Source organism: Microtus pennsylvanicus, chromosome 3, assembly GCF_037038515.1.
Source record: "Microtus pennsylvanicus isolate mMicPen1 chromosome 3, mMicPen1.hap1, whole genome shotgun sequence".
Lineage (NCBI taxonomy): Eukaryota > Metazoa > Chordata > Mammalia > Rodentia > Cricetidae > Microtus > Microtus pennsylvanicus.
In genome coordinates this window covers 17,151,535-17,287,762 of record NC_134581.1, presented here as the reverse complement: position 1 = coordinate 17,287,762, position 136,228 = coordinate 17,151,535, and the positions used below count along the sequence as shown (strand labels likewise).

The 136,228-nt window shown below is 50.1% G+C and overlaps 10 protein-coding genes across 21 annotated transcripts; 6 read left to right on the top strand and 4 right to left on the bottom strand.

Moving 5' to 3' along the window:
• The first annotated feature begins 41,733 nt into the window (after positions 1-41,733).
• Positions 41,734-44,093, top strand: Rpl29 (ribosomal protein L29). Its single transcript, XM_075964777.1, has 4 exons — positions 41,734-41,817; positions 42,209-42,253; positions 42,948-43,012; positions 43,636-44,093. Exons 2-4 carry the CDS (start codon positions 42,217-42,219, stop codon positions 43,978-43,980), a joined length of 447 nt encoding a protein of 148 aa, XP_075820892.1. The 5' UTR covers positions 41,734-41,817; positions 42,209-42,216; the 3' UTR covers positions 43,981-44,093.
• A 1,399-nt stretch (positions 44,094-45,492) lies between these two features.
• Acy1 (aminoacylase 1) lies at positions 45,493-53,105 on the bottom strand. Of its 2 annotated transcripts, none has more exons than XM_075964763.1 (15): positions 52,830-53,105; positions 52,343-52,447; positions 51,637-51,701; positions 51,438-51,542; positions 50,673-50,767; positions 48,599-48,675; positions 48,418-48,507; positions 48,273-48,329; positions 47,643-47,716; positions 47,512-47,561; positions 47,232-47,376; positions 47,080-47,148; positions 46,044-46,123; positions 45,853-45,913; positions 45,493-45,767 (listed from the first exon to the last, which is right to left on the bottom strand). In XM_075964763.1, the coding sequence occupies exons 2-15, from the start codon at positions 52,434-52,436 to the stop codon at positions 45,603-45,605; spliced, it is 1,227 nt and encodes a 408-aa protein (XP_075820878.1). In that variant the 5' UTR covers positions 52,437-52,447; positions 52,830-53,105; the 3' UTR covers positions 45,493-45,602. The 2 variants fall into 2 exon arrangements, with proteins under 2 accessions (XP_075820878.1, XP_075820877.1); XM_075964762.1 differs by having other exon boundaries at positions 52,343-52,451; positions 52,830-52,932.
• Positions 53,106-54,384: 1,279 nt separating this feature from the next.
• Abhd14a (abhydrolase domain containing 14A) lies at positions 54,385-63,459 on the bottom strand. 4 transcript variants are annotated; one of them, XM_075964768.1, is made up of 6 exons: positions 63,312-63,459; positions 61,058-61,309; positions 59,220-59,433; positions 58,984-59,099; positions 54,937-55,172; positions 54,385-54,745 (listed from the first exon to the last, which is right to left on the bottom strand). In XM_075964768.1, exons 3-6 carry the CDS (start codon positions 59,411-59,413, stop codon positions 54,563-54,565), a joined length of 729 nt encoding a protein of 242 aa, XP_075820883.1. In that variant the 5' UTR covers positions 59,414-59,433; positions 61,058-61,309; positions 63,312-63,459; the 3' UTR covers positions 54,385-54,562. The 4 variants fall into 4 exon arrangements, with proteins under 4 accessions (XP_075820883.1, XP_075820887.1, XP_075820886.1 ...); XM_075964772.1 differs by having other exon boundaries at positions 61,058-61,262; positions 63,312-63,431; XM_075964771.1 differs by having other exon boundaries at positions 61,058-61,262; positions 63,226-63,320.
• Positions 63,460-64,376: 917 nt separating this feature from the next.
• Positions 64,377-69,222, top strand: Abhd14b (abhydrolase domain containing 14B). Of its 4 annotated transcripts, none has more exons than XM_075964774.1 (4): positions 64,377-64,469; positions 65,904-66,180; positions 67,333-67,574; positions 68,084-69,222. In XM_075964774.1, the coding sequence occupies exons 2-4, from the start codon at positions 65,970-65,972 to the stop codon at positions 68,261-68,263; spliced, it is 633 nt and encodes a 210-aa protein (XP_075820889.1). In that variant the 5' UTR covers positions 64,377-64,469; positions 65,904-65,969; the 3' UTR covers positions 68,264-69,222. The 4 variants fall into 4 exon arrangements, with proteins under 4 accessions (XP_075820889.1, XP_075820888.1, XP_075820890.1 ...); XM_075964773.1 differs by having other exon boundaries at positions 64,399-64,469; positions 65,953-66,180; XM_075964775.1 differs by lacking the exon at positions 64,377-64,469 and adding an exon at positions 64,589-64,727 and having other exon boundaries at positions 65,953-66,180; positions 68,084-68,403.
• An 85-nt stretch (positions 69,223-69,307) lies between these two features.
• Positions 69,308-80,043, top strand: Pcbp4 (poly(rC) binding protein 4). 3 transcript variants are annotated; one of them, XM_075964765.1, is made up of 14 exons: positions 69,308-69,949; positions 70,221-70,329; positions 76,304-76,452; positions 76,569-76,592; positions 76,689-76,721; positions 76,909-77,025; positions 77,253-77,384; positions 77,516-77,644; positions 77,910-77,984; positions 78,178-78,222; positions 78,297-78,360; positions 78,469-78,521; positions 78,608-78,777; positions 79,165-80,043. In XM_075964765.1, the coding sequence occupies exons 3-14, from the start codon at positions 76,372-76,374 to the stop codon at positions 79,451-79,453; spliced, it is 1,212 nt and encodes a 403-aa protein (XP_075820880.1). In that variant the 5' UTR covers positions 69,308-69,949; positions 70,221-70,329; positions 76,304-76,371; the 3' UTR covers positions 79,454-80,043. The 3 variants fall into 3 exon arrangements, with proteins under 3 accessions (XP_075820880.1, XP_075820879.1, XP_075820881.1); XM_075964764.1 differs by lacking the exon at positions 69,308-69,949 and having other exon boundaries at positions 70,153-70,329; XM_075964766.1 differs by lacking the exon at positions 69,308-69,949 and having other exon boundaries at positions 70,153-70,329; positions 79,362-80,034.
• A 557-nt stretch (positions 80,044-80,600) lies between these two features.
• Gpr62 (G protein-coupled receptor 62) lies at positions 80,601-81,914 on the bottom strand. The gene has a single exon (XM_075964767.1). It carries the CDS (start codon positions 81,773-81,775, stop codon positions 80,699-80,701), a length of 1,077 nt encoding a protein of 358 aa, XP_075820882.1. The 5' UTR covers positions 81,776-81,914; the 3' UTR covers positions 80,601-80,698.
• Positions 81,915-87,480: 5,566 nt separating this feature from the next.
• Positions 87,481-93,493, bottom strand: Parp3 (poly(ADP-ribose) polymerase family member 3). Of its 3 annotated transcripts, none has more exons than XM_075964757.1 (11): positions 93,016-93,493; positions 92,265-92,448; positions 91,662-91,787; positions 91,294-91,482; positions 90,979-91,102; positions 90,673-90,899; positions 90,323-90,469; positions 90,085-90,171; positions 89,702-89,879; positions 88,484-88,639; positions 87,481-88,136 (listed from the first exon to the last, which is right to left on the bottom strand). In XM_075964757.1, the coding sequence occupies exons 2-11, from the start codon at positions 92,439-92,441 to the stop codon at positions 87,967-87,969; spliced, it is 1,581 nt and encodes a 526-aa protein (XP_075820872.1). In that variant the 5' UTR covers positions 92,442-92,448; positions 93,016-93,493; the 3' UTR covers positions 87,481-87,966. The 3 variants fall into 3 exon arrangements, with proteins under 3 accessions (XP_075820872.1, XP_075820874.1, XP_075820873.1); XM_075964759.1 differs by having other exon boundaries at positions 92,265-92,443; positions 93,016-93,186; XM_075964758.1 differs by lacking the exon at positions 93,016-93,493 and adding an exon at positions 92,548-92,666.
• Positions 93,494-93,805: 312 nt separating this feature from the next.
• Rrp9 (ribosomal RNA processing 9, U3 small nucleolar RNA binding protein) lies at positions 93,806-103,593 on the top strand. Its single transcript, XM_075964760.1, has 15 exons — positions 93,806-93,969; positions 94,217-94,299; positions 98,918-99,027; positions 99,369-99,436; positions 99,520-99,561; positions 99,814-99,940; positions 100,798-100,922; positions 101,008-101,100; positions 101,559-101,659; positions 101,745-101,879; positions 101,963-102,025; positions 102,191-102,336; positions 102,418-102,497; positions 103,086-103,159; positions 103,433-103,593. The coding sequence occupies exons 1-15, from the start codon at positions 93,877-93,879 to the stop codon at positions 103,524-103,526; spliced, it is 1,434 nt and encodes a 477-aa protein (XP_075820875.1). The 5' UTR covers positions 93,806-93,876; the 3' UTR covers positions 103,527-103,593.
• A 5,727-nt stretch (positions 103,594-109,320) lies between these two features.
• Iqcf1 (IQ motif containing F1) lies at positions 109,321-112,004 on the top strand. Its single transcript, XM_075967713.1, has 3 exons — positions 109,321-109,672; positions 109,988-110,089; positions 111,564-112,004. The coding sequence occupies exons 1-3, from the start codon at positions 109,670-109,672 to the stop codon at positions 112,002-112,004; spliced, it is 546 nt and encodes a 181-aa protein (XP_075823828.1). The 5' UTR covers positions 109,321-109,669.
• Positions 112,005-129,898: 17,894 nt separating this feature from the next.
• LOC142846714 (IQ domain-containing protein F5-like) lies at positions 129,899-130,921 on the top strand. Its single transcript, XM_075967547.1, has 2 exons — positions 129,899-129,920; positions 130,482-130,921. The coding sequence occupies exons 1-2, from the start codon at positions 129,899-129,901 to the stop codon at positions 130,919-130,921; spliced, it is 462 nt and encodes a 153-aa protein (XP_075823662.1).
• Positions 130,922-136,228: the final 5,307 nt, after the last annotated feature.

The window sequence follows — 136,228 nt, the reverse complement described above, 5'->3', positions numbered from 1 at the left end:
TTTTCTACAGCTCTTTGAAGAAGTTGAAGATTATCTATCTATACTGAGTATAATCTCTATATATCTAAAGAACCTGATTAGTCTAATTATAAATGACAAACTTAGATGACTATTAGTCTATATAATTCTCAATATCTATCTAACTTAAAGACTAAGACAATAAACGACTGTGAAACAAATGAGGACAATGACCTCCAAATATAAACAATGTACAAATATACATTGCAGTGGGTAAACATATACCAATACATGAACATTATATAAGTATCTTAATCAGAGGTAGAAATGTACACTGCAATATGGTAAATATATACAATATATATATGTCAATACATAAAAAATGTTTTAAACAGAGGTAGAAACATGAATGCATACAATAGTCAATACAATTTAACTTTGTATCAATATACAAGAATCTATATCAATATATTTGTCTAACAACAGTAACTCACAATTACAAATCTATTATCCCATCATCCCTCTTTTTTTTTTTTTTCAAAATGATCCCTGAGCTTATAAAATTCCTCCCCCAACCCTCAATCGTATACTAATTATAATCAACCCCTAAATGATGTCCCTAAACCCAAGGGCAAACTTTACTGGGAGAGGGGACGTCGTCCTCTAGAATTACTTCCAGCTGTCATAGGGGCGACGTTCTTTCTGGGGGATCCTGTGAAAGTAAAATGATGGTTAAATTTCAAGATCAATGTCTTTTAAAATTGCAAATAGTCTCTGAGTATTTTGTGGAGGTCTGGCCAGAATGTTGTACAAGATGTGCACCATTTCAGCTAACCAAGTTGGAACTGTCTTGTGCAGCTGGTACCCAAAGCAGGTCTTGTTGTAGCGCTATCAGTATCTGACGTCATATCAACCAGGTGGAGTTGTTGTTATGGGGCCCCATCTTCTTCCTGGAAACTTCAAATGTCACTTCAGGAAAAACTCATTGTTCATTATGAAAAACTTAAGCATTAATCATATAGACATATATATATATATATTCAATGAAAGACATGATAGATATATTCAATGAAAAGTATGATAGATATGAAGAAAAGCAAAGATGTTTTCTAAACTCATATTTCTTTCTGTCCCACATCATGGCTCTTGACATGAGACAGAAACTCCAGAAACTCTGGGTTTTTCTCTTACTAACAGGCTTGGAATTGGAGAGGGACTGAGCCAGAGTCCAACTTCAAAACCAGCTTTATAAATTTAGAAATATGGTTTAATATTACTTACACAACCCATTCAGTTTTCTTGATATTTCCTATCGGGCAGGTATTTTTCCATCTGTCAGTATCCAAACATCCAGGGTCCCTTGAATTTCTCAAAGATGAGTGTTTTCCTGTGGAGATAAGAACAGAACCCTGCCCCCATTCTATATGTTTTTCTTACCACCTGTATGAATATCATCATTGTGGATAAGTTGTCATTTCTCCTTTCCAAGAGGTTTCTCCTCTTCAAATCGAAACTTTATTAATTTTGATGGTATCCACAATTTTTCTTCTCCTGTGGAAACAAGAGCAAAACCCCTTCCCCAACGTAGCACATCTCCTGGCTTCCACTGAGAGGTCAGCACATCTTTGAAATAAATCGGTTGATTTAGTTCAGCAGACTTTTCCATTATCCAATGTCTTTCTGCTGCTGTCGTTCCTTTCTCATTAGCGTTAAGAAAATTCAAGGTTAATAAAGCATTATGTAATCTATTTCTGGGGGTATTTTCGGTCCCTTTCTGTTTGTTCAGCATATCCTTTATAGTACGATTTGATCTTTCTATAACTGCCTGACCTGTAGGATTATTTGGTATACCTGTAATGTGTTTTATATTATAATAATCAAAAAAGCGTTTCATTTTCTTAGATACATATGCTGGACCATTGTCTGTCTTTATTTGTGCAGGTATACCCATGATGGCCATAACTTCCAATAAATGTGTGATTACTGAATCAGCCTTTTCTGAGCTCAGGGCAGTAGCCCATTGAAAACCTGAATACGTGTCTATGGTGTGGTGTACATATTTTAATTTACCAAATTCCATAAAGTGGAACACATCCATCTGCCAGATTTCATTTCTCTTAGTGCCCTTTGGGTTACTCCCTGCAGGCAACGGTGTTTGATTATAGAAAGAACAAGTAGGACATCTCTTTATAATGTCCTTAGCTTGTTGCCAAGTAATGGAAAATTCTTTCTTTAGGCCTTTACTATTGACATGATGCTTCTTATGAAATTCTGAGGCCTGCAACACACTTCCAATCAATAATTGATCAATCTCAGCATTGCCTTGGGCTAGAGGACCAGGCAGACCTGTATGGGAACGGATGTGTGTTATGTACATCGGACAAAGCCTGTTCCTGATTATGTCTTGTACCTGGATAAACAATGAAGTCAACTCTGTGCCATCTGGTATAAATTCAGCGGTTTCAATATGCAAGATAACTCTTTCTGCATATTGTGAATCTGTAACTATATTAAGAGGTTCTTTAAAATCCCTTAGCACCATAAGAATGGCATATAATTCTGCCTTCTGGACAGAATTATAAGGGCTTTGTTCCACCTTACTCAATTCATCTGACTTGTAACCTGCTTTCCCTGATTTATTTGCATCAGTATAGAATGTACGGGCTCCAGTTATTGGAGCATCACGTACAATTCTAGGAAGAATCCAAGAAGTTCTTTTTATGAGGTTAAGTCTACCACTTTTGGGATAGTTGCTATTAATTTCTCCCAAAAAATTAGCACAAGCTCTTTGCCACGGTTCATTGTCTTCCCATAACTTTTTTATTTCTTCAGTAGTAAAAGGCACTATAATTTCTGCTGGGTCTATACCTGCTAGTTGACGAAGTCTCAGCTTACCTTTTATAATTAATTCAGAGACTTTTTCCACATAAGTTTTTAATTTTTTACTTGGTTTATTAGGTATAAATATCCACTCTAAAATAATATCTTCCCTCTGCATTAGAATCCCTGTAGGAGAAATTCTGGAAGGCAATATGACTAGGATGCAGCTAAGATTTGGGTTCACCCTATCCACATGTGCCTCCTGTAATTTTTCCTCAATCATTGTCAGTTCCTTTTCTGCTTCAGCTGTCAGTTCTCTTGGACTATTCAAATCTTTATCACCATCTAAGGTTTTGTTTAAATGAACTATTAGATCAGGTGTTATCCCAACAGCTGGTCGTAGACTGGAAATGTCTCCTAACAATCTTTGGAAGTCATTAAGAGTCTTTAAGCGGTCTCTCCTAATTTGTGCCTTTTGCGTTTTAATTTTCTCTAACCCTATTCTGTAACCTAGGTAATTAATAGAGTTTCCTCTTTGAATCTTTTCAGGGGCAATTTGTAATCCCCACCTAGGCAAGACTTTCTTTACTTCTTCAAACATCCTTTCTAAAGTATCTTTATTTGAATCAGATAACAAGATGTCATCCATGTAATGATAAATAATGGACTTGGGGAATTGTTTACGAATTATTTCCAATGGCTTACTTACAAAATATTGGCACAGTGTAGGACTATTGAGCATACCCTGTGGGAGGACAGTCCATTGATATCTCCTATTGGGCTGAGAATTATTATAAGTAGGCACTGTAAAGGCAAATTTTTCTCTATCCTTTTCTTGTAACGGTATAGTGAAAAAACAATCTTTCAAATCAATAACTATAAGAGGCCATCCTTTTGGTAACAGAGAAGGCAAAGGAATTCCAGATTGTAGTGAGCCCATAGGTTGAATTACTTTGTTGACAGCTCTTAGATCTGTCACCATTCTCCATTTACCAGATTTCTTTTTTACAACAAACACAGGAGAATTCCAAGGGCTGGTTGATTCTTCAATGTGGTGAGCATCTAGTTGCTCCTGCACCAGCTGTTCCAATGCCTGTAGTTTATCTTCAGCTAGAGGCCACTGTTTGATCCATATTGGCTTCTCAGTTAGCCATTTTAAAGGTAGGGCTGTTGGTACCTCTAAAGGTTTGGTATTTGCTGTATGTTCTTGTACAGCCTGAATGGCTAGTGACCTTTTTCCATAATACCTCATCATATACTTCCCAGAATTATGAGTTCCTGGAACTACAGGAATGTTAATCTGGGTATTCCATTGCTGTAGCAGGTCACGGCCCCATAAATTTATGGCAATATTGGCTATATATGGCCTTAGTCTTCCTATTTGCCCTTCGGGCCCTATGCATTCAACCCATCTTGTGCTTTGTTTTACACGAGATAGGGTTCCAATTCCCAGGAACTGAACATCTACCTCTTGAAGAGGCCAATTCGGATGCCAAGATTCTGGGGTAATGATACTTACATCCGCACCTGTGTCTAATAAGCCTTCAATAAAAGTGCCATTTATACAGACTTTTAGCTTTGGTCTTTGATCATTAATAGAAGTCTGCCAAAATATACGTTTACTCTGTCCAACTGGGTTTTTTGACTCATCCTCCACATGGATTTCATCATTTAGACCAGTATTACTTTTTACAGCAGAAATTGGAGCTTTTAATTTTCTTGGTGAGGCACGTTCTCCACTGTGACTGGGAATGACTGGGCCACTGTTGGCTTGGGGGCCTGCGAGAGGCCCCTCAAGGAGTTTCCCGACGGTATCGGGTTGCCTTGTTTATCTGTTGTTGACCTGCATTCATTGGACCAATGTCGGCCTTTACCGCATCTCCTACATATACCTGAAGGCCTAGGTCTCCTATCTTTGTCATTCCCAGAGGAGATAATATTCCTAGAAATTCTGTGCCTGCAATCCCTTTTCAGATGTCCTAATTTACCACAATTAAAACACCTGGCAGTTTGATGTCTCCTCATTGCTGTGGAAATCGCTTCTCCTACCCAAGATTCATCGTTATAGCTAAACGTCTCAACATTCATCGTATGCTGAATCCATTCATCCATAGGTGCTGATCTAGACTTTAAAGGCCCAATTATCTTTTTGCATTCTATGTTTGCATTCTCAAAAGCTAGAGATTCAAGAAGTATTCGTCTAGCTTCTGGGTCTGTTACCCCTATGTCCAGAGCCTTAATTAATCTTTGCAAAAAGTCAATAAAGGGTTCTCTCTGTCCCTGCCTAATTCTGGTATATGATTCAACCCTTTTTGCTGGATCTTGTATCCTATTCCAAGCATTTAAAGCTGCTTGGTGACATAGACACAGTACTTCATCATCATAAAGAGCTTGGACCTGTGGATCAGCATATTCTCCTGCACCAAGAATTTGATCTTGGGAAACCTCAATACCTTTTGCTCTTCCTTGCTGTTCCATATGTTTGGATTCTTCTCTGAAATAAATTCCAAACATCAAGGAAGGTCCATTATCTAAAACTGCAGACACTAACTGATGGAAATCATGGGGGGTAGCTCTAGCATTAGAAGCCCAAGTCCTTATCATTTCCTTTACGTATGCAGAGTGCAAGCCAAAATTAACAATAGCTTGCTTAATTTCTTTTAGATCATTCATTGCTATTGGCGTCCATCTAGCTTCTCTGACTCCCTTTGAGCCTTTAGAAGTTGACGCTTTGTCAGAATTAAGTATAGGGTATGCTGCTAAAACCTTTGGTAAGCCAGTTCTAATAGCTGGTATTGGCATTGTATTCTGTCCTTGTGCCTTATTACTCTGTTCACCAGCTCCAATCATTTCTTCAATCATTTCAAGTCTTTTTATTATTGTCTCTTTTGAATCCTTAATCTCCTGACCTGCATGAGTTTCTAGTAAAGATTGTATGGTTCTTAGGAGTGCCATGATCTTCCTAAATGATAGAATATGCAAAAAAATACTGAAACCTAGTAACCAGTAAATTAAGTTATCCCCATAGTCATATAAACCTTGCATGATATAACCCATTGTATTGGTAACCAGAACAGTAAAATTCGCGTTGGAAACGAGAACTGCCATATTACCTATTATCCAGCAGGTGGCGCTGTTGCCAAGTCTCGACGAAAACACGGTCCTGTTTCAGAGTCCGCCTAGTTTATGTTAAAAACTGGAAAATGTAAGTTGCTCAACAAAGTAAATGTAATTAAATCAATTCCAGAGATGGAACCAGAAACCAGAATCCAGGGGTAGGGAAGAGCAACCTGGAATTCGCTTATGCCTCCACGTGACAGAGTCACCCTGAGGGGTTGCAGCTTTCAGCAACCACGTGCTCTGGTTCGCGCCACTTAAGAGCTGTGCTTGCAAGGGAGATCTGAAAACGACTCAGAAAAGAGCAAATCACGCGGGCAGAGACTTCGCGGGCCTGTGGAGTTTAAATCCACAGGCAGCGGCTGAGGAAGCAACTGCTCCCGCCAAGCTGAACAAGCGCCCGCCAAGCCGAACTTGCGGCCGCCAAGCCGAACTTCCGGCCGCCAAGCCGAACTCGCGGCTGCGAGCCGGGAGAGGTTCTAAAACCAAACGTTGGGCGCCAAATGAAGGCGTAAGTCACAAACAATGCCAATTTGGGATTATGATTAATAGGGTGATATTTATTTAAAGGGGAAAAACTTACAGATCACTTTCAGCCCTCTGCGTAACCAGGAAGGAAGTCAAGTCACCGGCGGAGCAGGAAGTGAAGAGAGAGAGGAGAGGGAAGTGGCCGCTTTTTTAAAGGGAGAGAGACCACGCCCCAAGGGGCTGGTATCTCAGCGGCGATAGGCTGGAGGAGTGGGAGGACCTCCCGCAACAATGAGAATTAATTAAACAAGAGAATACCGGAAAACTGAGCTCAGCCAGCCTCTGGGGCAGAGCCAGAGCAGAACGTGCTGATCCCCAGGTTCCTTTGGTTGTCATGTGATCACATGGCTACTCTGTCCCCTGAGGAGACCTACCGCTCTGGCTGGAGCCCTGAACCAGCACCACCTTTGTCTCCCCATACAAATACCAGAACCACTTCCTAAGGCGAAGACTTCTCTGAGAAGGGTTTGCGCTGGCTTCTGGTTCAGGGCCAGCCAAAGTGCTTGTGTCCTAAGACTGGAGCCTCGTGTCTCCTCATGGCTTAACGTCAGGTCATTCAACCAGTGTCATGTTGCAAAAATCCTTCCCATACCTCCCAGTCCAAATGAGCCCATCTTGGAGTGTGGGTGGAGGCCCCTGGCCAGACTGAAGGAAAGGCCACGCAGTATGGAAACCTTCAGTGGCCTAGGGTAGTCAGTCAGAGCTGTGAAATTCTTTCTGCATGCTGGCAGTGGCTACAGCTCCCTTCTGAAGCCCAAGGGATTCTTCCAGCCCCAATCTAGACCTTCATGTCTTCCCAGCAAGGCCCAGGCTAAAGAGAACCCAGAATCTCCTAGAAGGCAGTTGTGAGCCTCAGGTGTCTCCAGTCCCCTGGGACTTCTATCGTCTGTCAGATGAACTCAGAGGAAAATATCTACTACTAGATAAAAGTTGAATCTTCTAGAGCATGGCGGGAATTCAGCTTTCCTCACCAAGACTTGTACTGGATGCCGAGGTCTAACACCTGAACACACTAGCCCTTTGGATGCTAATACAGAGGGCTGCAGACATGTTCACCATAGTGGGATGGATGGTAAGTCTGCTTCTGAACGCAGAAGAATCTCCTCACCCCTCCATCATCCCCTCTTTTTCACCTCTGTAATCCACGGCCTAGACTCAACTCCTTGACTTCCAAAGAGGGCACTGTCGTTGTTTAATGGGGCATCCATGGGGACCTAGCAGATGATGGATATATAATGAGAAACTTGTCACATGCTGGAAAGATAGATCAGAGAATGGATAAAGGTACTTACTGCCAACACGGAAGGTCTGAGTTCAACACCCAGGGCCCGCATGTCAGAAAGACAGAAGCGTTCTCTGAAAGTTGTTCTCTGGCTTCCACACATGCGCCATGGCGTGTGGAAATAGAGGGAAAAAATACACTATAAAAATACACACTATAAATAGATAAATGTAATAAAAACCTTCTTAAAGAGAGGTGGTGATGGCACATGCCTTTAATCCTAGCATTTGGGAGGCAGAGAGAGGTGGATCTCTGTGAGTTCAAGGTCAGCCTGGTCTACAAAGTGAGTTCCAAGACAGCTGGAGCTGTAACAGAGAAACCAGTCTCAAAAAAAAAAAAAACAAACAAAAAACAAAAAAAAAAAAAACACCCAAAAACCAAAAAGCAAAGGTTGTCCTCAGCTGGGCAGTGATGGTATACACCTTTAATCCCAGCACTTGGGAGACAGAGACAGGCAAATCTGTTTACAAGGCCAGCCTGATCTACAGAATGAGTTCCAGGACAGCTGGAGCTACACAGAGAAACCCAGTCTTGAAAAACCAAAAAAAAAGTCATTGTTAGTTGCTTAGTTGTAAATAAATTTACTCCTTACAACTAAACAACTGCTTTGTTCTCTTTCTTTTTTGACAGAGTCTCTCTTATGTAGTCCAGGCTGGCCTCCAACTCTCAGTTCTCCTGCCTCAGCTTCCTGAGTGCTAGGACTGCAGGCATGTGTCACCACGTTTGGCTGTTCAAAAGTGAACGCCAAAGGAGGGAGGAGAGGCAGAACAATGCAGGGCATTCACAATAGTTAGAGCTGGTAGCTTCTAGCTGGGCAGAAGGATCCTAGAACTTCCTCTACCTGCTGGGTTTGTTCTAGCCTCGCCAGTTAGTGCCCAAGACCACAACAGACTGACAGTGGTCCTTTCTGGCTTGGAACACTTCTCCAAGTGCTCGGCCTTCAAATTCAAATTGGCTACTTCCAAGAGATGTGAGCTGGGCCTAGAATTCACCTATCTGGGCACTGTCTGCCTCTGTCCCACCCCATGGAACTGTACTGAAGTCACATGGGGCATACATAGTAGGTGCCCAGTAAGGTGCATTTCTCCCTGCCACCCTGTTCAGCAGGGCAAAGGGCAGGCTGGGGCCCTATGTTTGCTTCCTCTGCTGAGAGGAGGCCAAAGCCAGACCCTGTACCTCAGTTTCCCATTTATGTCCCTGAGACAGAATCACAGGAGTCCTGCTACTTCAGAGTTTAGCAGAAAGGAAACATAATTTGCGTGGGACTAAAGCAGCCTATTCCACCAGGATCAGGTGCCTGGGGCCTGCAGTTGTGGGAGCAGGCATTCACAGCACGGAGGTGGGAGTCGAAGTAGGCCCAGGGTGGAGATTGGAAACGTTGTGACCTCTGAGTGACCCTGGGTTATCTCCTGCAGACAGCTCCTTCCAGTTCCACTCTCTGGCCACTGCTTATCTTCCTGATAAATGGCCCAGTGTCCTTGCAGAGGAAGAGCTGCCCACGTCCTTTAGAGTCCTCCCTGCCTGGCCTGGGCAGAGCTAAGTGAAGACCTGAGCCTAGGCACGTGGCCTCTAGCCCAAGAGTTTGCCAGGTCAACCTCCAGGGAGGCTGGCTGTTCCAAAATTATCCTGAGGACCATGGTCTGAAACGAGAAACAAGGTTTGACCTTCTGGACTCTGAAAGGAGCAAGGTCTGGGGCTGGAGAGATGGCTCAGCAGTTAAGAGCACTGACTGTTCTTCCAGAGAACCCCGGTTCAATTCCCAGCACTCACATGGCAGTTCATGACTGTAACTACAGTTCCAGGGGATCTGACACTCTGACACAGACATGCATGCAGACAAAACAGACAAAATACCAATGCACATTAAGCAAACAAACAAGGTCTAGTTCTTCCGGAAGATTTCTCATTTCCTCACAGAGGGCCAATTCCCTGCACATCCCAATACATACATCACATAGGCCTGGTCCTCAGAAGCACTCAGTAGTGGCCAGGTAGGAGGGAGGAACTGGACATTGCTTTGAATTGTGACCACAGTTGGGGACTGGATCCTACCAGTGAGGCCATAGACAGGAATCTGGAAAAGAAGGAGGCTGGGAGGCCGGTGCTTTTCTGTGGAGTCTCTTGGTCCTCACAGCTATTTAAACACATCGCTAGAGAGCCAGGACCAGCCCCCGCCAGAAACAGGAAGCTTCCAGGAGCCTGCAGACCCCAACCAGCCTATCTCTCTGCAAAGAGCAAACAGCAAGGGAAATGTCTTCCCTTCCCTTTGGTCAGAAGCCCAAACACACTAAATCTGTTTCTCATGACTTTAGCCAGATGTCCACATAGGCAATGGCAGGTTTTGTCTGTCTGTCCACATGCACAGTGTTCATCCAACCTGTGGCATGTCCTGTAGCTGAAGGAAATCTTTTGATTGGTGGATGCTGGCCCCATACCCTTGGATATCTGAATATTTTGGAACTCGCTCTGTAGACCAGGCTGGCCTCAAACTCACAGAGATCCACCTGCCTCTGCCTCCCGAGTGCTGGGATTAAAGGTGTGTGCCACCATCACCCAGTGTGAGATAGGGTCTTATAAACTTACTATGGAGCCCAGACAGGCCTTGAACCCCTGATTCTCCTGGCTCCACTTCCTAAATACTAAAGTTACAGGTGTGTACCACCATGCCCGGCTATAAATATGCTATTTTGTCTTAAAAAAATCTCTCTCCTTTTGTAGTGAAGTGGCCACCAACTTAGCTGGCATCACTGCTGTTGCTAATTTGCTTTACGGCTGCCCCCAAACCAGGCACAGGTGACACTGTCCGAGGACCAGAAGCATGTGTCTCCCCATGGGTTAATGCTAGGTTACTCAGCCAGTGCCATACAGCAAATCCCATGTCCATACTTTCCAGTCTCAAACAGCCCAGTTGGAAGTGAAGGTAGGAACCTAAAGCCAGGTTTTCAAGGATATTTGGAGGACTGTAAGTTGACTTCCTTTTATATTCAAATCTTAACTGTGTCTTAATTTGTCATGGCTGTGAAGAGGAACCATGACCAAGGCAACTTGCAGAGGAAAGAGTTTATTGGGTTTATGGTTTTCAGAGGGCAAATCCATGACCATCATGGCAGGGAGAATGGCAGCAGGCAGGCAGACATGGCACTGGTGCAGTGGCTGAGACCTTACATCCTTAGCCAGAAGCATGAGGCAGAGAGAGAGCTGACTGGGAATAGTGTGGGCTTTTGAAAGCTCAAAGTATCTCTGACTCCAGGGCCATACCTCCTCCAAGGGGCCACACCTCCTAATCCTTCCCAAGCAGTTCTATCAACTGGGGACCAAATATTCAAATATGAGTCTACAGGAGCCATTTTCATTCAAATACTATAAACCATCCTGGTAAACTTCTAAACACGAGAATTTGAACTAACATTGCCACTCTGTCCAGCTGGGTGCACGGGAATTTGCATTTTTGTTCTAGAAACGCTGTGGTTCTACAATCATCTACTCAATAGTCACATACATTCCTCTCTCTCTCTCTCTCTCTCTCTCTCTCTCTCTCTCTCTCTCTCTCTCTCTCTCTTCTCTTTGGTTTTTGAGACAGGGTTTCTCTGAAACTTTGGAGCCTGTCTTGGAACTAGCTCTTGTAGACCAGGCTCGCCTTGAACTCCCAGAGATTCATCTGCCTCTGCCTCCCGAGTGCTAGGATTAAATGTGTGTGTCACCACTGCCCGGCAAACACATATATTTCTTAAGAACACATTCTGGGCTCAATCTGTGGGTAAAGTGATGAGACACGGCAATAACCAAGAAAATCATTGTCTCTTCTCTATAGCGGAGTCTGTTGTCAGTCAGTCTCTCTCCCTCCCTCTCTCTCTGAAGGATCTAATTACACATTGACTGTACTATGAAACGGTACAGGAGACTGCAGGCACAGAGACCTATCAAAGTCTTTGGAGCCTGGGAAGCTGCCATGGGAGTATAGTAAGCAAAAAAATGGGCCAGGTGTGCAGGCACACATCTTTAGTCCCAGCACTCAAGAGGCAGAGAATGGTAGATCTCTGTGATTTTGAGGCCAGCATGGTCTAATTAGTGAGTTCCAGTACATAGAGAGACCCTGTCTCCAAAAAAGAAAGAAAGAAAGAAAGAAAGAAAGAAAGAAAGAAAGGGAAGAAAGAAAGAAAGAAAGAAAGAAAGAAAGAAAGAAAGAAAGAAAGAAAGAAAGAAAGGGAAGAAAAACAAAATGGAATGATTCACAAAATGGAGACACTCCTGCTCGACATCTTGACAGCATCAGAACGTACTAACAGCAGAAGCAAACATCTGAGCATAACCAGCCAGACCCTGGAAGCAGTCAGCCCTCACCAATCAGGAACAAGCCAAAAAGTCTGCAATTGCAAGATAAACCTCAGAAGACCTAAAAACCAAGGCTCCAGGCAGCTCAGCAGACTCTGGTCTCCAATGTCCCTTAACACGCAGTAGTCACGTCCTTTGGCAATTAGGGACCCTTTCGGTAACTACGTCTCCACCACAATATCCTGACTCTGGTTTGGCTCTCACTGTGTGACCATTGAGTGTCCAGCACCGTGACTGACCTGACTGAGCCTGACTGAGGCCATGACGATTAACCTGTCACTTTCAAGCCGGTTCCCACTCGCTGTCCTTCTCCCGCCAGTGGACAAGGACACAATAGCTTGCTGCACACTGGGCTCTCAGGCTTACATCCCTCTTGGGCCACACCTCTGTCTACTGTCCACAAGTCCTGCCTCCGGATACTGCTGCTGGCAACACCTAGAACGAGATTGCTATATTAATCTGCTGTGAGTTGTGCCCCCCCCCATGTGTGAACAATAAACCATGCATTTGAGAAAGACACCTGACTGTCTGCCTCCCTGTGATGTTCAAGTCCTGTGTGAGAGAGGTAGACTAAGAAGCTGGCTCTTGAGCGGAAAGTGGCAAGTAAAAGCGGAAGGGAAGACGGGCCTTGTAGTGACACATGGATTTAATCTCAGCACTCAGGACACAGAGGCAGGTAGAGCTCCATGAGTTCTAGGCCAGCCTGGTCTACATAGTGAGTTCCAGGACAGCCAAGGCTACATTCACAGAGATCCTGTCTCAAAACAAGCAAAGAAACACAACAACAACAACAAAACAAATAAATAAAATAACCAAAAAGGAAAGGTTCCAAGCAGAAAGAAAAACCAGGTAAAGGCAAATGGCCAGAGGACCATTATAGGGGAGGCAGAGAAAGAGTGGAGCCACTTGGGGAATGGACCTCTTTGGCTTCAAGCTTACAGTCAAATGCTTGCAGAGTAAGGGCTTGACCTGGATACTGACAGGGACCTGGGGGTCCCTGCACTGAGAAAGGGAGGGTTTGTGCTTAGAACTCTTTCGTAGTGTGGGCCTCACTTGGCAACTGGCCAGCTAAGGGCCTCTAAGAGCCGGAAACAGAGCGGGAACTTGGCTTCTGTTCTCCCACCCATCTCTAATTTGGAAGAGGTGCACCCTATAATTTGGAAGGCTAATTCGGTGTGGGGTTAGGAGAAAGCACTGAGTACCAAATGATGATGCCAAGTTGTTAGAGGGCACTTCCTCCCACCCACGGGGACCTGAGGCCTTCCCCTTCAGCCACAGGCCATGCTGTTGCAGGGTACCTCTAAGGCCTGAGATGGGACTCCGACAGATGTGGGCAGCAAGGGCTCAGGTATGGGCAGGGAGAGAAGAAGAAACCCTGTTCGGGGACCTGATGCTCTGCAGGCATTGTCTTCACATGGTCAGGGGCACATTAGGGACCCAGCTTCCTTAATCACTGACCTTCTGAATGGGGGGCAGGGTGAGAGGGACTGGTTTCCTAGGGACAATGGGCCCCAGACATCAATAGCCTGCAGAGGAGGCACTGGAGAGATGACTCAGTGTTTAAGAGCACTGGTTGCTCCTCTAGAGGACATGGGTTCTGTTCCCAGCACCTATTCGGCAGCTCACAACTGTCTATAACTCAATCCAAGAGATCCGACACCCTCTTCTGCTTTTCTCAGGTACCAGGTATATATGTGGTGCTCAGACACACATACAGGCAAAACAAGCATGCACATAAAAACAAATGAATCTTAAAATATCCTGCAGAGGGTCTCCAGAGATCAAGGCCAAAGGGGTCATTCCCAGGTCAGCCACCCAGCTTTTAACTGCTTGGGGAAACTGAGGAAATGGCCACTATAGTAACTTGCTGTGAATACTGTCCTCCTCAGGAACCCCTGACTCTTCCTGCCACTTTCGGCTGGAAGCATTGGAAACATTTAATGTCCCTTCCACAAAGTCACCGTTATTGAAGGCCACAGGCCACTCTCATATTCCTTCCACCATCTTTGTTGTTTGAGAAGGTGTAACAGGGCTCCAGACATTAGCCCTGATGGAAGTACCTACAATTCAGGCTGTAAAACTCAGCACACAGACTGCACCACCTGCCAAAACTAAAACAAAGACCTAATCTATCAAAGTCCATAGTTCTGGGGAAGTCTCCAAAAAAGTACTAACCTTGCTTTTTGGCTTTTGTGGTTCCTCTTCTGGCTAACTGTCTTGTTAACTGAAATATGTCAAAAATCAGGGCATGGTTTTGTGCCTAAAAGCTCCCCCTGAGAAAAGCTCAGTGCTACACTGGGATCCCAAACACCCAGAGTAGTCACCAGCTGGCTAACAAAAACTTCCTGTGGGCTTAAACCCAGGTTCGAGCAGTCTCGACAATAGACAGGTCCTTCTATGTAACCACGGCAGATCTTGAACTTGAGTCTTCTGCGACTCAGCCTCCTGGGATTAAAGACTTACATTGCTATCGCCTTGCTTTTGGCATTTAAACATGTTTTCACCCCCTCCCCTGTACAGTCCTCTGTGATTGGCAGACTGACTCAGGTCACCTGCCTTGTAGATGTTTGCTTGGGCTGCCTTCTCACCAGGACATAAGCTGGGGGAGCACGGTTTGCCTCTGCTTTGGCCCAGAGCCATGCGCAGGGTCTGGCTTGGCAGAGCTGTGATATCTGATGGGCAGAGAGGCCACTCCACTCATGACTGTGTGGCCCTGGGCCAGAACTGACACTTCCTTGGGTCTCCGTTTGCTTGTCCGAAGGCTAGGCACTGAACCTGTATTAGTGAACACGCTTGAGGGAGGAGCTGGCTTGGCCTGAGCAGGTTCCTAACCCTCTCGCAGATCAAGCCCTCCTCCCTTACTGTTCAAGCCTCCCAGCCCAAGCCCAGGTCAACCAGTGTATGTGTGTGTTGGGGTGGTGGCGGGCAGGGGTCGGGGAGCGGGAGGGACACATGACACATCAGCCTTTGTGTGACAAAGCCGTGTGGAAGCCTGGAAAGGCAGGGCAGGTAAAAGCTGAGAGCTGTGACCCTGGTGGGGGATCAGGTGACAGGCTCAGGCACAGTGGAATAAAAGATTCTTTAGAGAGCCCTCCCCCCACAATGTTCAAGGACCCTGGTATCCTGGGGTAGCATACCCTCCCCACGCTGCCCCCCTCTACCCCCAGTTCACCCACACCCTAGCAGCTCTGAAACTCCTGCTAACTGGGCTCAAACCGTCTGGCGCTGGCGCTGGTGATTCACACAACTCCGCTCCTCTTTCCTCTTCCTGACTACTTATAGCTCTTGCGTGTTTTTCCTCCTGGAAGAATGTCTTCTTAAAAAAATATATCCCCAAGCCAGAGGTAATTAATTCCGTGAGCCTCGCTGTACACATTTCAGATTGACTTTGAGGACAGGCAGGTCTCAGGTATGGGGGGATATACTGAGCCACAGAGGAGGGACTGGTGTGGGATATGGGGTATGCATGAGGATAAGTTGCAGAAGCTCAACCCACCCCTCACATCACCCACGCCCGTCCCATCGTGTCTTTAGGGACCCTGGAGAATAGCAGTCACGGTAACAGTCATGGGGACTCTGTGTCCTAAACTTGAGAGCAAAACGCCTGCCGTATGCAGAGACATTTGTACCCCGGAACTTGCTAAAGCATGCCTGGATATAGATCCAACTCTTTAGAAGAGGGTCCCACAGTCATCAGTGACCTAAACAGAGATAGACCCTGGGGAAATTAAGCCCTCCAGAGTAAGCCTTTCCTCTCTTGCCTTTGCATTGATATGAATCTTGGTTTACTGATATTAATTTAAGGTCAATTTTATTATATGTATATGTATTTCTGATATTGATTAAGGTATTGTGATTGTGTAGTACATTTAAAAATGTAATGTATATAGGTTGTTAATAGATAATCATAATAGTCAAGTTTGTAGTCATGTTAGTTAAGATTTTCTAGATGTACATAGATATATTTTAGATAGGCATTCTTCATATTTTTCAAAGATTATAGAATATGGCATTTTAAATGTTTTAATAACTTAGGGTTTTTCATGACAATGAGACATGTCTGCTCCTGGCAGCACCAGCTACTTCAAGAGGAAGATGGGCATTGAAGAGGCACCTTATGGAGTTTGATAGCCATTTGGGCAAGAAACTGCTCTTGCCTGGACTATTGCATAAACTGGACATAAAGAACCCGCAGAGAGAGGACTGCTGAACTTGCCTAAAGGTGAGATGATCTTTCGGGGTTCCTGATTCACGAAAGAGTCTGTGAGACATTCTGCAGGACACAGCAGATAGTGACTGAACTTTGAAATTTCCTGCTTCATGGAAATGTCTCTGGATACTATGGGCCTGTAGGCCGAAGATGGATGCCCCAATGGTACAGAGGAACTTTGGGTGACTGTCCAGGCAGTGAGATGTCTCTGCGATTTCTAGAGTTTTGTAAGTTTCTTACTTCTCATTTACTTAGGTCTTTGATGGAGTTGAAGAATAGATAGTTATAGTTTTCCTTAATTATGATAAAGATTATTGTAATTTTTACTTGATAACTGTTTTGTTATATGTAATTTTGCTATGTTAAGTTAAAGCCTTCCTATTTTTTTGTTTAAACAGAAAAAGGGGAAATGATGGAGGAAGGTCATTGGTTAATTATAATAAAGAAACTGCTTGGCCCTCATAGGTTAAAACATAGGTGGGAGGAGTAAACAGAACAGAATGCTGAGAGGAAAAGGAAGTGAGCTGAGAGGCCATGCTCCCCTCTCCTGGGCAGACGCACGCGATGAAGCAAGCCACCAGGTCAGACATGCTGAATCTTTCCCGGTAAGACCGGTGCTACACAGTTTATTAGAAATGGGTTGATCAGGATATCAGAACTAGCCAGTAAGGGCTAGAGCTAATGGGCCAAGCAGTGTTTAAAAGAATACAGTGTCCGTGTAATTATTTCAAGGCATAAGCTAGCAGGCGGCCGGGGTGCTGGGGACGCAGCCCCGCCGCTCCTATTACAACAAGAGAGGTGTGTTCATGTGTGCGATCCATGTATACATATGTATGTATGTAAGTATTATCCTCTACCAGCTCCTAAGACCAAAAGCCTATCCCTTCCTCGGGCTCCTCAGGCCAGATCGTTTCCCCTACTGTAGTGTATGACTTTGCTTCTTTCCCTGGGCTCATCCAGGCAACGTCTATCTCCTGCTTAGACCCCTCAGGACAGAGCCCGTCAGCTCCTCAGGTCCTCCCTTAGACCACCCAGATCAGGCCTGCAGGCCTCTGGCAGCTGAAGAGGTGTTGACAGCTTGCTAACCACAGGCAGGCTGCCTCTGACTTCAGCTATCACCTCCCCCAACTTCTCTGGACACCTGACATGGCCTCCTCCTGGCCTGGGTCAGGGCCCAGTGCCCAGGATCTTTTAGCCAGGCAGCTGTCAGGATTTCCGGCACGAGTAGTCTCTCAGCCACTTTCTTGTCTGGAATCTCGTGGCCAAGTCTGTGCTCTTCTGGGGTCTGTGTCTGAACTTTGGAGCATCTGTCATTCTAAAGGGGAGTGACACAACAGAGAGCAGGTGGCCTTGGGTGGCCTTCAGCCCAGAAGGCTCAAGGACGGTGCCCATGAGCCCCAGGAACGGGGAAGCATTGGCTTTAGTCAATGCCTGAGCAGGAGGGCTGCAGGCTCCTCACTGGTGGTCCAGGCAGCCCACTGGGTCCGCAATACATGATGGCCAGGGATTTTTCATGGAAACTGATGGTTTTTCATGGGCCCACAAAACAATCCAGAAAACTTCCTTCTGTAATCATAACTAAAGGTAATATGGTGGGAGTCAATCCAGTTCACCACTGGGTAGACTATACCACCCACCTCAGTTTCTCTATCTGTAAAATGGACAACAATCAACCCTTTTCCACAGTGTTCTCAGGACAAGAGCCTCACCTGCAACAGAGACATAAATGGGCAATACACTTTGGGCAACCCAGGCTCCACCTCATGGCTCCAAACCGTTCCCTAACGCTGTCTTTCTCCTGCCAAACTGATAGACAACCCCTTAGCTACCATCCTAACCCACTGTAGCCCAGGGAGGACCACACTTTGTTCTGTGGGAAAGAGAAGCCTGGATGGGCACTTAGAATCCAGACTTAGAGGGGAATCCCCCAGGGGAGAAAACATGGCCAAGACCCCTCCCTCCCAGCCTCTGCAAAATGGAGAACTGTTGGCTGAGTTCCTGCTTCTCTGATGTGGAAGCCACAGGCTGCGCACAGAGTTCTCCCATCTTCCCTATCTTCACTCTGCTTTCCTGCCTTCCAAGCTCTCCTGACCTTTGGCCCCAGCTCCCTCAACAAAATGAGAGGGAGGAGGGATGGCCACCCCCACCCCAGACCGTTTTTAGCCCCCTGGGAACTCGGCGTCCTCCCAGCGAGGGTGCGTGGGTCGCAGTGGGTATTAATAGCTTGGCTGGAGGAGGTGACGGGGACTCTCATAACCAAACTCTGGAAGCTCCATATCCTAGGCAGGCCAGACAATCCTCATGCCCCCACCTCCCCTACTGGCTCTGAGCTTCGCTGGTTCTGTCCCCTAGGGGCTCTCTCAGCCCTGCCAGCTCCCACCCCCTCACGCATGCCTCTAACTGCCCCTTGGTTTGAACCTTCTGCGATCCTCTTAGGCCAGAGCCCTAGTGGGTTGGTGGCTTGAGGCTGCTCTGTGACCTGCCCGTGGGAGATGAGAACAGAGGGGCCTGTGACAAGGCTTTTGACTGCACCCTTCCTTGTCCCCTGGCTGGCTGCTCTGTCCTGCATGCCCCTCCTCCACCTCTGCTTCTGCCGGAGGCTAGGCTGCCTTGTCCTCAAACGACTGTCTGTCCATGCTCTGCTGAGCGTAGGAAGAAGTGGGGGAAACTGAGGCAGAAGAATGAGCATCTGGAAAAGGTGCCTGCACACTGTTCAGGTGGACCACCTCTCAGGGCAGCTTGGCAAAAGGAAAGGTACTTGGGGCTGTGACGGGGGCAGCCCGTTGGCCAGTGTTGCCTCCAAAGCTGTGTGGTGGGGGTGGGCACTCATCTTTACTCCCACTCTCCCTACCTTGTGGCCTTCAGTCTTGGGGGAAAGGGTTGCAGAAACTGGCAACTCTGAAGGAGCTCGGTCAGGGCCACAGGTGACCCACAGTTCAGCGACCAGCAATGGAGGCCTGGGGTAAGGGGTATCCTGAGGGCAGGAAAACAGAGTTGGAGCCTCCAAAGTGGGGCCTTGGTTCCAGCCCTTGCGAAAGTTCAACCACTGGAAGCCCCATCTTGCTTAATAGACAAACTTCTCTGTTCCCAGTCTGGATGATTTATTTCGAGGAACGTTTCAGCATCTTTAAGCATCTCCTTCTCAGTCAGCAGAGGTCGGCTAGCATAATCCTCTGACCCCTGACCTCTAACCCAACCTCAGCCTAAGTCCTGACCTTGACCCCTGACTGATCTTACGCCTCCACCCTCACCAGATCTGATTAGCAGTCCTGCCCTCTGACCCCTGACTCCAGATCAACCTCTGGCTGCCAAGCAAGATAAAAACTTGAAACCTCTGACCTCTGACCTCAGCTCCAATTTAAGGCTCATCCCTGCAGCTAGATGTATGCAGGATCTCTGACTCCTGACCCGGCTGAGCCTCAAACCAGTGGCAGGCCTAGGGAGACTGGTCCCCGCTCCCTTCCTTCTATCCTCGGCTCACCCAGCTCCCCAGCTCTGGAGGAGGCTCCTCACAGCCACCTCACCCTAAGAACACGTCACACCAGGTGATTTGTGACTTGGGAAAGCAGAGGCCGGAACCGAATGCTATTTCTGGGATGAATCTTTGTGGTTTAGACTGAGGACAGAGAAGAACCCAGTAGGACAGGGAAGGAAGGAGGCAGACGGACCCTCAGACACATAAATACTGCACGACGGGCTATAGCGGCTCTTAGATAACCCGGGGCTGGGACAAAACTAATTGTAATAACATTCACACCCTCAACTCCTGTACTTGTTTTGCTTTCTAGCGAAGGAATATACATTCCTGGTGGCTCAGAGTGGAAATTGAGTATGAGTCCTGGTTTTTCTTCCTAAGAGCAATGAAACTGAGCCAAACCGCACACCTTCAGCCTATAGTAGCCTCTGTATTCCCATCTGTAAAATGGGACCCTGAGCTACCTTAGTTTCAGAATTTTACAACTTCCAAATGCAGTTGTGGAAGCAGATAGTCTCTGTATATAACTAGCACACATGGAGCGCTCAGGAGAGCTGGTTAGGTGTGGTGGTGAGAGTTGAGAGCAGGAGGGTCAGTTCATGTCCATCCTTAGCTACATAGTGAGTTTGTGGCCAGCCTGGGCTACATGAGATCCTATCTTTAAAAAAAATCAAAGAAAGAAGGGAGAGTTAACTCAACTTTGATTATGCAGTGAAGAGCCACCCACTGCCCTGCCTCTGATGTTTGTCTCGCCCTCTGGGCCATGGGGTCCTGAGAGACACATGTTGGAAGCCTTGAGGTTCTTGGCCTGCAGCAGAAGCAGAAACTGACAATTACAGTAGGTGAAACAAATGGAATCTGTCGGCATGGAATTAGGTCACAGAACTTTTAAAACCAAAAAACCACACGAGTCCCCAAAACTCAGCATCCCGGGGGACGATGCTCATCAGATTTCCTGACCAAGCAGGAATGGCACAAACTGATCAAGAAAATATGGGTTCCTGCCTGGCAACAACAGCCTGGACATCTCAGACTCTCCGAGTGACTGGAACGTCAAGTGGGGGGAGGGCTCAGGGAGGAAGAGGGCTCAGGGAGGAAGAGGGCTCAGGGAGGAGGAGGGCTCCCTGGCCCCACCATGGTCTTGTTTGTTTGTTTGGTTTTGTTTTTTCAAGACAAGGTTTTTCTATAGCTTTGGAATCTGTCCTGGAACTCACTCTGTAGACCAGGCTGGCCTTGAACTCACAGAGATCTGCCAGTCTCTGCCTCCCGAGTGCAGGGATTTAAGGCGTGCACCACCATACCCAATATGGTCTTATTTTTTTAAGATTTGTTTTATTTTTAATTATGTGCATGTCTAAGCATCTGTGTACGGTATGCACACATGGGTTCAGGTGCCTGAGGAGGCCAGAAGAGGGCATCAGAGCCCTTGGAGCCAGAGTTACAAGTTGTAAACTGACCAGTGTGGGCTCTGGCAACTGAGCTCTAGTCCTCTGAAGAGCAGAGTATACTCTTAACTGCTGACAGTCTCTCCAGCTCACTGCAATGGACTTGAATCCCCTCACTTCCTGAGGATTCTTCTCTGCCAGTTCAGGTACCCTGATAATCCAGCTTCTTCTAGACCACCTCCCTGGCCTGCCTACCCTCTTCGGACTCCTAGGATGCCACCCTGCTCTGTGTGAATCCTTGGGACTGTCCCTGCTGCCCTTGGCCTTCATGCAAGTATCCTATGGTGTAGAATTCTGATACACCCGTGAGCACAAGCCCTGTGCTCTCTGGCCTCCCTCACAAGTGCGGAAGGTGTTGACCTGTGGAAAGAATGTTAGCACCAACAATATGTGGGGACACCCACGGTACACCGGGGTTTCACATACATACCCCAAGGACCAGGTAAGGGAATTACATCCCCAAGACCACTTTGCTGACAGTGACAAAGGATTCCTGAGAGAAGAAGAGGTGTGTAGCGGCTGTCAACCATGTCGCGGTTTAAGGGGCCACAACAGACACCTGTGGCCTGATCTCTGGAGCAGGGGTGGGAGTGGTAGCCTCCACCAGGGCTGGCTGAGCCCTGCCCCTTGGTGCCCATCCTGCATGACCTTTCTAGGTGGCTAATGAGGGCCCAGACACCGCTCAGTAATTGGCCTCATTAGGCAGCCAGGGCTGCCTAGGGGATGGGGCGGCGGATGCTGGGGCCCTGTGGGGACAGGCCAGACAGCTGCCTGTTAATTACCTGAGAAATCAGACAATTAGGATTTGTGCCACCCGCGCGCCCGTGTCCTGCTGGCCCCTAATTCCCGAACGGCTGCTGAGCAGACCGGGAGTGACCTGGATTTGGACCGGGACCAGCCTCTCTCTGCTATTTCCCTGCCTCCACTGCAGTCTACAGAGACTTGGGATCTTTTCCGGGGATCTATCCCTCCCTGAAGATCCCCTGACTTCCATTCCTTCCCCTGTCCTGGACCCCCTTGGGTCTCTCCTGCCAGAGGCAGCCCTGAAAGAGAAGCGATAGATGTCGAGGTGCCCACCGTGAGGAGATGAAGCGTGTGGACTGCTGGAATAGGACTCGTGGCTTCCTCAGGGAATAGGTGCCCGGCCATGCTCAGGAGCAGGAATGAATGTCTGAGGAGATGAAGATGAACACTCTCATGAGAGCCCCAATGCACCCCCCAGAAGATGTGTAGGGGGAGTAGACCTGTCCTTGGGGATCCCTTCCATATAGAAATAAGATGGATGGACTTAAAGAGAACAAGCCTGAGGGGGGGTATGAGGAGAGTGCCATGGTTGGAATTTCTGGAAACCTACCAGAAATGGGGTGATCAGGCTGAGTCAGGTAAGGACAGCTTAACAGCACATTTGGGGGCCTGGAGGTGGATTCTTAAACAGCTGCTGTGCACTAGGCAATTGACTGGAGAGAGCCAGATGGGCTCTGCCCTGGGGTGCTGAGTGGGAAGCTGGGTGGCTCAGTGGGCAGGGCAGAGACATGGGTTATGCCTCATCCTGAGCATACCAGGAGCTGCTGTCTGTCAGGGTCTGAAGGAGGCTTCGTGATCTTGAAGAACCAGCTTGCAGAAAATACCTGGGCCACTGCTTCCCACACTGAAGCTTTTTTCTGGTTCTACCGTGGGGCTGAAAAATCCCATCCATTGTCTCCCTGGAGGATTCGGGGGGTCCCCAAAATTGCAAGCTACTTAGAAATGCACGCCTAGCCTGGAGAGGTCAGGAAGCTGAGTTAGTCAGGCTAGTAATGCACTGGTTGGTAGTGGGGTTGCATGAAGCCCGAACATCCTGGGATCCACATAACCCCAGGAGCGCTGGCACACATTGTAACCCCAGCATTCAGGGTATGGAAGGCAGGTCTAGGTCATCCTCAGCTGCATGGAAAATCTGAGGCCAGCCTGGGCTACATGAAACAGTCTCAAACAACAAGAATGAGAAATTAAATGAAGATCTCCTGGCCAGCTGGCTGGAGGGGGCCCCAGAGAGGCCTCCCGGTGTCATCCTGGCCCAGCAGAGGAAGCACCACGGCACCAAGGTGGGAAAGAGACAGGCAGAGACTAGACTGCACTGAACAGCTGGACGCTGGCATCTGAGAGTCACAAAGGCCCTGTGGATCCCTGTCTCTAAGTGCAGCTTCATGATGGAGGGTGGGGGCAGTCATCTGGAGGCCCTCCAGAGAGAGGGGCCAGGAAGCCTTCGTGAGCTTCCTCTACACGGAGACTGAATCCTGAGACTCGTGGTGGCCTGAAGGCAGGCTGAGAGCTCAGTCTGGAGCGCGCGCGTGTGCGCGCGCACACGCGCGCACACACACACACACACACACACACACACACACACACACACACACACACACACGGGTCTCTCTTCTCTCCCCGCTGGCTTGAGGGCAGTCTGTACATCCACACCGTGCTCTACAACCCTAATTACTTAGGTACCCAGGTATTTCCTGATAAACACAGGTCGACCTCAGAGATGTGGGGCCTCAAGGCTTCTGCCAACTATTTCCCAGAGAATCAGCCCTGGGACACGTGTGTGCACGTGCATGCACACACACAACCCGTAGCCCTAACTGCCCGCTGGCTTCTGAGCCCGACTGGGTTCAAGCATCACATTCATTAGGCCAGTTTGCACCCCTCGCACCTTCAGGGCACCGTTCCAGACGCTATAGTCACTGTCTCGTTCATCTTATTCAACCGGCCCCTGCGTTCACCTATCTGGCCTCCGAAGGGGCCGGGCCTTGCTCCACATCATCTCCTTAGGGCAGCTGGCTTGGTGCACACCTCACAGAGGGAGCATCATGTGTGTTAGGTGAATAGGATGTGTGTGTATCAGGGGATGGAAGCCATGAAGGAGTGACTTGTCCGAAGCCCCTTAGGCAGTGTAGCATATGAAGGACTTGAACCTAGGACCTGCCCTGACAAGGCTGCCTGTCTTAGCCTGCATGGAGTCAAGGTCCCCAGTAGGATGTTCTATACGATGGAGCATCTTTGATCTGTGCTCTCACTTCTAGCTGACACTGGTCAGGGTAGATCGCCAAGTTTTGTGTGTGTGTGTGTGTGTGTGTGTGTGTGTGTGTGTGTGTGTTCTGTTGTTTTAATGCCTAGTCAGACTCACCAAACTGCCTAGAGAAAGATGATACTGCAGTCAGGTGGTGGTGGCACACACCTTTAATCCCAGCACTCAGGAGGCAGAAGTAGACGGATATCTGAGTTTGAGACCAGCTGGTCTATATAGCAAGTCCAGGACAGCCAGGGATACATAGAGAAACCTTGTCTCAAAAAACAAACACAAAAAGGAGGAGGAGGAAGATGATGATGATGATACTGCCCAGTCCAGAAGCTCCCATGTAATGTCACTTTTAGGGTCCAGAGCTAGCAGGGAGCGAAATTGGGAGAAGGGCCGTATAGTGAGAGGGTGAAGGGAGGGAGTCAGACAGAGCCAGACCCAGACGGCATGATGGTTTCAGCGCCGACAAACACCCACCCCAGCTCTTTGCTTCCACCTTCTCTATGCCTCAGCTCACAGTCAGCCAGGCCTAGGTACAGCGTGCCTCTGCCAATCACTGACTCTGCCTGCACTCAGGCAGCCAGCTTCCTCTTGCATCCTCAGCTGACTCACCCAGAATCAGGAGAAGGATGAGACAGACACAGAAGTTCTCTGGTCTTGTAGGTGGCCCACCAGTGATGGCTACTGTGCTGGGCACAGACTCCAGGCCTTGCAGGTGTTCACGAATGATGGCCACTCTGTATTGCCCCATTTTCTAGAAGGAAAAACAGAAGCCGGAGACAATGGCAGGGCCAGGACTGACGCTCAGGCTCTCTTGGACATGAGGCAGTATGCTGACCACAGTGACTCCTGCTCTGAAAAAGGCCCAGGGAGGCCCAGCAGCTGAAATCCACAGCTCCACTTGGCCATGTGGAGAAAAGGCATTCATGTTCAGTGACTGTCTAGGGCCCCATAAACAGGGTGCCTGGTTACGCTCACGAGGACTGCCCTGAAAGGAGACTGTTCCACACATGGTTTGTCTCCAATTGTACCTGGAATAGTCATTGCTGAACCCTGTCCCCACCTCTGCACACCAGGCCTTCCAGATCAGCTTCCCAGAAGCTATCTTGGGCCCCACTCTTGGCCTAGAGCATCTGTTGGATGTGGCTAGACACACGTCTTGCCTTTGAGGACATTGGACCAGGATGGACAACACCTTCTTGGCTCATTCTCACAGCTGCACCAAGGTACAGGCTGTTCCTGGAAGACTGTAACACGAGCCGGGTCTGGTGGAGACTGTGCCCATGGCCCACAGGGCCCAAGGCAGTTCTCAGGCCAGTGACTGTAGGCTGCGTTGTGATTTAGGTTCTGCAAACTTGTACCCTGGCAAGTCAAGGCCTGGACTGCAGGGATGGTATTAGAACCTTACTCTTTGCTCATAAAGGGGGCTAAATGCCACTAGCCCTACCCCTCAGCTTCATGGAGCACGACAACTATGGGTACCTCCCTTTCAGTCCCCAGCATCGCCTTCTCTGAGTGAGGAGTTGTATATAGCAGGGTCTGAATATACGGGCTTCAGTAGCGGTTTCTCTCTGCCTGGGCTGTGACCCTGGGAGAAAGGCCATGCCCTCGTTAGTCTCCTTCCATTGGTCAGGTTGTGAAAACTCAAGAGAAGATGGTCCATAGTCTACAATCACACATTCTTCCAACAGGCAGGTACCCTAGCCACCACCAAGAACACAGAAGGCATAACCACTACTAGCAGATAGACTAGAAGCCCAGAGAGCCAGGCTGAGTGACAGGGTAGCCAGGGGCCTTGCACTATGGAGAAGGAGGTAGAGGTCACCCCAGGAAGACATCCTGGTTGGACCTATCTCTTTGTCTACTCACTGGACAGGGTTAAGAGCTCTATATTCTTGTGGGGTGATGGCAGAGGCAACAAGAGAGTAGCTACGAGCAGACGGCCCTCAGGAAAGATGTTGGCTACATAGACCCACAACTGTCTTGTAATGATCTGAGTCTTGTTCCTGTCACTAGAGAACTGACAAGCCGTGGATGCGCCCATCATCCTTCCCAAATGCCTCACTCCTACCATCAAAGCAGAAAAGATCCCCAACCGGAAATCCCGTGTCCGCCTCCCACTGGGTGGAGAGTTTGAGGCAGGTAGTCACTGTTCTCTTCCGCGGCTTGGCAGCTAACGCGGAGACACTCAATATATGTGTTTGTTAAATGCATGGGTGGTTGGCTGGATGGCTCCGCCACGGGCTGAATGAATCGATGGTGTGTGTGGTTCCTACAGCTGCTGGAAGAGATTACCACAAATTTAGTGGCTTGAAACAATGCAAATTTATTCTGAAAAGGGGTGTCTCCATGGGCCGAATTCTCCCAGGGCTGCAATCAGAGGCTCTCAGGGAATATCCACTTCCATGCCTTTTCAGGCTTCCCATTTGCCTCGTCTCCTGGTCCTAGTCCTTCATCTTTAGACTCAGACACGCTGGTCAAATCCTTCCCACACTGTCATCTCCCTGGACCCCTCTTTTGAGGCCCTCTTCCCTTCAAGACCCTCGTGATTACATTAGGCCCACTCGGAAAATCCAAGATAATCTCCCTATTTTGACTCCTGACAATGAGCAGCCCACATTCCAACTGCAACCTTAATCCCCTTTTGCCATTGTTAAGTAACAGTCTGGGTTCTGAGGATTAGGACATCTTGGGGAGCCATCCTTCTGCCGCTCACACGTTAGCTGTATGGACCTGTGCAGGGTGGGTTGAAGGGCCAGTGGAATGATGGACGGTTGTCAGACTGAGGACGAGCAGCCGGAGACAGGCCGCTTCCTCCCGTCTTCTGCTTTCTGTTCAAGCAGTTAAAGAGCCTTAGGCTGCCGAGGGGTGATCAGGTGACCAGACCCTGCTTTTCTTCCATTGCATTTTATCTCCCCATCTGACCCTAGCCCCCTCAGACACAGAGAATTCTAGTCCACCTACTATCATGACACTCGGAACTGTATCTGGACCTATTAGTGAGTGAAAAAATAGCTTCCTGCTATTCAGCTAGGGTAGGGTACTGGGGAGTGCGGTGGTTTAGATGAGAATGGTCCCCATAGGCTCAGACATTTGAGCACTTGGTTCCCAGCCAGCGGCACTGCTTGGGGAGGGAGTGCAGCCTTCGTTCTCTCTGCTTTAAGCAAGAGCTGTGATAACTCAGGTTGCTGCTCCTGCTGCCATGCCTACAATGCCACCGCCACAGATGCTCCTTCCTCCGGAACTGCAAGCCCAAAGAACTGCTTCCTTCTGTAAGCTGTCTTGGTCATAGTGTTTCATGGGAGCAGCAGTGACCAATACAGTCTGGAGCTGGAGCTCCCTGTGAACGTGATGGAGTATGCTGAGCTCAGGCCTCAGGACCAACTCGGTTGTACAGGACTTCAGGCTGGGGTGAAGGAAGTCAGTTAACTATGTGTCTCTACCTTGTTTATCCGTTTAAATGGAGTGGACTTGACATTAAAGATACCTGTAAGGAGAAATGGATGATAGGATAGCCGACCCTTGTCATCCTCCATAGACCTAAACAAAGACAAGGCAGGAGCCTGCCCTGCCGGGGCGCAAGCTCCCTGAGGTCTAGGACTAGCTCTGTCTTGCTCACACCTGTGTCTCCCCAGTATTATGAAGGGTTCTTGGCATCTGTGGGCCCTGACAAATGTCCATGGATGGAAGCTTCTTGGTGCGCCTCCTTCACCCATCCAGAGTGTTACGAATTGCCATCTGTCACTTCCTGGCCTTTGAATAGGTCTGTCGCGTTTATATCAACCCCTCAAACTGTATTTAGTTTTGTTGGGCACTTTGCAATTGACCTGTTCCATCCCCGCTGATATGGTTTAGGATTTACCCATGTGGCTAGAGGAGCTGCAGCTGATTTCGGAATTCAGCCACTGCTATTCCTGGAGTTTCTACTTTCTGCTTAGGAACAGTGCTGCTAAAAATGTCCCCAGGGCTGGGCTGGGTTACTGTTCTTAGAGTTATCCCTGGTTTGGTCCCATTCAGGAAGACACACACCTTCTCTCCCTTTCCTTGGACCCCTTGTATGCACCACCTGGCCCAAGCCAAGGCAAGTCAGCCACAGTGGGTGCTAGGGGTGGGGCAGGAGGGCAGTCTGGGTATAGACACAGAAGCAGGCACTGCCTCCTATCAGGATCCATACCTAGCTGGGCGGTGGGGCCAGGCGCCTTTTATTCCAGCACTCAGGAGAGAAAGGCAGGTGGATCTCTGTGAGATGGAGGCAAACCTGGTCTACAGAGCTAGCTTCAGGACAGTCAGGGCTACACAAAGAAACTTTGTTTTGGAAAAAAACAAAAACAAAAAATACAAATAAAACAAATAAATAAGAAAAAAATCGGTACCCAGGCACTCCACCTCCAGTCCTCCATAAACACATCAGATCCCACTGGTCCTAAGTTCAGAACAGGAGGAAATAGTAAAAGGACACTTGATCCTGGATGGTGTTGGGTTCAGATGTCCAGCCACCGGGTCAGGTGAGTTCCTCTTCACCAGCTCCAGTGTCCTCATGAAGTGAGGACAGATAACCTCAGGACTGTCCCCTGGGGCAGTCAGAGCACTGAGTGCTCAGTCAAAGCTGGGGAGCGGATGTTAGCTTGTTGACTTCCTCCCTCACGTTTCAACTCCTTCATTCCAGTCAGCCCTGGAGTGCTTCGGTAGGTGACCCTCCTCTTTTCCAGACAACTGCCAGACTGAGTCTAGTCTCAGTCTGAGGCTGGTCTCGCCTTCCAGCCACTTGTGTTCCTTCCCCCTGATCTGTCCCGGTGGACCTGGCATATGGAGCTGGAGATGGCTGCGAAGGAGGCACTGAGAGCATCACTCAGGTAGACCGGTCTCAGCAGCCGCCATGTACCACAAATGTCCCAGCCTCCAGCCATCACTGTCTCCCCTCAACAAACTCTGCCCCCCCCCCACGCTCTGCATCATGCTTCTCTAGCTGGAGAACTCCGGGTCTGACAAAGCCCCCACTATCTTGGAAGGGTGACCACAGGGCAGCCCCTTCAGCTGGCTCCAATGTTTAGGCAGTAACCAGGAGCCTGATACATTGTAGACAGGTGAGATGTGACATGTGACATGCACTATGGGGACGGGGTCCAGTGCTTGGTTTTATAGTCGCACCTAATTTTCGGATGAGGATGCTGGTTTCAGTGTCACACACAAGGAACAAGACCTAAGTCCAGATGCACGCCTCTGCCTGATGCTGGTAGGCCTGCATTCCGGGCAGAAAGCCAAGGAAAGAGCAGGGGGGAGGGAGTTCCTTGCTTGGAGGGAGGGAGGGATGGAGGGACGGGGAGGAGAGGGAGAGAGAGATCTTGTCCAGTCTGTGCTATTGGAAAGAGGCCCTATGCCACACCTCAGCCAAACCAGTCATCCCCCTCCCCCCATTCAGAAGAGCAGGGGTTAAAGCTGCCTGCCTTTGGTCCTGCCTGAGTAGACCTGGAGGCAGGAGGGAAATGAGAAGGGCTCAGCTCCCTTCTGCAAACTACACCCTTTCCCACCTGCCAGCACTCACTCTTCTCTGCTTCCTTTCAGGGAACCCCCTCCTGGCTGCTGCCACATTCCCTCCAATACCGCCCCCGCACCCCCAGGCCCCTCCTCTGCGCCAGGGTGGGAGCCGCAGCGATTCAAGTTATTTTTAGACAAACTGCCTCCTCCAGGAGATTCAAGTCAAGGGGAAGCCGCCCCCGCGCCTCCAGGAGCTGCTTGCGGAAAGCGACCGATTAAAACCAGTGCTGCACGGGCTGGGTGCCAGGCGGGCAGCAGGCGGTGAGACAGTCCTCTCCCCCGCTAGCTCTGAGTGCTAGTGTACGTTGTTAAGAGTGTCGGGGGTCCCCAAATGCCCTTTATTGCCACCCCTCAGCGTCTGGTCTTCAGAACAAGCCATAGGTCCTGCTCCAGCACCCTCCCCTCCCACGCCCACTCCAAACCACACCCACATCCCTATCCATTTATAAAGCAATACACCAAGAAGGGGCAGGCAATCTCTCTCTGATCAGGATAGAGATTTGGGGGTAGGGCAGGGGAACCTCTATTTTGCCCTTCTGGCTTTCTATTCCTTCCTTCCTTTCCTCCCTTCCTCCCTCCCTCCCTCCTTTCTTTCTCACCCTCTCCTTGTCTCTCTTCTCTTTCAATAGGGTCTCCTGTAGCCCAGGCTGTATCAGACCTACTGATGAGGCTAGACTCCTTGACTTTCCATCTTCTGCCCTTAGCTCCCTAGCATTCTGGGGTTACAGGTAAAAGGGCTCTAGCAGGCCTGAACATGTCATCGACAGGTTTTGCCTTTTACCCTTCTCCCTGATTCCCTCTACCTTGCTAAAACCGTTAGGTTACATTCCTAAAGCTAGGCAGCAAGGTCTCTTCCCTTATTTGGCCACTTCTTCCTCCTGAGGCTGACCACCAAGGTCCAGTTATCAAAGTATTGAGGTCCAGCAATCAAAAGCCCCCTTTTGGTCACCCTCACTAACATGACCAATGAAAATTAACCAACTCATCCTAACACTGGGATTCCCCTTTTCCCTTTGTAAACTGACATTGGCCTAGGGGTCAAGTTTGTCTCCTCCCTATCCAGAGGTAGCCCTTTGTCCCTCGTGGGCAAATATCCCTTCTCCCTCCCTCGTTCCTTTTCCCTTCTCCCTCATCCTCTGTCTCCTGTCTTTGTCTCTTATTTCCTCTCTCTGTCCCTCTGGGACAAATAAATCTCCTTTGTGCTCAGCACTTGGTCTTGGGGTGTCTTGTCCCGATACTGTTCCTTTCAGCAGGTGCATTGTACCCCGTATGGCTCATGTCACCCTTTGAGGAGCTGGCTGCCAGGAGTTATCAGGAGGCAAAGGCCAAAGTGGCAGTCAAACATGAGAGTAGCCTTGGGATTAACTATAGCCAGAGAGCACCAGTGTGAGCAGGTCACTGAGTCAGGGTCCTATGGGTGCTTGGAAAGAATGGGTCTGGAGAGCTCACCACAACCCGCCATGGTGGGGTGGGGCTGTCTGCTCAAGCTGACAAGCTGCCTGAGAAGGATTCTGGCAATCCTGAGAATATGGAGATGTTTCTAATGACGGGAATGGGAGCACATTTTAGAGGTGAGGGGGGCCCTGGATCTCCCAGCTGCCACTGGTGCCCCAGCTCCCTTCTACCTGGGAGCCAGTCCACAGGAAAAGCATCCGCTTTCCTCCTCAAGCTGGCATCAGTGTCCAAGCCCAGAGGAGCACCGGGGAAGAATTTGACAAGGGGGAAGGCTCAGTTTGCTTTCCTCAACCTCAGACTTCTGCATCATGGGATTATCGAGGGGTCTTGCTGAGACTTGGCAAAATCGAATCATAACCAGGCGGAGCTCTCTAGCTCCTGTCCCACAGGAAGGCCCTTTTCCCTGTCTGACCCTGGGTTAGGGTTGACCTCAGGAGAGGTTTGACCCCACCCCCAACACATGCACAAGGCCAGGTCTCTGGAGTCTCAGAAGCTTCTGAAGTGCGGTGACAGTTCAAGGAAGTCCGGATCAGCTGGGAGAGCTGTGGGACACATTGGCCCTTGACCTTCCCAGCCTGCTACGTCCTTCCTTCCTGTCTGACCCCACAAGGCCTGCCTTTTCACAGGAGGGTTCCCAGGCCTCTCCTCCATCCCCTGTGGTCCTTTTCTGTTCAACCTCTCCATTCTGGGTGTCGTGTTCCCCAGTCCCCAGGTCCCTGGGTGGTGGCAGCAGTGACCCTAGCCTAACAAATACAAGTTTGGGACTTGAGCTGTACAAGGACAGTCACCTCACCGATCTGCCTGGTGAAGCCTGAAGGGCTCCCTCTGTATCTATAGTGTCACGGGAATCTCCAAGCCTGTGTGGAGGGGAATGGTGAAACAAGAAGGGAGGTTTAGCAGCCCTTGGGCAGCGTGTCTTACCCAGTGTCACCCCGCTAGAAAAGGCGTGTACTGGGCTGAGAGCCCAAGGCTCATTGCCACATCCCTTTTGTCAGGGGACACATGAGCTGTTTAGGGGCATTCCCACAGATCCCCAGCTCTTCCTGTAACAGCAAGCAGCCTCTGCGACTAGAGGCAGGCTTAATTCTCCTTTCCTCAGTCCCTGTTGCCTTGGGCTGATGGTGGAGGCAGGCACCTCAAAGTCCAGGAGCTGGTGGAGGCAGGGCAGGCTTTCTGGGGACACTGCTTCCTCCTGCTATGTTCCTCCTGTGGCCTTCCTTGCTTGGCACGCCTCAACCCTTTCTTCCCTGCCTAACTTTGCCACATACTTCCCTCCTGCTGCTGGACTGGGTCCTTCTCCCCAGCCTCAGTGTCCCCACCAATAAGCCTGTTGATCTTGGCAAGGGAGGCTTGCAAGTCTCAGACTACTGGAAGAGGGTGGGGACCCAGAGAGTCAGGGCTTGAAGGCTTTGGGCCATGATAGTCCCTTTCATCCATTCAGAGGAATTCTTTGAAAGGTCACGTCATCCTGCCCTCTCTCCCCCTTCAAGAGCCTTCCAGAAGATCCCCAGGGAGGGGCGGTCCTGGGAGGCCGGCAGAGCTTTAACCCCGGGACTGCTTGGTGAGCAGAGCCCTCCCTTCCCAACCCCCAGGTCTGTCTTTAGCCTAGACTGGGATGAGGGGGGGCAGGCAGGAGGGGAATCCAGGCAAGAAGGGGTTACAAGAGAAAGGGGAACTGGAGGGGGGTTGTGGTTGCCAAGGCAACGGCATTGCTGGGGCCAGTGGAGGCTGCTGGGGAGGGAAGGGAGAGGGGTGTCCCTCTTAGCCCTCTGCTTCATTCTTCCTGTTCTGATGCTCTTTGTGAAGAGTCGCCTTAGCCTTTCTTTGTGTCTGGGGGTGGCAGTGGGGAGCCACTTCAGGGATCCGTTCTGCCTAGCGGTGCTCACCTATTTGGCCCTTCCCCCCCTCACACCTTCCTGGCTGTTCATTTCCTTACTCCGAGCCTCTTGCTTCTCACCTGCCATTCTGTCTTCCCAGACCAGCAACATGGCCCTGACCTGTGCTGACAGGGACCTGTCCCCCTCCCAGAGACACACATACCTCCTTTCTGGGTCCACTGAAGGTTGACAAGAGGGCCTGAGTAAGTCACCCCTCTCCCCGCCCCACCCCAGACATTCCAAGTGTCTGTTGGCCAGAGAAGCAAGGGGCTTTTATGTCACCTGGATGTCATTATTGTTGGGATCCTTGCATGCTCTCATGGAGGACAAACCATCCCATGTCCCCCTGGATCCTAGCGTGACCATGGACCACAGAACCTTTCCTCGGGGTTCTGTTTTCCACGCTGTGACCCCAGCTACTGTGCTGCCTCCAGAGCCAATCCTCGGCCTCCGACCCTCGGCCTCGGCGGCACAGAGTCTGGGCTCTGGCAGACTTCCTGTTCGTTCAGTGTGGGGTGCAGCAAACTGAGGGTCAACGAGGGGAAACGCTCTTCCAGTCAGTGGAAGCCAGAATTTAAACCTAAGTGCGCTGGTGTTAAAGTCTGTCCCTTTAATCGCTGGAAGACATGGCCTTGGCTGCCCAGTGGTGCCCAGAGTCCCCTTTTCTTCTCCGGGGAAGACATCGCAACACCATCCTAGAAGTCGTTAGTCCAGGGTGACCTGACATAAGAACTAACCCAAAACCCAGGAAGGGGCCTTATTTGCAGGTTTGTCAGCCGGAAAGGAACGAGAAGCGGCCTCAGCTGGGGTGGCTACAGGATCTTCCCAAGGGAGGGAGCAGGGCAGCCTGCTGTAACTGAACTTCATCTATGGTCCCATGCTGCCCCCTTGTGGACAATCTCACTTGGGACACATTAGCCCTGAGCAGGAGGGAGAAATTCAGTGGCCAGGAGCTGCAGAGGTCTGGGATGACCTAGCCTGCACCTTCCTCTTCCGCTGGAACTGACAGATCCCGAGCCCCAGGGCAACGTCCCGGGAATGCAGCACTTCTTTCTCTTGCCCAGGAGCTTTGAAATCCAGGTTCTTGACAGAAAGTAAACTTAAGAATTGTACTTTTTGGGGAAAAAAATGTATTTTTGGGGAAAAAAATGTATTTTGGGGGCTGCAGGACCGGCTTAGTGATAACAGTACATGCTGTTCTTCCAGGGACCCAGGAAGTTGGTTTCTGAGTTGGATTCTCAGTGCCCACGTGCCTAGTAACTCACAGCTACCTGTAACTCTAGCTTCAGGGCATCTGATGTCTCTGGCTAGCACAGAGATCCACGTGCATTCACATTATTAAAAATAATAAAATAGGGTTGGAGAGATGGTTCAGTAGTTAAGAGCCCTGGCTGCTCTTCCAGAGGTTCTGAGTTCAATTCCCAGCAACCACATGGTGGCTCACAATAATTTATAATGAGATCTGGTGCCCTCTTCTGGCATGTAGAACACTGTATACATAATAAATAAATCTTTTTAAAAATATTTTAAAAATTATAAAATAATCTTAGGAGGCAGAGGCAGGCGGATCTCAGTGAGTTGGAGGCCAGACTGGACAGTCAGAACTGTTACACAGAGAAATCTTGTCTCAAAAAACAAAAACAACAAAAATAATAATAGTAAAATAAAATAATAATAAAATAAAGAGCTGGAGAGATGGTTCAGTGGTTAAGAGCATTGACTGCTCTTTCAGAAGATATGGATTAAATTCCCAGCATCCACATGGCCCTTCACAAATGACTCCATTTCCAGGGTACCTAACAGCCTCACACAGACATACAGAGATCAAGGTCAACATGGTCTACAGAATGAGTCCCAAGACAGGCTTCAAAGTTACAGAGAGAAACCCTGCCTTGAAAAACCATAAATAAATACATAGTTCTTTTTTTTTTTAAAGAATTGTATCTTTCAGCCCTTCATTCCCTGATCCTGATTTTTTTTCCCCTCCAGCCTCAGCTGCTGTTTGAACACCCTTTGTATTAGGAAGTCACCAGCCCTGGGAACAATTGGCTTGGAAACAATTGGGGGGTGGTGCCAGGGTCTTTTCTACCCCAAGCTGACTTGGAGTCCCACATGTAGTCAAGGATGACTCTGCAGTTGTATAACATGTGGGTTTAATTCTTCAGACATTTATTGGGCTCCCACAGACACCCGGTACCGTGAAAGGTATTACTAACATAACCCCAGCTGCCTCCAACCATGTTACTTCGCTGAGCTGGCTCCACTGAACTCCATTTGGGTTGGGATGTGGATCTGGAGAGGCCAAAGAAGGATGTGTAGTTTAGATAGCTGGCATGCGGATTTTTTAAAAAAAAAGATTTATTTATTTATTATGTATACAACATTCTGACTCCATGTATGCCCACATGCCAGAAGAGGGCGCCAGATCTCATTACAGATGGTTCTGAGCCACCATGTGGTTGCTGGGAATCAAACTCAGGACCTCTGGAAGAGCAGCCAGTGCTCTTAACCACTGAGCCATCTCTCCAGCCCCCATGCAGATTGTTTAGTTCAAGTTTGTCTTGTCAGTTAAGCTTCCATCCTTCTCCATCAGCGTACAGAATGAGACTGGCTGAGCCATACTCTGCTGAGTCAGCAAGCGTTCTGCCTGAAGACTCAGGAAGGCGAGATGGTTTAGGCCTCTCCATGGACTAGAGTCAAGGCAAAAAAACACTTATTCAAAGATAATGCTGGACTTCGTGGCACACTTGAATTGCAGCCTTTGGAAGGCAGAGGCAGGTCTGTCTGTGTGAGTTTGAAGCCAATCTGGTCAAAACTCTGAGTTCTAAGCCAGCTGGGGCTACATAGAGAAACCCTGTCTCCAAAACAAACAAACAAACAAACAAAACAAAAAACAAACAAACCCACCAAACAAGATACAAGTAGAAATGGAAGGATGTTGACCATAGAGAGCCCTAGAGGAAGGGCAAAGGTCTTCATTGCTGTCTTTGTGCCTGATGCTCTTTTGGAATTTGGTACTGTTCAGTCTCCTCTTCTCAGAATCAATGTAATTTTTATGTATTTTTTTCCTTCTTCAAAAAATCTTTTCTAGATGCGCATCAGTATTTTGCCTGTGTGTGCATCTTATGTGTGCCTGGTACCCACAGAAGTCAGAGAGGTCATTGGATTCCCCTGAAGCTGGAATTACAGATGGTTGTGAGCTACTATGTGGGTGCTGGAAACAAAATTCTCTGCAAGAGCAGCCAGTGCTCTTAAACAACTGAGCCATCTCACTAGAACTGTTACAAAGGATTTTCATGGCCTAGAAAAATGTGTACAAATTGTACACATTGTAACAAGATGTAACAAATTGAATGACAACAGGGTTCCCACTAAGATTTCCCTACCACACAAGCAGAGGATGAAAGAATAAACTGTTCCTAGAAAGAAAACTATCCTTGTGCCCAAAGCTGGCCTTATCACACATCAGACCCTAAAAATTATGGTCCTGCTGGAGAAATGGGTCCATGATTAAGAGGATCTAAATTCTGTCCCTGTCACCTAAGTTTTGCTCACAACCATCTTTAACTCTAGTTCCAGGGGACCCAGTGTCATCTTCTGACCTCCCTGGGCACCAGGACAGGTTCCAAAGCTACACAGAGAAACCCTGTCAGAGAGAGAGAGACAGAGAGAGACAGAGAGAGAGAGAGAGAGAGAGACAGACAGACAGACAGACAGAGAGAGAGACAGAGAGAGAGAGAGAGAGAGAGAGAGAGAGAGAGAGAGAGAGGGAGGGAGGGAGGGAGGGAGGGAGGGAGGGAGGGAGGGAGGGAGGGAGGGAGGAAGAAGGCTTGGCTGGCTGGTGGACAGGCCTCACTGAGTCATAGTCAGAGAAAGGTCCTTCCCAGGCTGGTAGCTGGTCTTTTATCCCTGGTCTCTTTGTCTCACAGCCTAGGATTGCAGAGCCATCCACCACCTCTGAATCTGCCTTTCCATCAGACTGTGGCCTTTCCATACTGTTCATTCTATAACTACCAATTTTTAAAAACGATTTTTTTTTTTTTTTGGTTTTTTGAGACAGGGTTTCTCTGTGGTTTTTGGAGCCTGTCCTGGAACTAGCTCTTATAGACCAGGCTGGTCTCGAACTCACAGAGATCCGCCTGCCTCTGCCTCCCAAGTGCTGGGATTAAAGGCATGCGCCACCACCGCCCGGCTCTAAAAACGATTTTTTTTAAAAAAATATTTATTTATTTATTATGTATACAATATTCTGTCTATGTGTATGCCTGCAGGCCAGAAGAGGGCACAAGATCCCATTACAGATGGTTGTGAGCCACCATGTGGTTGCTGGGAATTGAACTCAGGACCTTTGGAAGAGCAGGCAATGTTCTTAACCTCTGAGCCATCTCTCCAGCCCCGATTTTTTTTATTTTATGCACATTGGTGTTTTACTTGCGTATATATGAGGGCATCAGATGCCCTGGGATTAGAGTTACAGACAATTGTGAGCTACCATGTGAGTGCTGGGAATTGAACTCGGGTCTTCTGGAAGAACAGCCAGTGCTCTTAATTACTGAGCCATCTCTTCAGCCCCCAACATTCACTTTTTAAAGAGCTATTGGAGGGACAACTGCTCACCTGAAAGGTGAGTGTGGATGTGCACATGCCAGAGGGTATGAGTGGGAGCCAGAGGGCATGAGCAGGAGCCAGAGGGCAACTCTGGGAAGTTAGTTCTTTCCTTTCGTCATGGGATATGGGGAGCCTGGTCTACAGCGTTCCAGGACAGTAGAGGCAGACGGATCTCTGTGAATCTGAAGTCAGCCTGTTCAACACAGTGTTCTAGGTCATCCAGGACTACATAGAGAGACTGTCTCAAAAAATTAAGTAACTAAATTTAAAGGATTTATTTATTTAATGTGTATTGGTGTGTTGCCTGCATGTAAGTATGTGTACTACATGAGTGCAGTACCTGCTGAGGCCAGAATAGATCCCCTTGGTATCAGATCCCCTGGGACTGAAGTTACAGATGGTTCTGAAACAAAATGTGGGTCCCGGGAATTGAACTCAGGAAGAGTAGCAGTGCTCTTAATTGACGAGTCATCTCTCTAGCACCTGTTTGGTTTTTTGGGTTTTTTTGTTTTGATTGATAGGGTTGGGTCACATATGCCTTTACGCGCTGCGTGTGTCCTTTCCCATGATGTATTTGTTCTTCATTATATGCATATCCCATCATGCATAGGCATAAGATGGGAAATAGGAGTGTACCCTAAAAATCCACTTAGAGGACACTGCTTACCATATTGCTTGTCTCCCCAAACTAGCTCATTCATTGCCTCTAGTACTAGGACATGTTTCAAAATGTTTTTTTTTTTTTTTTTACCACAAAAGAGGAGTTACTGAGAGGAGTGACCAGTTTAGAGAGGAGTGTACAGGTAACTGATGCGGGCTAAGAGCTTGTCTAGTGTACATGTTGCTCTGGATCTTGATCCCCAGCACTGCATAAAACCAGATATGGTGGCTCATTCTGAAATCTTAGCATTCAGGAGGCAGAGGCAGGAGGATCAGACATTTAAGGTCACCCTTAGCTACATATCAAGTTGGGCCATCCTGAAACACTTAAGGCCCCTGAGATGAGATGGTTCAGTGGATAAAGGCACTTGGCACCATGCCCGACAACCTGAATTTGTTCCCCAGGATCCACATGATGGGAAGGAGAGAACTGATGCCTGTAAGTTATCCTCTCCCTTCCGTATGCGTGCCTCGGCATTCATCCTCTCTCTCTCCCAAACCCCACTCTTTCTCAATTACATTGGCTAGGGGAGATGATGGTTCAGTGGTTAAGAGCACTGGATGCTCTTCTAGAGTGGCTCACAGCCTTCTGTAATGAGATCTGGTGCCCTCTTCTGTCCTGTAGGCATACATTCAGACAGAACACTGCATGCATAATAAATAAATCTTTTTTAAAAAATTACGTTGGTTAAAGAGATGGCTTGGTGGATACTCAGTGCTCTTCCAGAGGACCCAGGTTCAGTTCCCAATTTTGGCCTCCCTGGGAGTCAGACATGCACATGGTACAGACATACACACAGACAAAACATTCATATACGCACAGGGAACCACTTCCTAAATATAACCCCACCAGCAGAGACACTGAGAGAAACAATTAATAAATGGGACCTCCTGAAACTGAAAAGCTTCTGTAAAGCAAAGGACACAGTCAACAAGACACAAAGACAGCCTACAGAATGAGAAAAGGTTTTCACTAACCCCACATCAGAGGTCTGATCTCCAAACTATACAAAGAACTCAAGAAATTGGACACCAAAAGATCACATAATCCAATAAAAAAAATGGAGTACAGACCTAAACAGAGAACTCTCAACAGAGGAATCTAAAATGGCTGAAAGACACTTATGGAAATGTTCAACATCCTTAGTCATCAGAGAAATCCAAATCAAAACAACTCTGACATTCCATCTTACACCTGCAAGAATAGCCAAGATCAAAAATACTGGTGAGGATGTGGGAAAAGGGAACACTTCTGCACTGCTGGTGGGAATGCAAGCTGGTACAGCCCCTCTGGATGTCAGTGTGGTGATTTCTCAGAAAATTAGGAAACAACCTTCCTCAAGACCCAATAATATCACTTTGGGGTATATATCCAAAGGATGCCCAATTGTGCCATAAGGACATGTGCTCAACTATGTTCATAGCAGCTTTGTTTGTCACAGCTAGAACCTGGAAACAACCTAAATGCCCCTCGATCGAAGAATGGATAAGAAGGGGCTGGAGAGATGGCTCAGAGGTTAAGAGCATTGCCTACTCTTCCAAAGGTCCTGAGTTCAATTCCCAGCAACCACATGGTGGCTCACAACCATCTGTAATGGGGTCTGGTGCCCTCTTTGGCCTGCAGGCATACACACAGACAGAATATTGTATATATAATAAATAATATAATATATATAATATATAATAAATTTTAAAAAAAGAATGGATTAGAAAAATGTGGTACATTTACACAATGTAGTACTACACAGCAGAAAAAAATAACAATAGTTTGAATTTTGCACGAAAATAGATGGAGCTAGAAAACATTTTGAGTGAGGTAACCCAGACACAGAAAGACAATTATCACATGTACTCACTCATAGATGGTGTTTGTTGCCGGGCGGTGGTGGTGCACGCCTTTAATCCCAGCACTCGGGAGGCAGAGGCAGGCGGATCTCTGTGAGTTCGAGGCCAGCCTGGTCTACAAGAGCTAGTTCCAGGACAGGCTCCAAAGCTACAGAGAAACCCTGTCTTGAAAAATCAAAAAAAAAAAAATTTTTTTTTTTTTTTTGTTAATTACTATAGTTGAGAGTCTGTATGTGGGTGTTTAAGGCAATCAGAGGACAACTTCCAGGAGGCTGGTCTACCCTTCCACAATCTGATCGGGGTCCCTTCAAATTCAGACTTGAGCAGCAAGCATTCCCACCTGCTGAGCTATCTGCCTCACTAGCACGGTGTTTTTGCATTTAGAGACAGGGTAGAATGCTGCCCAGCCTGGTCTCAGCTATATAGTTGAAGATGACCTGGAACTCCTGATCCTCCTGCTTCTGCCTCAGACTTAGGCCCTAGGTGCTGGGTGGATGTGAGAGAAAACAAAATTTATTTTTAAGACATGGTCTTTCTACAAAGCCCTGGTCCTTCAACCCACAGAGTCTGCCTGCCTCTTCTTCCTGAGTGCTGGAATTAAAGGCATAAGGCATAAACCAACAAGCACGGCAGGATAAACTTTTTTTTTTTTTTTGAGACAAAATCTAGCTGAGTTACTCAGGCAGACGTCAAAACTTGCAATTCCCCGGCCTCCAAGTGGCTGCTAGTCCAAGCCTATGTCACCTCACCCAGCTCCATCCCACACCAATTGCATCTATCTATAGAGGCAGGCGGATCTCTGTGAGTTCGAGACCAGCCTGGTCTACAAGAGCTAGTTCCAGGACAGGCTCCAAAACCACAGAGAAACCCTGTCTCGAAAAACCAAAAAAAAAAAAAAAAAAACACAAAAAGAAACCACAAAGCTGCCTCCTGTCCTGATCCTGTAATCGGCACCACCATGCACCCAGACTTTTGAACCAGACTTGGCCTATCATTGCCTCTTTTCTCTCCCTCATCTTCTGCACCCCAAGTTCGTTCTGTTCTCTTTCCTAGTTTATTTCTCAGCAGCCGCAGGCAGCCAGCACCCTTGTGTGGTGTCTGCACAGCTTCTTCCTCCTCTTTTCTGCCCTCTTCAGCCCCTGGTACACACAAGAGCCAGGTGAGGTTTTTAAGAACACAGATTCGTCGCTCCCTAACATTCATCCCTCAAAGACTCTCTTGGCTTTCGGGGTCTTTTAATGAAGAGTAGCCCCCAGAGCAAAACAAGCACTGGAGGAAGAGAAGGAAGGCTGGCCCGCCTCGAAGTCCATGCCTGCCCCGCGCTCTTAACCCCAGGAGCAGAAAATTGCAGCCGGAGAATGGAGAGACCCCATCAAAAAGAGAGAGGAGGCGGAGAGAAAAATCCGTGACGCTAAAGAGGGCGGGGCCAGGCGCAAACCGTGCGGGGTCTACGATTGAGCCCTTCCTTTCTGGTCGCGGAACCTTTCTACCCCACCAGCACTAAGGGAAGCTTTTCCGTCGGTCCTTCCGGCGGTGTCGGCCCTATTTCCCGTGCTGCACCGCGGCCTTTCTCTTTCTCTTCCGGTCGCAGGCGCTTCGGGAGCCGCTGATTACCGTGAGTGTTGGCCGAGCGGCATCCGATGCCATCCGTGACTCGTGGGCGGCGGCGGGGCGCGGAGCGCGCTATGCGGGCCGCAGGGAGGACAGGGCGGCCCGCTGCGGGGCTGTGGGGGTGTAGGAGCTGCGGGGCGGGAATGACGTCCGGTCGTTCTCAGGGAATGGATGTAGGGAAAGCCGCCCCGGGGGCCGGCAGGGTTCATTTCAGGACCTCATTGCCCGCGTTCGAGAGGCAGGGTCGCGTTCGGTGGCTGCTGCGAGGCCGGTGGATGTCGTCAGTCGGAAGTGTCTGCTGCTGCCCTAGTCTGGTTTCTCCGTGTTTCAGCAGCTCAGGGTGCAGGTGGCCCGCTCAGAGGAGCCCCAGCCCTGATCTTACGTTTCTCCTGCAGGTCCAGCCATGGCCAAGTCCAAGAACCACACCACACACAACCAGTGTAAGTTCCTTGGGCTCCAGCCGGTGCCTGTACCATAGCAAATGTTGGTTTACACAGCAGAAGGGAGAACGTGTCTCCTTTCTGGTGAGCCTGAAGCCGGTGAGGTGTTAGTGAGTTGGGTTTTTGTTTGTTTTTCGAGACCGGGTTTCTGTGTAGTTTTGGAGCCTGTCCTGGAACTAGCTCTGTAGATCAGGCTGGCCTCGAACTCAGAGAGATCAGCCTGCCTCTGCCTCCCGAGTGTTGGGATTAAAGGCGTGCACCACCACTGCCCAGCCCTTGTTAGCCAGTTTTGAGATTACAAGTTTGGGAGCCAGAAACCCCCTTAAGATGCTCACAATGCAAAGGGAGGCTTATTTCTGAGTTTGAGGCCAGCCTGATCTACAAAGAGCTAGTTCCAGAATAGGCTCCAAAGCTACAGAGAAACACTGTCTCCAAAAACAAAACAAAAAAAGATGTTTTGCACTTGGTCCCGAGTGTTTTCTCAAAGGGATGATGCCTGCTGTGATGTGAGGTCTGTGGTTCTCAACCTTCCTAATCCTACGATCCTTTAATGCAGTTCGTGTGTCATAAAATTATTTTCGTTGCTATTGCTAGGAATCATAAGGGTCGCGACCCACAGGTTGAGAACCATTGTTAGGTGGTCTTAGTAGATGGTACCTCCTTTTTTCATCTGTGGATATTTATCACCTTACAGCCCGGAAATGGCACAGAAACGGCATCAAGAAACCCCGGTCACAAAGATACGAATCTCTCAAGGGGGTAAGTGTATTTGCTGGATCATAAAATACCTTTTGACCCCAGGACTACAGTCTAGGGCCTGTTGTAGTTTTTTCTCTTCTTGGGTTCACCCTCTGGCTACTCTTAAGTGGCCTTTGGCTTAATGTTTTCCAGTACCTTTTGCTCCTTTCTCTCCCCTGTCAGAATCCTGTCATAGCTTTCTTTGACCTTCCCTATCCCTGTGTAACTTGCTCCCGAGAAGAAAAGAACTTGCCTTCGAGGGAGGGAGGGATTTTGTTGACTGGGTACCTTGTGGTTTGTCTCTTGTGCACTGACTGGTTCTATGCACTTGATCCTGCCTAGTACCAGACTGCGGGCCACTTCACTGAGTGTGCTGAGCCCTTCACCTGGCCTGCTCTTTGCCTGCAATCTTGCTCTTGATGTGAATCTGATGGTCTTGATATTTAATTGACTCCCTCCACTGAGGTGGGGAGGGTGACCTAGGGGACTTCAGAAACCATGCAGCTAGATTCTTCATAGACCTTGATGCTCTCTCGTGGTCAAGGTTAACTTGATGTACTTACAGTGTCACTCTTGTGGATAGGGGCTCCGCGAGATAACTGGGGACTGGATATGTTACCATCTATGTCTTTTCTGTTTTCCAGGTTGACCCCAAGTTCCTGAGGAACATGCGCTTTGCCAAGAAGCACAACAAGAAAGGCCTGAAGAAGATGCAGGCAAATAATGCAAAGGCCATGAGCGCACGTGCGGAGGCCATCAAGGCCCTGGTGAAGCCCCAGGTGGTGAAGCCCAAGGTGCCAAAGGGCCCCACCCGCAAACTCACCCGTCTGGCTTTAATTGCTCACCCCAAGCTTGGGAAGCGGATTAGAAGCTACATGGCCAGTGGCCGTAGGCTCCAAAAAACAAAGCCCAAGGTTCAAGCCAAGGCAGAGGCCTCAGCTGCAGCTCAGGCTCCTAAAGGTGCCCAGGCCCCTGTGAAGGCCCCATAAAAAAGGTCGCAGTCTGCCAGTGTGAAGACAGATGGACTGGTGTGAACACCTACACAGTATTTGCAGATGTTCAGGACCTTATGCTGTTTTTACAAATAAACTTGAGGCAAGTTCTGTTAACCTGTGTCTGTTGTCATGGGACTAGGGTAGAACTGCTACCCTTGCTGGAGTAGAGGAAGATTGCGGCTTTGGATGAAGGTGTGGGGGGGATGGACTGGAGTCAGAATAGCCTGGACTTAGTAAGTGGAATGGTTTACTTCAGGGAGCCAAGGCATCTAGACTGCTCCATAAGCTGAGGGGATGGAAGGAACCTTGGCCGCCTTTGTTGGGTAGGGAGAGCATACTCTGGCATAGAGCTGTCATGGGTGCACCGACTAGTGTCTACCACTGGGTTGTGCTGGTTCTGGGAAGGGAAGGTGGGTGATGGCACCACCTTACATCTGATGCCATAGCCCTAGTGTTCTGGCTGGGGAGTCACGAAGTCAGGACAACTTGTGGAAACATGGGTTCTGGGGAAGTCAAACCAGCTTGGTGGCAAGTCCCAGGCTAACACTGACCTGTCTCTATTTCTTTGTGTAAGGTGTTTTGGGTGCTCATGGTGGAATGGAGGTTAGAGGACAACTGGAATCTGAACTCAGGATGATCAGGCTTGGGCTGAACCAACTATAGTAGGCGGCCCTGGCCTTGACAGATCTGGTTTAACCTCCCAGGGTGCAGGAGCAAAGCTGACTGCCAGCCTCAGTAGAGTCTTACTCAGAGCAACCAATCGGTGAGGCTTTCTGCAGGACAGAGTGGGTCCTGAGTACAATTAACCTTCAGAACTAGCCTTGATCCAACCCTGGTCTCCTTGGTGACTTAGGGATGCTGTAATGGCGCAGGTTTAGCCTATGATGACAGGGTTGCTCTGAGGTGTTAGTATTCTTAACCATGTATGGAAATTGATCCCATGGCTAGAGAGGGCAGGAGAGGCAGCCTTGCTGTTGTGAGGTCTCTCTAGGGGACAGTGCTCCTACTGGAGAGCCACAGCTCCAGTGCAGGATGTCTTGTTTGGACCTTAGTGCAAAGACTGGCAGGGTTCAGCGTGTAAGCAGTACAAAGTGCTGGCCCCTTACTATGAGCCGGGGTCATTGCCAAAAACACCAGGTAGGCTACAGGCTAGGGTTTGGATTTTCTCTACAGGTAGGTGCATTAGCTCCATCTCCCCTATCTGTACTCATGGAATTTAGATGAGTGTTCATTCCTGTTTCAGGAAAACCTGATTTCAGGAAAAATCCCTGTACCACCTCTCCAGGCCCCCAGTACACTTGTGATGGGAACAGTATCTTGACCTTGTAGGTCTGAAGTGTGCTGCTTCACAGAACTGGGGCCTCCAGCTGGGCCCAGATGTGGCTGTGTGGCCAAGAGGCACAGAGCAATTAAGAAAGGGCTCAAAAAGGCTCAACTTTCCCATCTGTGAAATGGAGATGAGAAAGCAACAAGTCCCCAGAACAACACAAATTCCTACTCCATGACTGTCCACAGTATGAGAACTTCCCATCCAACACAGGCTTTATTACTGGGCAGGGCAACCGCTCCTTGGCAGTGGTTGGGCTGAAAGTTGCAAGGGTTGGGAGGCATGGGGCTCAGCTTTCACCAGGCAAGGCAGGCACACTAGCAAGTGCAGAGATTAGGCGTGTATATATGTCAATCCCGCGGAGAAACACACCCTCATGCAGTCGTTCGTTATGGTCATGTAGCAGCACGGGTGTGAGGTTCATGGGTGAAAAGCCCAGAGCTGGGATCCCCACCTGCAGGGATGGTAGGGTGCTGTCAGGAGGAAGGCAGCCTTCAGACAGCCCACTGCCTGGCATGCCCTGTGAGTGAGTAGCTCACCGCTCGGATATAACGGCTATCAGTGGCAGCAGGAAAGATCTCTGGCTCCAGGGTAAGGTTCCTGCAGGGGAAGAGCCTGGTAAAGGGGGAGGAAGGCAAGGGGAAAGCCAGAGGGGCACAGGATGGTGGGAAAGGCAGCAGGCGAGGTTCTGGGGATTTGGGCAATGGGGAGAGGGCTGGTCAGTGCTCACATTTCCTTGCAGGCTCCACTGAAAGCTGCCCACCAGGGATCGGAATCATCAGTGCGTGTCATTCGGGGCTCTGTAAATTTCTGGGGAAGGGCGGGATGACAGGGTAAGGACCAGGACTTCAAGCTCCACTACTCATAGAATGCTGTGCTTGGCACAGGGCACACCCACCCATCTAACAGGCTTCCAGGTGGCCAGTGTAGCCCAGGCCCTCTTCCAATCAGTCTATTTCACACAATCCTTTATATCCTAGCCCACAGGCTTGTTGCTCAGGTGCCCTGGCCCTCAGATTGGCAGAATACATGTTCTCAGAACACAAGGTCCCACTTTCCTGAACCACATGTGTGCATAATCATATAAGCTCATCAGATTATTTTTCCTTCCTTCCTTCCTTCCTTCCTTCCTTCCTTCCTTCCTTCCTTCCTCCCTCCCTCCCTCCCTCCCTCCCTCCCTCCTTCCTCCTTCCCTCCCTCTTTCCTTTCTTTCTTTTTTTCAGGACAGGGTTTCTCTGCCCGTCCTGAAAGGACATTGTGTAGACCAGACTGACTGGTCTCAAACTCAGAGATCCTTCTACCTCTGCCTCCCAAGTGCTGGAATTAAGAGTGTGAGCCACCACGCCTTGCCTTTATTTTGTATTGTAAGACAGGGTAGCCCTTGCTGGCCTTGAGCTCACTATGTGACCAAAACAACAGGACTTACTCCTCCCACATTACCTCTGACTGCTGGGATCATAAGCCTATGTCACTTTCCTGCTTTATGAAGCTTCAGGCATGCTAGACATGCACTCTGCCAAGTGAACTACATTACAAATCATTCAAAGTACACGAACATTTATGCCCCCGCGCCCTTCATGCTGTAGGGAACATGAGGCAAGTCCCTCATCATCCACAATGGGTAAATAAAGGAAACATCTCTTGCAGCTGAGGGGATAGCCAGGTGTATATAGTTGTACCAGGCACACACTCCTATCTTATCATCTTCGGTAAGGCAAGTCTCTAGTGGCCCTGATGCTCCCTCATCATAAGTCCCAAGTCAATACCTGAGCAAACTCAAAGGTGACCCCCTCGCCCGCTTCCTGGCACCAGCTCTGCAGCTGCTTCTCGAAGGCCTGAAGGAAGGGATATGAGCTGAGCCTCTAGGACAGGACTGAGAACCCAGGCTCTCTCCCTCAAACCTGAGTGGAGGTGGCACCTTCATGTCTACGTCTGGTGCCACCCGGAAATCAAAGCTGGCACTCATGGCAGCAGGGACCACATTATAGGCCACACCACCTTCCAGCTTAGTCAGATTCACAGAAGTCACGGCCCCTTCCTTCAGGTGAGGGTTCGCCCGCAGCCTGCATCGGTGCAGGAGGGAGGAGGGAGGCAGAGGGCAGAAGCAGCAGATAATAGAAGGTTGCACAAATCTCCCTCCCGTCTTGCAGTCTTCCAGAGCCACCCCCACACCCCACCGCCTTCCTAGGCTGCCTTACCTCTGCCTTTCCTTCTCCCGGAATGCCAAGATGGAGCTTATAACCTTATGCTAGGAGAGGATGAGGTGAGATGTGAGAACGGCCCTGGGTCAGAGCCTCCCGAATGCCCAGACTCCCCGTAGGCCACACACCAACTTCTCTGCTGCTGTATCCTCAATGAAGCGGGAGGCATGGCCTGGCTTCCCAGTGCTAGTAACCCGGATCCCTGGGAGGAACAGAGGTTTCAGCCTGAGAGCTGGAGACACAGTGAATCCTACAGTGGGCCCAGGTCTTTTCCACATTCTGAACTCTGAGTCCAGTACAGGAACCTGGCCCTGGCAACAGCCAAGGGCTTAGAACCCTTAGAACCCAGGAAAGAAAGAGCTGGAGGCAAAAGTCTGGATGCCCCAGACATCAACTTCTAAAGCCCTAGAACTTTCTGAGCTGCCACCTGGCTAGAAGTGGCCCTTGCGGGGTGAGATGAAGCCATTTCTTAAGTAGCTGCCAGAAGTAACCACATGGCGCTGCATAGCGTTAGGAGAGGGTAGTGTGTCGGGCAGTGGTGGCGCAGGCAGACGCAGGCAGATCTCTGAGTTCGATGCCAGCCTGGTCTACAGAGCGAGTTCCAGGACAGGTTCCAAAGCTACCTGTCTCTAACCTGCCCCACAGAAAAAGAAAAGGGTGGTGCACAGGGGGTTTGCATGCCTTGGTCAGCTGACCTATGCAACGGCTTTAGCAAAGGAGGCAAGAGAAAGTGATTCCCACTCCAAGTCCATACTCACACCAAGGGCTCCGTTCACTATAAAAGACAGTGAAGGCATCGGTGGGGTTGGCCAGGCCTGAGGGAGAGAGCAGGTACACAGAGTAGAGTGACTCAGCTTCCCCTTGCAGCCTCCCTACACCTAGGAGGCTGGCCAACCTGCTCACCCTCATCCAGGGCAAAGCCTGCCCGCAGAGCCTGGAACTCAGGCCGCTTCACGAACAGTTCCATCCCTTTGTGACCTCCAACCTCCTCATCTGTAAAAGTGTCAGGGATGTGATATGAGATGCCTCGCAACAAACATTTTCCTTCCCCTCCTCATAGATTCCCCTCCCAAGCCACTCCTACCGGGCACAAAGGTCAGGTGGATGGTTCTAGGAAAGCGGTGGCCCTCACTCTTCAGTCTTCTCACAGCCTCCAGGTACCTAAGGGAGCAGAGGCTAAGTGTGGTGTGCAGGGTAGAGCAGCGCCAGCGGTGTGCAGGGTAGAGCAGCGCCAGCAATGTGCAGGGTAGAGCAGCGCCAGCGATGTGCGGGGTAGAGCAGCGCCAGCGGTGTGCGGGGTAGAGCAGCGCCAGCGGTGTGCGGGGTAGAGCAGCGCCAGCGGTGTGCGGGGTAGCGCCAGCGGTGTGCGGGGTAGAGCAGCACCAGCGGTGTGCAGGGTAGAGCAGCACTGTGTGTGCAGGGTGTGCAGGGTAGAGCAGCACTGTGTGTGCAGGGTAGAGAAGCGCTGTGTGTGCAGGGTAGAGAAGCGCTGTGTGTGCAGGGTAGAGAAGCGCTGTGTGTGCAGGGTAGAGAAGCGCTGTGTGTGCAGGGTGTGCAGGGTAGAGCAGCACTGTGTGTGCAGGGTGTGCAGGGTAGAGCAGCACTGTGTGTGCAGGGTGTGCAGGGTAGAGAAGCGCTGTGTGTGCAGGGTAGAGAAGCGCTGTGTGTGCAGGGTGTGCAGGGTAGAGAAGCGCTGTGTGTGCAGGGTGTGCAGGGTAGAGCAGCACTGTGTGTGCAGGGTGTGCAGGGTAGAGAAGCGCTGTGTGTGCAGGGTGTGCAGGGTAGAGCAGCACTGTGTGTGCAGGGTGTGCAGGGTAGAGAAGCGCTGTGTGTGCAGGGTGTGCAGGGTAGAGCAGCACTGTGTGTGCAGGGTAGAGCAGCACTGTGTGTGCAGGGTGTGCAGGGTAGAGCAGCACTGTGTGTGCAGGGTGTGCAGGGTAGAGCAGCACTGTGTGTGCAGGGTGTGCAGGGTAGAGCAGCACTGTGTGTGCAGGGTAGAGCAGCACTGTGTGTGCAGGGTAGAGCAGCACTGTGTGTGCAGGGTGTGCAGGGTAGAGCAGCACTGTGTGTGCAGGGTGTGCAGGGTAGAGCAGCACTGTGTGTGCAGGGTGTGCAGGGTAGAGCAGCACTGTGTGTGCAGGGTAGAGCAGCACTGTGTGTGCAGGGTAGAGCAGCACTGTGTGTGCAGGGTAGAGCAGCACTGTGTGTGCAGGGTGTGCAGGGTAGAGCAGCACTGTGTGTGCAGGGTAGAGCAGCACTGTGTGTGCAGGGTGTGCAGGGTAGAGCAGCACTGTGTGTGCAGGGTAGAGCAGCACTGTGTGTGCAGGGTGTGCAGGGTAGAGCAGCACTGTGTGTGCAGGGTGTGCAGGGTAGAGCAGCACTGTGTGTGCAGGGTGTGCAGGGTAGAGCAGCACTGTGTGTGCAGGGTAGAGCAGCACTGTGTGTGCAGGGTAGAGCAGCACTGTGTGTGCAGGGTAGAGCAGCACTGTGTGTGCAGGGTAGAGCAGCACTGTGTGTGCAGGGTAGAGCAGCACTGTGTGTGCAGGGTGTGCAGGGTAGAGCAGCACTGTGTGTGCAGGGTAGAGCAGCACTGTGTGTGCAGGGTAGAGCAGCACTGTGTGTGCAGGGTGTGCAGGGTAGAGCAGCACTGTGTGTGCAGGGTGTGCAGGGTAGAGCAGCACTGTGTGTGCAGGGTGTGCAGGGTAGAGAAGCGCTGTGTGTGCAGGGTGTGCAGGGTAGAGCAGCACTGTGTGTGCAGGGTGTGCAGGGTAGAGAAGCGCTGTGTGTGCAGGGTGTGCAGGGTAGAGAAGCGCTGTGTGTGCAGGGTGTGCAGGGTAGAGCAGCACTGTGTGTGCGGGGTAGAGCAGCACTGTGTGTGCAGGGTAGAGCAGCGCCAGCAGTGTTCAGGGTAGAGCAGCGCTAATGGTATGCAGGGTAGAGGAGTCTTGTGCCCTTGACACTTCCCTGCCATGTATTTCAGGGACTCCAGAAAACCCCCTGCCCCTTTCTGGGCCTGTTTCCCCATCCATAAATGGTCATGGTAGTAATTTCTGCTTTATTTAGAAAGTCAAGATGCTCCTTGTTTGGCTTGGGGGCTTTTCAGTCACATCTGTTTTCTTGCTGAGCCCAGCAGGGGACTGGGAATAGAGGATACTCACTGGATGCTGACACTTTTCATGTCCTGGGCGCCCCTGGCATAGATGTAGCCCTCGGAATCCTTGAAGGCTTCAAAGGGGTCATGATGCCAATGTTCCTGGAGGCAAAGGTGGGAAGAGGGGCCCGCCGTAGAATTGAAATGGTGAGAGGATTAGAAGAGGACTAAAGAAAACAGCTAGTTGATTTCCATCCCCCATCAGTTTCTGGCCTTACCCCCTCCCTAGCCAGAACCCTTACTGGACAAAGGCTGCTTGTATAGAGCCGTGCCATACGAAGGCTAAAAATCAGTGGTGGGCCAGGCAGTGGTGGCTCATGCCTTTAATCCCAGCACTCGGGAGGCAGAGGCAGGCAGATCTCTGTGAGTTCGAGACCAGCCTGGTCTACAAGAGCTAGTTCCAGGACAGGCTCCAAAGCTACAGAGAAAGAGAAACTGTCTCGAAAAACCAAAAATAAATAAATAAATAAATAAAAGAAAAGAATTAGTGGTGGATAAATCAGGCATATGGCACGCACCTTTAATCCCAGCACTCAGGAATCAGAGGCAGGAGGATCTCTGTGAGTTTGAGGCCAGCTTGGCCTACATAGCAAGTTCCAGGACAGTTAGAGCTACATAGTGAGATTCTGTTTCAGGGGTGGGGGTGGGGAAACAAAACCAAAAACCAAAACAACAACAAAAGTGGTGGAATCAGCACCATGGGTTTCTGGGGGACACCCTGAACTCTACACCACATCTGTCCTTAGGCCTGCCCATGCCCATCTATACATACCTTAAAGACAGGTACCACATCTGTATGGGAGTTTAGCAAGATGGAGGGGAGTGTAGGGTTGGTGCCCGGCCAGGTCAGCACAGTGATCACATAGCCAGGCACCACCTGTGAGGGTGAGGTCAGGAGGCAGGCAGTCAGCACCAGGTGACAAGGTGTCCCCGAGCCCACATTTCCACCCTGCTCGGGATCCCAGGCTCACCTCTACTTTCTGACAGCCCAGGCCCAGCTGGTGGGCTCTCTCTTCAAGGAAGGCAATGGCAGCCCCTGGGGAAACAGAGAGCCTTGGCACTGCTTTTGCTGGTACCCACCAGCCCAGGCAGCCCAGAGATGTACAGTTGCCTTCCCAACACAATTCCAAATCCCCAAAGACACCTGCATCCGTGTACCCAAGGAACACAACGTTCTTGGCCCTTAAGAGATCCTCTGTGAAGGTCAGATACTATCTTTCTTAAAGACAGAGACGTCAGAGGTGAAGAGACTCACCCAAAGTCTCTTGGCTTGCAAATCATAAATTTTACAACAGGATTTGGATCCATGCACAAGATTCCCAGCCACCAAGCCTAATTCCCTAAGGGCTGTGCCTTTTGTTCAGCTTTGGTAGACTGGGAATGAGGTGTCTCTTTGTGGCTGCCCCAGTCTCCCCACTCCACTCTGGCCCTTGAGGAGGGAGGGGAAGCCATTCTTTAACTAGCTGCCAGGAGTAAACATGTGAGCTGCACAGCACGGGGAAAGGATGGTACATAGTGGGACCGGTTGCCTTGGTCAGTCGATATAGGGATGGCTACAGAAAACGAGGCATCAGAAACGCAGAGTGGGGTCCCATTGGGTTAGGTGTCGAAAACAGTGTACAGCACCCTCCCAGCCCTTGAGGCCACATCACAGGCCTTAAGACCCTGCATTCTCACCATAGTCGGGATTGGGCTGCACAGTGCGGATGCGTAGGTATTGGCGGAAGAGCGTCACGGAGGGGTGCTCGGACTCGGGACCCTTGGTGGTCATGGCGCCGCGTGCTGGTTTGGGCAAAGTCAGTAGCTAATTACTCCTTTTTCCCGCTGGTAGCAGCTGGGCCCGGTGGCTGCACCTGCACTCTGGCCTTTCCAATGCTGCTCCCACCTAGGCTTGACTCCCCCATTCTGGGCTAGCTACTTTCTAAACGTTTCCTCATTTAATCCCCAAAAGAGTCCTAAGGAAGTAAGTTTGTGTTTTTAGTGCCCACTTGACAAAAGAGAAAGCTGAGGCTCAGAGAGGTTCAGCGACAGCTCAGGAAGTAGGAGAACTTGGTCTGAAAGAGACATTCATTGACTCCCTACACCCTCCTCAAAATATTCCTCCCAAAGGCCGGGCTTTTATGCCACGGAGCCCCACCTCAACCCCTCCCTAAGGTTTCCCAACCTTGCTCTCTCCAGGTTTCCGTCCAGTGCTCTCCTCTCTCAGAGCCCTCTGGGTACTCTGGCCAGGTCTCAGGGTCCACCGAGGTCGCTATCTCAAAACCGCCCGGGTACGCCCACCACGTGGCCAGGGCGGGGTGGAGGGGCGGAGACCGGAGACTGTAGGGGCCGTCCCAGTTCCCGTGGCGGAGTCGGCGCCGTTGTCCCTGCCTGGCTCTGCGTGGGGCCTGCACCGGGTAACTCGAAGCTTGGATCCGGGATCCACCCCCTGGGTCCTCCTCACTGCAGCCAGCTCCGCCCTCCCCACGCCCCGCCCTGGAGCGTGGACCGCAAGCTTAGGATCATCCCGCCCCCAAAGGACCCTCCTCCCGCTGCAGCCTCCGGATAGGACAAGAAAAGAGGGAGGGGCCTGGCCCTAAAAGTCGTCGCAGCGGCTTTGGGTATTCATCTGCTCCCTAGGTGTAGGGCTGCAAAGTGCATCCTGTCCCCTCTGTCCTCTCTCTGCCCTTTTCTTGCCTCCACTCCTCAGGGAGGCCCTCCCAGATTGCCTCACTCCTTTTGTAGTGAGGATTATTTTTTTTTTTTTGCACCTGCTTTCCCCATCCCGTGAGTTCCAGGATGCCTATGTGCTCAGGGGGGCTCTAACCCTGGCCAGGCAGCGTGGGCGGCTGGGCAAGGAAGGCGCCGTAAATGAAAGATAAATGCCTGGATGGGAGAATGGGTGGCTGTGAACGTGTTACGGTGATATAACCATACGTGTGACGTTATGAGTCTGAGATGGTAGGGGTGCCCCGCATCATGTGCAATCGTGTGTATCAGGTACAATTATGACACCTGCCAGTATGGGAGATTGGGAAAGAGCACCTTGGCTGACCCCACATTGAACCCTCAGCTCTTCGGCCTCCAGCAGAGAGAGAAACAGAGGCATGGCTGTTCCTGTGGCCACCACCAAGCTGCTTGTAACTGTAGCTGCCCACTTGTGCACCTAGCTGCTCTTTGTACTCCCAGCGAGTTCTGCCCTCTGTTCCAGAGGCTGAGCCAGCTTGGGGAGGGGGGAAGGGTCAGAAGACTTCAACCCTGGGACCAAGGGAGCAGGCAGGATCAAAGAGGGGCCATCCCACCCACTTGGGGTTGAAGTCTCTGGCTGCTCACCCCTAACAAGGACGCAATCGGGTTTGGTGGTTCAACAACACTGTTTTAATTCTTAAACCACATGCCATCTCCACCTTCTCTGCACTGCTCTCACGCAGTTGGGAAGTCATTTGTATTCCCGAAGCAATCCCTGTGGAACTGCAGTCACAGGAACAGCTGCCTTTAAGCACCCTTAGTCCTATGTTACCAGGTAATCCAACCCCACCATCATTTCTCCTGATACTGTCACCATGCCCATTTTAAAGAGGAGGAAACTAAGACACAGAGAAGGAAGCACAGATTATGAGGAAGTAGCGCACTCTGGCTTAGACTCACAGGAGCACCGCCTCCAGCCTCCCCATCCATCCCAGAGCAGGCCCAGACTTGCCTCCCACTCCCAGATTCCCCACACAAGTCAGGAAACACAATTTCACTCTCCAAGCCAGACAAAAGGGCTTTTTTTTTTTTTATTGTGTCTGTGAAATTAAATCAAAAGTCCTGGCTGGGCTTGATCCTCTGTCCTCAATCCCACTCAGGGCCAGCCTCCCTGGGAGAGGAGAGAGAGGGTCTAGACCCTTCAAGGTCAGTTCTGGGAAGTGAGTCCATTCAAGGCAAATGGTCAAGGAATGCGAGAAGGGCGAGGTGGAAGGCTTCGGGGTTGTGGAGGTAGCAGGCATGGCCCGCGTTGTGCAGCTTCACCACAGAGTGGTTGGGCAGGTGGTGGAGCTGCTGCAGTGATACTCGCGCCAAGGTGTGGTCCAGTTCCCCGTACAGGATAAGAGTTGGGGTCTGCAGGGCGTAAGGTCGGAAGTTGTTGGCCCTGGGTTTCGGTGAGGATCCAGCCCACAAGCTATTCCTTCAAGGAGCCTTGTCCCCACACTACCTGCAGGGGCCGACTCTCTAGGACCCCCCCCCCCCCCCACGTGATACAAGCCAGGGGCAGGGAGAGGGTGCCAGCATCTTTGCAGCTCGCTAAGTACCTTCACAGCCCTGAATTGATCCCGTGTGTAATTCCGTGTGGAGGTAGGCGCGATGGGCACAAATCCACGTAGCTGGTGGTGTCTTCGCATCAAGAAGGGCAGGGCATAGCTGCCGCTCAGTGAGGGGCTCACCAATACAGCATTCTGCACCTCTAGATCCTGCAGTACCTGTTTCAGCAGCTCCGCTCGCCCTGCCTCTGTGTTCACCTCCGTTGAAGGCGCTGAGCTCCCAAAACCTGGGAACAGCAGCAGTTACTACCTGAGAGGAGCTAGGATGGTTGATTTTTGTTTCTACTTCTTTACTGCAATTTTGCTCCAGTCATGAATCACAATGTAAATATCTGATTTGCAGGATATCTGATATGCGACCCCTGGGAAAGGGTCATTCAACCCCCAAAGGGATCCTGACCCACAGGTTGAAAACTGCTGAGGCAGGAATTGCTCAGGACTTCCTGTCCACCACAGTGGGGGAAAGAGATGAGGACCAGTGGCACACAGCACATTCTACCCCAGCCATTTTCAGAAGCAAGTTTTCATACTAAAATTGGCCCATTAGAAATTTAGTTTTCCAGAAGGTGAGATGGCTCAGTGGGTAAAAGCACAAGCTGCACAACCCTGAATGACTTATATCTGATCCCTGGAACCCATGTGGTGAAAGGAGGAAACTGACTCCCATAAAGTTTCCTCCGACCTCCACACATGCACTTTGTCCTGTGTGTGTGCACAGACAAACACACACAATACCAACTAATCCACTAATAATAATGTTTTTAAAAAGAGAAACATTGGGCTGGAGAGATGGCTCAGTGGTTAAGGGCACTGACTGCTCCTCCAGAGGTACTGAGTTCAATTCCCAGCAACCACATGGTGGCTCACAGCCATCTATAATGAGATCTGGCATCCTCTTCTGGCGTGTGTGGTCATAAATGGAAGGAATGCTGCCTACATAATAAATAAATAAATCCTTAAAAATAATAAATAAATAAATAAATAAACGGAGAAACATCTTTCAGCCATTATATTGGCTAAACTTTTAAGCTAATGACAGCCAGTGTCAGGAAGGGGTAAGGGACACCTACATGACTGCCTGAAGGATCAATCTATACAGTCTTTCTGAAAGGTAACATAGTATTTGTCAAAACACTTAAAAGTGTATCCTAACTCATCAATTGTTCTTGATAGCAACTTTAGAGAAACTATTGCTCTTAAATGTTTCTTTTGATTGTTTGAGATAGGGCTTTTTTCCCCCTGTAGCTTTGAAGCCTGTCCTGGAACTAGCTCTTGTAGATCAGGCTGTCCTCAGACTCACAGAGATCAGCCTGCCTCTGTCTCCCAAATGCTGAGATTAAAGGTGAGCGCCACTACCGTCCAGTGAGATAGGGTTTCTCTGTATAGCTTTGGATATCCTAGAACTTGCTCTTTAGACCAACCAGGCTGGCCTTAAACTTAGAGATTCACCTACCCCTGCTTCCTGAGAGTTGGAGCAATGCACCACCATGTCCAGCTCTCCTATACTTAAAGAAACATGTCCAAAGAGGCTTCAGTTAGATATTTGGGTATTTCAGGTAACACTGAAAATTTTAAATTTACCAGCTGAGGAATGAGAATACAAGCCTGCCCATGCCTCCCATGGCCCACATTTTAACAGTTAAAGCATTAACAGCAGAGGAGGGTTGTAGGACCTGGCTTGCCCCACAAAGTCATGGTGTAGCCAGGAAAATAAAGGTGTGTAGAACTTTAAGCTGAGTCCTCTCAGCATTAGAGCTCCCCCCTCCCCTGGGAACCAAGGACCTAACAACTACACATGCACGTACTGGAATGTTGGGGATTTTCCATCTCCCTGAGTCCTTGTAAATGTTCTCCAAATAGAACTCAGTTATTAGAATAGGGGCAAGATAACTGTTGACTCAGTTCCTGATGTTTTGACTCAGTCCCTGGGAAGGGGGCAAAGTGACCCTCAGATGTTCCCTCTTACCTCATCTGATGTGGCAACTGCTCTCCAGCCAATTATTGGTAATAGCCCTTTGAATAAGCCAATCATAATAGTTTAAAGAACAACCCCCAGACTCCCCCCTTGTTTCTGTGGCTTTTTGCTTTAAAAGTATCCTGTACCAGCTATTTGGGGTCTTTCTGGCTTCTCAAATGCTGAAAGACCCTGTCGTGACAGAATTAATAAAAATCCTCATGCTTGCCGGGCGGTGGTGGCGCACGCCTTTAATCCCAGCACTCGGGAGGCAGAGGCAGGCGGATTTCTGTGAGTTCGAGACCAGCCTGGTCTACAGAGCTAGTTCCAGGACAGGCTCCAAAGCCACACAGAAACCCTGTCTCGAAAAAACCAAAAAAAAAAAAAAATCCTCATGCTTTTACATCAACTGTGGTATGAGAATGGTCTCTTGGGGCAATGCCACCTCAGTAATTGGACTCCAGGGTCCAACAGGTATAAATATATTCATTAAGTAGGCAGGATGCTCATGCTCCCAACCCTCACATACAACCTGCATGTTGTCAGTCTCTTTCTGTGCCACGGTGTGTGTCTGTCTGTCTATCTGCCTCTCCCTCTAGGCAGGTTGAGCCCAGGGCAAGGACTCCACCATTGGATTATATTTCCAAGCCCTTTTTACTTTTTATTTTGAGAAAGGGTCTCTACTAAGATGCCAGGTTACCCCTGAACTCGCTCTGTAGTCTAGGCAGGCCTTGAATCTGGGAGCCTCCTGCTGCAACCTCCTGAGATTCATGAAAGCGGGGCTGTCCCTCTCAGTCGTTCAGAGAGGGGAGAGAAGTGTTACTGGTTTCTAGGACTTCACTTTTTATTTGTCTTCATGTGGTTTTTTTTTTTTTTTTTTTTTTTTTTGAGACAGGGTTTATAACAGCCCTGACTATCCTGGAACTAGCTTTGTAGACCAGTCTGGCCTTGAACTCAGAGATCAGCCTGGCTCTGCCTCCCGAGTCCTGGGATTAAAGGCGTGTGCCATTTTTCCTGGCAGGACTTCACGTTTTTTTTAAAAAAAAATATTGAGTTAGCTGGGCGAGGGCCTTTAATCCCAGCACTCAGGAGGCAGAGGAATGAGAATCTCTGTGAGTTCAAGGTCAGCCTGGTTACAAAGCAAGTTCCAAGGCAGCCAGGACTGTTACATAGAGAAACTCTGTTTCAAAAGAAAAAAAACCAAAAAAACAAAATAATATTGATTTTATTTTTAATTTATATGTGTTTCTCCGCATGTAGGTTTGTGCACAAGAGTTCAAGTTCCCTCAGAGTCCAGAAGAGGGCACTGCATCCCCTGGAGCTGGAGCTACAGGTTGTTGTGAGCTGCCTGGATTGGATATTAGGAAACAGACTCAAGTCCTCGGCAAGAACAGCACATATTCAACTGCCGAGTCATCTCTCTCATCCCTGGGCCACCTCCTACCGCCACCCCCACTTTCATTTTTAATTAGAAGAATGACAGCATGGGGCTGGAGGTGTAGCTTAGTGGTTGAGCGCCTGCCTAGTATTCTCGAGGCCCTGAGTTCCCAATCCACAGTACTGGAAACAACAATAAACCCGGAGTATAGCACAGTCCCTGGGTACAGTTCAAAACAAAATGAAACAAGGAGAGTGTGGTGAGGTCTCAGTGAGTGGGTAAAGGGGCTTGCTGTCGAGCCTGACAGATCCCTGGAATCCACAGGGTGGAAGAAGAGAAGCAACTCTCTCTCTCACGAGTTACCTATTCACTTCTGCGGGTGTGCCCCTCCCCCCGCGAAAGCTACGAAAATTACATAATCACAAAAAGCACAAAAATCCTCCCAGCGGTTGCTTATGAACAAATCACCTTTCTGTTTCCTCTGTGCCATACAATAACGCACACTGCAGTTTTCAAGGCAGGGAATAAAAACAGGCTCTTATTGTGGTGGCTTCTTGTGACCTCTGACTTGTTTGTCCAGACACGGGGCCCACAGGCCCCTGCTTTACCTTGGGCTCTGCTACCCGTCCAATGCTCCCTTCTGGTGACTGCGCCTTTATTCCTGCTGCAGCCTGCTTCCTCTAAGCTTGGATGTGGGGGTACTCACCTGGAAGGTCAATGGCCACAGCCCGGTAGCCCCTCTTGGACAACAGCTGCAGCGTGCCCAGCTGCTCCCATGTGTGGGAATTAAATGCCTTCCCATGGAGAAACACGACATCTGCCCTGCAGACATAAGGGGGAAGATGAGGCATGGGACCTGGGCAGGCATCTTTCACTGCCCTCCAGGTTCCTGAGCCCCACGGGTTGGGCTGCGGTCCCTCCATTAAACCCTTGGGTACTCACCTGTGTGCGTTCTGGATAGGCAGCGCCTCCCGGTAAAAGATTTGAGGGTTGCCTCGGGTGAGACCAGCCAGGACTGTGACATTGGGGCCTCTCCAGAGCTGGGAAGTCTTCTCAGAGGGGCCAGGCAGCCCCACATACAGGAGAAGCATAAGCAGCAGGCCTAGACCCAGCAGGGCTGCCTGGTACCGGCTCATGAAGGCCTGTATCACACAGCCTAGAGGAGAAAAGAGAAGAGACAGGCTGAGGAAGACCTTTAGCCCTCCTCCCTTTCTTGATCTGGAAGAATAGCTCATACCCAGCTACTACTCAGGCCAGGGCAAAGGCCTGGCACACTCCACTCTGTGGAGAAGGTGCCTGAGATGGCCCTCTGGCACAAGCATGGTTGGTTTGTTTGTTTTTGTTTTTATTGCTTTTCGAGACAGGGTTTCTCTGTAGCTTTGGAGCCTGTCCTGGAATTTGTTCTTGTAGACCAAGCTGGTCTTGAACTCACAGAGATCCGCCTGCCTCTGCTTCCCAAGTGCTGGGATTAAAGGCGTGCACCACCACTGCCTGACTTTGGCACAGGCATGTTTAATGGCCACCACCATCGCTGTGGGAACTACACAGCTCTTCTGGCTGTGGCCTCCATGCTTGACTTTCTACACTCAGCACTCAGAGGCCCCAAGAAAACACAGGGAGCAGATATGACTACAGTTCTTTGGCACAAAGGAAGCTAGGCTCACAGGTGAAATTCTCACCGCAGCAGAAGAGACATGGGGCCTGGGGCCAGTTTCCAAAATACCAGGCCATATGTGTTCTGGAAGAAAACACAGCATTGGCAGGAGACGGATGAACTGGAGACACCGTGGTGGATGGAGGAGTAGAGGCTGCTGAGGGCCAACGAGCACAGAGAGACCACTGAGCGCATGCCCGGGAATGATTCTTTCCTCACGATGACTAGAAAACTGCTAAAAACAGAATGCCTGCACAATGGGAGCGGATAGTTCAGGGTCACACCAGCCATTATGGATCACTTCACAGAGAAAGTTGGGGATAATGCTGAGGTCTGAGACATTGGGGGCTAGAAGGAGTGTAGCTGGCCTAGAAAAGGACCAGCTTCCACCCCACTTCTGCCAAATGACCTGCTTCATGAACTCCTCCAGTATGGCGTCTTTGTTAGCCCGGAGGGGACCTCAAGCAGGGCAGGCAGGTGGTCTTGTTTTAGAATTCCCCTCTATCACTAGTTGATTTTTGTAACTTGGGATAAGTTCCTCCTGGCACCTGCCCAAGTTTCTTGTGCAGTTTACATAATACACTCCACCTAAGCAGGTGGGGATGGGATGTCCCCGTCATCATTTATAGGGCCTAAGATGAACATGCTTGTCTTGTTTCTGGGACTCTGAACTCATTTTTTTCTTTCTTGGTTTTTTTTTTTCTTCTGGGACAGGGTTTCTTTTAGCCCTGGCTGTTCTGAAACTCACTCTGTAGACCTGGCTGGTCTTGAACTTAAGAGATTCACTTGCAGCCGGGCGGTGGTGGCGCACGCCTTTAATCCCAGCACTCGGGAGGCAGAGGCAGGCGGATCTCTGTGAGTTCGAGACCAGCCTGGTCTACAGAGCTAGTTCCAGGACAGGCTCCAAAGCCACAGAGAAACCCTGTCTTGAAAAACCAAAAAAAAAAAAAAAAAAAAAAAAAAAAAAAAAAAAAGAGAGAGAGATTCACTTGCATCTTCCTCCCAAGTGGTGTCACTAAAGGCATGCACCACCACCGCCTGGCTCTGGATGCATTTTTACTAAGTGTAAATGCAGTCTGTGGTAGGCCTAGGAGCAGAGCTATGGCCCGCACTGCGCCACACCCACCTCTGCTGACTCTGGAGGACTCTTCTGAAGATCTCACTCTCTAGCTCCGAAGTCAGGCAGTGTGGGGGCAGCAGCAGATCCTTCAGTGCTGATGGGAAGTCAGGAGCCAGGCGGACAAAGAGCACACTCTTCTTCCTAACCTGGCGCAGCCAAGGATGTCTGCCTCCAACGTAGCTTTAGCTCAGGTTCCCACGAGGCGGAGCATCTGTGAAGGCCCTCTCTTAGTGGTCCACCAGGGGCAAACCTGTGCTTCTTTTCAGGGTGAAGGGGTGGGGTTTTATTCGTTGCCATGGCAACCCAGGATGCCCAAGACTAGACAATGTAGGGGTTCTGATGCAGATTGCTCCACAGGTGGGGGAAGGGAGGAAAGTAAACAAACTGCTTGCTCTGGATACTAGAATACACAGATATTTACACACACTCACACAGACACAAGAGTCTTGCTTCCACAAACTTCAAGAAGCTAATCCCTGGGGGCTGGAGAGATGGCTCAGAGGTTAAGAGCACTGACTGCTCTTCAAGAGGTCATGAGTTCAATTCCCAGTGATTCACAACCATATAATAATGAGATCTGGTGCCCTCTTCTGGTGTGCAGGCATACACGCAGGCAGAACATTGTATACATAATACCTTTAGAAAAGGGAAGCTATTCTGAAAATGTACAGCAGCCTCTGCACACACATTGGCACACACATGCAACTGTTGTGTTAACAGTCCCTTCAGAGGCCAAAACTGCAGTGGAGCTCCTTAAGCAGGGAGGCAAAAAAGAACTCCCTGAAACTGCCCAGATTCACTAGGCCCCTCCCTACTTGAGTAGACAATAAAGGATGAAACTCTTTCTCAGACCAAACAATGCTAAGCTGCCAAGAAGACTCTTTAGAGCTCAGGTGAACTGCCTGGAAAGGACCCGCTCCATCCTGTTGAGAGGCCTGCAGGCTGTGCAGGGTGTTCCAAATGTTTCCCAGTTTTTGTGAACTGTCCCCCATACTAGGGTGGGCTTTCTGTAAATAACCCCTTATCCATATTTCTGTTAAGTAACCCCAATAAAAATCATTGGCTCAGTGAGTCTGTGGCTCCCTACCTGGGGTGAGTAGACAAGTATGTTTTCTCCCCAGGAAAAGTTTTGCCACACACAGCCAGTTAGCAGGAAGGCAGAGAGACCAACACATGTATTTCAAAACCATATATAAGACAGGCATGGTGACCTATGGCTTTAATCCCAGCACTCAGGAAACAGAGGCATGAGGATCTCTGTGAGTTTGAGGCCAGTCTTGTTTACATAGGGAGTTCCAGATCAGCTAGGGTTACATAGAGAGACACCCTTTCAAAAAAGAAAAACAAAACAACCCATACACAGGCACGGAAGCTAGAGAGACTGAGGCAGGAGGATTATAAGTTGAGGTCAGCTGGGATGTTTGGCAAGACAGTCTCAAAGCAAGCAAACAAACAAAACCAAACACCCACAGCACCACATGCATACCCTCCTCGTGGTATTCAAACACAAAATCACACCCAACCCTTAAACCACACATAAACACACAGTCCCAGGCTCAGAGTGCAGCACTCAAGGAGAGGGATCCAGGCAAATTTGAGAGCTAGGGCTTCATAGCAAGACCCTGTCACAAAGAACAACAAAAACCCAAAACAAAAAACCAGCAACAATGATAACAACAAAGACAGAAACAACTGCCCAAACTCAGGAGTACTGGATGGTCAAGAACTACCTGGGCAATGTAGTGAGACCATGAACTAAAATAAATAAGGGACTCGGTGGGCAAAGGCACTTGCTGCCAAGCCTGACAATCCCTGGAACTCACACGCTGAAAGATGAACAGACGAAAGCAAGTTGTTCTCTGACCTCCTCCGTGTTCCCAAAGACCCAGGGAAAGACAAGCTACCTGGCAAGGGGGGAGAGGGGACAGGCATGGGAAGAAATGCGCCAGCAGAGGAACACACATAAACCTTCAGAAATACGCAGTCAGATGCAGAGATAAATACAAAAAAGCATACAAGCAAGCATTCAGACCAGTGAACACCCTACCCCCACCCCACCCAACCCTCGGCAAAGGAGAAGAGAAACACTTAAACCCAGACGGTCAAGAACACACGCAGACACTCGCGCGCGCACAGCGCAGGAACACTGCACACGTGTTGCCCAGCGCTTGCACCTTCCAATGGACTCTGCCCCAAGCGGTGGGGACAAGGACGGCGATCCCCGGACAACAAGCGGGCCGCCTTCCCGGGAGACACTCACCGCGCTAACAGGAGTGACGGTGACGGTGACGGTGACGAGGCGGGGCCCGGCCGAGGCTGAGCCAACAGCCGAACGGCCTGGGGAGTGCGGCACTGCCTCCGCCTTGGTAACCAGCGGGTCAGAGTCGGACTAACCCCTGAGCGCTTGCGCAGTACGCAGCTGCAGGCCTTGCAGGAATACTTGGGGCGGTGCCCCGAGGCCCCGAGGCCCGCCTCTCCAGGCCCAGATTTTAGGAATTGTTAAGGAAGGGCTTGAGGTTTGAGAGTCTGTGGAGATCCACCCGCTTCTTCATTTTTAAAATCGTTTTGTTTGCAAAATGAGGTTTAGGAAAGGACCCACCGCATGGGGATGTCATAGGATGTAAGGACAGGTCACTCGGAACACCGAGGCCTCCTGGCACCGAGGTCTCCTAGTGTAAATGCCAGATGATGTTATTGTCATGCGGCAGCTCCAGGCTTCCGCCTAAACACTTTCTTTACTCGCCCCATTCCCCTGCCGGGTCAGAGCTTTAGTGGGGCCTCTGAGCTCCCGGTCTGCTCAGGACACCAACTATTGGTTGGCAGCCTGTGATCAACATCTGGTCTGCCCCATGGTTCAGGCTTCTGTGTTACAACCAGGCCTCGGGGTAGGGACGCCATGAAGGGTGCAAAAGGTTCACTATTTGTTGATCTTTGCCAAGGCTGACATTAACCAGAATATCATTAATCATTCTACAGGCTCGGAAAAGACTGCCATGCCACCTGGCTGAACTTTGGCAGAGCCTTACACGCTGATATGTAGGATGTCAGCTTCATGACAGGTGCACAGCTCGTCCTGGATTGTCCTGACTCGGGGTGAGGGCGGTTTAGGGGGGCGGACATCAGGGATACCAGAAATAGCTTTCCCCCTCATAGAAGGCCACTTCCGTGTGGGGCAGATAGCTGAGAATTTCAAGACCTTCAGCCTGGCTCTTGGGGGACATGGGGGTTGGGGCGGGGAAACAGGTTAGGTGGGAGAAGAACGAAGGTGCGGACGAATCTAGTGGTAGTTTGTGACCGAAAGAGGGCGCCCGGAACCCTCAGGTCTGTCTCCACCTCCTGCCCGGCCCCTCTCCTACTTCTCTCCCCACCCGCCAACAGCACTCGCCCTTCTCTTGCCGAAGACCACGCAGATTTCCAGGTACCACTCTGCGCTCTCGACTCTTTCTTTGCGTCTTCACTCAGAACCCACCTGCCCCAAGTCTTCTCATCTCGGCTCTCCAGGTCACCCCTCCTTCCCGTGCTTCCTTCAGACAGACCCAGGGATCCGGAATTGTGGGGTGCTGTGGACAGACAGACCGCGGGTGACCGCAGCGTCAACCGGTTGGGCTCCAGCGGCCAGCGCGCTGAGAACCCCGCGTCCCTGGCAGTCAGAAACTTCCAAAGTCTTTGCCGACTGGTGCATGTGTTTCTGTCTCTGGAAAATGGGCCTTCATCCCAAACAAACTTGGTCTCACTCCTACCTGTATTTATTGCCAGCCCACCCACTCTACGATAGTGCTAAGCTAGATGGTGCTGATCAAGATAGTGTTAACCTCGATTGAGCACTCACTATGTGCCAGACATGTATCAAGGTTTTTTTTTAAATGCATAGCTTCATTTAATCCTATCCACTGTCTATGAACTAGTATTGAATAGTTCCATACATGTTCCAATACAATAGGAAATACCAGTTTTTCCTACCAGCAGATTCTCAGCTGCTGGTGTGATCCACCCAGATGCATAGCTTTTCTTTTTCTTTTTTTCTTTTGGTTTTTCAGAACAGAGTTTCTTTTGTGTAACGGCGCTGGCTGTCCTGGAACTCGCTTTGTAGATCAGGCTGGCCTAGAAGTCATAGAGATCCACTCACCTCTCTGCCTCCCAATTACTGGGATTAAAAGCGTGTGTCACCACACAAAGCTTTCTTCCTTCCTTCTTCTTTCCTTTCTTTCTCTTTTTCCCCTGAGACACGGTTTCTCTGTGTAGCCCTGTCTATCCTGGAACTCACTGTAGACCAGGGAGGCTTTGAGATTTGCCCGCCTCTGCTCCTGAGTGCTGGGACTAAAGGCTTGGGCCACCACTACCCAGTTCATATAGGTTTTTTTTGTTTGTTTGTTTGTTTTTGTTTTTCGAGACAGGGCTTCTCTGTGTAACAGCTCTAGCTGTCTTCGAGTTAGCTCTGCTGGCCTCGAACTCACAGAGATCCACTTGCCTCTGCCTCCCGAGTGCTGGGATTAAAGTCATGTGTCACCACCACCTGACTAGTTTTTCTTAATATTTATTTATTTATCTATTTATTTATTATTGGGGTGGGGGTTGAGACAGGGTTTCACTGTGTAGCCCTACCTGTCCTGGAACTCCCAGAGATTCGCTGCCTCTGTTTCCCAGGTGCTGGGATTAAAGGCGTGTGCGACCATTGTCTGACAGCTTGTCTTAAATTCTTAAGTGACATTCCTAATTCTGCCATTGTTCAGTCAGTTGAAGCCCAATATCACATAACGGAGTGGGAGAGGCAGAAATAGTAGCTGCTTTTCCTGACCTTAATTCAGCTCCTAGAGACCTGGTGGTCACCTAACTGCTCCCTGCTGTCTCCCAGGCAGGGTGCTCTTTCACCCACTTCTCATCAGCCTGGCTTTGAACTGCAGGCACATCACCATCGAGCATGGCCAGTGTGGACCAGCATGAGGGCACCATCCAGGTGCAAGGCCAGGGCCTCTTCTTCAGAGAGGCTCAGCCTGGCAGTGGACAGGCTGCTCGCTTCTCTGTGCTGCTGTTGCATGGTATCCGCTTCTCCTCTGAGACCTGGCAGAACCTAGGTACTCTGCATAGGCTGGCTGAGGCTGGCTACAGGGCTGTGGCCATTGACTTACCAGGTACTTCTGGGGGTGGGCTCCTGGGCCAGGGTTGGGGAAAACTTAAGGACGGAGAAATGGAAGGATTTAGCTAGGCAGGACCCTGAACTTGACTAGGCACACAGCGCATGGACCTTTGAACCTTTGTTTAGTCTTGCTTTAGTAGGGTTGATACACTGCCCAGTTGCTTCTCACTGTTACCGAACCTGTGTCTCAATGTTTCTGGGCTTCACTTCCCTCATCTGTAGTGAAAGGTACCACACCCCTGCTGGTGACTATCCCTAGTGAGCACAGGATGACGTTCTTGGTGTGAATGTATCGGCTAATACTTGAGGGCTAGTAACAGGTGCACAGGCTGCTGGAAGCACTATCAGTAAGTCCTCCAGAGCCTTGGGAAGCGAGGCAGGCCCTGATGGATGGCTAAGGACCTGGTCACTTACATGCAAACAGAGTCCTTGGGCACTGCAGAAGGCAGGAATAGCTTCCAGATTGCCTGTCACAACCTGGATCACCAGGCCCCGTCCATCTTAATCTCTAGTGAGGAATTGGAGGCATAGCTATCTGCAGGATCTAATCCCCTCAACGGCTAGGGCTGGTGGCTGATATAGTTTCAGGTTTCAAGGACAGATCTCCAGTCTGGCCAGGCTTGCTTCCAACAGAAGGTTGGGCTGAGCTTCAGGGTAAAGGTCTACAGCTAATGTTGTTAAAGGTGGGGACTGACTGGCAGGTCCCAGTGTAGAAGCATTCATCTCAGGTTCGATCCTCGGGCAGGGCTAGGTGCCTAACAAAAGTTAATTAATTTTCACAAGTTTAAATGGCAGGGACGTTCCTCATCCCTTTTCAACAGAGAGGGGAAACTGGGCAGCTGAGGAGGGCTGAGAGGCCTGACCTATGGTCATCTTTATAGTAAATGGAGACCCGGGACACAGAGCTAGCCCTGATAGACTCCAGAGCTTGACTCTTTCCGGGACATTGTTAGTATGAATGCAAACAAGGAAAGAAATGTCCCATTCTTGCTACAAATATAATACACTGGGCTGTGGATATGAATGAATGCAGCCCACTGGCGTTACACGAACCTGGGCACCCAGAGATCGACCTAGGAGCACATGCTGGAAGAAGGGATCCTTTTCATTCATTGCCCTTGTCTCTCCTACACCTGAATCCCTGCAGGTCTTGGCCATTCCAAAGAAGCAGCAGCCCCTGCCCCTATCGGGGAATTGGCTCCTGGCAGCTTCCTAGCAGCCGTGGTGGATGCCTTGGAGCTGGGACCCCCAGTTGTGATCAGTCCATCCTTAAGTGGAATGTATGCACTGCCCTTCCTCGTGGCCCCTGGGTCCCAGCTCCGGGGTTATGTCCCAGTGGCTCCCATCTGCACAGACAAAATCAGCGCTGCTGACTATGCCAGTGTTAAGGTATCTTGTGTGTGTGTGTGTTTAAAGCTGAGATGGCATGTTAGGAGCAAGTGGGAACCATCCCTGGGTCTTCCTCATATGGTGACTGGGTAACCAACGGGGTGGTTTCTGGGGAGATCTGACCACCTAACTCCTTTTGTTTGGCTTGTTAGATTACTATGTATAAAATTGTGTAGTGGGGAAAGTACAAATGTCCCCACCCTCTGGACCAGCTTGTCTCCAGGTGGGCAGGAAGAGACTAAAGTGGTGATGAGGGCTGAAGCTGACCTTTAAAGGCTGGGGCTGGTGTGGCGAGCTCCTTGATTCTTTTTTTTTTTTTTTAATTTTTTTGGTTGTTTGAGACAGCGTTTCTCTGTGGCTTTGGAGCCTGTCCTGGAACTAGCTCTGTAGACCAGGCTGGTCTCGAACTCACAGAGATCCGCCTGCCTCTGCCTCCCAAGTGCTGGGATTAAAGGCGAGCACCACCACCGCCCGGCTCCTTGATTCTTTCTTCCTTTCCTTCCGCTCAGACTCCAGCTCTGATTGTATATGGAGACCAGGACCCCATGGGTTCCTCCAGCTTTCAACACCTGAAGCAGCTGCCCAACCACAGAGTGCTGGTCATGGAGGGGGCGGGGCATCCCTGTTACCTGGACAAGCCTGAGGAGTGGCACACAGGGCTGCTGGATTTCCTGCAGGGACTAGCATGAGACTCAGTCCTGCTGATAGGGGTGACAGCCTGCCTGCTCTGGGATCTCTCGCTGGCTTATCCCGGTCTCACCTGCCACAGGTCTGTCTATTCTGTCTGTACATCTGTTTGGGCTCCTGTCACTTCTGCTTTTCTCTTGCAGCTGCAGATCGGATCAAGGAGGTAAATCAAGTGGGAAAAGCCTCGGATTTAGGGGAGAAACCTGATTGTGGGTAATCCATGAGCTTCTCCTTGCTTGGCTCTCACCGCTTAGCTTATGTTCCCGCCACCTCCTTCTTCAGCTGCAGGCCAGACATTCCCTTAACTTCCCTACCCCTCTTAGATAACAGACATGTATGAATGCTTGTTTAGATTCATCCCACACCCAAACAGAACCCTTCCCTTGGGAGCACATGGATCCACGTGATTGGTCTGATACTCACATTCCTTTTTTTTTTTTTTTTTGGAAGTTTTTCCAGACAGGGTTTCATTGTGTAGCCTTAGCTGTCCTGGAACTAGCTCTTGTAGACCAGGCTGGCCTCAAACTCACAGAGATCCGCCTGCCTCTGCCTCCCAAGTGCTGGGATTAAAGGTGTGCGCAGCCACCACCATTGTCTTGAGCAGCCTTGCATCACAGGCCTGCACAGGTACATGTGCAATCCCTGTGAAGGAAGGTGGGAACCTCTTTCCGAGCCACTCTTTGTAAAAGATCCGCTTGCCAGATTAAAGATGAAGGCAGCCCTAGATTTCTCTCACCTACACGTTGCAACTGGTCCCAGGCCAGAATTGCTTCCTTCCTCAGAAGAGGAGGTGCACCCTTCTGCCTTTCAAATATACCCGTTTTACTTTTCCCTTTCCTTTTGGGGGCTGCACAGCTCCCCAGGTCATCAAGCCTGACTCTTCTTAGCCAAGCCTGTTTGGGGGTGGGGTGGGGAGACCGACTGTGTAGGTCCCTGAAATAAAGTGATGCTATTAGACCTCACATGCTTTTGCTGTCTCTGTCTCAGCCCGGGCCGCTCCTCCCCCTTTCCCTAGGGACTGCCACTGCGGGCTCCTCCCCCACTCTGGCGGGACCAGATGGTCCCCCTGCCCTTTGTCCACTAGGCCAGATGGAGGGAAAGGGAGATTGGATTCCCCTCCCCACCCACACACACCCAGGTGCCAAGAGATTCAGTTTAGGCGGGGAGGTGGAGGTCAGTGGGGCCCGCATGAGCCGATTACCGAAAGGAGGAGAATATCTGCTCTGAGATGGGGGAGGGGCGAGCTCAGCACACACACACACACACACACACACACACACACACACACACACACACACACTCCTATGCCTTTCCTAGTAAAGGATTTAATGGCGCGCTGTCCCTTACAACCCTAGCTCCAAAAGGAATTTGGCAGTAGACTTGGGGGATCACGGGACAGGGTGATAAGGGCCACACCGCTCTCTCAGGCCCCTCCTCCAGTCGGGTAACCTGTCCTGGGCGGACTAGGGCCGGGCTGTGAGGAAGCTGTAGGTGGCCCGTCTTGTTGGGCTGGACCCCAGAGTGAAGGATGGCGAAGAAGCGAGAGCCCGGGCAGGGCGGAGGGCCGTGGGACAGAAGCCGGGAGGCGCGGCCCGGGCTGAGATGAAAGCTGCGGCGAGCTGGGCAGGAGCTCCGGGCGGGAAGGACGGGCCCAGTGAGAGCCACACTGGGAGGATCCTGAGGTCCTGGTGAGCCGCAGGGGAAGGGACCGTGGCTCCCTCCCGGAAGCAGCGGCCGCTCGGGACGCTGGACCGCGCGGAGCGGAGCGGGGCGGGGCGGGGCGGGGCGGGCGGCTGCGGCACTGGGGCTGCTGGGGCGGGCCCGCCGCGCTGTAATCGGATCCGGGAGGGGGCGGGGCGGGGCCGGGCCAGGCGGGCCGGGGGGTGGGGGTGGGGGGGCGCGGAGCCGGGCTCCGGGCCGGCCGGGCTCCGCGCCTGTCAAACCCCTCATTGTTCGCAGCTGATGTCACTCGCAGTTGTGAGCGGCCGCCTTTCCCGGGGACAATGTGGGACTGAGCGGCCCAGCCGCCGCGCCGCCGCTGCCGCCGCCGCAGAACAACCCCAGCGAGGTAAGGCGAGGGCCGGGCGGGGCACCGCGGGCCGTGAAGTTTGGGGGTTCGCTGGGGAGGGGGATCCGCTCCTGTGTGCACCGACCGCGATCCTGGGGGAACTGCGAGGAGCACGGTCCCTGTCCAGTTCGGCTGAGGCCTGCACAGGTGGGGGGCGTTGGTTTTCCAGGGGAACACCCCACTTCAGGGAGGGATTTCTTGGACCTTAGATACCAGGTTTGAGGCTCCCATCCTATTCGCTGTTTCTGTCCTTTGAGCTTGCTCTTCGTTCTGGACCTCATGGCCCAGGTTCGGGTTCTACTTCATCTCTCTTCTCATCTGCCATTCTCTGCAGCTCCTGGCTCACACACACCCCTTCCCATTCTCTGCAGTCCTTGGAGGAGCCAGACTCCAGGCCAAGGGGGGGGGGGGGGCGGGATGGAGAGCACAAAGTGGTCCCTCATTCCCTGTGGCTCTTCATCTCCAGCTCTTGGCCTGGGTACTGTGATGGGGCGGAGGTGAAGGGGCTCTGCTACTTCCTTCAACCTGGCCCTCATGCATGCCTGGCCAGGAGAGGGAGGTGCCCACCTCCTCACTCTCCTAAACCAGGCCCGCCATCTTGAGACCTGTGGCACCCAGGGCCCCGCCCCATCCTGGCACCCAAGGGAATGGTCTTCAAGGGGATGTACCATGGTCCATTCACACCGCTTCTCTCAGGATGTGTGGCTGTGGGTCCCCACCAAGCCCAGGATGGTTACCTTTTTTCTGGACCAACAAGGCATGTGTCCCCAGAGACCCTTCTTCCCCTTGTAAAGAGCTCTCAGACCCCAGGCATTGGTCAGGAGTTGGTCTCTGACTCAGGTTGTTTAGGGGGGTCACCCTGGTGGCCTCAGAGCCAGCACCTGGGGGGTCTATTGTTTCTTCATTTGAGGATATTATCCCTCTAGGTCCTGGAACCCCCTCAACTTTCAAAGCACCCCATCCCAGCCCCCACCCCCTAGCCTTCATCAGCATGCAGGCTCAGGCTGCCCAAACACAAGGGGATTGTTCTCTTTGCATGCTCAGGGTGGGGGGCTGGGAGCGGGCGGCCCACACACCCTGGCAGGCCCAGGCCGCAGAAAGGCTGGCCTGCCCCACCCTATGGCCCCAGACAGGCTCTGTCCACCCTCCTACTCTCATCCCTGTTCTCCTCCAGCCTCTATCACCACTACTTAGCTCTTGATGGAAAGGGGCCTGGGCTGTCCAGGTGGACCCATGGGTTCTCCTGGCCTGCCTATCACATCCTATGCAGCCGTCTAAACAACTCCCTTCCTCCCTAGGCCTCAGGTTCGCCTCCTGATTGGTGAGGCTTTTCTAGTTGTGATTGGTTGAACCCACCTCAATGCTGTGAGACCCATCTCACACCAGGGCATTTCTACCCGCTCCTCTCCCTGCTGGGGGACCTGTTCTGGTCTCTCAGAACTCTCAAATTCCTCTTTTCAACAACATGCTGAGCGAGCCCCTAGGCCTGGGATGCTGGGCCAGAACTTGGAATTCTGATCAGGCATGTCCTGATTCTGCCATGTGCTTACAGCCCCAACACTCTGAGGTGTGATGATCTGCAGTGTTCCAGGGCCTGTGAGCCCTAACTCCCCGCTTCCCTGGGGCCAGATCCTGTTTCAGATTTCCTATTCTTCTGTAGCAGAAAGATAGGCTCAGAAATGCCCACTGGGCCTCTTTTGACTTGTAGCTGTGTCTTTGGGAAGCACAGAGGCCAGAGAAATTTCATTCGAATTGAAAGGTTGGAAGGCTCCATGGAGGAGGAGGCATTTGAGAAGACTTTTGTCAGAGAGTGAAGGGGATAAGTATTTCAAGCTGGGAGTGTCAGCCAGGCAGAGACTCTGTCTGAGGTTCTAGACCCATTTTGTGGCCTGGGATGAGGCAGAGGTGCGACAGGAGAAGCTGGTAGGGGCTGGACCTTGGAGGCCTCCGTTGCTGGTGCATAGAGGTCAGGTTTTATCCCTTGGGTCCTGGGGATCCATGGATGGTTGGTAAATAGCAGAGTGAGCATAGTCTTCGGCATGGAGAATGGCGATTGGAGAGCTTTTTCAACTTGGATAGACAGTCGCACTGAGCAGGGCCTGAGCCTGCCTTGGTTTCCCTCTGCCATGTCTTCATGTCTGCCATGCCTTGGGCGACTCTAGGGGGTATAGCATTCCTGGCACCCACCAGTTTATCATCTTCTATGTTCCTCTTCCCTGGCACTGTACCAGACAGACTTGAATCAAGAAACCAGAGTCTACAACTGCTCCCCTAGTTTCCGTGTCCGCCCCCCCCCCCCGTCTCCTCCCTCCTAACTATGGATGATTGGCCATCCTGGGAGGTTGAAAGGTTGAGATGGGTGCATGAGTCTGAGGATGCTGGGCAGTTTTGTGGAGACCAGGCTAACCAGCAAGGGTGAGCATGCCCAGACTATGGGATGAACAAGGGAGCCAGGAGGTCTCAAGGCCGCCAACCCCCTCACCAGGCCTAGTGGCCACCCTCCTGCCACACCCTGCCATGCCCGATGCTTAGCCATTCCCCAGCTTCATTGGGTGTGGCCAGCCTGACTGTTTTCGGATTAAGGGTTGAAGGAGGCTACATAGGAGTGCTAAGGTGGGCATGAGATATGAGGTGAAGTTGGAGACTGGATTCCCCCAGCCTTCTGCAGCCCAGGTGGGTTCACAGTCTCTAGTGGTCCAGACACACTGAACAGAGGGAATCCCCCGAGGGGCGGGACAGCCTGCTTGGTTCAACTGGCCCCAGAGCCCTCCCCTCCCCTGGATTGTTCTTACACTAGAACAAAGCCAGGGAGGACACTTGATCCCTGCATGGGGGGGGGCTGGTTAAGCCCCCCAGCCCTTTGATTGGACAGCTGTCATAGGAGAGAGACAGCTGGGGGGAGGGGCAGGAAGGGGGCAGCCTTCCCTTACACAGCTGTCACCCCCCCCCCCCCAGACCCTCCAGCCGGAGTGGCAGGAAGCCAGGTTCAGAAGGAGTAGGCACTTGGACTGGGGAGGGGGCCTGGGAAGCAGAAGAAGGAAGAACCGAGGTCAGAGGATTGGTCTGAGAGTGGGATGTTCTGCCAGGGAGCTCTGCTGACCAGAGGGGGCTGGGCACCCTCAGAGGTGAGCTGGAGGTCAGTGTGGCATGCTGTGTGGCTGCCACGTGGGTGGCCTAGCAGAGACCTGGGGCCCCACCAGACTGAAGGGGCAAGATACTCCTTAAAACCCCGGTGCAAACAGGGCATCTGGTAATGAATGCCCAGTGGGGCTATTTATGCTTAGGACTCTGGGAGAAGGGCCTGGAGGAGGGTCAGGAGCCTCCTTCTTTCCAAAAGATAGGAAAAACTCAAGGGTCTCTCGGAACACAGAGATACCAGCAACTAACTCTCCCTTTCCCTGACTCCCCAAACAGTGCTGGTGGGTAAATCCAGATCCAGGCCAGGGAAGGCCAAGGTCACCTATTGAATTTGGGGCAGTGGGTCTCTGCTGCAGACCTAGGCATCTTAGCAAGACTAACATTTTCGCCCACGGTCCATTTTTTCCTGGGGTCACAAGAAGTGCTAGGAAGACTGCTTTCAGATCTCCCACAGTTTGTCACTCAATTAAGGGTCCACGGAATTCTGGAGCTTAAGATCCTATGGCCCCAGATAAACCATCAGCGTTTTCCAAACGGGATGACTGTCCACTGGCCAGGCAGAGGCTCCCCAGGCCACTGCAATCTAGATCCCACTTCAGAAAAGGACTAAAAGACCAAGACCGGAACAGCTATAAATGGGCCCCAAATGGAGCCTGGTCCAGTCCTACAGGAGCTTGTTGGCCCCATTCTTCCCACTACACCCCTTCTTTCTGTGACCTTGGGCAGGTTACAGACCCTCCTGTGGTGCAAATTCATTTGCTCCTGTCCCTGATATGTCTGAGCACCCTCTCCAGCCTGGCTCTGGACTGAGCGCTGGGGACACAAGGAGAAGGTGGCAGCTTTGGCTCCTGTTCTAAGGGGCTCCCAGGCTTGGCTGTCCAGGGAGACAGAAACCATGCACGTCATCACAGGCGCTTTGATGGGGGAAGTGCAGGCAGCCAGGGGAATGTCTAGCAAGGGCAGCCAGCGCAGGGCTGGCCAGGATGCCCAAAGAACACAGGCCCCGAATCTATTGCTGGTCTCCACCCTGTGGCGAGTTCTATGGCTGAACTCAAATGGAAGAAGTGGGCACCTGAGAAAAAACATGTGGGGACAATGCTGCCATCCTGACTGTCCCTATCCAAGGAGGAAAGGAGACTGCAGTTTGGTACAGTGGCTCACTCAGGTATCCAAGAGAAAGCGAGGTTGGGAACTCCCTAACCACTCCATACCCAAACTCTGGCTGGCACAAGACATTCAGAGGAAGGCTTTGGGCAGAGCTCTGAAACCTGGACCCTCATGTCCGGATAGGACAGAGGGCTGACAAAGTATTCCCATTGGGGACCACTTATCCTTTGTCCCAACACCCTTCTAGGCAGAAAGAATTCCTATGGTTAGTGATGTCTGGGTCCAGATTCTCTGTTGGCACCAGTTGGTTCCATTGTCCTCCTCGAGTTCTAGTCCCTAGTGAGCTCACCATCAAGGCCGGGCCATGGCGGGAGACAGCCGCTGCTGAAGGATTTCTGAGGAGGATTAAGGTTCAGGATTAAGTTGAGGCATGAAAAGGGGTCGGGTGGGGAGGGTTGGCGGCTAAACTAATCCTGGTAGCTAATCTCAGGCTCGGCCTTGCTCCATCAGTTAATGGCCTTGACATTCCTGCAGCCCACCAAATCCTTCTCTTATCCATTACCAGTCCCAGGGAGACAGATCGTCTCTGATGTGTATGGGAATAGAGCCCCGGTGCCATGTCTCTGGTACAGTAGTGTGCTCTAGGTGGGGTATGTGGCCAGTCTTCACACTTCGTGCCCCCTGCACACAGGACCATTCTGAGAACATAGGAAAGAGATCAGAGAGAGATGGAGAGAGAGCCTACCTTTTCCCCATGTCGTTGTTGAGCGGGTCATGCCTCACTTGGTCTGCAGTGACCTTCTCCTCTAATGGCCCCGAGTCACTGGGAACTCGCCTTATGGGCCTCCTGTCCCAAACCTTTGCTAGGCTTCAGCTTCCTCTTTGGCCTCTTCTCCACCATTGTTAAGCCAGCCAGCCCTGCCTCTGGAAGCAGGTACCTCATATTTAGGGTAAACTTCTCTTTCCTTTTTTGAAGCTGGGTCTCACTACATAGCCAAGGCTACCCTTGAATGAGAGCCTCCTGCCTTAGACTGGGTACATCTGAGTTTATAGGCCCGGGCTACTGTGCCTGGCCCAGAGTAAGGTTTTATCCTTGATTCCACAGTGGAGGCTCAATCTACGGGAATCTTCCCTTCCAAGTGAGGGAGGAAGCCGTCCTGTGGTTTCTCATAGCCGTCCAGACCTCTTCATTAAGTCCCTCTCCTCCCATTCTGGTGCCCAGACCTAGGACCACATATATTCTAGACAAGCATTCAACCAGTGAGCTCTAATTCCCTGACATCTGCACGTACTGGCTTTGTGGGAGCCTAGGCAGTTTGGATGCTCACCTTACTAGACCTGGATGGAGGTGGGTGGGTCCTTGGACTTCCCACAGGGCAGGGAATCCTGATTGCTCTTTGGGCTGACAAGGGAAGACTTGTGAGGAAGGGAAATTGGGTATCTGTCATAAGATTGTCTCATTTTTTTAAACTCTTATATATTTAGAGGATAGGATTCGGTAGTTATTTTCTGGGTTGGATGACTGAGGTCCAGAAGGCTTCAGTGACCAGGATTACACTCCAGGAAGAAGCGCACAAATACAGTGGTCAGAAGGACATTTAGAACTCAAGGCCCAGGCTATCTCCCTCCTCTTTGAGTTTGGCTGGCCTGGCTCTGCGGTCCCCTAGGTGGCAGTGGCCGGGTAACTAGGGCTCCTCTCAGACTCTCTTTTCTGCTGCCCTGTCCACAGCCAGCTGAGCCACAGCCACAGCGTGGACACACTCCCAGGCTACTGTGGCCCCAGCCCCGCCTGACAGAATGAGCAGTTCAGATGCGGGGCTGGAGGAGGAGCCAGAGCTTAGCATCACTCTCACGCTGCGGATGTTGATGCATGGGAAGGTGAGTGGGTGGGGCTGGCAGAGTCCTGAGGCAGCACATGTCTGGTCTCAGTGGGCTTCCATTCCTGAGCCCGGGGCATTCATACCCATCTGAGTCCTCTCTTGTTATCTCTACAGGAAGTGGGAAGCATCATTGGGAAGGTAGGTGTCCAGTTCTCTGTATGTTCCCCTCAACTTGAGCCTCAGCCCTGGTTAAGGGGCTACCACTTAGGAATCTTGGTTTTTTGTCTCCCACAGAAGGGAGAGACTGTAAAGAGAATCCGGGAGCAGGTAAAGATGGGGTCAGGGGAGGAGCCCAGGGCCCAGATGTTGAAGGGAAGGGAGGTGGCCATCCTTTCCTCTGGGATAACTGAGTGCCCAGAAGAATGTCAGTTTCTAGTGACTGGGGCAGGCAGACAGATCCCTGGCACCACAGTGGGGAGATGCCTGCTGCCCGGCGCTTGTCCCACACCTGCAGAGCAGTGCCAGGATAACCATCTCTGAGGGATCCTGCCCTGAGCGGATCACTACCATCACCGGCTCTACAGCCGCCGTCTTCCATGCCGTCTCCATGATTGCCTTCAAGCTGGATGAGGTTTGTGCCTAACTGGGGTGGGAGTCTGAGGGTGGCTGCCTGTGAGAAACTTGACCCTGTCTCCAGATAGTGGCTATGTGGGAGGGAAGGTCAAGTCCAAGGCTGTGTTCTCTTGGAGGAGGTCTGGGAAGGAGGGTTTCTCCCTATCCTTCTTCAGGAAAGTACTTGAGGGAGGGTGGGGGAGTAGCAGGGGCATGCATGGCCGACTCACTGTCTCTCTGCCCCAGGACCTTTGTGCTGCTCCTGCAAATGGCGGCAGTGTCTCCAGACCTCCGGTGACCTTGCGCCTTGTCATCCCTGCCAGCCAGTGTGGATCACTGATTGGGAAGGCAGGCACCAAAATCAAGGAGATCCGAGAGGTGAGCAGAGAGAGATCACCCATGGGCGTATGTCTTCTACCCATCAAGGGGAGAGGGAACTAGAGCTCCGGAGCTGCCCTTTCTCTTGGCTATTGGAGTCAACAGAAGTGGGTACTATTTTCTATTTGTAGACTACGGGAGCCCAGGTGCAGGTGGCAGGGGACCTGCTCCCCAATTCCACAGAGCGTGCTGTTACCGTGTCTGGGGTGCCTGATGCCATCATCCTGTGTGTGCGCCAGATATGTGCTGTTATTCTGGAGGTGCTTCCCAGAGTCGGGGGTGGGATGGGGACTGGGGGTGGGCAGCCAGGGGGAGGGCAGGAGAGGGCTCCAGGTGCTTGTCACCATCCAGACCTTATGGCTGTAACATCAGGTGGGGTGGGGCGAGCAGAGCTACAGCCATGGACTGATTATAAGCTTAAGGCACTCTGGGATGCATTTTCATGGAAGCCATGGGAATGCCTTAAGGTCATTGGATTCTTGGGGAGGCCTGATCTGACAAAGCTTTTCCATTTGTGTCTTCTAGTCCCCGCCCAAAGGAGCCACTATCCCATATCATCCAAGCCTCTCCCTAGGTACTGTCCTGCTCTCCGCCAACCAGGTGAGGGCAGCATCAGGAGAGGCTAGGAGCCTTACTGGAGACGGGGGGGGGGGGGGGGGGGGGGGGGGGATCAAGGTGGAGGAGGAAGTGGACTAGAAAATTGGGGGAGGGTCTGCAGAGGGCACAGGGAGTGATCTGGCCAAACTATCTGGCCTGTCACAGCAGCTCCCTTTTCGACCGTTTTGCCCCACAGGGTTTCTCTGTCCAGGGTCAGTATGGAGCAGTGGCCCCTGCAGAGGTGAGTGACCCACAGCCTGAGACACCCCTTCCTGAATTGCCCCCTCTAACCTCTGACCCTGTTCTCTGGCTCAGGTCACCAAGCTCCAGCAGCTCTCAGGCCACGCAGTTCCCTTTGCCTCAGCCAGTGTGGTGCCAGGTAAGCAGTTCCGGCTAAAGGAGGTAGGAGGGGCTGGGCATCCCTACAGTGGACGTGGGAGGCCCATAGAGAACAAGAACCACGCTCAGTCCTTCTCTTCTGCCTCAGGACTGGATCCCAGCACACAGACCAGCTCGCAGGAGTTCCTGGTTCCCAATGATGTGAGCAGAAGGTGGGGGGCTGGAGGGTGGTGAAGGGATCCAGGGGCCTAGACCTTGCTCAGGGTTAAATTCTGCCTTCCCTCTAGCTGATTGGCTGTGTGATCGGACGCCAGGGCAGCAAGATCAGCGAGATCCGGCAGATGTCAGGGGCACATATTAAGATTGGGAACCAAGCAGAGGGTGCTGGGGAGCGGCATGTGACCATCACTGGCTCACCTGTATCCATTGCCCTGGCTCAGTACCTCATCACTGCCTGGTGAGCATGGGGCAGGCGGTGGGAGAGCACGGGTGGGAAGGAAGGGATAACCTCCTGTCTCTCTGGACCAATCCCCTGCTGCTCCTCAGCCCCTCTCTTTTTCCTGCTGTATTCTACCTATGTCATTCATGTGCCTTATTTATTACTCCTGTATCCACCCCTCCTGTCTCCCACTGTTGGTTTTTCCTGGGTCCTTCCTAGTTTTCTTCTTACCCCAAGTTATATCTGCTTGTATTTTCTACCCTCCCTGCCTTTGTACCTTTGCTATTCTTGCCCGAAACACCCCCACCCCGTACCACTGTTCCCCTCCCATCTTTTGGCTAACTTCATGGCCCCTGTCTCATCCCCACCTTTCCTTTCACCTCCCCTCTGTGTCCCTCTCTCCAGTCTAGAGACGGCCAAGTCTACCTCTGGGGGGACACCTGGCTCAGCCCCCGCAGACCTGCCCACCCCTTTCTCGCCACCCCTGACGGCCCTGCCCACAGCTCCCCCAGGCCTGCTGGGCACACCTTATGCCATCTCCCTCTCCAACTTCATCGGCCTCAAGCCTGTGCCCTTCTTGGCTCTACCACCTGCTTCCCCAGGGCCACCGCCGGGCTTGGCGGCCTACACTGCCAAGATGGCAGCGGCCAATGGGAGCAAGAAAGCTGAACGGCAGAAATTCTCTCCCTACTGAGGCCGGCTGAGGCCCAGGCCGGGGCAGGCAGGACCGCCAGCAGGGGCTGCCTCCACGTCCTTCCTGCCCAAGGAGACTCTACCATGGGGTCTCAAGCGCCAGTAATGCCAGACGCATGGATGCACCCCTTACCCTGCTCCATCTTTGGAGTTCCTCCTCAGAGAGGGGACAGTTTCTGGCCCTGGGTTCTAGGAGCTATGGCAGCCCCAGAGCAGGGGCTCCACCCCTTCAGACCTATGCTTGGATGCCGGGAATGGCCGGGGCCTCTCTAGTGCCCTGAGGTGGGAGGCTGCTCATGTCCTCCATCCCTTTGGGCCTTTGGCCTGCTGCCCCAGTGGGAACTGGAGGAGAGTGAGGGGTGGCTGGGGCCAAGCTTCTCTTCATCCCCTGCAGATTCTGCTGCTTCCACTGATACCCTTTTGACTGGAATAGACTGGCTGGGCTTGTCAGGGGGCAACCCAAAGAGAGGGCTCTGCCTATTGCCGGGGGAGTGGCCTGGGGCAGGGGCTCAGGTCTCAGCAGCAGATTCTCTGTACAGTTTTTTCAATCCCTGTTTTTGAATAAATATTCTCAGCGACCAGAAAGCCATGAAATAATACTGCTGTTGGGGTGACAAAACTTCCAGGGGGAGGGTGTAGCTGGAACCCCGAAGAACCTCAATCTGTGAATGCAGCCCCTGATGATCCACAGCCCTTTCCACATGTCAGTTCTGGGGTGAAATCGCAGGGCCCTTTCAGGGGTCATGTGTTCAGTCTCCTGTCTTCAGCACCAAACCAGTCTGGCTGTTTGCTGAGCCGTCTGAGTAATGAGTTTGAGTCCGACTGTCAGACGTCCCCATGGCACAGATGGCGGGGATATCTTCTGAATGTCTCTCCACTGGTTCCTCCTGCTGTGGCTGTAACCCGGACCCTCATCCTTTGGCTGTGAGCTCTTAGGACCCTTCTCTCTGTGACCACGCCTGCATTTCTCCCCTCTGGGCCAGGGAGTACCCATGAATTTAAAAAGCATACACTGGAGGGGTCCTTAGGAGATGGTACAGATGGGGAAGCCGAGGCCCCAGGAAAGGAACACAGGTAGTATTGGGCTCAGAATCAGGCTCCTGAGAAACCTCACTAGACTAAGTTAAGTACCACCCTCTCTCCCGTTTCAGTCAGCAGTCCGGGCAGAGTACCTGCCACGACCTGTGCAGGGGGGGAGATGTGGCCCTTTGGTCCCACCTTCCTTCTCCAGTCCAGGAGAAATCTCTCAAGTGGCTTCTGGCACACTTGAGTTCTGTCCTGCCAATTCTGGGGTCTGTTGTGGTGCCTCGGAAGGGCCCAGGGCAGGGTCCTTGCGAAGCCCCTGAAGGCGCTGAACGAGTGTCCGCGGGTGCCAGGCCTGCGGCATACGGACTTTCGGGGGCCTAGACAGTGCCCGGCGAGTGAGACGGCCCAGCGCCAAGCGCACCGGGCGCTGCAGCAGGCCATAGAGAAAGGGGTGAGCCGCGAAGGCGGAGTAGGCTACCCAGGTGACAGCCGCCTCGGCTGCTGCAGCGCGCGCCGCGGGTGCCAAACATGCACAGCCATACGGCAGCCAGCAGGCTGCAAACTGGCCCAAGGCCAGGGCTGGGGCCAGGGCCGCCTTGCCCCCGGGTAAACGTGGCCGGAGGGGTGGCAAGAAGGAGAGGCGGCTGTCTAGAGAGTCGGAGCGGAGCCGTGTCCCTCGCGGGGGCTGGAGGGCGGCGCGCCGCGCCACCAGGAAGATGCTACCGTAGGCGGCCAGCAGCAATAGGGCAGGCAGCGCAAAGGCCAGCAGGGCCCAGAGCGGCCGGAAGGGCCCGAGTCCTCCGGCCAGGACGGAGCAGCGAGCCGGAGCCGGTGGTGGCGCGGGAGGTGGCCCCAGCAAGGAGAGCGCTCCCAGGAGCGCGGCCGCCGCCCACACCGCCGTGAGCACTAGCGCTGGCGCCGGGCGCGCGCCTGGCCGCAGCGGGTGCACTATGAGACGGTAGCGCGCCAGGCCGAGAGCAGCCACGCCAAGTGTGCAGGCGGGGAGCAGAGCCGCTGAGAGGAAGCGTGCCGCCCGGCATGATGAGGGGTCCAGGGGCACACTCCCCAGTCCGGGCGGCCCGGCCAGCAGGCCCAGAGGCATGATGGAGGCGGCTGCCAGCAAGTCCACAATGCACAGGTGCGCCAGATAGAAGGCATCTTGCAGCCCGGGAGTGCGCAGCACCACCACAAGCAGCGTGCCATTGCCCAGCACGGCCCCCACCTCTACGAGAATCGCCAGGATCAACCCCACAGAGCCCACGAGTTCGGTGGCGCTTATTCCCGTGTTGTTAGCCATCTGAGCGCTCAGGCTTCTCTGGGGTTGCTATGGGGAGAGCGAAACGGAGTCTCCAGCTCCAGGAGTCCCATAACCTGTCCCATGCTCCTCGGGGCCTCTCACCTCGTAGGCTGCCCAGGAGGTGACTCCGACGCCCAAGCTGCGATCTTCTTCTGGGTTTTGGTAGGCCCTATGGGTGGATGCAAGGCTGAGCCTGGCTCGGCTTTCTCCCCCTTCCCTAGCCCAGCGCCAGCAACTCAGACTTTGTGGAGATGGTACCGGCTGTCACTCTGATGCTGTCCTTTGGAGATACACAGCTAGTAAGGGAGGAGCAGGGCCTGGCGCCAGCCCCCTTGGTCCTAGCAGCTGCCAGCTGGAGACTGGAGGCTCTTCTGTGAAACTGCCCAAGGGTACAGTTTACTGAACCCAGACCCTTCCCTGCTTTGTGCCGGGGGGGGGGGGGGGTTGCATATGGACGGACGTGGAGGGTAGCTAGGTCAGGCAGTACTTTTCTCGAGGAATCAGTCAGAAAAACTTTTAGGTTTGCTTGGACCACCCCCCCCCCCACCCGCCCAGGAGTTCTGAGGGAAGGAGAAAAAAAAATCTCAGGGCATGGCACAGAGTGGCTGCTCAGTCAGTTTACTTTTAAGTCTCACTTGTGGAGGAGGCCTAAGGGGAAAAAAAACCAAAACACGGATGCTTGGTTGGTCTATTGGTTGGTCTAGTACTTTCACTACTGGCAAGCCAGCTCTCTTCTAAAAAGCACCCCCTGACACGTGTTTTAGGAAGCTACCTCTTCCCAGCCTCAGAACGTGCAGCTTGTGTAAATAAACTCTCCACATGAAAGTCAGTCCTGCCAGGCAGTGTGGTGCACACCTTTAATCCCAGCACTCGGGAGGTAGAGGCAGGCGGATCTCTGTGTGTTCCAAGTTAGCCTGGTCTGAACAAAGTGAGTTCTGGGACAGCCTGGGCTGTTCACACAGAGAAAACCTGTCTCGGAAAAACAAAACAAACAAACACGAAACCTTTAGTCATGGCCAGTTAGAGTCATTTCTACTCCTCACTCCTCACCCCCTCACCCCCGCCTGGTAGGTGGCTCAAGGAAAGCCCTGAACTCCAGTGGGGCACATGATCAGGTTCGGAGAACCTATTAGGTATCTGAATGAAGTGCCTCCTTCCTTGAACCAGACTTCGACTAATGGGCATGTCAAACATCCTGTGTCCTGAACAGAAGTAGGACTCTTGACTGTTCCCTCACTGGCTCCTTGCAGAATCTTAGCAAATTGCGCCTCACATGAGGGCTTCCCAGCTTTCTAGCTGTCCTTTTTCCTACACCCGGTCCAGTCCACCGAGACGGTGGGAATCCATGCACATCACATCTCATCTCAATCTCATCGCGGTACCTCCCTGCCACTACTGCTGCCCCCCAGAGCGCGGCAGCCACTACTGCTGCCCCCCAGAGAACCGCAGCCACTACTGCTACCCTCCAGAGAACCGCAGCCACTACTGCTGCCCCCCAGAGCGCGCAGCCACTACTGCTGCCCCCCAGAGAACCGCAGCCACTACTGCTGCCCCCCAGAGCGCCGCAGCCACTACTGCTGCCCCCAGAGCGCCGCAGCCACTACTGCTGTTGCCCCCCCCCCCCCAGCATCGCAGCATCCTCCTAACTGGCCTGGCGTTTGCTTCTGCACCTCAAGCTGCTCCTCCGATTTGCCCTTAGGCTCCTTCCCCACTCTGCCTACCTCTACCTACCCTGTCCTCCCCAGGCTTCTGGAGGTATCCAGCCAATGGAAGTTAAATGAGCAGAAGACTGGAGAGTGGGAGGTAGGAGGAAGCCAGGGCGCTTCCCCTTTGGTGCGTAGCCTGGGCTTCTACAGCCCTCTGTGGAAGACAGCTTCTCTCTCTGTCCCTTTGGCTTCCTTCATGGAGCCTTCTCTGTGCTCTTGTTCTTGCAAGATGACCTGACTGGATGAACCCACCACTGTCTTCTCCTGTTATCCCTCCAGCCTCCAGATGGTGGGTGGTGATGACTTCCTCCCCATCTCCTGTTTGATAGTTTCTGTTCGTTCTCTCTATCCAGTTCCCAGGGGCTCCATTATCTGGTGTAATTCCTGCCATGCTGGCTGGATTGTTCCAACTCATTCCCTACAGTCCACTCTTAGTAGTGGCTAAAATGGACCCGTTTAAAAATAAATCAGGTGGCATTATAAAAAAACCTGTTTCTTTCCCTCAAAGTCCTACCTATCACCACCACTGTGCAGTGAGGTGGCCTCCACCGGCTGTGTTCTGCCCACCTCCCACCTCTCCTCCTCCTTACCCATCATGCTTCCAGCACAGCAGGCATGTGTGTGCCTCTCACCTGGCAAACTGCTCTCCAGGATCTGCCGGCCCATGACTTGCTTCTTGCTTTACTGTGATTTATTTGTGTATTTACTGTTTTTGAGGTAGGATCAGCAGGTGCTAAGGATGACCTTAAGGTTTTTTTTTTTAAATTATTTTTATTTTATTTTTTTTGTTTATTTTCAAAACAGGGTTTCTCTGTGTAATGTCCTGGAACTTGCTATGTAGACCAGGCTGACTTCGAACTCACTGAGAGCTGCCTGCCTCTGTGTCCTAAATGCTAGGACTAAAGGTTTGTGCCACCACCACCCAGTGACCTTAAATTTCTAATCCTACTGCCTTCTTCCCCTGAGTGCTGGGATCTCAAGCATATGCTGCTGGATCTTATTTTCATAATTTATTTAATTTGGTTTCATGTGCATTGGTGTGAGAGTGTCAAATCCCCTGAAACTGGAGTTACAGTTGTGAGCTGCCATGTGGGTGCTGGGAATTGAACCCGGGTCCTCTGGAAGAACAGTCAGTGCTCTTAATCACTGGGTCTCTACAGCTCCACCTTCTATCTAATTTTTGTTCTGTCATTTACTTCCGGTTTCTACTAACAAGAGAGCATTCCAGCTTCGGCTCACATTAATCCTTTTACCCTGCGTTAGCGCTCTTGCAGGCATTTCCTTTACTGATATTCTGTTCCATATACGAACGTGGCTATTTGGAGCCTCTTTTACTGGGCCTTGTCTGCCTCTTGCTTGGACCAGTGCCTCCAAGGTCATCACAAGAACAAGGTCAGTATCACTTCAGCTCCAGCCTCTTACTGTGACTCATTTCATGATGGAACTGATAGGTCACACTTTCCATCACTCAGATGAGACATGGGCCAGAAAGGGGGCATGTGCTTCAGAGCATACAGCTGGAGCGCTGCTCCTGGCTTCCTAGAGCTCGGTCCACATTGACATCCCGTTCCATTCTTGGGCAGAGCTTGGATGTGGCCTTTGCCCTCTCTACGGGGTGAAGCTGAATCTTTGAGGTTTACAATCAGAGGGCGGGGAAAGCCAACTGCTCTCTCCTCTGCTCCCTGCCCTGCGTGCCAGTGTGGGGCAACCTCTTGGGCCTCCACAGCTCAGGGAGAGCTCAACAGGGTCCATGAGTATAGCAAAGGAGAAAAGGAGTCTAGAGAGGACAGTGAAGGGGTGGGAAGTGTGGTGGGTTGGTGGGTGCATACTTCCTACCAAATCACTATATCTAATGAAAAAAAAATAGATGTCAGGTGTGGTGGGGTACACGCCTTTAATCCCGGCACTCTGGAGACAGAGGCAAGAAAGTCTCTGTGAGCTCAAGGCCAGCCTGATGTACATATGACCATAGTGGCTACATAGTGAGACCCTGCATTAAAAAAACAGAATTCTTTGTAGCGAGTGTATCTGTCTGTGTAACTCTGCATAGGAGTGCAAGGAGGATAACCCACAGCTGAATGCAGTGGGCTCACTCCAGCAGATGAGCGGGAATGAGGAGAGGGACGGGAAGGGTCTCCCATTTGATTTATTATTATTGTGAGGATGTGGTGGGGTGCTGTGGCATACGTGTGGAGGCCATACACCTTTATGTGGGTTCTGGGGCTCAAACTCAGGTTGCCAAGCTTCAAACTCTGCAGCTCACAACCACCTGTAACTCCAGTACCAGGGGATCTGGTGCCCTCTTCTGGTCCTGTGGGCACTAGGCACACAAGAGGAACGCGACACATGCAGGCAAGACACCCATACACATAAAATATAGTAAAAACATATTATATGAAACAACTGTCCTGTACTCTTCTGAATGTGAAAATGAGCTGGGTGTGATGACACACACCTGTAACCCCGGTGCTTGGAAGGATGAAGCAGGAGGATCAAGAGTTCAAGGGCAGCCTAGGCTACATAGCAAGACCCCCACCCCCATCTCCAGAAAAGTTAACGTTATGAATGGATAAATGGTTGAGGAACATCTTCTGATTAAAAGAGATACGACAGAAAACAGCATACAACTCACAGGGGGGACCTTGACCTTGCTTTCTGGGACTTGCTCCCAGGCTAGGACAGGGATATCCAGGTCACAGCTGTTAATCTTTGAGGACAGAGAGCTGTGCCCTCTGACACAAACTCAGCTTGGTTTTAATGTCCAGAGGTGAGACAGACACACAGCGATGCTTGCTTTACCTGGCAACGTTTAAGCTAAGGAGACAGAATCAGGTGGGTTTCCAAACGACAGTTTCTGAGTTGAGTTGGTGGTAAGGCTCGTCTTTGGATGCTTAATTATTAGAAGAGAGGGATGCTACAAGGATAGCCTTGAGTGGGTCGGAGGGGCGTGGCTGTTATTAGCTCACGTGACACACACACTTCTTGGTGTTTGGCTGGAGCTGCCATGTGGAGGGCCACCATGGAGACAGAGGAAGCCTGTGGCCACTGTTTCATTGAACAAGCTGAGGCTAAGGGCTCATGCTTGATAAAGCTGCCTGTGAGGTTACAATGTAGCTCAGTGCTGGAACACTTCCTGTAAGGTGCCCAAGGCCTCCCTAAGTCCCCAACCACAAAAACTGAGATAAAGTATAAGAAAATCCCCAAGTGGCCTGGAGATGTAACTCAGTTGGCAGAGGGCATGAATCAGGTTAGAGGTGGGGCACAACCCATTTTGGTCTGTGCCCCTTTAATATTGCTTTAGGAGGCAAGGTTCTGGGCCCACAGCCACAGCCATTTGAGGTACTAGGAATCAGTTTTTGAGATATGGGGGTGCGGGGCTGGCAGGAAGAGTGAGATGGATCCAGCAATCACACTATTCCAAAGGGAATGAAACCAGTAGGTGGATTTTCTCCCAGCACTTCACAATAGCTAAGATAACAAATCACCTTGAGTGTCCCTTGACGGGTGAACGGGCAAAGAAACTGGCGTGAGCATATAGTGGAATACTACTCAGCCTTAAAACTGGAGGGAAGTGCTGTGGTTTGAAGATACATGGGGGAACCTGCAGGACATTATGTTAAGTTAGCCAGACACAGACAGACAACGACCACAAGATGTCACTTAACATATGGAACTCAAAACTGTTGAACTCAGGGGCTGCAGAGATGGCCCAGCATTTAAGAACACTGGCTGCTCTTCCAGAGGATCCAGGTTCGATTCCCAGCACCCACATGGCAGCTCACAACTGTCTGTAAATCTTGTTCCAGGGGATCCAACACCCTCACATGGACGTGTATGTAGACAAAACACCAATGCATAGAAAATAAAAATAAATATGTATAAAAATTGAACTTGTAGATGTACAGCGCAAAGGGGCTTAGGAAGATGTGCATACAAAATTCAGTCGGCCAGGAGAAATGGGTTCAAGAGTCTATTGCACAACACAATGACTACAGATAATGACAATGGACAGCCATTTTTACTTCATGATGGTGACACATCTCATGAACATGCCACTAGGTGATTCTGTCATTGTGTGTAGAGGTTTTACACGGACTGGGATGACAACAGTGTCATTAGGCTATATAATCTTAGAGTATATGACTATACTAAGTGCATGATTATACATGATAGACAGAACATTGACTTTCATAGTTTGAGTCAGGGTCATACTCTGTAGCTTAGGCTAGCCTGGAACTCACTATGTAGCTTCATGATTGTAATTTTCATTTTGGACATGTCCTACTATGTAGCCCAGGCTGGCCCCAGCTCTCAGGGTAGTGTTTTTCTTGCCTCTGCCCGAGTAGATGAGACTATAGGTGTGTGCCAACGTGCCTGGCATGTATTATATTCTTGGGAGGCAAAAGGAAATATGGGAGCCAGACTGAGGAGAGTGAAGATCAAGATCATGGCCCAGTCTAGCAGGACCTCGGGAGGGCAAGCCACTCAGAAGTGAATCTCCAGCAGATAGCGCAGACGACACTGGCTCTCCTGGTATATGAGGTACTCGCTCTGGCTGAAGTTGGAGCTTTGGAACGATGCGCATGGCACAGGTCGACCTTGAGGGACCACCACTGGCTGCCCATCCAGCTCTAGTTCAATGTCCTGGGTGGGATCTGTAAGGGACGGATTGCCAAGGGGTCATTGGTGCCTGGTGCTACCTATGTCTTGCTCCCTGCGACTTGCCACCTGCTTCAGGGAGTGCCACCTTATCCTCATTTCCCCCTGAAAACCCCAGGCTAATGCTCGTCAATGACATGACTTTTTCAGCCCTCTTGACACCCTGGAGGGATTTGTTGATTCAGTGGGTGTTTGTTGGACGACTGGGGGAATCAGTTCCCCCAGGAAGACTGTATGGTTTTGTCTCTACAGTCCACTCTCCTTGTTGTCTTCTGAGGATGTCCCCAGTCTCTTATGTCAACCCCACCTTTATCTATAGACCCACCCAATATCTGGGGCTCACCAGGCTCTGTTTTGCCTCGGGCGATGACACTGTCAAAGCCAGGGGGTGGGCTCCTCAAGCTGGGATCATCGATGGTGATGTGGTGCTCCTTGCCTAGGGCCACCTCGCCCAGGAACATGTAGCCCACATTGTGGTTCTCACTATACATGGGAGTAACTAGAGGACAAAGAGGCTCATGGCAGGAGGAAACAGCTCAGGCCCCTGGCCAGCTCTTTCCTGCAGTGGCAAGGCTGTCTGTGCCAGTTCTGCGGCTCACGAAACACTAATTACCTTCCAGTACCCCTCATCCCCGCCTGCTCCCTCCTACCTCAGTGGCCTCCCTGTCCCTCCCATTCCCTTCTCCCACCTCCCACAGGCTGTCCACTAGTGAATCGGTGATGGTGGGAGCTGGGAAGGGGCACCTCTCCCTACTTTGTTTACTTGGTCATTGGCACCCCTCAGGCGAGCACCCCCACTCCTGCCAGCCCGTCTTTCTTGGGGTCCCCTGTCCTCTTGATAGATCTCTTTGTCCACCAAGAACTTCAGCCCCATCTGTTCTTGGTTAAACCTTGCTTTCTTGGCCTGGCAGGTAATGGCAGCCTCCAGGAATGTGTTCAGCCTGGGCTGGTGGGGTCACTTGAGTCACTTAAGGACACCCTGACCATGAATTTGGAAGTCCCTGGAGACGTCTTTGACCTTCTGCCACCTGCTGCCACACTACTGGCTCACACACTCTGCTCACAGGTTCTCTCATCTCAGTTCTGGAGCCTGGAGCCAGGGCCAGTGCTCACGGGGGCGGGACTGAGACTGAGACAGAGACAGACAGAATCAGAGAGGCAGAGAGACAGAACCCACCCCCCATCCCTCTGCCACCCACTTCACCGCTGCACCCACTGAGATTCTCCAGTGTGCACATCCACACGGGCTCTCTGTGGCTTTCTGGTCTTGTGTCCCTGCCCCTCCTTCTGCACAGAACACACTGGCAAGGCTTGGCGCAGGCAGCCTTCTCCCCCTCTGTGGCGATTTCTCTTTTCCTGCTCAGAGTCTGTTTGCTGCTCTCATCCTATCCCCCCCCCCTTCCAGGACGACATGTCCCTGACTGCCAGGTGCTTCTTAGGCTTAGGGCATCTCACTGTGTACTCAGGTCAGGAATATTTCCAGGATTCCTCCCTCAGGATTGGGCCCAGCCCATCTTCGTGCCTTCATCCCAACCCAGGCCTTGACCCAGAAGAACCTCACCATAGCAGGCTGACTTGCTGTTCTCAGAGGCAAAGTAGATACCCTTGCCAACACGGCCACCGGAGTGTGGCATGATTCGGAGACCACTGGTGAGGATAGCAGCCACCACAGCCACATTGGTGCCGTGCCACAGCAGCTTCCGGTTGTTCAGTTTAGAGTGGGCCTTGAACCTGTCTTCCTGAGCGGGGAAAAGTGGAAAATGGTAACGACAATGTCACATGAAGGCTCATGTGTCCCAAAGCTGAGGGCCCCACAGGTAGCTGGCCTACACTAGGCCTGGTGGAAACGGATCAGAGATTTTGAGCCAACTTAGCAAGGGACAGGTAAGTAAATGTTATCCCCTAAGGGACAGGGTGGTGATCTAGGGGCTGAATACCCCTTACCTCCCCTTCTCTGTTCACTTTCCAAACATGTTGCAGAGTTGGGCATCTGAAGCTATTGCCAGTCTGTTCCAGGTAGGTCTGTATTGCCTGGGGAGAGCAGAGCCTGGTGACCAAGGTTGGGAGACTTGGGGACCTGTGGTGTCTCACTTTACAGCTCTCTTTAGGCCTGGGCATGCAGGAGAGAATGTGGAGAACCAGGGCTCCCCAGGTACCTCAAGGGCGGGTGTGGAGAGCTCACCTTGTACTCGGGCCCCCCATTGTCCAGCAGTTGAAGCTGGCACTTGAGGAGCTGGTAGTCCCTGTCCAGTGGGTGTGGCACTTCTTCCAGTTTCTCCTCCTCCCCATTTGCCTGCAAGGTCTGGGCCAGCTCGATGTCTGCCAGCACCTAGGATAATGAGCACCGGAGCTTGTCTGCTCCTGGCTTCCACCTCCAGCCTCTCCCACCTGTCTGTCCCCACCCCATCTCTCTGTCTGGCTTTCTCCTCTCTTGGCCCTCAGCCTGCCCACTGTAACCTGGAGTCTGTGACCATCTGCTCCTCTCCTCTTTGCCCAGTCTGTCTGGTACCCTCAGGGCCCGCCAGTCCTCACCAGCAGCATGTCCTTCTTGGCCTGAAGGATCTCAGGGGAGTTGATGGGCGGAGGCCGGCTGCGGCCAAAGTCGTGCGGGATGACGGTGTAGAAACGGGACGACAGTTCCTCCAGGCTCTGACCACCACCAGTGGGCTTTTTAATGGCCTCCTCTAGAGTTTCCAAGACCTCAAAGCCCCGTGCAATCTGCTGCTTGCTCAGCTTTCCCAAGGGCATCTTCTTCACATCTGGGGAATGAAGGGATAGTCTCAGTCCTGCACCCCCTGATATTGGGGCCCTGCCCCTCCCCTCAGAGTCCCTCTTCACCCAGGTTCATGAGGGTCATGGCGTTCTTGAACATCTCTTTGCTGAAGATGTTGGTGATGAGCTTCTGAGTGGCAGGGTCCAGGGAGCAGGGCTTAACCACAGTCCTCACTGAGCCCCCGTCCACCTGCAGAGAGAAAAACTGTGTGGGCAGGAGCAGCTGGGCAGGATGCTCACATGGGGAAAGGGTGGGACATTTGTAAAGGCCCAGCCTGAGGCCAGAGAAAGAGGCCAGTATTTGAGTGTACACTGTCAGACGGTCAGGCAGGCAGCAGGAGGCAGGCCCTTCCCTCTGCCCCACTGCCCCACCCCTGTCACCTTCATTACAGCCTCTTGAGTTTCTGCCTCTCCCTGCACTTCGATAAGTGTGTACTTGTTAGGATGGGCCACAAAGTGTTCCCGGTCCTCCCATTTGTTCTTAGTCTTCTCCCGAAATTTCTTCTCAAAGTCCTTCTTTGCGTCTTCCAGGCAGACGAAGGGGTTCATCTTGGTCTGGCCCACCTCTCCCTGTAAGTGACAACTTTCAGGGGTGTGCCCATCAGAAATGTGTGCCGGCCTTGGGCTAGGCTGATTGCCTCTCAGCAAGGCGAAGTGGGACAGCCAGCTACAGCGGCTCTTTGGGGACTCTTGAAGTGTGTGCAGAGGAGGGCGGTTTGCGGGAGGCACCCTGGTAACGGGTCACTCACCACCCGGCCCCAGCGGTTCCAGCAGAAGAAGTGACCATCCTCCTCCAGCAGCTGGATGATGTAGAACTTGTTATTGTTGTTGCCGATGTTGGTCTGGTTTAGGGTACAGTCATAGTCCTCGTGGACCTGTGTGGGGTGAGGCCGGAAGGCAGCTGGGCTGGACATGGGCTGGGTGTGCACACTGGTGGACATCACAAGGGGTTCTATTTTGGCACTTGGTATAATGACTGTGCTGTTGGGGACACAGTCTGACTGGATTTGAATAAGGTCTGCTGTGGGAGATGGAATTTGGAGAACACGCATCTACTTCCTGGGTGGGGGAATCTGAAAGATTCCTGGCTCTGTCCTGAGGGCTGAGTTTGAGGGAGCACCGGTGAGTCCTGGGGAAACCGAGTCAGACCCCATCCTTGAGTGTGATGCAAGAGGCAACTCCCTTGTCTGGTGGTCAGACCTGACAAACCTTGATCTGATAGAATACAATCCACCTCTGTGGTCTTAAGAAGACAAGCAACCCCTAGCTTCCTTAAAGACTTTGAGCTACCGGGCTAGAATGGAGACCCCCAAGGAGGAGAAGGCTGTGGCCTGAACATGGGTGGAGCTCACCTGAGTTTTGGGATTGAGGCTGAGTGGGCATATGGGGTCCACACGGACGATGCGCTGATCTGCAGGAGCTGCTCTGAGAGCCTCAGCGGTGGAGCGGAAACTATCCTCCTCCCCTGTCCCCTGTGGCCTCTTCTTGGAGCCCTCAGCCTGCACCGAAGACTTTCGTTTTGGAGCCATGGCTATCCTGGGGTGAGGGGTAGGGAGTGTTCAGGCTGGCGTTTTTAAGAGGCTGGCCTCCTCTTTTTGCCATACAAATCCACATTTCTAAAACCGCACTTTGTACCTCAGATATGCTCCCTCCCCAGGTGGCAAGGGCACGGCTAAAGCCTGCCCAGTCTGCCCACCCTGGGCTAGGAAGAAGTCGGATCCCTACCCTCTCAGCTCGCCTGCGAGCCCGGAGGTAATAGAAAAAGTGAAAGCGGACTAGCCACTCCCACTTGTTGGCACCTCCCTTTCCTAGAGCAGTTCCTCCTCCTGTCGGGAAGCAGGGATCTGGCAATACTGCTGACTGAATCTTCTGAGCTATGGGGTTGGGAGGTTGGGGAGGGCAGGGCGCTTACAAGCAGCACTTCGGCAGCCAGATCTACTCCTCTAGAGCTGAGGTATAGAAGCCTCTTCCTAACACTCCAGAGTTCAGGGGTGCTAGCCAAGGTGTCAGATAAGTGGCCTTCAACTGCCATAGATAAATCACTTTTACCCACCCTTCCCTGCCCCTGCAGAGGACTCCGGGGAAGGGCCACAGGACACTCACCCAAAAGAAGCAGGACCCTCGAAGTGGTGGCTGTCACCCAGCCTGGTATCAGGAATGCTGGCTGAGTGTACCACCCAAGAAACAAGTTCCAAGTCCGGGCTTGTCTGGTGACCCTCTTCGAGCCTTCCGCTTCTCTTATGGTAGGGATTTCCGAGCAACCACAAGAGGAGGGGAAAGAGCGTAAGAGGGTGTAGAATTTCAGTTATTTGGCTACTAGTGGGGTGAGTCAGAGACTGGGCAGGCCGAAGTTGGTGACTGTGCCAAAGATGAGAGGACACTAATCTGGACACATCTAAAACCGCAGGGCCTTCGTGCAGCCTCGACTAGGCTCTTGCCGCATGTATCCGCTATCTGCCCGACTTTGACCCTGGGTTTAGATACTGTCTACTTTCCAGGGTTGCCTGGATTCCATTCTCTGTGTATTAGAGCTTGGCTGAAAAGTCTTGTGTCCCCTGCCCCAGACTGGAAAAATTGAATCACTCTCGGAACGAAGAACTCCGCACCTCTGTCGCCCTCCAGTGGTTATGAGGCGCAAACACAAAGAATGGCCTCCTAGCCCCACCCCTCCCTGGAAACCGGGCGGCAGCAGAGCGCAAGCGCCACAGGCCCAAGCCGGAAACAGGAAGAGAGACTAACTTTCTAGTCCCGTCGGCGCTGGAGCTTATAGGAGCTTTTGGGGGCGTGGCCAACGGGTCTGCCCAATGGGCGACTGGGGGAGTGACAGGGTCTCCTGAAAGGTCCAATGGAGCTGCTGGAGGCGGAGCCAGCCGCGCCGTAGGAGCCTATCAGGGCTCCGGGTCTTGCCATGCGGCCGGGGTTTAGCTGCCATGTGAGTTCTCCCGCAGCCGCAGCAGCACCCTGATGATCATGTCCACTGCCGTGGCAACTCGCAAGCGGGCAAAGCCGGGCCCCGGACCCGGGGCCGCTGTGGGGGCCGGCAAGCGGCGGCGAAAGGTGAGCATGGCGTTTCCTCGGGCACGACCGGTCTCGCTACTGCGACAGCCATCGTTCCATCCCAGGGCACTCATCGGGGCTCATACCTTCGCCCAGGGCCCCATCCCTTCGCTCAGGGTCCCATCTAGATGCAGCCCCAACCTCTTCCTTCTACCCACCGAATCCTGGAAGGCCTTCCGGTTGGCCAGGGCCAAGAGCCGCTGCCTTTCTCAGGCTCTTGAGCAAGAAAGGATCGTATTATTTCCAGGTCGACTCTGCTGGGGACAGAGGCAAATCCAAGGGTGGCGGCAAGATGAATGAAGAAATTTCCAGTGATTCTGAGACTGAGAGGTGAGCAATTTTTTTTCCACCGAGGGGAAGGGTAAACTGAGGCTCACGGTGAATGGACGACTCAGTGAGACTAGTAATAGAGCTGGAGAACTCAGGATTGCCGTTGGCTCACACAGATCGTGGGTCTTTGCTCGGGTATCTGGCTGTGAGATGTCTTTTATCTCTGTGTGACTATGGGGAGGGCCCTGGATCCTTGTGGGAGACCCTGAGACCTTTTTTTGTCTCATGGAGAGGACGCAGGCACAAGACTGGATTGAGAGGCAAGGGGAGAAGGCTGCAGGGCACACCTGCAGCTTCATTCCATTTTCCCGCAGTGTCACAGTTACTGATGTCTTGGACTCCTTTCTGAGATGAAGTCTGCTGTATTGCCAAGGTTGTCTTGGCCTCCTGGGCTCAAATGATCTGACAACTTTTGCTTCCTAGTTAAAAACACAGTGTTTATTGACACATATCTAGCCTTCCCTTGACTCTAACGTTAGGGACTGGTTTTAGTGTTGGGGACACAGATGGGCAGCAAGAGGGGAGAGGTGTTGTAGGGAGGCGTGGGTCTTGCAGGTATGTGTTCTGAGGAGTGAAGGAGCTTTTTAAAATAGGTGCCTGGCAGTGGTGGTGCACGCCTTTAATCCCAGCACTCAGGAGGCAGAGGCAGGCGGATCTCTGTGAGTTCGATGCCAGCCTGGTCTACAGAGTTAGTTCCAGGATAGCCAGGGAAGATGCATAGAGAAACCGTGTCTAAAAAAAAAAAAACAACAAAAATCCCTAAAAAACAAACAAACAACCCCCCCTCAAAAAAAATGGGCTTAGAGAGATGAGGAGGAGTGTCTTGGAGTGGTAGGGAAGGCATTCAGGGGTCAGAGACAAGTTTGGGGTGTAAGTTTGCTAGGGTGGAAGGTAGAAAAGATAAAAGGGCCAGGCAGTGGTGATCCCGGCACTTGTGAGGCAGACGTAGGCAGATCTCTGTGAGTCTGAGGCCAGTCTGGTCTACAAGAGCTAGTTCCAGGACAGGCTGCAAAGCTACAGAGAAACCCTGTCTTGAAAAACTAAAAAAACAACCAACCAAACAAACAAAAAAGATAAGGCAGGTGGTAGGTTCATATACAATTCAGAGAGGGGTTCGGACACTCCCCAGTCTCAGTAGGCGATGGGGGTGGCTTTATGGTTTCAAAGGGCTGGGACAGGGTGTCATCCCCAGGGGTGGAGGTTCTCAGTCCAGGAAATCCTGACATCATTTTCATCAACTGAACTTAGCTGTTCTGTGTCCCCGTCTTCCCCCACCTGGGTTTCTCTGTGTAGCAGCTGTCCTGGAACTCTCCCTGTATACCAGACTGGCCTTCAACTCATAGATTCACCTGTTTCTGCCTCCTGAGTGCTAGGGTTACCAGCCTGGCTAGCAATTCTGCTTCTAAAAGTCAATGTCTGTTGCCTTAACTCACACATAGAAACAGTCTCTTTTGATATAAGGTTTTTCCATATAGCTCTCCTGGAACTAGCTATATAGATCAGGATGGCCTCAAACTCAAGGATATCCACCTGCTTCTGCCTCCAGGACCTGTGCTAAACATTTTAAGTTTGTTTTTATTTATATGCATATATGTGTACATGCATGAGTTTGTATGCACTGCTTGAGTGCAGGTGCTCCAGGAGGACTGGGGGCGTTCGATCCCCTGGAACTGCAGTGACAGGTGTTTGGGTGCACCAGTGTGGGTGCTGGGGATTGAACCCAGGTTCTCTGCAAGAACAGCAAGAGCTCTTAACTGATGGCCATCTTCCCAGCCCACTTAAGTATTTTACAAAGTTGTATAACAAAGTGTATTAACTATAGAAGCACCTCTCGGTTTTTTTCTGTTGATCCTCTCTCATGGACAAAAATAAAGAGGAATGTATAACACATAAAATTCAGGTCTGAAATATCTTTTCTTACAAAAGCTACTTTTTAGCAAAAAATGATGCCGGATGTGGTGGCGCACGCCTTTAATCCCAGCACTCTGGAGGCAGAGGCAGGCGGATCTCTGAGTTAAAGGCCAGCGTGATCCACAGAGCAAATTCTAGGATAGCCAGGGCTCCATGGAGAAACCACCTCTGGGAAAATGGAGAAGAAAGAAAAAGCAGAATTGCTAAATCCAGTTTATAAGTTTTGGCATTCTGCTGAGCCTGTCTCCTCTACTTTCCTGTTAGTAACCCTTAAATAACTGACTAGTTGGTTTGGGTAAACGCTGTATAGTCAGAACTCTGGGCTGTGCCCTGGCTTTGACCTTCCTGAGATGTGTCTCAGTTTTGAGGCGGGTACTTACTGTGTAGCCCTGGCAGGCCTGAAACTTGCTCTGTAGACCAGGCTGGACTCAGATTCAGAGATCTGCCTGCCTCTACCTCCTAAGTGCTGGGATAAAACAGAGGTCGGGTCGAGGGAGGGATGGGAGGAGAGAGGGGAATCTGTGGCTGGAATGTAAAATATACAGGTAAATAATTTATTAAAAATTTCATTAAAAATAGCTAGATTAAGACAAAAAAAGGCATACCCCACTTCAATGGGCTTCCTGACAGGTTGTAAGATCCCTTCTGATGGAAGTCCTGGGCAAGATCTTGATTGGGTGCTGGGAAATAGAGCAGCTAACAGACTTGATGTCTTGTGACCAGAGGGACCACAAGCCCTGCACTTCCTGCTTATGAGTTCTCAACACTTTCCTCCAGCTCCCAGGAGGAGATCGAAACCTTTGAGTGAAGGGAGCGTCCTCAGCTGGCCTAGGGACCGGGCCTTGGAAGGGACAGCAAGAAACTCACCAGTACAGGGCTAAGTCAGTACTACTTAGGATTCACTTGGAACCTAGTCCTCGGGGTCCAAGGAGGATGCTGGGGCAGCGAGCCTAGCCCAGCATGTCTGTCTCTTGGGTTCTGCTAAAACTTGCTGCCCTGTGTCTTGGAGCAGTTGTCACCCTGGCATTGCCTTTTCTGTCCTGCGTGTTGGATCTCCTGTTTGTAGTACCTTGTCCTGCGTGTTGGATCTCCTGTTTGTAGTACCTTGTTCTGCGTGTTAGATCTCCTGTTTGTAGTACCTTGTTCTGCGTGTTGGATCTCCTGTTTGTAGTACCTTGTCCTGCGTGTTGGATCTCCTGTTTGTAGTACCTTGTTCTGCGTGTTAGATCTCCTGTTTGTAGTACCTTGTTCTGCGTGTTGGATCTCCTGTTTGTAGTACCTTGTTCTGCGTGTTAGATCTCCTGTTTGTAGTACCTTGTTCTGCGTGTTGGGTCTCCTGTTTCTAGTACCTTGTCCTGCGTGTTGGATCTCCTGTTTCTAGTACCTTGTTCCGCGTGTTGGATCTCCTGTTTCTAGTACCTTGTTCCGCGTGTTGGATCTCCTGTTTGTAGTACCTTGTTCCGCGTGTTGGATCTCCTGTTTCTAGTACCTTGTCCTGCGTGTTGGATCTCCTGTTTCTAGTACCTTGTTCCGCGTGTTGGATCTCCTGTTTCTAGTACCTTGTTCCGCGTGTTGGATCTCCTGTTTGTAGTACCTTGTTCCGCGTGTTGGATCTCCTGTTTCTAGTACCTTGTTCCGCGTGTTGGGTCTCCTGTTTGTAGTACCTTGTTCTGCGTGTTGGATCTCCTGTTTGTAGTACCTTGTCCTGCGTGTTGGATCTCCTGTTTGTAGTACCTTGTTCCGCGTGTTGGGTCTCCTGTTTGTAGTACCTTGTTCTGCGTGTTGGATCTCCTGTTTGTAGTACCTTGTTCTGCGTGTTGGATCTCCTGTTTGTAGTACCTTGTCCTGCGTGTTGGATCTCCTGTTTGTAGTACCTTGTTCTGCGTGTTGGATCTCCTGTTTGTAGTACCTTGTCCTGCGTGTTGGATCTCCTGTTTGTAGTACCTTGTCCTGCGTGTTGGATCTCCTGTTTGTAGTACCTTGTCCTGCGTGTTGGATCTCCTGTTTGTAGTACCTTGTGCTTTTCTCTAGTTTTTGAAGCTCAGGAGGAAAGGATCAGTTCTTTGTCACTCTGTACATCTGACAATCCTCAGCAGGGAGTTTGAGATAGTCTTACTCTGGCTTGGGCTGACCTTGAGTCTTACCTTGCAAATTCTAGGATTTTAGGTATGCCACTGTCCCTGGCTTGATAATGTGGTTTTTGGTTTTTTTTTGGATGGTTATTGAACTCAGGACCTTTATTAGGCTAAGCCCATGGTCTATCACTGAGCCATACCCATTGTGGTATCCTTTTTTGTCACTGTTTTGTCTAGGCACCTCCTCTTCCTCCTCCTCTTTGTTCTCTCCCCGTCTTCTCCCCCCACCCTGCCCCATACTGGCTGTTTATTCCAGGACCTCAAGCGTGTTTGTCTTCCTTTGCCACTGAGCTAAGTCTGCAGGCCTGCCATTGTTATTTCTGATCTGTTGTATACAACCTGGTTTCTCTTAGAAGCTTATGGAACCTTCTTTTTCCCATATTGTTGAGCTTTTATAATCATTTCCTGGTGTTGGGGGGAGGTGGCCATTTTCACATTACGCTGGATGACCCTGAGTGCGATCTTCAGTCGGACAAGTCTCAAGTCACATCTGTTTTCTGCACGTGTCTTTGGCCTGGGGTTGGCCAGATGCGTGGAGTCAGCCCCTTAGACCCAGTCCCTTCTTTCCATAGTTTGGCTCCAAGGAAAACAGAGGAAGAGGAGGAGGAGGAGCTAGAGGAGACTGCGCAGGAGAAGAAGCTACGTTTGGCCAAACTCTACCTTGAGCAGCTTAGGCAGCAAGGTGAGCTGGGGGAGCTAGATGAAGGCCGGGTTCTCTGCCAGAACCTACCTGCTGTCCCTGTTGTAGCCCCGGCCATCTGATGGGCCACTCATAGGTTCCCCCTGTTTGCCAGTGCTGCTGGTCTTAACCACCTTGTAGAGGGAGTCTAATGGGCCAGTATTCCCCGGGACAGACTAGGCTTGAGGGGAGCTAAGCCCAGTGTGATAAACAAAGTCAGGAAGGGACTGTCTGGTTTTCCCTAGAAAGTGCTAAAAGTGTCCCGGGGTAGAGGGCTAGGCATGGATGGGAGGAGGGAAGGGCACCTCAGCCTTGGGTTATGTGGACTGGTCTGTCCTGCACAGAGGAGGAGAAGGCTGAAGCTCGTGAATTTGAGGAGGATCAGGTGGCGGGACGCTTAAAAGAAGACGTGGTGAGTGTGGAGGGCGGCAGTGAGTGTGGAGGGAGACGGGGCCTCCTTCCAGTTCCTCATTCCTCTTTCTTCTCTCTTTGCAGCTCGAGCAGAGAGGCAGGTTACAGAAGTCGGTGGCAAAGGAGGTGAGTGGGCAGGGCATCTTGGTGTAAGGTTAGAGTCAGTGCACTCACCTGGGTTGACAAGCAGGCTGTTGGAGTCTTTTTGTGGAATACAGTGGTAGATACTTGGGCAGATATGGCTGGGTAATGAAAGGTCTTATTCTCATGACCTTGGATCCTGTTTTCCTTTTGGCTAGGGTGGGTGGGTAAGAATAGTTATGGATGGGGAGTGTCATCATGGTTCCAACTATATTGACCTGGTCCCTGTCTGCCCAGATCCAGGCCCCGGCTCCCACCGACATTCGAGTTTTACGGGGCCACCAGCTCTCCATCACGTGCTTGGTTATCACTCCTGATGACCTGGCCATCTTCTCCGCCGCCAAAGACTGCACCATCATTAAGTGTGAGTGAGACCTTGAGGGCCTGTGTCTGGTGCGGAGCCCTGGTCATGGAAGCTACCTAGGAGGAGCTTTGTGAGTGACAATGGAAGCTTCCAACCAGCGGTAGGGCCTCTGAGCTCCGTGGAGCAAAGACAGGATGAGGATAGTGCTGGGGAGTTGGCCAACGTTGTGCTGGATGGACACTGAATGGAATCTTCTAGTCGGTCAGGTCCCATCCTTCAGTTTTCTACACACGTCAAGGATGGGGACTGAGGCCTCAGATGGGCAGCTGGGCTGGGAGGTGTTTGAGGCTCTACACTGACCGATGCAGTCCTTGGTCCTTCTAGATTCCTAGCCCTCCACACCTGAGCCTAGGCCTCACCTCCCACCTTCATCCGAGGAAGGAGTCATGCCAGCGGTCCCAGTGCACTTCTCTCTCTACCTCCTCTCTCTCTCTCTCTCTCTCTCTCTCTCTCTCTCTCTCTCTCTCATTCCCTCCCTCCTTTATCTTTTTAATGCTGTTTATTTTGTGTATGGGGTGTGCACCTATGCCACAACCCACGTGTTGAGATGTCAGGACAACATGATGTGATAGTCGAGTAGGTTCTGGGGACTGAATTGAGGTTCGTACACATGGCAAGTGGTCCCCACTGAGCATACCTCCAATCTCCAAGGCACTTTTAAATTGCTTCCATTTGGCAGATGAGACCAAAGCGATTTGTGCAGACGCTCACAGCAGCTGAACTGGGTCCCCTGACCCAAGTACAGGGCTCCCTTCATGACACTTGTCCATGCAGCTCTTTCATGGTGGGGGAAGGCGTGGTTGGCTAAGCCAGTGATGTCCCCCTTCCCAGTAATCTCTTTCCTCTCTTGGTGGCAGGGAGTGTAGAGACTGGGCGGAAACTGCATGTAATTCCTCGAGCCAAGAAGGGTACCCAGGGGCAGCCTTCAGGCCACAGCAGCCACATCCTCTGCATGGCCATCTCCTCTGATGGCAAGTACCTTGTAAGACTGGGCTGGCCCTGTAGGCAGGTGGGCGGTTTGGCTGTGCAGTGTGTGTGCTTGTGGCTATTAATCTTCATTCCCACAGGCCTCTGGTGACCGAAGTAAACTCATTCTAATTTGGGAGGCCCAGAGCTGCCAGCACCTGTACACCTTCACGGGACACCGGGATGCTGTGTCGGTGAGGCTCTGGGTATTTAGTGGATGGTGCTGGGCCCCAGCTCATCTTCTGGGGACCTCCTCTCTGGGTAGTGAGTGCTGTGTAAGGGACCTAAATGTGCTGAAGACACTGGGAGGGATGGAGGGAGATCAGGTCCGGCTGATACAGGGGCAAGGAGGGCCTGAGGGTGGGGGTCCAGCTGTTTGAGAGGACATGTGTGTGCTGAAGACACTGGGAGGGATGGAGGGAGATCCGGTCCGGCTGATACCGGAACCAGGAGAGCCTGAGGGGGGTCCAGCTATTTTTGAGTACAGGCAAGCATGTTCCTGACTCCACATGGGGTCTCATGTTTTATCTTCAGTGCTCTGTGGGAGGAGGCTTCCTGTGTCATGTGACTTGCTTTAGGAGAGCAAGTCTGGGCCTGTCTTCTGTTTCCTCTGCTTTGTCCTGACCCTGCTGCCCCTCCCCATCTGCTCTAGGGACTGGCCTTCCGAAGAGGTACCCACCAGCTCTACAGCACTTCCCACGACCGCTCAGTGAAGGTGTGGAACGCAGCCGAGAACTCCTATGTGGAGACCCTGTGAGTGCGCTCGGGCAGATAGCATGTGAATGCCGGTTCACGTGTACCTCTAATTTCACATGTGACGCTCTCTTCTTCCCTCCAGCTTTGGGCACCAGGATGCTGTGGCCGCATTGGATGCCCTGAGCCGAGAGTGCTGTGTGACAGCTGGGGGCCGGGATGGGACTGTGCGTGTGTGGAAGATCCCAGAGGAATCCCAGCTTGTCTTCTATGGCCACCAGTAAGGCAGTCTGCTGTGGCGTGCCGGGGCTCTATGGGCTGGTGAGAGCGCTGGACCTTGTCCCTCACACTCTGTCTCTCTAGGGGCTCCATTGACTGTATCCATCTGATCAATGAGGAGCACATGGTGTCCGGTGCAGATGATGGGTAAGAGTTATCCCTCTGATGTGACTGACCACTGCTGCTATGACCATTCCCGCCTGTCAGGGCCAGTGACCCTATCCATATTCCTCAGCTGGCCTGTGTGCTTGGTCCTCCCTGCTGTTTGCCTCTGTCCTGCTCTTGCCCTCAGACTCTCTTCCCTACCCACAGCTCCGTGGCCTTGTGGGGCCTCTCCAAGAAACGGCCACTTGCCCTCCAGCGGGAAGCTCACGGACTGCATGGGGAGCCAGGCCTGGAGCAGCCCTACTGGGTGTCATCGGTGACGGCCCTGCTTAATACAGACCTTGTGGCCACAGGTGGGTGCTCTGTGAAGGGGGGAAGAGGGGCATAAGGTGACTTGGTATAGAGGTTTGCTCATTGACCCTCTGTCTTCCAAGGCTCCCACAATGCCTGTGTGCGGCTTTGGCAGTGTGGAGAGGGCTTCCGACAACTTGACCCTCTTTGTGACATCCCCCTGGTAAGTGGTAAATGCATAAGCCTGTCTTTGCCAGACTCTGGGGGCCCCTGAAATGAGCTCTTCTGCTCTTCCCACAAGCAGGGCCACTTACTGTCTCAGGTTCTGGCAGGGACTCCCTCTTTCCTCCTGCTCTGTCCCCCTGCCTCTCCGCCCTGTGCTGTTCTGGCTTCAATATACAGGGTTGAGAGTTGCATGGCCAGAGGGTGGAGGCCTGCACTGGGGTTAGCTCTGCCTCGCTGGTACTGGCTTGAGACCAGGTGGGGGTGATTATCCACATTGGGGTGACCTGTGGGGTTGTGGTGGAATATGTCAGGGACAGCTTGAGTCGGGATGGCTGTTCTGGGGTTTCTCGTACCCCACTGCCAGGTGCCAGGCCCTAGGCAGCTCTTGACACACTTGATGGGCACTGCCTCCTGAATCCATCCCCTGCTATGCTGGCTCTATTTCCCCTGGCTCAGATTGGGAGGCTAAGGCTTTAGGGAGAAAGGACTGGCCAGAGACAGCAGGCAGCAGGTTTTCACCAGGCTCTTGATTGATGTTGGCAGCTGTGGTGAGGACAGTTCTGATGTCTTTCTGTGTCCCCCTCAGGTTGGTTTTATCAACAGCCTCAAGTTCTCCAGTGCTGGGGACTTCTTGGTGGCTGGAGTGGGCCAGGAGCACAGGTGCGTTGATGGGGGCAGGGCTGAGGGCAAGGTGATAGGGGGTGGGGCTGAGGGCAGGGTGATGGGAGGCGGGGCTGAGGGCAAGGTGATGGGGGCGTGGCTGAGGGCAGGGTGATGGGAGGCGGGGCTGAGGGCAGGTTGATAGGGGTTGGGGCTGAGGGCAGGGTGATGGGAGGCGGGGCTGAGGGCAAGGTGGCACTGTCTGGATGGGACTAGGAGGGGGTTGGAGTGTGGGTGTGGGTCTGCCTCAGCTGGCGCTCTCATTCCTCACAGGCTTGGCCGGTGGTGGAGGATCAAAGAGGCTCGGAATTCAGTCTGCATCATCCCTCTGCGCAGAGTCCCTGCGGCCCCTGTTGCTGGCTCCTGACACTCGTTCTTATTTAAGTGCTTTCTAGACCCTGCCCCCCTTTTTGTATTAAAAAGGTCCTATTTTAGACCTTGTTCCTCTGGTTCCTGGGAGGGTAAGCAGCAGGGGTGTGTGTGACAGGGACCAGGAGCTGGCAGAGACCCGAGGAAGGGCAAGCTGTCAGCTGAAGGCCTTTGGTTGTTTTCAGAGGACTGTGGGTGGGAACCTCTGCTGGCTCTCTTGCATGACCTCGTCAGCCAGCTGCTTTCAGAGTCTGCTCACCCATCAGCCAAGAAGCTCTGGCTTTCAGTTCTGAGTTCTGTGCGCAAACTCTAACTGGGGTCTGAGGATTAAATGGGATAGCAGGGCCACACGTCAGGCGGACCCTACTTCCCTGCCCTCAGGAAGCTGGAAGGGATAGATGGCCCCCGAAGTGGGAGTCTGCCATGCTTGGGGACAAGGTCAGCACTAGGGAAGAGATCTTCGATCTGATAGCAAGAGCCAGGCAGGGACCCGCTGGAGAGGCATTAGAGGAATACTTGCTTCTGCATGTTGGGTGGTGGCTCACTCCTGTAGGGGTGCAGCAGAGGAGGGGAGGAGAGACTGGGGAGATAGAGGAGTAGGGCAGATGGTCAGGTGCCCTCCAAGGCTTTTTTGAGGAGTGACATTGAGGTGTAAAAAGTGATGGAGAGGACACTGCCCCACCCCCACTCCAGGATAGCTTGTGCAGGAGCGGAATGCTGGCTCAGAGGGAAGCCGTGAGAGGGTTGAGAGCTAAGTGACCCATTCTGGGTCCCATTAAAAAGATAACCAGGCTGATGGACGGCTCAGGGGGTGGAGGCACTTGCTGCCAAGCCTGATGACCTGAGCTCTGTCCTCAGAAGAACCCAGATGGTGGGAGGAGAGAACTGAACCCCAAAAGTTGTCCTCTGACTTTCACACACACGGCACAGCACATGCCATCTCGATAAATACAATAAACAACAGAAAACAACCACCTAGCAGCTGCAGGAGGAGGGGGGAGGAGTGCTGGAAGGTGAAGAGGGGGGCCGGGAAGCTAAAGTCACAGGTAGGGTGATGGGAGAGGCGAGGGAATGGTAACAGGTAGGAGCACAGCTGTGACTGAGGTAGGGGCTTGCGGACAACTCATGCATCTTGCTGATGGATGGTTTGGGGATGTGATTTATTTTTTATTTAGTTAAAAATATGGGCAAATAGAGTAGCCAGAGCATAGCATGCCGCAGAAGACGATAGGTAGCTAACAGGATCACAGGTCAGATGGGAGCGGGTCCCAGGAGCAGCCAGCCTATGCTTGCTTGGGAGACTGAGGGAGGAAGAAATAAGAAAAAGTACGTGTGTAGGTCTGCGTTTGGGTGGGCCTTTCGGTGGCACAGCTGAAGTGCTGCCTGTGGGTTTGTGTAGGCTTCACCACTGGCTGTGTTACTAAAACATGGTCTTAGCAGGGCGTTGGTGGCACACGCCTTTAATCCCAGCACTCTGGAGGCAGAGGCTGGTGGATTTCTGTGATTTCAAGGCCAGCCTGGACTACAAGAGCTAATTCCAGGACAGGAACCAAAAAAAAAAAAAAAAAAGCTACGGAGAAACTCTGTCTCGAAAAAATCCAATAAACCAGCACTCGGGAGGCAGAGGCAGGCGGATCTTTGTGAGTTCGAGACCAGCCTGGTCTACAAGAGCTAGTTCCAGGACAGGCTCCAAAACCACAGAGAAACCCTGTCTCGAAAAAAACCAAAAAAAAAGAAAAAAATCAAATAAATAAATAAATAAATACAAACATGATCTTTCCCAGAACACCTACTCCCTGCCTCTACCTGCTGCTGCCAAACCTCCAGGCCTCTGACGGTGGTGAGGGGCTTCTCCGATGCCCGCAAACCAAACCTTGAGGATTCTCTATGGGAGAACATGGTTTCCTTCCTGTAATCAAGCTGCAAAGATGTAGGCATCAAAGTTGGAGCCTCATCAACAGTTCCAGAAACAAATTACAGAGTCCTAGAACTGAGAACAGCAGAGGATATGCAATTCATCTCCACATATTTTTAGAAATAAAAGTTGGCCTCTTCTAAAATTGTTTTGAAAATACTGCACATATATAGTTTTTGTTTTTTCAAGACATGTTTTTTTCTGTGTACCCTTGACTGTCCAGGAACTCACTCTGTAGACCAGGCTGATCTTGAACTCAGAGATTAACCTGCACCTGCCTCCTGAGTGCTGGGATTAAAGGTGTGCCCCACCATTGCCTAGTCACTAACTTTATTTATGTGTCTGCCTATATGTGGATGTCACGTGGGTGCAGTGCCTGTGGGAGCCAGCAGAGGACACTAGTTGCTTGGAACTGAAATTGACAGGCAGTGAGTTGCCGGGTGTGGGCTCTGAGAATTAAACTCAGATTCTCTCTAAGAACAAGTTCCGCCCAGAATGACACCAGGTATCTGAATGATGCTAGGTAGTATTCTACCCTGAAGCAGGTCCCTGTAGGTGTTTTGATCGTGATCTCAGTGTTCTCTTAGAAAGTGAGATTTCTCTGCTGTTAATGTAGCTCATTGCCAATGTCAGCTGACCTCTGGTGAGGCTTTTTTTTTTTTTGATTATTTTTTTTATTGATAAAAGAATAAAGGAAAAAAAACACAAATTTCCACCTCCTCCCAGCCTCCCCTTTCCCTCCCCCTCCTCCCACTCTTCTCCCCCTCCTCCCACCCCTCTCCCCTTCTCCCCACTCCTCTCCCCCTCCCTCTCCAGTCCAAAGAGCAGTCAGGGTTCCCTGCCCTGTGGTAAGTCCTAGGTCCTCCCCCCTCCGTCCATATCTAGGAAGGTGAACATCCAAACTGGCTAGGCTCCCACCAAGCCAGCAGATTGCGTAGGATCAAAACTGCGTGCCATTGTCCTTGGCGTCTCATCAGCCCTCATTGTTCGTCATGATCAGAGAGTTCGGTTTTATCCCATGCTTTTTTTGGTAATAGTCCAGCTGGCCTTGGTGAGCTCCCAGTAGATCAGCTCCACTGTCTCAGTGGGTGGGTGCACCCCTCGCGGTCCCGACATCTTTGCTCATGTTCTCCCTCCTTCTGCTCCTCATTGGGACCTTGGGAGCTCAGTCCAGTGCTCCAGTGTGGGTCTCGGTCTCTGTCTCTATCTCCATCCATCACCAGATGAAAGTTCTAAGATGATATGCAAGATATTCGTCAGTATTGCTCTAGGATGGGGTCATTTCAGGTTCCCTATCCTCAGCTGCCCAAGGAACTAACTGATCAAGTAGGCTTCATTCCTGAGATGCAGGGCTGGTTCAACATACGAAAAGCTATCAATGTAATCCAGCATATAAATAAACTGAAAGAAAAAAACCATATGATCATTTCATTAGATGCTGAAAAAGCATTCGACAAAATTCAACATCCATTTATGTTAAAAGTCTTGGAGAGATTAGGGATACAAGGGTCATACCTAAATATAATAAAAGCTATATACAGCAAGCCGACAGCTAACATCAAATTAAACGGAGAGAAACTCAAAGCCATCCCGCTTAACTCAGGAACACGACAAGGCTGTCCACTTTCGCCATACCTCTTCAATATAGTGCTGGAAGTTCTAGCAATAGCAATAAGACAGCATAATGGGATCAAGGGGATTCGAATTGGAAAGGAAGAAGTTAAACTTTCGTTATTCGCAGATGATATGATAGTGTACATAAGCGACCCCCAAAACTCCACCAAAGAACTTTTACAGCTGATAAACAGCTTTAGTAATGTGGCAGGATACAAGATCAACTCCAAAAAATCAGTCGCCCTCTTATACACAAAGGATATGGAAGCAGAGAGGGAAATCAGAGAAGCTTCTCCATTCACGATAGCCACAAACAGCATAAAATATCTTGGGGTAAATCTAACCAAGGAAGTGAAAGATCTATTTGACAAGAACTTTAAGGCATTGAAGAAAGAAATTGATGAGGATACCAAAAAATGGATGGACATCCCTTGCTCTTGGATTGGGAGGATCAACATAGTAAAAATGGCAATTCTACCTAAGGCAATTTATAGATTCAATGCAATCCCCATCAAGATCCCATCAAAATTCTTCACAGATCTGGAGAGGACAATAATCAACTTTATATGGAAAAACAAAAAACCCAGGATAGCCAAAACAATCCTATACAATAAAGGATCTTCTGGAGGCATTACCATCCCTGACTTCAAACTCTATTACAGAGCTACAGTAATGAAAACAGGGTGGTACTGGCATAAAAACAGAGAAGTCGACCAATGGAATCGTATAGAAGACCCGGATTTTACCCCACAAACCTATGAACACCTCATTTTCGATAAAGGAGCTAAAAGTATACAATGGAAGAAAGAAAGCATCTTCAACAAATGGTGCTGGCACAACTGGATGTCAACCTGTAGAAGAATGAAAATAGACCCATATCTATCACCGTGCACAAAACTCAAGTCCAAATGGATTAAAGACCTCATTATCAGCCCGAAAACACTGAACCTGATAGAAGAGAAAGTGGGAAATACCCTACAACAGATGGGCACAGGTGATCGCTTCTTAGGTATAACCCCTGAGGCTTTTTTTTTTTTTAAGATTTATTTATTTATTATGTATACGGTGTTCTGCTTGCGTATATGCCTGCAGGCCAATTAAGGGCACCAGATCTCATTATAGATGGTTGTGAGCCACCATGTTGTTGCTGGGATTTGAATTCAGAACATTTGGAAGAGCAACCAGTGCTCTTAACCTCTGAGCCATCTCTCCAGCCCTCTGGGGAGGTTCTTGATGGCAAGTGCATATGTAAGAGAGAGTGATTACATCACCCAATAGGAAGCCAGAAATTCAGGGGTGACCCCTGCAATAGTCCTTTCCAAGGGTAGCAACTTCAGTGACATAAGGACCTCCAAGTAGACTCTGACTTACCTCTTAAAGATCTTTTTAAAATTTAAAAAAATTTAAATGGCACCTCCACCCGTGTGTGTGTGTTGAGAGGTTAAAAAACAATGGTCACAAATGCCTGTACATTATCCTTTCCAAATTGAGGCTAATGGATCTTTCTGTCACTCTGCTCCCACAACCTGCCTCCTGCATCGCACGCACACTTCTAGCCTGACATGACCCCCTCCTTTTCAGTATACTCCCCCTATTGTATCCTAACCATATACATTCTGAAAGCACTGCCCAGTGACTCCTGGGACCAGGCCTCTGGTGGACTCCTGGCCTCATGCTGTCAAGGTGAGTCTTTGGGAGGTAAGATCAGCAGAAAGGGCGCCCTCAGGTAGCAACTGCCTTTCGCCTGTCTGGCATTTTCAAGGGCAGAAGAAGAAGACTGAACCCTGACCTGAGATGGAGTCCAGGCTGGTTCTTGGGGTCTCCTGGGCACCGAGTGGGTGGGGTATGTCCATCATTATGCTCTTAGTCTGCGCAAGTGCAGTCACAGTGATCCAACTTCCTTTCCTAACGAATGTCTCTCAGTAGTAAAGATCAACTCATCGTTTCTAGCTGGCCTTGATCCCAAAGCAATCCTCCTGCTTCAGCTTCCTAAGTGCTGGAATTACAGGCATGAACCACCATGTCTGACTTAACTCACTACATTTTAATGTTTATATAATATTTGAAGGCATAAGCAGTTTGCCTCTGTACCTCCCTGAATATGCCTGATCTTGTCCGAAGTTATGAGCAGACTATAAATCATTAAACCCTCCTCCAGCCGGGCGGTGGTGGTGCTCGCCTTTAATCCCAGCACTTGGGAGGCAGAGGCAGGTGGATCTTTGTGAGTTTGAGACCAGCCTGGTCTACAGAGCTAGTTCCAAAACCACACAGAAACCCTGTCTCGAAAAACCAGAAAAAAATAAATAAATACACCCTCCTCCATTGGTGAATATTCAAAAATGCAGGTGAGTTGTTACCATTGTTTCGCTATCCACCTTTTTGTCCATGGGCCAGTGATTCTGGTGATTTGGCTTTGATTTGATTTGATGTGGAATTTATGGCAGAAAAAAAAGGACAGCACCCTGTCTTTTCCTTAGGACCCCACTGCTGCCTGAGTCACAGCTGCCCTTGTGACATCATGCGTCACCCCTCTGCTCTCAGCTCATGCCCATCCTGGAGCAGCACAAACCTGAGGGGATTTGAACCATCTACACCCAGTCCATGTATGAACAATGGTAAGAAAGGGCAGACACATCAGGCTTGTTATGTCTATAAATCTCACGATGAGGGACCCCTCTGATAACTCAAGAGTCTAGGAAGCAACCGGGCAGGGGTGGCATATGCCTTTAATCCCAGCACTCAGGAGACAGAAGCCAGCCTGGTGTACAGACTATGTTTCAGGACAGCCAGGAGTACACAGAGAAACCCTGACTTAGAAAACCTAGGGGCAAGAGAGTTTGGGATGCTCTAGAAGCTGGGGATGTGTGGGGTGCAGAACAGTGAGGGAGAGATGGTAACCCCACTCTTGATTTCCCCAATTGCTGGTACAGGATGAAAAACAGTCAAAGCCTGAAGACCTTAAAGAACCTACTGGCCATGTTCCTCAGGAGAAGCAGCCAGATGATCTATCCTCAGACACGAAGAAGGCAAAGGTAGGAGGAGATTTGGCTTGGGTGTCTCTGGCCCTTGTTCTTGGTGTGGTACCAAGCTAATCATAGGAATAAATTATTTCCCCATGTTTCTGTTTCATTTTCAGCCTAAAACTCTGGTTCAGAAATGGAAAGCAGGGGGCTGAAGAGAAGGCTCAGTGATTAAGAGCACTAGCTACTCTTCCAAAGGACCCAGGTTCAATTCCCAGCACTCACTTGGCAGCTCACAATTGTCTGTAACTCCAGTTCCAGAGGATCTGACACCCGCACACAGACATACAAAACAAGAAAGGAAGGAAGGAAGGAAGGAAGGAAGGAAGGAAGGAAGGAAGGAAGGAAGGAAAAAAAAAAGGGGAAGCATATGTTAGTGTGGAATTGGGCAAACTATGACCTCTCAGACCAAAGGCCTGGGGCCGAATCTGGGATGTGTTTGTGGAATGGAATAGCCAAGATGTAGGGAAGTTGGTTTAGACTTGAGTGTGTATTGGTTGGGCGTGGTGGTGCATGTCTTTAATCCCAGCACTTTTGAGATAGAGGAAGGTGGGTTTCTGCGTTCAAGACCAGCCTGGTCCAAGGCTGTTAAACAGAGAAACCTTGTCTCAAAAACAAACAAAACAAACCCCAAACCCCCAAAACCGAAACCAAGCAAGAATTGTGTGTGCGTGTTTACACTTGTGCACACAAGTCTGTTTGTCAAGATAAGAAGTGTGAAAGTCACGAGGAAGCCAAACTGGCCTGATGATGCACTTCGATAATTCCAGCACTTGGAAGGGGAGAGTGAGATGGACGCCAGCAAAGGCTACAGAGACCTTGTCTCGACACATCCCAACACACGCACACACACACACACACATACACATGCACACATACGCATACACACATGCACGCATACACAACACATGCACGCGCACGCATACGCACGCACACACACGCACACACGGCGGGGGGCAGAGTGTGAAGAGAAGAATCAAGAACGAGAGAGATGAGAGATTGAAATATATGAGTTGGGGGAAATGTAAGATGAAGATTCAGCAAGAGGAAGGGAAAAGGTCAAGGACAGGGGTAGAGTCAAAGAAGAGAGGAACAAATGAGCTACCAGACTCCAGGAGGGCCTAATGGGACGGGACATGGTCCTGGCTAGGTGGGCAAGCTCACCAGGACATAACCATTTGATAAGTATGTGAGTCGCAGGTTTTGATCTCAGCCTGCTAACCTAGGCTGTAGGAAAGCTGGAACGCCAGGGCGGGAGAGACAGACTCAAGGAACTAGGGGAGCTGCTAGTGACCTGAAGGCGGAGGTGGCAATGGCAGGACATTGATCCAGTCCTCCAGTTCCCAGCCAGTATCCTGACCAAGGCTATTCATTTCAGCTGGAGAGGGAGGCAGGTACTGATAGGGAATCAGGGCCTTTCTTGCCATATCCTTGGGCTGAGGTGGATGAGGAAATTCACTGAGTATCTCCTCTTTTTCCTTGCAAGCCCCAGAAAAAACAGGATCTCTCTGACAAGACCTCAGTTATAAAGATCCAAGCGTGGTGGCGTGGCACACTGGTCCGTCGGGCGCTGCTGCACGCAGCCCTCAGGGCCTGGGTCATCCAGGGCTGGTGGCGGCTGATCCTGACGAAGATGATGGAGAAGAAGCGTCAGTCGGTACTGGATGCCTTCCAACGGGAGCAGTGGGCAGTGGTCAGGGTGCAGTCCTGGATCCGCATGTGGCAAGTCCGCAGGCGGTACTGCCAGGTGCTTAGGGCTGTCCGAATCATCCAGTCTCACTGGAGGTGCCACATCTGCGCTTCACGGGGTGTCATCAAGGGCCACTACCGAATTACGGCCAGCCAGATGCATCTTGAGCTGGAGATCTTACTGGGCTCGGGGCCTTGTATCGTGTCCGAGTGTATTCCCCTCCCAATAAAGCAGTGAGGCGGTCTTATGTGGTTTCTCTGTCTGACAAGTTTCTGGAGGGCATGAGGGGAGACACTAACTCTGAAGAGTGGCAACCCTGGGTTCCTGTCTCCCTTCTGGACTAGCTCTTCAACCTCAGCTTCTGGGTCATAATCAGACACCCCAACGGGAAGCTGTTAAGACAGTCCTGCAGAATGCTTATTCCCACTTTTCCCCTGAGCCACCAATGGAGATTAGGTTCACGTCTCCACATCTGGCCAATGTGGGAGATTCTATGGCATTCTGCCGCAAGCCCCATTCTCTGTGAGTGGCCAGGCCTCAGGCTATACAGACCCAGGAGCTGAGGCTCAGGTCTGTTTTCCTCTGCAAGGGATGTCCAGGCAGTGCTGGGCTCTCTGAAAGTCTCCTTCTGTGACATATTATTCCCCAGGGTGGGATTAGGGCCAGGTGATGGTAAAATGCCAATGACAGCCCAAGCTAGTCTCCCTGCCCCTCTTCCGCTCTGGGTTTTGCCGTCCCAGAGACTCTTACAGAAAGGGAGGGTCTCTGAGACCTGGGTCTTTCCCTATAAGACTGTAGGCTCGGAGCCCCTGTCCAGCTCTATCGTATTGACTTCCCTGGCCAGCTGGTCCTTTGGCACATAGAGGTTCTGAGGTGCTGCCCAGAGGTGTCCCAGGTCAGCTGTCCTTATATTTAGGCATGGTTTCTCTGTTCCTGTCTCTGCCCTGCCCTGTGTCTGTTCAGAGCCTTGGTGTTTTCTTCCCACTCTGAAGGACTTCTCTGGTCTTGCCTCCTTTTGTCTTGTGTTCAGTGTCTCAGGGAAAAGCCCCCTAAGAGCCTGAGTAAAATCATGGGTTCTGCCTCTCACTGTTATTTGGGCATGGGCATGTCAATTTTTTCAGCTTCCTGAGCTGGGGCTTATGATCCCTGCGTTTCAGGATTGAATATCAGGTTCAAATTTTTGCCTCTTCCAAACTTCTCATTGTATTCTTTTTTTAAAATGATTTTTTAAAAGGTTTATTTATTTATTATGTATACAGTGTTCTGCCTGCATGCCAGAAGAGGGCACCAGACCCCATTACAGATGGTTGTGAGCCACCATGTGGTTGCTGGGAATTGAACTCAGGACCTCTGGAAGAGCAACCAGTGCTCTTAACCTCTGAGCCATCTCTCCAGCCCCTCATTGTATCTTTTAGACATATACATTGTCAATTGCCTCTCAGTAAGAAACTAGAAAATACTCAGGATCAGCAGCAAAGACGCAGACTTCAAATACCAGTGACTGAAAAAGAAGCGGCCAACTTTGACCTGCTGTAATAAATCCAGAGTCTGACCGGCTGGGCATGGTGGTACAAGCCTGTAATCTGAGCACTGAAGAGGCAGAGGAAGGAGGAAAGCTGTAAATTCAAGGCCAGCCTGGTCTACATGGCAGTTCCTGGGCTAGCCAGAGCTGTGTAGCGAAACTCTGGATGGAGATGAGAAACACATCTGTACCAACAATGTGCAGGCATAGCTGAACCTGCTTTTGTATCTGCATTGATACCTGTGAGTTCGTGAGTCTGTAGTGAGCCCTCATCCCCAATGTAAACTCAGCCCATACCACTGCTCCCCTTTCCAAATTACTCTTTGTTTTTTCAAGACAGGGTTTCTCTGTGAAACAGTTCTGGCTGTCCTAGAACTCACTCTGTAGACCAGGCTGGCCTCAAACTCAGAGAGATCTGTCTACCTCTGCCTCCCGAGTTGTGTGATTAAGGCATGTGCCACCACTGCCTGGCTTAAAGAATTTATTTTAAAAATCATGTGTCTATGTCCGTATGGAGATGCAGGAATATGGAGGTGCCTGTGGAGACTGAAAGAGGTTCTTGGCTCTTCTGGAGCTTGAATTATATGTGGTTGTGATCCACCGGATATGGATGTTGTGAACCGAACAAGTCCCCTTCGAAGAGCAGCAAATGCTTTCAACCACTGAGCCGTTTCTCCAGCCCCATATTTCTAACTCTTAATTTGGAGTAGGCAATGATTTCTGATTCCCACAATCCAAAACAAATGGGCTCTTCCTTGTATTGGACAAGTCAGTGGTTGCTGTCAGCTTCTCTCCTGCACAGACCTGTCCCCACCCTGCTGGAGCAGTGACAGACCCCCACCCCCAGGTGAACGGTGAGCTTTCTGCACTTCAGGTGGCTCAGGCTTCTGCTCAGAGTCCTGCAGCTCTGCAGAGATACTCCTCATCAGCCGGAGCTGGAAACATGCTTGGTGCCTCGTCTCATGATGCTCAAGTTCTGACTTCTCCAGACCACGGACACCTTTTCCCATCCCACCAGGCACGATTCACTGTAGCCCTAATAAGCTAGGCTTGGCTACCCATCTCCAGGATGCCAATTAAAGAGACAAACAATGGTGAAAAGTGGAGGGGATTGATCGATCCAGTGTGGCCGCAGTCCAGAGAGACACAAATAAGGGATCCCGTGACTTCAAGTCTGCCTTTGGGGAGCTGGAATTAGCTTTAGGTTTAAACAGAACTGGGGCAAGGAGCAGGAGGTCTGTATAATTTAGCATCCCTGGTCTAGGTGTGGACTCCTCAACCATTGCCTTGGTTCTGGTCCTGCAAGGCGGTCTACAGAAGTCCCTCTCGCGTGAGAGGGTTGTTCTTAGGGCATGGTGACTTGTGCTCCAGCGTGCAGCCTTGTTCTCATAGATCACTGTTATTATCTGGGGTGGGCTGTCTTCGAGGGTTGACAGCTCCTGGAGTCTAAGGTGACCACATGTTTAGGTCAGTTCATCTGTCTCTGTGCCTCCAGCCTTGAAGAGGATGAGATATTCAGATACTCCTTGGGCAACTAACAGTTGACCTGCAGAGATAGCCAGGGGTTTAAAGGGGAGGAGACAGACATGAATGAAGGCAAAGATGCCAGGTTTTTTCCTTGGAACTATTATAGTTACCTTGTGGGTGCACGTGAGGAGGGGTCAGTGGTTTTTAGAGCAGTTTCTAAATGCATGTTTCAATGATATGACCTTGGACCCCTCCTCCCATAGCCTGGGTCCTCTGCGGGTCGTTCCTCCCATGGCGGTGCCTTCCTGAAAGCATCTGGCATCTTCCTAGGCTCTGAGCCACCGTGATTCTCTTTTCCCATAATACCACCTGACTCAGTAACTTTCAGGATTGTTCAAGGAAGGGACAGGAAAAAAAGAGAAAGGATAAGAGACAACCAAACATTCTGTTACAAAGCAGAATCATGCCATCTACAGAAAAAACAAAACAACAACAAAAACCAAACCAAACTTGCTGGCATCGCCTCTCCAGCAGGCCAGAGAAACTGGAGGGAGATGCGGAGTTGACCGCTCTACAAACATACAGGAGCCTTATCTGACGGGACAAAACTTAATTCTTCTACTCTCTCTTTCTGTCTTAATCCTTTTATACCTCCTAAGACAAATATCTCTATGCAAGAAGGGAATCACCTCACAACCACAAGTTACACATTTTCCAAAAACAAATTAAAATCTTTACATAGGAAGAAATCACATCGTGGTCACAAGTTATGTGTTTTTCTTAGAAGCCCACAAGGAGTTAAACATTTCCCTTTATATTATTTCTCCCACGGTAACATCTTCACCCCAATGGTTCTTTTATTATGGTTAACAAGGTTTTAAGCAAGCCGTGTGTGCTTCAGCCAGTTCCTTTGTACTGGCAGGCAGTTGTTTGCGGTCCCAGAGCAGCAGAATCCTAGCCTGTTCCTGCTCTACAAAACCTTGAGACAAGTGCTCAGATGGCCATCTGATTTTCTTTACACAAATACGGTCATTTGGTTTCCTTTCACAACTTTGTTTTTTCAAGGTACACACCGAAAACTGTGATTAATTTTGTAAGCCACATGACCAAAGACCTCAGACCTAACTGTAACTGGCATTTTCTTTGGTCTGCCAACCAGCTCCCAAATAAAGACACGGACACTTTTTATTATAAATGCTGACCTTAATTTAGGTTTGTCCCCCTAGCTCTTTTTTAAATTAATTTAGCCTGCTTCTATTGCTATATGTTTTGCCTTGAGGCTTTTATCTTTCATTCATTCTGTATGTCCTACATTCCTGCTGCTTCTGTGTCTGGATGGCTGATGTCTGCCTGACTGGCCGGCCCTGATGTCTCCTTTTCCTTCCTCCTCCTTCCTCCTCCTGAACCTGAATTCCAACTCCTGTTTATTCTTCCTTCCTGGAATTTCCACCTACACCTCTTCCCTCACTATTGGCCATTCAGCTTTTTATTAGACCAATCAGGTGCCTTGGGCAGGCAAGGTAAAAGAGCAACACATCTTTGCTCAGTTAAATATTCTGCAGCACCTAACCTTGGGTGCAGGGATAGAACTGTCTTTTTTGATCATCAGCCTGTTTTTTCACAGAATTCATGGGTCTATCATGTATGAAACTTTCTTGTTTTTATTTTCCATCCTCGACAAATCTCACATCTCTAAGTGTTCTTGTGCTATAAAAAAAAATCTTCATTATGATCTGTAATTAAATTGCCCAGTGAGAAGTGAGATTTTCCCATGAAACAATCATGCCATATTAGATACAGTGGGATCCTTTCACGTAATAATCACACCATGCCCGATACAGTGAAATCAATAGAGCAAGTAGGACAAAGCACAGCAGAAGCAAGAAGCGCTCTGGAGACATCCAGGGCTTTGTCTCTCTGGGATGCATTCATTGTGGCTGTGCTATCCAGGAAGCTTCACTCCACAAGTTCCATTGCTGATTGCAGCTCCCCCCAGCATGGCCACTACCGAAGAGTGAAATTAATATCCTCAGTGGATGGAAGAGACTTCGTTAGGCACAAGATAACTATCATCCAAGAGCCATTAGGAAGGAACACGATAGGCCATTAATGGGTGGGGTGAGAGGACACACCAAGTGCAGATTCTTGAGTGGAGCATTTGACATGAAAGAACCCCTTAGATTGCAGTTCAAAATGGCAGAACAATACAAGAGAGGCAACGGCGAAGAGGTTCCGGGCATCCTGACTGAGTCCCCGAGGAAGGAGAGCAAAGATGGAGAGTAGCTCCATTAAAGTATGGACAAGATCCCTAAAGGGACTCGCTGGCGCTTCAAAGACGAAGGGAGACAGACGGTGCTCCACGTCGGTCACAGTGCAGTGTGATTAGGCAATGTGATGATGGATGAAGATAACATACTTAGTCAAGGCTGGCGTGGGTGCTCTCAGCAGTAACACTGGGGGAGAGAAGAGTATAGTGCAATGCTCTGACAGAGATCAAGGAGCACCGAGCTTCCTGTGACCCCCAAATGTCACTCAAACAGAAGAACAAAGTGCAAGGCACTTTCTACAAAAAAGACAAGGTCCCATGTAACTCATCTTAAGAGTAGTTCTATCTGAAGATGGCCTTGAACTCTCCGTCCTCCTGTACCCCCTCCTCCCTGAGTGCTGGGGTTACAAGTGCACAGCACCACACCTAGATTTTTATGTGGGTTCTGGGAATAAAGTTCAGATCCTCATGCTTGTGCAGAAAGCACTTTTACTTGGGCTGTCTCCCCACCCATCTATGAAGGTGTTTCTGGGGAGTTAACTCAAGGACAAAAACAAATTCAAGAGCATGATATAATATGCGCCAATGGACAGATGTCACTAAGATTAATTTGTTTTTTGATTTTTGAAACAGGGTTTCTCTGTATAATAGCCCTAACTGTTCTGGAACTCACTCTGTAGACCAGGCTGGCCTTGAACTCACAGAGATCCATCTTCCTCTGCCTTCTGAGTGCTAGGATTAAAGGCGTTCACCACCACCAGCTGGCAAGATATCACTAAGATTTATTGTCACAACCAAACAAGATTTTTTTTCTATATGTAGATTTCTATAAAATAGTGCAATCTCAGAAGATGCCAACACAGGAGGCTGCCGGAGGCGGGAGAGCAAGGGGAGACTGGGCTGAAATATTTTTGGTTATTTTTTTCCCCCCTGAGACAGGGTTTCTCTGTGTAGCCCTGGCTGTCCTAGAACTCACTCTATAGACCAGGCTGGCTTTGAACCCTGCCTATGATTCATCTGCCTAAGCCTCCTGAGTGCTGGGATTAAAGGTGTGCACCACCACCACTACATTGCTGGGCTAAAGTTCTTGCCTGATTTGGAGCACAAATGAGACTTTTCATAGATTCTCTATGTCAAGTAAAATGTGCTAACATTTGGTTATTTTAAACAGTTTGGCTTCAAAGGCCAGACTGTTGTTCTCTCTCTGTCTCTCCTTTTCCCTCCCTCCCCTACTCTGTGTGTGTGTGTGTGTATTGAAATAAGTTCTTGCTATGTAGCTTTGGCTACCCTAGAACTCACTGTGTAGTCCAGGCTGACCTCAAACAGAAATTCACCAGCCTTTGTCTTCCAAGTGCTGAGATTTGAAGTGTGTAACACCATGCCTGGTCAGAGTCTTAAGATTTTATGTGTGTGGGTGTTTTACCTGCATGTCTGTCTGTCTATGTACCACTTGTGTGCCTGGTGTCCAGGGAAGCCAGAAAGGAGTTGGATTGCCTGGAACTGGAGTTAGACATGGTTGTGAGTCACTCTGTGGGTTCTGGGAATTGAACTCATGTCCTCTGGTAAAAGCAACAAGTGCTCTTAACCCTGAAAATGTGCTGATGTTTGTGCAAGCACGGGAGGAACGAAAGGGATCTCTTCCGTGCAGTTCAGAGGCTGTGTTACCTAAAGCGGAAATCTAAAGGACAGCAAGTCACACAAGCTGGAGTTTTGTTTTTATAGCACATACAGGAAGTCCAGGAGTGGGCAGTGCAGGCCACTGTGGTGGAACTCATGCGCCCGCTAAATTCTGCCCTTGCCCTCCTCACTGCATTAGAGGCTGATCTTTCTTAAAAAAAAAAAAAAAAATATATATATATATATATTTATACAATATTCTGTCTGTAAATAAGTCCTCACCTATCTATGCTCCTACTACTAACTCGCTGGCTAACCAACTTGGCGGCGGGTGGCATCCTGACTTCTGCTGTTGCTTCCCTGTCTGCGTGAGGAGACATCTATTCACATCTTTCCTGGATTAGCATCACACGCAGTGGCAGAGGGCAGTCCCAACCCCAGTGTCAGATCCAGGCAAACACATCCAGGCCTGGCCTTGTTCACACTAGGGCAGTTCTGCTGGGCCATTTCTGCATCAGAGGCTTCCATGGTGCCTATTAGCGTGGGAATATTATAAATAACTGAACATGAATGACTTGGTGAATTAATTCTGTGAACTCCAAACTATCAAATCTTGCTATTTATGGAATAACTTGAATAATCTTTTTTTTTTAAAAAAGATTTGTTTGTTTGTTTGTTTGTTTATTTATTATGTACACAGTATTCAGCTTCCATGCCTGCAGGCCAGAAGAGGGCACCAGATCTCATTACAGATGGTTGTGAGCCACCATGTGCTTGAACTCAAGACCTCTGGAAGAGCAGTCAGTGCTCTTAACCTCTGAGCCATCTCTCCAGTCCTAACTTGAGTAATCGTATACTTATTGTAAAAAAAAAAAATTAAAGTTTTAGTTTAAAACCTTCTAGATGATTTAACTGGCAAACTCTACCAAACATTTATAAGTAAATACCAATTCTGCATAGTATCCTCCCCAAAATAGAAGAAGGGACACTTTCCCAGCTAATTTTTTTGAGGTCACACAGCTTTTAACCCCAGCACTTAGGAGGCAGAGGCAGGCAGATCTACAGAGTCTGGTCTACAGAGTGAGTTCCAGGACAGCCAGAGCTACACAAAGACTTGATCCCAGATGGTGCTAACTGGGAAGTAGTGGGACTTTTGAAAAGTGGGGCATTGTGGAAGGTTCTTGGGTTCTTAGCTTAAGAAAAATATGTGATGCTCACGGAGTCCAAAAAGGCGTCAGATCCCCTGGAACTGGAGTCGCAGATGGTAGTAAGCCACCGTGTGGGTGCTGGGAATTGAACCCAGAGTCAGCTGGGAGAACTAGTGCTCTTAACTGCTAAGCCATCTCTCCAGCCCTGGTTTGATGCCTCTGAAGGGGACTGTGGGATACCTATCTTCCTCTTCCTCTTTGTTTTGGCTTGTCTGACTCTTCAAGCTTCATGTGTTCCCTGAGGGGACTCTAACAGATCTGAGCAGCGCAAATGTGGTTCTGGCAGGCCGTGCCCTTCTCCCCCATTCCCTCTGCCTTGCTAAAAGCCATTAGGTTACATTCCTGAAACTAGCCACCAAGTTCTATTCCCTTATTTGTCCACTTCCTCCTCCAAAGGCTGACCACCAAGGTCCAGCTATCGAAGTGTTGAAGTTCAGCAATCAAAAGCCCCCTCTGACTCACCTAATTAACATGCCCAATTAAAATGAAACATCTCATCCTAACTTGAGCTTTCCCCTTTTCACTTTATTTATTTATTTTAATTTTTTGGTTTTTTTTTTTAAATATTTATTTATTTATTTAGTATACAATGTTCTGTCTGTATGCCTACAGGCCAGAAGAGGGCGCCAGACCTCATTACAGATGGTTGTGAGCCACCATGTGGTTGCTGGGAATTGAACTCAGGACCTTTGGAAGAGCAAGCAATGCTCTTAACCACTGAGCCATCTCTCCAGCCCAATTTTTTGGTTTTTTGAGACAGGTTTCTCTGTAGCTTTGGGGCCTATCCTGTAACTCACTCTGTAAACCAGGCTGGCCTCGAACTCACAGAGATCAACCTGCATCTGCCTCCTGAGTGCTGGGATTACAGGCGTGCACCATCATCTTCTGGCTCCTTTTTTTTTTTTTAACCTGTTGGCTCTTTATCTGGAGGCAGTCCTTTATCGTCGTCTCGGTCCCTGGACAAATATCTCTGACCCCTCTTCTTTGTCTTTTTCTCCTTTTCCCTCACCCTCTATCTCCTGTCTTTGTCTCTCTCTTTTGTTTTTGTTTTTGATTTTAAGACAGGGTTTCTCTGTGTAGACCTGGCTATCATGGAACTCACTATATAGACCAGGTTGGCCTTGAACTCAGAGATCCACCTGCCTCTGCCTCCTGAGTGCTAGCATTAAAGGTGTGTGCCATCTGGTTTGTCTTTGTTTTTTATTTTTTGCCCTTTGTCCTTGTGGGGAAACTAATCTCCTTTGTGCTGATAACTTGGTCTTGGGGGTACCTTTCACACCCTGTACCAGAAGCCTAAAAAAATGGGGCTGCTGGATCCTGGGCAGAACCCACAGGCCTGTAAGCCCAAATAAATACTTTCTTAGTGCCTGAGCTGTAGCTCTGTGATAAAGCATTTGCCTAGCATACGTGAGGCCTTGGGTTTGAGCCTTAGCCCTGCCGAAAAGCCAGATTCAAACCAAACCCAGCAACAACTAAACTAAAAAAAAAAAAAACAAACTTAGCAAAAGATCCCAAATCATGACTTGGAGACTTAATATTAGCCATGATTGCTCAGGTTAGTTAGTGTAGGCTCGTTTCTTGCTAGCTCTTTTAACTTAACCTGTTTCTCTTTATCTACCTTTTGCCTCAGGACCTTTTGCTTTTCTTTCCTTCTGTATTTCTTACTCTCACTGCTTCTCGTGTCTGACTGCCTGGTGGCTGCCTGGCTTCTTGCCCTGGGTGTGCCCCTCTCTTTCTCCTACTTCTCTTCTCCTCCCTCTTCTCTTTCCTCTCAAGCCTAGATTTCGTCTATTTATTCTCTCTGCAGCCTTGCCCTGCCTGTCCTTTTCCTGCCTAGCTATTGGCCATTCAGGTTTTTATTAGACCAATCAGGTACCTTAGGCAGGCAAGGAGAAACAAATGCAACCCATTCTTACCTAATTAAGCACGCATCCTTACACGGTTAAACAAGTGCAGCACAATGAAATATAACACACCTTTACATGGCTAAAGTCATATTTCAAAACATAAATGAATGCAACACATTTTTACCTAGTTAAAATAATATTCCACGACAGTTCAATGTCATCTTTAGCTACATAGCAAGTTCAAAGCTAGCATAAGCTTCATGAGATTCTGTTTCCAAAAAAGAAAGAACAAAACCCTAAAATAACAATGAAAAAATTAATAGGAAATGCTTTCATGTGCTGGAGTGGTGGTTCAGTGGCTAAGAGCACCGATTGCTCTTCCAGAGGTCCTGAGTTCAATTCCCAGCAACCACATAGTGGCTCACAGCCATCTGTAATGAGATCTAGTGTCCTCTTGTGGCCTGCAGGCATAGATGCAGGGAGAACACTATATACATAATAAATAAATCAATCTTTAAAATAATGAAAGAAAATGCTTGAGCCATGAAGGGTGGCACACGCCTTTAATCCCAGCACTCAGGAGGCAGAGACAGGCAGATCGTTGAATTTGAGGTCATTCTGGTCTACAGAGCGAGTTTCAGGACAGCCAGGACTACACAGAGAAACCATGTCTCAAAAGTCAATCAACCAATAAATTATTCAATCATATAAAATAAATTTTAAAAAGGAAATGCTTGTCTTTAATGAAATATTATGTATTTCACCGCTGAAGTTTTTTTTTCACAGTGCAGATACTGTGTAAAATATTTGGCGCTGCCAAACACTGCTATATATCCATGAGCACACTGTATTTAACTGCTATACTTCCATGGACACACTATCTTTAACTGCTATACATCTGTGGACACACTATCTTTACTGAGGATATTCATCACTTGGGAGACAGCTACAGAGTTCTCTTAGATCCCCCCTTGATATTTCCCCTAAATGCGTCATTGTGCCCTGGATTATTTTTATCTGAGATGTGGGTGGCCGCTCTTCACTTGCTTGATAAATACATCTAGACATACGGAAACCACTTTCATTTTCTCATGGAAAAACTGACAAACCATGGCTGCTGTATCTCTGATCTGAGCTCAGAATATATTCAGTGAGGATTTGTATACCAGTGGATGTCTCATGGTAGCACAGGAAGTTCGCAGCAAAACACGACATTATTTAGGATTCAGAATTGCTTCTTTCCCTCATGACTTTATAGAGTACAGATGTTAGCTACAAGCCCCATGGGTTTGCTTTCTTTTTCCTTAAAGATTATTTTTATGTGCATTGGTGTTTTGCCTGCATGTCTGTCTGTGTGATGGTGCCAGATCCCCTGGAAGTGGAATTACAGACAGTTGTGAGCTGCCATGTGGGTGCTGGGAATTGACCCCAGTTCTCTGGAAGGACAGTCAGTACTTTTAACCACTGAGCTGTCTCTCTGGCTACCTTAGTTTTGCTTTTTAAAGTCTGGGTTTAATTCATCAAGAAACATGAAGACATAAGAGGAGACAAATATTATTATTTTATTTTATGTGTATGGGGATTTTTCTCGCATGCATATCTGTGCCTGCTGCCCACAGAGGCCAGAAGAGGACATCGGATCCTCTGGAACTGGACTGACAGGAGGTTGAGAGCTGCTATCAGGGCTGGTGACAGCACCTGGTCCTCTGGAAGAACAGTCAAAGTTCTTAACCACCGAGTCATTTTTCCAGGCTCAGAGAAAAAGGCTTCTAAAGGGAAGAGGGGATAGAATGTGTGTGGCATGAAACCAGAAGGGGTCTGTTGGGGAAGCGAAGGGACCAGCAGGAGGGAGGCAGAGGGACTGCAGTGTTGGAAGAGAATTAACCAGAACAAGGACCTGGTGTGGTATGTACCTATAGTCAAGTATTTGTGGGGTGGAGGCAAGAGCATCGGGAGTTCAAGGCCAGGCTCAGTTACATAGTGAGCTTGATTTTTTTTTAAAAAGAGACCTGTAGATTTTTTTTAAAAAAATATTTATTTATTTAACCTGCATGCCTGCACATATACCAGAAGAGGGCACCAGATCTCATTATAGATGGTTATGAGCTACCATGTGGTTGCTGGGAACTGAACTCAGGACCTCTGGAAGAGCAGCTAGTGCTCTTAACCTCTGAGCCATCTCTCCAGCCCTTGTTTTGTTTTTTGTTTTTCGTTTTGTTTTGTTTTTTTCAAGACAGGGTTTCTCCGTGTAACTCTGGCTATCCTGGAACTAGCTCTGTAGACCAGGTTGACCTCAAACTCAGAGATCCACCTGCCTCTGCCTTCTGAGTGTTGGGATTAAAGGCGTGCACCACCCCTGCCTGGCTATGTAGCGAGTATGAGAGCAGCCTGGGCTGAATGAGACCTTGTCTCAAAACAAACAAGCAAGCCATCACCCCAAGAAAACCAAGAACAGGGTTGGGGCTCAGTTGGGAAAGTGCTTGCTCCACAATAGTGAAGACTTGAATCCAGCCTTTAGCACCCATTTAAAAGCCAGGGGCGGTGACACAGATGTGTCCTTCAAGCACTGGGGAGGTGGGGACAAAAATCCCCGGGACTCGATAGCCAGTCCGTTTAACTGAATTGGTGAGCTTCAGGCCAATGAAAATCTAAAGACAGAAAACAAAGGTGGGGCCTGTGAGATGTCTGGCGGGTAAAAGTGTTGGCCTTGTAACTGGGACAACTTGAGCTCAGTACCAGAACCTGTGTAAAACAATAAATGGATTAGTGTTCCTATGTAATCCTAGCACTCCTATGGAGGGAAGGGGCACAGAGAAAAGAGAATTTCTTTGTAGTTCATGGGCCAGGTAGCCTAGAGCATGCCGCATGGCAGAAACAGAGAGACCCTATCTGAACAAGGTGGAAAGAGAGAGCTGAGTTATCCTCTGACCTCTGGCAGGTACACCTGAACACACACACACACACACACACACACACACACACACACACACACCACACGGAGGTGGGGCTCATAGGCAGAGTGTAGTGGCCTGTGCCTTTGATCCCAGTCAGCACTTGGGAGGCCAAGGCAGGTGGGTCTCTGAGTTCCAGGCCATCCTGATCTATGCAGCAAGTTCCAGGCAGCCAAGACTACACAGAAAGACTCTGTCTAAAAGGCAAATCAAGGGGTTAGAGAAACGGCGCAGATATTAAGAGCCCTAGCTGCTTTTCCAGAGGTCCTGGGTTTGATTCCCAGCAATCACATGGTGGCTCACAACTTTCTGTAACTGTCGTCCCATGGGATCTGATGCCTCCTTCTGGTGTGCAGTTGTACTTGCAGACAAGACACCCTAAAACATAAAGTACACAAATGAATAAATCTTTAAAAAACATACAAAACACCAGCAACAAAACAACCCCCCAAACAATACAAGACAACAACAATGAAACAATTGAGCCAATTAAAGATCAAGAACACAACGGAAGGAGGACAGCTTCTGAGGAATTGATCTAAGGTTGACCTACAGCGTCTATACATGCATGTACATCTGAACACACATGTGCCCCTGCACATACAGAAGCATGCACGTGTGTGCATGTGGGCACACACACACACACCTGGATGAAAATGTCAAAAAGGAAACTCATTACTATGCATACTAATTGTATTTATTTATATATTTTTATAACTTTAAAAACAAGGTTTATTTATTTTATTTTATGTGTCTGTTCATTTTGCCTGCGTGTATGTCTGTGCACCACATTCATGTAATGCCTATGGAAGTCAGAAGAGGGTGTCAGATCCCCTGCAGTTAGACAGTTGGGAGCTGCTATGTGGGTGCGGGGAGCTAAACCTGGGTCCTCTGGAAGAACAGTTAGTGCTTTAACCTCTCAGCCTTCTCATCAACTCCTTGCCTCATGCTAATTTAAAAAAAAAAATCCTAAAAGATCGAAAACTCTAAAAATGGAAAAGAAACACGAAGGCAGGTGTGATAGTTTGAATGTAATTGGTCTCCATGAGCTCATAGGGAGTGGCGCAATTGGGAGGTGTGGCTTTGTTGGGGTAGGCGTGGCCTTGCTGGAGGAGGTGTGCCACTGAGAGGGTGGGCTTCGAGGTCTAACCTATGCCCAAGCCACACCCAGTGTCTCAGTTTACTTCCCGTTGCCTGTGGCTCTAAGTGTAGAACTCTCAGCTCCTCCAGCACCGCGTCTGCCTGCACACCACCATCTCCCGTCATGATGATACTAGACTGAACCTCTGAGCGATAAGCGAGCTCCTCAATTAAATGTTTTCCTTTATAAGAGAGTTGCGTGGTCCTGGTGTCACATCACCATAGAAACCCCAACTAGCACGGAGGTAGAATACAGTCTCTTCTCAGGGGTCAGTGTTTGATACTAGTAGCCACAAGTGGTTTTTCTCGTTCAGAAATATTTTTTAAAGTATTTTTTTAAGACTTATTTATTTGTTATGTATACAACATTCCTTCCATGTATGCTTGCATGCCAGAAGAGAGCACCAGATCTCATTATAGATGGCTGTGAGCCACCATGTGGTTGCTGGGAATTGAACTCAGGACCTCTGGAAGTATAGTCAGTGCTCTTAACCTCTGAGCCATTTCTCCAGCCCTCGTTCAGAAATTTTGAATCTTGTTTCAGTTAAATGTTCTCACTGCTAAGCCGTGGAACCCCAGAGTGGTTGGGCAAGGCAGCTTATCCAGCTTTGATTTTGACAGACATTCATGGAATTGATGATGGCTAAATCGACGATGCTAAGTAGTTTCCTAGTGGCGTGCAATTCCACGGTTTTCTATAACTCACCTGTTAATGGATACGGATACAGTGAGAAGCCACAGGCTTTAAGCACCACATGCTTTGTTTGTGATGCTGAGATCAAATCCCCAGGGCCTTACACAAGTATTTTGTCTCTGAGCCTCAGCCCAAGCCTTTCGTTTCATAAGCTTGTCCCCTTAAGCCTTCCACTGCCCCCCACGCCGATTTTCGTTGCTCTCAGGCTTATCACTTCTAGGAAGAGTCCGCGTCAAGTGGTGTTGAGTTTTGGTTTTTCTTTCCCTTCTACGACAGATTTCTCATTGTTTCACACACCCTATTTATAGCCCATTCTCAGCCACTTCAAGCTGGTGTCTGCCCTGTCAGTGGCAGCAGCTGGTTTACACTGGCTCGGTCTGTCAGCTCATCAGGAGCCAAAGAAAACCCCTTGGAAACATTCTTCTTGTTCTAAAATTGACTGTTGGTGTTACCCCCTTAATGTCTTCCATTCTCTGGGCAGCCGTTTTAATTGAAAAGCTGACACTGTTTGTTTTCTCTGGACACGTTTCTCCAGCTGCTGCAATCAAGCTGATTTCATTAAAGCCACTCCCGGCAAGCGCTTCCCTGGTTTGGTTAGCAAAGGAACAAGTTGGAAATTCATTTTCTCTGCAATCTCATTTTCACATTTTGGTTTTTGAAAAAGTCCGCTGTGATAAGATATGCACTGAACATTTCCAGACTTTCTGAAAACCGTTTTTCTGCAAGCCCGGAAGATGGTGCTTTGCTTTACCTGCTAATATTGATCTATCTTAATTTCTTTCAATTTCTTTATTACTTTGTATGTATGGGTGTTTTGCCTACGTGTTTGTCTGTACACTACATGCATGGAGTGCCCTTGGAGGCCAGAAGAGGGTGTTGGAGTCCCATAAACTGGAGTTACGGACAGTTGTGAGTCACCATGTGAGTGCTGGGAATTGAACCCGGATCCTCTGGAAGAACAGCCAGTTCTCTTAACCACAGAGCCATCTCTCCAGCCCCCTTTTTTGAGGGGGCGGGGAAGAGGTTATTGTGGTTCCAGCTCAAGGAACAGCTCACCCTGGCAAGAGACCAGGGCAGCGGGAGCCTGAAGCAGCCGGTCACATTGCATCTAAAATCAAGACACCCTGAATTAAGCCAGTTGCTGCTCTGTTCCCTTTACTCACTAGTACAGCCAAGGATCCCCTTGCCTAGGGAATGGTTCTGCCCTAAATTAAGACGGCACCCAGTGACCCTTCTCCCAGATGATTCTAGATTCTGTTGCGTTGACGGCACTAATTTTACACTGATAAATTGTGATAGCAGAAGAAACGATGCACCCATCCTGGTGCCCACTAAAAATAAATCTTTAAAGAATTATTATTTTATGTCTATGAGTATTTGACTGCATGTATGTCTGTGCACCACATGTATGTAAGCCAGAAGAGGGCATTGGTTTCTCTGAAACTGGAGTTTGGGTGCTGGGAATTAAACCCAGGTCCTCTAGGAGAGCAGCCAGCGCTCTTAACCACTGAACCATCTTTCCAGACCCCGAAAGATGCTTGTGGAGGTATGAGAACTTTCTGTGGGAAGCAACTAGATTGGAGTGGTGTAAAGAGATGGGTTATAGCTGGGCGGTGGTGGCGCATGCCTTTAATCCCAGCACTCGGGAGGCAGAGGCAGGCGGATCTCTGTGAGTTCGAGGCCAGCCTGGTCTACAAAGAGCTAGTTACAGGACAGGAACCAAAAAAGCTACGGAGAAACCCTGTCTCGAAAAATCAAAAAAAAAAAAAGAGATGGGTTATGTGGATTTGTAGTGTGTGGTGGACCCTCCCTTCCTAGCCAGGGACTCATCACACAGGGGCTGAGAATACTGGCTGTCAGAAGCTCCCCCACCCCCGGTGCTTGTGTCATAGATGCCTCTGTGACCTCATCACTCTCTCCTATCAACTCTCTCGGCAGGGCCAGAGCAGGAGGAGAGCAGACCGGGGTGATGGAAACATCTAGCCCCTAACTATGGGTAATTTAGTAGAATGTAGCTCTGAGGGGGGTTCAGTCATTGTTGTGTGATGTTTTTCACTCTTTTGGAGTTGGGGGGCCCACCACCCAGCGCCCAAATAAGCACATACAGAGGCTTACTTCTAGTTGTGAATGCCCAGCCTTAGCTTGCCTTGTTTCTTGCCAGCTTTTCTTAAATTATCCCGACTACCTCTTGCCGCTGGGCTTTTATCTTTCTCTATTTCTGTATCCCTTCCTTTCCTTCTTTCTCCTTGGCTTCCTGTGTGTGGCTGGGTGACTGGTCCCCGATGTCCCCCTCTCCTTGTTCTCACGCTTTTCGTTCTCGTTTCTCCTTCTATTTATCTTCTCTGCCTGCTGGCTCCTCCTATCCTTGCTCCTGCCTCACTATTGGCCGTTCAGCTCTTTATTAGACCATCAGGTGTTTTAGACAGGCAAAGAATCACAGCTTCACAGAGTCCAACAAATGCAGAATAACAAAAGTAACACGCCTGAAAATAATATTCTGCAACAAACCATGCCTGCCTAAAACAGGGCATTGAATGCTTCTAAGAGACTGACCTATCCAGATGTGTTTCACCCTTGCACAGGCAGCGTGCAGATGAGGAGAGCTATGAGTGGACCCAGTATAAAGCTGTGAGCTGCCTTAAAATGTTATGGGATTTATGGGTGTGACTGCTTTTGTTTGTAACTCCACTGTGTGGGTTTTTTCATGTGACCTTTGTAGGTGGTAATGTTATTCACAAGTCTAAAGGTTGGATATATTTGATAGGATAGGGTAAGGTCTCCTAGTTACCATAGTTACCTCCACATCCAGTATTATCAGAAAGGCCAGAAATAGCTGGGTGTGGTGGTCCACAGCTTTAATCCCAGCACTCGGGGAGGCAGAGGCGGGAGGATCTCTGTGAATTCAAGGTCAGCCTGTTGTTGGACAGCCAGAGCTACATAGTAAGGCCCTGTCAAAAGTAAGCAAGCAAGCAAGCAAGCAAACAAACAAAAAAGGCCAGGAGTGGGGTCTTGTTGACTGGGAACCAGGAAAAGCATTCTTACCTTTTCCCCTGTTTTCCTCCCAGATACAGAAAGAAAACTTTAATATTGATCACACAGGCCATGAGCAATCCAAATGCCTGGGAGGCGGAGGCCAACAAATGGCTATGAATCTGAGCTAGCCTGGGTTACATAGTGAGTTTCAGACCAGCTTGGGCTATAGAATGAGAGACAGTCTCAAAAAAAAAATAATTATTGGACTGGAAAGGTGAAGATAGATAAAGGCAGATAGGGTACTCATACACATAAAATAAATCTTAAAAAGATAAATTATCATTAGAGAAATGAAGCACATTCTAAGCCTGTTATGTGCTTTGTATGTGCAGGCGTGTATGTTTGCAGTGATGTACCTGCTAACTGATGTTTAAGCTCCTGATAACATGGGTGGGCGACTTTTCTCTGGTAGGTTGTTGAACAGAAGGTTCTGGATCCCAGAGAGGTGGTCCTTCCCAAGTGAATCTTTTTTTTCTTTTAAAGATTTATTTATTATTTTATGTATATGGTGTTCTTGCTTTCTCTGCATGTACTCCAGAAGAGGGGAGTATCAGATCCCATTACAAATGGTTGTGAGCCACCATGTGGTTGCTGGGATTTGAACTCAGGACCTCTAGAAGAGCTGCCAGTGCTCTTAACCACCCAAGTGAACCTTAAAACCATTTCACTTCTAAATCTTGGTGTCTTGCCCTGGACTGACCAACGGGAAAACCCATGGAAAATTGGGTGAGGTAGCTTGAGCAGATGTGCCCCTGTTTTACTTATAAGCACATGCCCAGGCACTCGGGTCAGATTGATGTATTCATGCTGACAAATCAGCACCTACCAGAGGTAGGCCAACCTCGTTGGTCACCTGGGTACAGCTGTAGCTTTGCCCGGTCCCGCACCACCTTAATGGAAGATCAGGATTCCTGTCTGGTACACCCTGACCTTCCTGCGCGTCCTAAGCGGTCTTTTCTCTCTTGCAAGGCCCAGAAGTTACCGCCATGACAGAAACATCCGCAACTGTGCTCATCCAAGCATGGTGGCGTGGCACTCTGCTGCGACGCTCGCTGCTGTATGCTGCCCTCAATGCGTGGATCATTCAGTCCTGGTGGAGAAAGAAACTGGTGAGCTTGCGGGAGAAGAGACGGCAGGCGGCTCTGGAGCTGTATGCTAAAAAAACAAGGGCAATTGTCAAACTGCAGTCATTGTTCCGGATGTGGCGCATCCGCCAACGGTACTGTCGCTTACTAAATGCTGCCCGCATCATCCAGGTTTATTGGCGTTGGCATAATTGTCACACTCGTGGCTTTATCCAGGGCGACTATGAAATCAAAGAAAATCGACTTGATATTCAACTCGAAATTTCCCTGGGCTCACAGGCATGCAAGGTGCGGCAATGCATAACCCTACCAATAAAAGAGTGACCAGGTCTGCTACCCCCGTGTCCTCAGCTCTCTTTGTCACTATTGAGTTAGCACAGCAGATGCCGGGTGCCGGGCAAATCAACTCTGAGGGACACAACTGAGGAGGAGCCTCAGTGCTGGAGGATAAGGATCTGGGATGGATTAGTAATGTCTGTCATGGGCCGGGGGCGGTAGAATTTCAGGTTTCCAGGTACCTCAGTTCCAGGGACAACATATCTCCCTTGACAATACAGCATGCAGGCCTGTATTTTGGGGCTTTGTGTTTGCTACAAAGTTTTAAGACTTATTTTAAAAATCATGGTAAAAATTTGACACAAAGTCATTATTTTAACTATTTAACGATTTAAACAATTGTGCAATTGTCACCTTCCATCTCCATAACATTTTCATCTTGCAAAGCTGGAAATTTCTACCCATTAAATAGATTTTTTTTTGTTTCTCCCTTCAGCCCCGAACAACTTTTGTCTCAATGCATTCAAATTTATATATGTGGGACCTCTCCCCTCCCCCCCCATTCTGGAAAACCCACACAAAACCTATGTTGTTGTGACTGGCTTATTCCAAGTTCATTTGTAGCATGTGCCAGGGTCGTCCCCCCGCCCCCCCAAGACAGGGTTTCTCAGTGTCGCTTTGGGGCCTGTCCTGGAACTAGCTCTTGTAGACCAGGCTAGCCTCAAACTCACAGAGATCAGCCTGTCTCCGCCTCCTGAGTGCTGGGATTAAAGGATTGTGCCACCACCACCTGGCCAGGTTGAATAATAGCCCGGAGACTGCATAGACTGCCTGTGTCCATCGGTGTCGCTCTGCCTTTTGGCTGTTTGAATAATGCGGCTATGGACACAGATGGACAAGAAGCTCTTTCCTTCTTTTTAAAAAGTTGTGTGTGTGTATGTGTGTGTGTGCTATAGTGTGTGATATATGAACGTGTGTGTAGTATATGTGTATGTGTGTATAAGAGTCTGTATGTGGTATATGTTTGTGTGTAGTATATGCATGTGTATATGTGTGTACATGTGTGTGCATGTGTGTACATGTGTATATGTGTGTATATGTGTGTACATGTGTGTGCATGTGTGTGCATGTATGTGATGTAAGCATGTGTGTATTGTGAGTCTGTATAATGTGTGTGTTCTGTGGAATAATCCTTCTGTATACTGTGAGCATATGTTGTTAATAAAAAGCTGATTGGCTGATAGCTAGGCAGGATTTTCAGAGAGGGAGAATGCTGGGAAGAAGGGCAGAGTCTCGGAAGTCATGGGTAGGATGCAGAGAGGAGCAAGATGAATGTGCTGTGCTGAATGAAGGTACTGCCATGTGACAGAGGGAGGAAAAGAAATATGGGCTAATTTGAAATGTAAGAGTTAGCTAGTAACAAGCCTAAGCTATCGGCCTAGAATTTATAATTAATAATAAATCTCTAAATGGTTATTCAGGAACAGCTGCTGAAACACAGAGAAACACTGCTCACAAGTATATGCATACATATGTGATGTATACGTGTGTGTTGTATGCATACATATGTGCATATGTGTATATGTGCATGTGTGTATGTGGTGTATGTGGCAAATGCACGTGTATGCATGTGTGTGTGAATCTGTGGTGTGTATGTGGCAAATGCATGTGTATGTGTGTATATATGGTGCAAACATGTATGTGCATGTGAGCATGTGGTGTGTGTGTGATGTTTGCACGCTCATGCACAGACACAAGGCTACACTTAAACTCACTCTGTTGTTGAGGGTGAACTTGAACTTCTGATCCTCTTCTGCCTCCTTCTCTCCAGTGCTAGGATCACAGGTGTTATCACCACACCTAGTTGTGGGCATGCTTGCCTTTTGAGACCTGTCTCAGTGTGTAGCTGGCCTTGAACACAGATCCTCTTGGTGTGCAGATCCTCCTTTGAGTGCACGTAAAGGAATGGAAAACTTTCATTCCCATAAAACCCCAAGCATGCGGGATTTCAGAAGCTTCATTCATAACTGCCCAAATTGCAAGCAACCAAGATGTCCTTTAGCATAGGAGGGGTTCAATAAACTGTGGTACGTCCCTCAAGTGGGATTTTATGTGGTGTTAAGGTGAGTAAGGCATGAGAACACATGCAAGAACTTGCATGCACGTGACTCAAGGAAAGAAAGCTCCATACTGTGTGCTTCCGCTATGTAGTAGTCTAGAAAAAGAAAGCCAAAACCAACCAAACAAAAAACTATGGAGGAAGTAAATAAAGTAAATGTCAGAGATGGAGGCTTTTTTAGGGGGTAGAGGAGGGAGTGGTATGTGGTCCAGGATTGATTTGAACTTGCAGTCCTCTAGCCTCTCCCTCCTGAGTGCTGGGATTACATGTGTGCATGCCGTAGCTGAGGACAACGGAATTTTTTGCTGTCAGTTTGTAGGCTTATTATAACAGAGGTACTGTTCTGGTGGGGGTGTTGCTAATGAGCGAGGCTAGGAGTGACTGGGGCCGGGGGGGGGGGGGAATCTACGAACTTTCAATTTATTGTGCACTTAAAACTGTACCAGAAAGTTAAAAAAAATAGCAATAAAAAACTAAAACACTTCTAGGCTGGTGAGAGGCTCAGTGAACTGTCACCAAGCCTGGCGACCTCATCTTGATAGCGAATGGATTAGACCTGCCTGCCCGGCTAGTGAACACGTGACATCTTTCCTCTGCTGTCATTTAGCTTGTGAACACATTTTCCTTCACTGATCCTGCTGTACTTTGGTGTTTCCTATCAATATTTTAAATTTTCAGTATATAGATCTGCATCTACTCTATTAATTATCCAAATTAATTTTCTCTTTTTCTTCTTCCTTCCTTTCTCCCTTCCTCCCTGTTCCCTCTTTTCCTTCCTTCCTCCCCCTCTTTCCACCTTCCTTTTTGGGTAGGGTCTCATGTAGCTCAGGCTAGCTTTGAACTCACTATATTAAGTTATATCCTTAAGTTAAGGATGACCTTGAACTTCTGACCCTGCTGCTTCTACTTCCCAAGTGTTAGAATTACCAGCACGCACCACCATGTCTGGTTTCACGTGGTACAGGACTTTGTGTGTGCTGGCTGTTCGCTCTACCGATGGAACTACCCCACGTACTAAGTCTTTTGCTTTGGGTAGATTTTTATTTGTATTTAGATTTTTGAATCTGTAATTTCAAACCTATAATCTGCAAACAAGAGCAGTTTTGCTTCCTCCTTTCCTGTTTCTATGCCTTTTATTTCTCTTTATTGACTAATTGCATGGGCTAGAACTCCCGGTACTATGGTGAGCAGCTTTGAGAGTGGATCGTGTCTCACTTGCGGTCTTGCAGGGAAATGGGGGTGGGGTAGAGTGTGCTCGGTTACTATTATGCTAGTTGTAGGGTTCTCACAGAGTCTCTTTATCAGACTTCTAAAATGCTCAAGAATTTTCATCATGAATAGGTGCTAAGTTTGCCACGTCATTTTTCTGACCTGATTAATATAGTCACACGTGGACTGATAAATTTTAATGTTTAGCCTTGTTTCCTAGAGTTAAATTTGGTTGATAGGGATATATAACCACTTTTATATATTTTTGGGTTTGATGTGTTGTTTTTGAGTGTGATGAGACATTTTATAGCCCAGTTCTAGGTGACCAAGTACTTAGGGTGCTGGACACCCATCAACCTCATGGATCAATCTAGGACAGTGTTCTGGGTTTGCGGTCTCATGCTAGTGAAGACTCAGATACTTGTGGGAGTCTGAAAAGCAGAAGCAGGCTTTATTAGAGTTACAGAAAGTGGGAAGCCCAAACTTTCAAGAGTGGAAGGGGCTCTCACAGAAGTTAAGAAGCCATTGAACTTCCTGGTCCAGTAATTCTTAGAGGGCTACTGCAGAAACTGGAAACCCGCTGAGGTAACTGTGGTTTGGTCTCTGCGCTACCATGGACAGAGACGCTCGGTGCAAGTCTTCCTGGCCCACCCACGGACCTGATCTTTACTGTTCCTCCAGTAGGGGTAGCAGAAGCCTCTTCGTCATGTCTGATTCTGACTTTGTTAGTAGTTGTCTATGACTGTCTGCTGGCCCTTAGACACTGGCTGGCATTGTTACCTCCAACTTTGCAGGTGTCTCAATTGCTATTAACTAAACTAAGTACTTTTGCTCCTCAAACTTTCCAAGAGGGCTGGAGATATGGCTCAGCGCTTAAGAACACTCACTGATTTTCCAGAGGACCTAGGTTTGATTCCAGCCCCCATATGGTGACTCACAATCACTTATTACTTCAGTTCTGGGGCATTGATTGCCCTCTTCTGGCCTCTTTGGGTACTAGGCATACATATGGTATACAGACAAACATGTAGGTAAAATCAGACAGACACAAAGACAGACAGACAGACACAAAGTCAAATAAAAACCTACCAAGAACTAGCTGTGTTTGCTTAGATAACTCTTTGTGTATGAGATGGTCTGGGTTCTCTTTCCTGAAATAGGAGTGAGGTGGGGGGTGGGGGAGTTTTCTTAGAAGCTCACACTTAAAGTTACAATTAGCTGCATTAGAAGCAAGGCTATGTGTCTGGACAATGGTGCCTTCCTTGTGCTCCTCAGGGGACACATGGTTGTGCACACCCAGACTCTTCCTCGGTGTCCGGACTGCCGTTTTAACACTGCATCTTCCTTCAGCCACAGCCTCCATTCTCCAAACCTGTGCGAGTAACCTCATTTTCCCCATGGACTGTCTTTTTATACCGTGAGCTGGGAGCCATCTCTGCCTCGCTGTTGAAACACTAATATTTTCTTGTGGGTTTTGGCAGACACATCCCGGGAGCTATTGTCCTATGGCTCCTTCTTCACTCTTCCTTCTTGCAGCCCCTGGTTTTACTTTGGTCTGAACACTAGCCTCAAAAAGTCGATTTCTGCTCTAATTTCTGAATGAAATTGTGTAAAATCGATTTTTATTATGTATTCAATTCTGCCTCGATGTATGCCCGCACGCCAGAGGAGGGCGCCAGATCTCAGTACAGATGGTTGTGAGCCACCATGTGGTTGCTGGGAATTGAACTCAGGACCTCTGGAAGAGCAGCCAGTGCTCTTAACCGCTGAGCCATTTCTCCAGCCTAAAATCGATTTTTAAAAATTATTTTGTAAATGTGTGCCTTCGTATGCACATGTGTGTATGTATGTATATGAATGTGTGTGTGCATGCATGTGTGTGTGTTTTCACACGTGTACTTGTGGAGGGGAGAGGTTGACTTTAGATGTCTTTCCCCTTCCTTCTCCATCTTAGTTTTTGACTCAGGGTCTCTCAGTAAACCTAGAATCTACCAGTTTAGCTGGATCAGCTGGCATAAAGGTGTACA

Excerpts from the sequence above, each read along its gene's own strand:
- Rpl29 (XM_075964777.1), top strand. The coding sequence starts at position 42,217 with ATGGCCAAGTCCAAGAACCACACCACACACAACCAGT. Across the intron at positions 42,254-42,947 it reads CCACACCACACACAACCAGT|CCCGGAAATGGCACAGAAAC; the intron begins GTAAGTTCCTTG and ends ATCACCTTACAG. Across the intron at positions 43,013-43,635 it reads GATACGAATCTCTCAAGGGG|GTTGACCCCAAGTTCCTGAG; the intron begins GTAAGTGTATTT and ends TCTGTTTTCCAG.
- Acy1 (XM_075964763.1), bottom strand. The coding sequence starts at position 52,436 with ATGACCACCAAGGGTCCCGAGTCCGAGCACCCCTCCGTGACGCTCTTC. Across the intron at positions 47,717-48,272 it reads TAGTGAACGGAGCCCTTGGT|GGATCCGGGTTACTAGCACT; the intron begins GTGAGTATGGAC and ends TGTTCCTCCCAG. Across the intron at positions 45,768-45,852 it reads ATAGCCGTTATATCCGAGCG|GTGGGGATCCCAGCTCTGGG; the intron begins GTGAGCTACTCA and ends CCATCCCTGCAG.
- Abhd14a (XM_075964768.1), bottom strand. The coding sequence starts at position 59,413 with ATGAGCCGGTACCAGGCAGCCCTGCTGGGTCTAGGCCTGCTGCTTATG. Across the intron at positions 59,100-59,219 it reads CCTATCCAGAACGCACACAG|GGCAGATGTCGTGTTTCTCC; the intron begins GTGAGTACCCAA and ends TTATGTCTGCAG. Across the intron at positions 54,746-54,936 it reads ATCAATTCAGGGCTGTGAAG|ACCCCAACTCTTATCCTGTA; the intron begins GTACTTAGCGAG and ends TACGCCCTGCAG.
- Abhd14b (XM_075964774.1), top strand. The coding sequence starts at position 65,970 with ATGGCCAGTGTGGACCAGCATGAGGGCACCATCCAGGTGCAAGGCCAG. Across the intron at positions 66,181-67,332 it reads TGTGGCCATTGACTTACCAG|GTCTTGGCCATTCCAAAGAA; the intron begins GTACTTCTGGGG and ends GAATCCCTGCAG. Across the intron at positions 67,575-68,083 it reads CTGACTATGCCAGTGTTAAG|ACTCCAGCTCTGATTGTATA; the intron begins GTATCTTGTGTG and ends CCTTCCGCTCAG.
- Pcbp4 (XM_075964765.1), top strand. The coding sequence starts at position 76,372 with ATGAGCAGTTCAGATGCGGGGCTGGAGGAGGAGCCAGAGCTTAGCATC. Across the intron at positions 77,985-78,177 it reads TCCTGCTCTCCGCCAACCAG|GGTTTCTCTGTCCAGGGTCA; the intron begins GTGAGGGCAGCA and ends TTTGCCCCACAG. Across the intron at positions 78,522-78,607 it reads AGTTCCTGGTTCCCAATGAT|CTGATTGGCTGTGTGATCGG; the intron begins GTGAGCAGAAGG and ends CCTTCCCTCTAG.
- Gpr62 (XM_075964767.1), bottom strand. The coding sequence starts at position 81,775 with ATGGCTAACAACACGGGAATAAGCGCCACCGAACTCGTGGGCTCTGTG.
- Parp3 (XM_075964757.1), bottom strand. The coding sequence starts at position 92,441 with ATGGCTCCAAAACGAAAGTCTTCGGTGCAGGCTGAGGGCTCCAAGAAG. Across the intron at positions 90,900-90,978 it reads CATGACCCTCATGAACCTGG|ATGTGAAGAAGATGCCCTTG; the intron begins GTGAAGAGGGAC and ends TTCATTCCCCAG. Across the intron at positions 90,470-90,672 it reads CCAAGAAGGACATGCTGCTG|GTGCTGGCAGACATCGAGCT; the intron begins GTGAGGACTGGC and ends TCATTATCCTAG.
- Rrp9 (XM_075964760.1), top strand. The coding sequence starts at position 93,877 with ATGATCATGTCCACTGCCGTGGCAACTCGCAAGCGGGCAAAGCCGGGC. Across the intron at positions 94,300-98,917 it reads AGTGATTCTGAGACTGAGAG|TTTGGCTCCAAGGAAAACAG; the intron begins GTGAGCAATTTT and ends TTCTTTCCATAG. Across the intron at positions 99,437-99,519 it reads GACGCTTAAAAGAAGACGTG|CTCGAGCAGAGAGGCAGGTT; the intron begins GTGAGTGTGGAG and ends CTCTCTTTGCAG.
- Iqcf1 (XM_075967713.1), top strand. Across the intron at positions 110,090-111,563 it reads CAGACACGAAGAAGGCAAAG|CCCCAGAAAAAACAGGATCT; the intron begins GTAGGAGGAGAT and ends TTTCCTTGCAAG.
- LOC142846714 (XM_075967547.1), top strand. The coding sequence starts at position 129,899 with ATGGGTGGGCGACTTTTCTCTG. Across the intron at positions 129,921-130,481 it reads GGGTGGGCGACTTTTCTCTG|GCCCAGAAGTTACCGCCATG; the intron begins GTAGGTTGTTGA and ends CTCTCTTGCAAG.